Source organism: Diceros bicornis, chromosome 6 (assembly GCF_020826845.1).
Source record: "Diceros bicornis minor isolate mBicDic1 chromosome 6, mDicBic1.mat.cur, whole genome shotgun sequence".
Classification (NCBI taxonomy): domain Eukaryota; kingdom Metazoa; phylum Chordata; class Mammalia; order Perissodactyla; family Rhinocerotidae; genus Diceros; species Diceros bicornis.
Window position 1 is genome coordinate 83,399,700 of NC_080745.1, and position 144,179 is coordinate 83,543,878.

The following is a 144,179-nucleotide window of genomic DNA, read 5'->3' on the forward strand; positions in this document are numbered from 1 at the left end:
GTGCCAGATTCCCACCGAACACCAGCCAGATCCCGCAGGTTGACTTCCAATAGCAGGTGGTGGTTGCTAACTAGAAAGAAAAGCATGCTGTAGTGATTTCAAAACCAAAGAATGCAAAGCCAAATATTTGTTAATAATCACTCATCAAGTAGGAATAGCTGGTACAGGGTGAACACCTCTAAATACCATGCCATGGGGTGAACACTCAGTACCCTAAAAAAATGCCCAGGACCCTAAGAAAATGTCCAATTGGATACCTCTTTAAACATCAACAGGAAGAGGGGGATGGAGTTCTTAGAACTCTGAGGCTGGGTTCAGAGAGGACTGTGCTTCTGTCTGGTTCTCTAATCACACTTATGAATCAGACTTTTTTTTTTGTTTTGCAGGGAAAGATTCGCCCTGAGCTAACATCTGTTGTCAATCTTCTTTTTTTTCCCCTCCCCAAAGCCCCTGTACATAGTTGTATATTCTAGTTGTAAGTCCCTCTAGTTCTTCTGTGTGAGCCGCCAGCACAGCATGGCAACTGACAGACGAGTGGTGTGGTTCTGTGACCAAGATATGAACCCGGGACGCCGAAACAGTGAGAGTGCTGAACTTTAACCACTAGACCATCAGGGCTGACTCTAATCGCACTTCTACAAGGCACTAAATCCCTCACATTTTCAATCTGCAAAATAGGTTTCTTGGTTGCCACAGACCAATTCTGATGATATTTTAATTAAAACCAGTGAGATTGTCATTTAGGACTGCGATGCTAGCAAGCTGGACAGTGGCATAAATTTCTGGTAATGAAGGAAAAACCTATTCTGGGCACAGTATTTGGAATCCCTAAAACTCTTGCTCTATACCCAATAGTTGCTTGAGAATAGTGTTATCAACACATCATAAACAAGAAAATATGCTTCTTTAATCTTCTTTAATAACTCTGCTTCATCTGAGCTGTGATTCTTTTCTGGCCTTATGAAGGGTGGATGTTTGTTTAACAAGAGCAGTTGCTGTAATTCATCAACATCATACCTTTTTCTGAAATTATTTCTCTGCTCACAACATCATTACATACCCGTGGGAGTGGCTTTTATCAAGGAGAGCGTATTTTGATTTCTCTATTATCTGGATCAGTAATCAGAAAACTCTCTTTGAGGAGATTATTCCAAGATGATGTCAAATGACACGGGGATCCTTTGGGAGGCATTTGCATAAGCTTCCTAAACCCTGACCTGTAAACAGCAGCAGCAGCTGATCACAGCGTGGGGCGGGGGACCCTTCTCTTACTGACTTGCTTCCGCTTTTCTAAAATGGGTTTCCTCCTCCTCAAATTTCATTCGCCCATCGTCACTGTGGTCAGTCCTGGATGGAGACTTGCACCCAGCCACCCTGCAAAACAGGTGTGTTCTAAGCATGATTTAATCATAACCTTCTAAACACACGATATTCATCATCTTTACTTTATGGGAGAACTGAAGAATTGTTCTCACTGTTCTGAAGTGGCAGCAACCAGCAAACGTGGCCGAGATTATAAGTGCTGGATGCTGGGCTTCCGGGACATGATGGCTCACTCTCAACAGGTGAGGATTTCTCACCCATGGAAAAGGGAGTGTCTCAGGTATAAGCCCCCCACGGCCCTCCTCTCTGCACCCCAGTATCTCAGACAGACACCTCATCTCACCCCTTCCTCGGACTCTTCCTTTCCAAGAGTAACCCCTCCCGCCATACTCCAGCTTCCATCCTCTCCTTCCTCCTCCCACATTTGTCCCATAGTCCAACTCTCTCCACACCTCTCCTTTCCATTTCCATCAACACTAAGTGAATATCTGCCATGCGTTAAGAGTTAAAGAAGTGACATTCACCCAAAGAACCTAGGAATACTCAAATTTATCTGCCACTAGCCAGTCTTTCCTTTGAGGTTCCTGAGAAATATATACAACAGAAGAGACCAACTACTGGACACTTTTTGTTATGATTTTGGCATTGTCCCCAACTAGGATGACCAACTGTTCTGGTTTGCCTAGGACTGAGGAAGTTTCCAGGACATGAAACTTTCAGCTTTAAAACCAAGACAATCTCAGACGAACTGAGGCAAATTGGTCGCTGTTATGGATTCAATTATGTCTCCCCAAAGTTCATATGTTGAAGAGCTAATTCCCAGTACCTCAGAATTTGACCTTATTTGAAAGTAGAGTCATTGCAGTTGTAATTAGTTAATTAGTAATTAGATGAAGTCATCCTGGAGTAGGTCAGGTCCCTAATCCAATATGACTGGTATCCTTATAAAAAGGAGAAATTTGGAGACAGGAATGCACACAAGGAGACTGCTGTGTGAAGAAGAAGGCTGAGATTGGGGTGAGCAGCAGAAGCACAGAAAGCCAAACATAGCCAGCAACCACCAGAAGCTAGGAGAGAGGCCTGAAATAGATTCTCCCTCATAGCCCTGAGAAGGAACCAATTCTGCCCACAGTTTGGTCTTTGAAAAAAGTCTGGGCTCACAGAGAAATAATGCAGGATGGTCGCAGGCAAGGGAAAGGATGAGGTGGAATTTGAGGAGTCAGGGGATGGTGAAGCCACAGAGAGCAAGTGAGATCACTTAGAGCTTCCCCAGTCTCCCAGAGGAGCTGGGGGCTTTTGAGGATCACATGGGTAGTAGGAACCCACATGCTATTCCTATGCAGCACATTGGAAATGGGCTGTGGGTGGGGCCTTGGCAGGACTTCACAGGGGAATGAGTCAGGAGTAAGCTTCTCATCCCCAGCAAAGTTTTCCAGGATAAGCCTGCCAAGGAAGATCTGAAGCCACCTGCCTTCAAGGGCGCCACGATGCACTCCTTGAATAAGGAATGTGACCCAAGGGGCAGAGAAGACTTGGATGAACGTTCTGGACTCTGCCATACCTTCGAGGCTTGGGTACAACCTAGAAGAGGGGAAGGAGGACCTCTAACCCACGGATGAGACTGAATTTCCTACCAGTATGGTTGGTGGGGGCTCAGAGCCGATTCAAGTCTATTTAGACAACAAAAACACTGTGACATTTCTTATGGCACAGATGTAGGGTCATATTCATATCCACTACACATTCATTGATTCAAACGAGATGTACTTTCAACTCCTGCAAGCTGAGTTCCAACAGACTGGTGCCCCAGGGCCTGTTCCTTCTCCCAGCCACCTTGCCTCAGCTGACCAGGTACTACGGAGAAAGACACTTCGTCCCATAAACCTCAAAGAGATATCAATTCACAGGATTCCTGCAGTGCTGTGCTGTGCAGACTCAGAGGGACAGGGTGGCCTGGGGTGGGGGGTGGGGGGAGAGGAAAAGGAGACAAAAGAGCCTGGAAAAAATGGGAGACAAGAGTAAGAACTCTGATTTGCAAACCAGCCTTCCAGAGTCCTCCAGGGCCTCTCTAGCACCCCAGGAGGGGAGCTCCTCTCCATGGTTTGCATTTCTGCCCCAGCTGTTTCTGGCCTTCACTCACAGGCCAGGGTGCCTATCAGATTGGATTATAGCCCACAGCTCACTGCTCTGTCACATTTGCCATCTGCAAACAGGAGGGAGTGTATTTCAGCCAGGGACAGGGAGAACTCAGGATCTGTGGCGAGGAAAAATGAAATGCAATGGAGGAGAAAATTCCATTACAAACTCTCTGAGGAGCCGCAATCATCCATCTTCTTCTCCTGGTTGTCAGTGAGCAGCTCTCTGCCTACAGCTCCCACCAGCTCTCTAAAGGAGAAAGAAACACAGCACACGTATTTCCCTCTTTTATTGCAGAATTAAAGGGATGGGTGATAAAGCCCTGCATGAGCCTCATGACCTAATTTTTTACTTTATCAATATCACGTCCTCCAGATTGGGGGGAGGGGCACCTACTTCTTCTCACAAACCCTCACCTCTAGTTGTAGCCTCTTTACCTTTAACGAGTGTCTACTATCCACCAGTCCATCTTCCTATGATTGGTCTAAACACGCCCAGACACTTCAGACCTCTCTACCGCCCAAATTATCTACTATTATCTTCTTAAAACCCAAGAGCTTTAACCAGGGGATTTGATTTTGAGTTCAAAAGAGAAATCAAGAAAAACAATCCTAAGGAAAGAACAAAACTAAGGGCAATGTCTTATTTTATTGCTAGCTCTGTCTGTGTGTGTGTGTGTGTGTGTGTGTGTGTGTGTGTGTGTGTATTTCCCAGGGACAGAGCGCTGTGGAGGGGAGCCCTACTCCTAAGCATGGTGCCCAATACTCTGGTGAGTCATGGTAGACTGTGAGATGGGGCACAGGCAATTACTGCTGCTAATTCAAGTCTGTGAATAAATCTCTTTTCTAATAAAACGGAGTGTATCTTTATAACGAAATTACTTTCACTCACTCACACTCTGATATGCTCTCTTGAGCGGAAGAAAAAGGAGATGAAGTGCAGACAGCACACTCATAACCGTTCAACCACCGAGGTTCTTCCTTGGCTCAGGACACACCTGTACTGATGCCCTGTTAATACTTATGGTAGTTAGATATGGTTGTAGTAAAAATGTTTTTCAGGTTTTTCTTGAAATCCAGTTATACCCATGGGGTGTATTTAGAATGTGACGCCATCCATCTCCTGTCTTATGACAGAAAGAGTCGCTGGGCTTGGACCCCCTAAAAACAGATTCCACATCCATCGACTTGCTTTGGTCCCCAGAGGCACCAGCCTCTCTGTGTCTCAGTTTATACTTCCTAAAAATGACCATAACATGTGACCTCCCTCAGCGAGTGCTTGCCAAGATGAAAGGAACTATAGAAGATCCTAGACTTGCCAAAGTTCAAATGACGAACTTTCAAAAATAGGAAAACCGACTGCAGAGCAAAAGCTTTTCAGCTCTGCCTGACACCAACAGACGGCGCTAGGTGTCACTTGGGTGAAGGACAGAGGGACCCACGAACAGCCTTTGGGAATCTAAACTGTTCTGGAAGTCTTGGAGGAAAATGCAGCCTTAAGTTGGAAAGGTTTGAAGTCATTGCCAAGACTTACACGATAGCTTTTCATCTTCACTGCTACACTGGCCTGTCAATGAGCACGTTTTTGCCAGTGAACTCAACAGTAGGGGGGCTGTTCATCCAGGTTTATGCCTGTTGTCATAGAGCAATTGTCTACTTTCGGATTCAGGGTCCTGATTTGTAGGATAAAATATCTGGTCACTCTACCAGTGGGTTCCTTGAGAAGCCGTTCATTTCCTAGTCAGCATCTGATGGCTGGTGCCAAGACTGTACTTTGCATCCTTGGCAAATGACACACTGCATCGAGAGAGGGCAAAATAGTATGACTGTTCTATTTCGACTTAGAATCTGAGCAGTAGTTTCTGTACAGGGGTTCTCACCCTCAGCACTACGGACATTTGGGCCTGGATGATTCTTTGTTGTGGGGCTGTCCCGTGCATTCTAAGATGTTTAGCAGCATCCCTGACCTCTACCTGCTAGACACCAGTAGCACCCTCCTCCCCCTGCCCCATTTGGGACAGCCAAACATATCACCAGATATTGTCAAATGTATTGGGGGATGTAAAATCGTCCCTGTTTGAGAACCACCAACATAGTACTTCTTACGGTAAGATTTAGTGTACAAATCTGAGTAGATTCAGCCTCAGACAGTCATGGTACCTGAAATAGCACCTGATGTCAGGGCATGAGAAACACTGATGTTTGGGGTTTGGAAGAACGTGCTGGTGGTCATGAGCTCAAGATTTAGGGTCAGACAGATTTGCATTTGAATGTGGTTCTACCACCTACAACCGTGTAACCTTGTGCAAGTTACTCAACCTTTCTGAGCCTCGTTTTTCTCATCTGTAAAATAGATTTTAAAACATCCCTATTTCCCAAGTTATGAGGATCAAAAGAGACATGACATATAAAGCATTTATTGTGTTTCAGGCACACAATAAGTACCCAATGATAGTGTAACAATGATGACGATTGATATTATTGTTATTAGACATTGGGCAGAGTCACATGATGGTTGAATGTGCTGCTATGTTCTGAAAGGTTCTGTGGGCAAGTCAAGTTTCTTAGGAATGGGCTCTTTAAAAGAAAATACATTGCCTATAAATATTTGGAGCCTTAGTGTAGCTCTACTGGAAGCCTGCTTCTTGGGTAACTGGGTTGATAAACAAGTGGGTACATGTTTATTGTATTAAAAAATTCTTGAGACTCATGATGTATGGGTCTCAACATAGCCTGGCCTCTGTGGCACAACCCCAACTGTCCCAAAATCTAACCTAAGCTCCAAACAGGGAGGTAGTCGCTGCACGGCCCATGTGCCCGGGACTAAAATGTGTCAACTCTTTGTCAGACTTGCTGATCCAAGCTCCAGGTGATGGTCTTTTTGTGTCAAAGTCTACTTCAGACTGTGATATGCCAAGAGGACACAAGCCATTCATGGTCCTGGTATTCCCTGAAACTCAGCTTACAATGACCAATCCTGGGCTTTGCCTCTAACCCTGGCTGTGCTTATAAATCTTTACTTAACCCATTTCTGAACATCAACATCTTCACCTGTAAAATAGGGACAAATAATACCTACTTATCAGGTGACTATGAAAATTAAATAAGCCAATTAAAGTGTTCAGCACAGTACCTGAACACAGTAAATGTCCCACATATATTTGTTGGCTGACCACCTCTCAGATGCTCATGAATGTTAAATGAAGCAATGCTTGGCATAGTGCCCACCATATCCCAATAAGCTCAGGTGTCTCTTTCCACCTCTTTCCTCTTCTGCCATCATTTGGTCTTTGTTCCTTTAATGACCCCAGGGAGGAGTTTGCTGAGGAGCCCAGGGTGCCTGGGCTGAGCTTTGTAGTCATCTCCCCAGGGAGTCAGCCCCTGCACTATTTCCTTGGAGCAAACAGAAAAGGGTGGCAGCATGAGACCCACCATGGCTGCAGCCTCGATCTGTGCAGGCATGAGGACCAGGAGGTCAGGTCATGAGGAAGGCCTCAGAGGTGCGAGACCCTCTCTTCACTGATTGGAGATCCCACCTCACTCAGCTATAAGGATGAAGAACGTGTTGTCTTAACAGCAGGGCCAGCTTACAGTAGGAATGGTAGGCCCAGAGCCCGGGGCCCATGATACGTTTAGGGACCCATGAACAAGTTTAATTTCTTTTCAAATCAGAGTTTTAAAAATGAATATAATACTGCTGGAGTTATATTTTTCTTATACCAATGCAGTCATAAATATAATTTTAAATATTTTTTATGGAGGAAGTGGCCCATGAAGGTAAAGTGCCTAGGGCCTACTAAAGCCATATGTGGCCCTGCCTTATAGCCAAGAGTTGAATTGGTCTTAGGGAAGGAACTGTGTTTGTTAGGGACAAACAGTAATATGCTGCTCAGGGTGGAACGTGGGACCCTGTGGTGAGTGCCTAAGTGACAAAATGATAGTTAAGCTTTAGCCTTTCTTCGAGAGTAATTGGAATTAGTCTATTTGGGGCTCTGTGGGGAGGGGCAGAGGAGACTGAGAAATTGAAAGAGAAGAGAGGGATAGAGAGAGGAGTGGAGAGTGTAGGTAGGGAGAGAAGTCAGTGAGGTGGCATGGGGCTGGGGACAATGGGAGTGAAGGAAGAGGATGAGGAGAGTCTCTGGCGGTGGATGACCATTTTAAGAGCAAGGAAGCATGACGTTAATTTTGGAGTCGTTTGTGGGGTTATAATATTACCTTCCTTATCTCCCCCTCAATTTATCCATAAAGTTGATTCTACTAGTAAATTTAAGTGGAGTTTAAGCAGAAAAAAATAAATCAAACAGGAGCCAAGTTCCAAATTGACACAGGTGGAACAGAATCAGCGCATCCTAAGGCAGGAGCCTAGTAGCAGGGTGGCAGCCTGGAGACACTGAGCCCATCAGTGATTCACAGTAGTCATGGAAAAGACTTTGAATTTGGGGGGTCAATGACAGTCTTATCTAGACCACAAGGGGTGACAAGGTCCCACCCACCATCAGAGTCGTATGTCACAGCCACCGTGTCACCCTCCATCTCTTACTGTCACTTTCACAGTTGACTCTCTAGTCTCTATTTTATTTTTATAAAACAGAGAAGGCACCCACGAATGTGAATTATCCTCAGTGGAGATCCTCGATGGTCTCCATAAAGACCAAGACTCTCCCAGAGCAGCAATGGAAACCAGGGAGATGAAGACCTGGAGCCTGAGGGAGCAATGGTTCCATTTTAAGTCTATGGGAACTGGAGCACTGACTGGTGGTTGCAAAGGGCTGGTGGGAGAGGGGGGATTGGGGAGTGACTGTTAGTGAGGTTCTTTTGGGGGTGATGAAAGTTCTCTGGAATTAGATAGTGGTGGTAATTACATAACTTTGCAAATATTAAAAAACAAACAAACAAACCATCACTGAATTAAACAAAAAATAAGTGGGACAGTCCGGTGCAGACTGTGGGAACGGCAGGTTGCAGGTCCTCGACAATGTCATCAGGCCCCGTCGCTCTCCATCTGCAGCTCTGCTCTGCTTTGGGCAGCTCCACTCTCAGATGGCCTTCTGGTGGCTCCTGCAGCTGTGAGCTTACATCCTCCGAGCTTTGAGTCAAGCCCAAAGAGAAGTCCTCTTTTCTTAACATTGCACAGAAGTTTTCACTTGACTACGTTTACAGCCATCCCTGAACCAGACATTGTGGCCCAGGGGTGGAATATGCTGACTGGCCTAGGCCTAAGTCACCTACGCACCCACCCCACTCGCACTGGGGGGCAAGGGCAGAGGGAGTTGGCAATCTCAAGCAAACTGCAGGCAGTGAGAGTGGGAATGGGTGGGTGGCTCCCCAAGGATAAATGGAGTGTTGTTACCAAAAGCAGAAACGGATATTAACCAGGAAAATACAACAGAGGTTGAATAACTAGCTGGGTGATCTTGAGTAAGTCTCTGTGCTTTAGTGTCTGCATCTGTAGAATGAGAATAATAGTAATACCTACCTTCCCAGGTGGTTATAAGGATTAAATGAGTTAAATGATATAAACCGCTTAGACAGAACATAGCAAGCAGGGTTAACTACCACGATTACTATCTGCAAGATCATCTGTTCTTAGATTTCTATAATCAGCTCCAGTTACTTTCTTCCTCACCAGAGTGAGTCTTTCTCTAGTTGTCAGCAATTTTTGAACCCTCTTTAGCAACAGTAAGTCAGTTCTTGTTTTTCTGCATAAAATGTCTATAAAGCAGTTTGCAAATTTCTACATAAGATTGAAGTAGTAATAATAACAGCCCCAGTAACTGCTATAAGATTACTAGGCTAGAACTACAATCTTGTCCAGCCTTTCTTCAAAGTCCAAATTCCAGACATTCTTTGGTTTAAAGGGTTCCTACAACAGGAATCCAGAGCCACACAGAAGGGAACATTCTAGATCAGGAATCTAAGTGCCTTGACAAGGAGACTGCACAGTCTTGCCATTCCCGCAGTTCCCTGGAGATGCACACTGTCTCCATGAGAAGAGTGGCCATTTGTGATTCTCATGGTACCAGAGCCTTTTTCTCCTCACAAGGTGCTCATGTCAGAGAAAAAAGGCAGAACTCCTGGTCTATATATGTCGCATTGCATTAGAGCTTATTTCTAGAGACAAGTGACTCCATTAAGCACTGGCAAAGCCTCCTTATATGTGGACAGCCAGCTGAAAACATACAAATTGAATTTCACACTCATAGCACTGATCCATCCTTATAATACAGTCCCCAAAAGTACTTCGAATGATTTTGTGTGAATAGTTTCTAAGATATGATTGTAGGATATGATTGCAGGATATGATTGCTTTGGGAGAGCAGGCAATAAGAAGGATATTCCATTATCTTTGTCAGTTTTGGCACAAGGTGACGTTATGAAAGGAATTAGCAACCTTGTAGACTATTAAGGGAATAAATAAATATTTAATCTAATTTGGAACACATTGCAATAAGGCCCAGCATGGATAATCCACCACTTTCATTGTGATGTGCTTATGATTCAAAGTCAAATATCTCAAAATCAAAAAAAAATAGTTCTACTTACTATTAAGAGAGAAAATATATATATAACAACTTCCCAAACTATGCTTTGTATAGGTGCTGCTGACCTCAAGGCCCAGGCAATGTGGTGGGCTTGGTTAGAGCTTTCTCAGGCAGATTCTGGGACCTGGGGCTGAAAGTGGCTTCTAGTTACCTGAGCAATGAAACAGGAAGCCAGAGTGTCTATCCTCTACCCAGACCTGCTGACTGGCCCAGTGGGGCAGGGAGGAGAGGGGGCAGGTAACTCCTAATCTGTAAAGATCCCCCAGAAATTCATGTGTTGCAGGGATAGCAGAAAGAAGTATATTTTTACCACATCAGGGCTGAGCAGATTCTCATCCCCACCCCTTAGGCAAGTTATCTTATTTTATTGAGGCTCATTTTCCTTGTCTGTAAAATTGGGATATCTACTCATGATGTGCTCTGAGGATTAAATGCAATGACAGACGTGGAGCCCTGAGCACAGCACCCAGCTCATGAGGGTTGTCCCTTACTCCTCTCCTTTCTAACGCAGAAGAAGGAAGGGATCCTCAATTCCTCTTTAAACAGCCTTCTAACAAACTGTAGGCTACAAATTCCTGTTTGTTGTGGGGTTTACAAGAAGCTGAGAAGTACAACTCTTTTGAAGAGAACAACACTCACTTTTGTTACCTCTAATTTTCTGTGTGACCTGTGACGAGCCTCCTGGTCGGTCTGACTCCTGGGTACCTACACAAGTTGGTCCTCACAGTGACTTCCAGCTCTGTCATTTGCTGACTGATTCTCTGACACGGTCGCGGCTCTGTAGAGTGAAACTTTCAGGGATTGTTTGCCTGAACCCCTCCTTTTTCCAGAAATGTCTCCCCCATTCACACAGCTATATAGGGTCCCTTATGTTATCACACAGCCTAGCTTCCCCTGGCCAGAAGTGATTCTTCTAGGCACCTGACCTAAACTGGTGAATCAGAGTTCTTCTCCACAAATTGTTCTGGAATTGGGAAAGAGCAATGGGAAGCAATGGAACATAGCTCAAAATCCGCTGATGGCCAGACATTTGAAGGAAAACAGGCTGCAATGAGAGAGAAAAAAGCCAACAGGGAGACAGAAACAGAGAGTAAAGATTCAGGGAGCGTTCAGAGTCTAGTCAGTACTTGACTTTCTAATTCCGGTTGTCCCAGATGCCACCTGCACCCCCTCCTCCCTGCAGTTTGGATGTTTCTTTCCTTGGATCCTATGAGCCAAAGAATTCTCTTTTTACCAAGCTAGTTTGAGCTGAATTTCTGTCACTTGCAACCAAAAATCCTGAATTGGAGCACCATTTTTATCTGATCCAAACGTCCCTCATGTTTATTTGGGATGGCATAGTTGTCTCTTTTTCTAAATTTTATTTTACTATAGTAAGAACATGTAACATGATATATACCCTTTTAACAAATTTTTTGGTGTACAATACAATATTGTTAACTATAGGCACGATGCTGTATGGCAGATCTCTGGAACTTGGTCATCTTGCATAACTGAAACTTTATGCCCAGTGATTGGCAATTTCCATTTCCCCTACTCCTGGTGCCTGGAAACCACCATTCCACTCTGATTCTATGAGTTTTACTATTTTAGATATCTTATATAAGTGGAATCATGCAGTATTTGTCCTTCTGTGAATTCAGTAAAGTTGCAGGATACAAGATCAACTTACAAAAATCAGTTGTGTTTATATACACGAACAACGAACTATCTGAAAAGGAAATTAAGAAAATGATCCCACTTAGCACCAAAAAGAATGAAATATTCAGGAATAAATTTAACTAAGGATGTGAAAGATTTGGCACACTGCAAGCTACAAAATGTTGCTGAAAGAAATTAAAGAGATACAAACAAATGGAAAGACATCTTGTGTTCATGGATTGGAAGAATTAACATTGTTAAAACGAAAATATTACCTAAGCAGTCCACAGATTCAATGCAAGTCCTATCAAAATCCCAATGTTATTTTTACAGAAATAGAAACAAATTCTAAATTCATATGGAACCACAAAGGACCTCGAATAGCCAAATCAATGTTCGGAAAGAAAAACAGACCTGGAGGCATCACACTTTTGGATTTTGAAATATATTGCAAAGCTACAGTAATTAAAACACTATAGCACTGGCATAGACAGACATACAGTCATGCATCGCTTAATGACAGGGACACATTCTGAGAAATGCGTCATTAGGTGATTTTGTCATTTTGCAAACATCATAGAGTATACTTACACAAACCTGGATGTTATAGTTTACTACACAGCTAGGCTACATGGTACTAATCTTATAGGACCACTGTTGTATATGCGGTTTGTCATTGACCAAAACATTGTTATGTGGTGTATGACTGTAAAGACCAGTGGAACAGGACAGATAGCCCAGAAGTAAATCCATGCATATAAAGTCAACTGATCTTTGACAGGAGTGCCAAGAATACACAATGGGGAAAAGACAGTCTCTTCAGTAAATTGTGTTGGGAAAACTAGATATCCACATGCAAAAGAATGAAATTGGACCCTTATTTTACACCATACATAAAAATCAATTCAAAATAGATGAAAGACTTAAATGTAAGGCCTGAAAATGTAAAAGTCTTGAAAGAAAACGTAGGGGAAATTCTTCGTGACATTGGTCTTAGCAATGATTTCATGGATATGACATCAAAAGTGCAGACAACAAAAGCAGAAATAGCCAAGTGGGACTACATTAAACTAAAAAGCTTCTGCACAGCCAAAGAAACAATAGAGTGAAAAGACCACCTATGAAATGGGAGAAAATATTTGCAAACCATGTATCTGATAAAGAGTCAATTTCCAAAATATATAAGTAACTCCTACAACTCAATAACGAAAAAAACTAATAACCTGATTTTTAAAATGGGCTAAAGACATTTCTCCATTGAATATTGACATTGAATAGACATTTCTCCAAAGAAGGTGTACAAATGGCCAACAAGTATATGAAAGGTATTCAGCATCACTAATTATCAAGGGATTGCAAATGAAAACCACAATGAGATATCATCCCACATCTGTTAGGATGTAAGATGAAAAAAACAAAAAAGAGAAAATATTGCCAAGTATGTGGATAAATTGGACCCCTTGTATACTGTGAGTGGGATGGCATGGTTTTCAATATTTTGTTAAACCTACTATTATGCTACCCTTGAAATTCAGTTTATGTTGCAACATGCTGTGACCTCAGGGGAAGACGGGAGGTTCCTCAGTGGTATGTAATCTGATATTTCCAGGCCTAGCAGACATCCTTTCCAAGAGGGTCTGAAAAAGAAGAACATATCAGAGAGCAGGTCATCACCAGCCCAGCAGGGTGGAAAGACAGAACAGTCTGCAGTCCTTCAGGATTTGCTTTCAGTTATTGCTTTATGTGTGGAGTTTATCACATAGTAGATCTAACATTCTGAGAAGAGAGTGAGAATTTTCCTCCAGAAAGTTTGGAAACATTTAGGCAGATCAAAAAGTCAACAATGACTTCAGGCTCTGGAGATCTGCATTCTAGCACAGCTGGGCAGTTACCCTGGTGCCTCAGGCCTTAGATGAAGTTGAGTGTTTGTGAAGCATCAAAGACTCGAGATTTCTCAAAAAATTCCGGGAAGAATCTTGTTTCCCAGGCAACAGCTTTTCTATTGCTGTCTTGCAGCTGCCTCCCCACAAATTAATCATAAATATGAATGAAAGTGCTTCTCAAGATAAGTGACCACTGCCCTGCTCTGCCTATTGAGATAGTAGTGGAGAAATCAAGAATAGAATGAGGTCTTATGAAAATCAATGGCACAAGTCAACGCTAAGTGTCCAGATGAGAGCTGAGTGGCTGCAATGCTGGTCAAAACAGGGTCTGTCTAACTCAACTGCTATAGGAGCACACATTGCCTTCAAGGAGGCTGATGCTTCCTAGTAGAACTCAGGTTTGCCTTCTGCGTTTGATGCCATCCCCGACAGGGAATGCGGACTGCTCATTTCTTCTTATCAAAGAATGCCTTCAGACACTGCTTGTACCAATATTTTATGCTATGGCTTACCTTTTGAAGTGTTTATTCTTTTCAGTGTCAAAACATGTCAATTGAGTGCTTTAGGCTGCAGTAACAGAAAACCAACTCCAACTGAATTAAAGTGGAAATCCATTGCTTACGTAAGAGGAAGTCCAAAGATAGGGTGGGCTTTGGGGCGGTTGATGTAATCGAGCTCATGATATAATTGAGACCCAGGCTTTTCACATGACTCTACTCTGTTGTCCAGGGTCAACTGCATTCTAAAGCTGGTTTTCCTCCTGATCATAGGGTGGCTTCTAGCAGCAACCAGAACTATATTCTCCCTTGTTCACATCCAATAGGAGAAAGGGAGGGTTGCTTCTAGAAGCCTTTCAGAGGAGCAAGGAAGAATGTTCCCAGAAATTTTCAGCAAAACACTTCTCATATTTCATTTGCCAGGAGACTATCTCGTGCCAATTCCTGAGCCAGTCCTGATAAAGAGGAAGGGACTTCACTTGGACCAATCAGACCCATACCTAGAGTCAGCTTCTCCTGAGGCATATGAATTATTTGGGGAAGGGTAGATAGCTGAATCAAATCTGAGCTCTATTAGACAAGACACAGGGAAATATACAGCTAGGCAGGCATGTATTTAGCTAATATTAAGTAGGTAAACGTTCGAATAGCCATTATTCAATAACCAATAAAGTTTGAATAGAAAAGTTTGAATTAACACTTTCCTTTCTAAGTTGCAGTTTCAACACAAATACTCTTTCTAGTTTAATTCTTCAACTCCCACCACTATATCTGTCGTGGATGGAATGTTTGTGTCCCCCCAAAATTCATAGGTTGAAATCTTAACCTCTATTGTGATTTTATTAGGAGGTGGGGCCTTTGGGAAGTAGTAGGTCATGAGGGTGGAGCCCTCGTGATGGGATTAGTTCCCTTATAAGAAGACACATGGGAGAGGGTGCCCTCTGTCTCTGCTCTTGGCCATGTGAGCATACAGTGAGATGGTACAAGCCGAGAAGTGGGCCCTCAACAGACACCGGATCTGCCAGTGCCTTGACCTTGGAGTTGCCAGCCTCAGACTGTGAGAAACAAGTAATCTGCCTAGTTTATGGTATTTTTGTCATCTCAGCACGAACTCATTAAGACAATATCCCTCACTGTATAATGAGCAGTAGGAGCCCTCATCGGGAGAGGCAGGAGGGGCCAATTGCTCACGTTGTCCCGAGAGCTCTTGCCAGGCTTGCTTTTGTGAACTCTTGGTGTGGCATGGTGAAGTCCCACCTGGACAAGGCATGGGCAACGTCTCTGCACCCAGTATCCTGACTAGAGCAATGCTTCTCACACTCCAGTGTGCAGAAGAATCTTGGGGTGGGGGAATGGCCTTGGTCAAAATGCAGATCTCTGAGCCCCAATCCTAGAGATTCTGACTCATTACGTCTGCATGAGACTCAGGAATCTGTACCGAGCAGATACATCACGAGATTCAGATGCTGGTCTTCTCTGGTTCACATTGAGAAACAATGACCACACATTGTCTTATGTTGGGATCCCCAGAAACAAACCCAGAGATGAGGATTTTGTGACAATGATTAACTGGAAAGTGTTCCTAGGATAAAATGGTTGGGGAGTAAGAAGTGGGACCAGGAAAGAAAAGAAGCCAATTTAGGGTTCAATGTCAGCCAGATCCCACAGAGGCTAATCTTTGGCTCGATCTCAGAGGAGCTCTGGATACAGTGGAGGACAGGGTTGTCTCAGTCAGCGAAGAAGGGAGCAGGAATATTTATACTCCACCCCCACCTGGTAACATTCCGTCATTGGTTAAGGGCTGACCCCAGGGTCCTGGCAGCTGGTAGTGGGAAACCTCTATCAGGAGCTATTGTCCACAAAAAAGTTGAAGGGATCAGAGGGGTTCTGGGCAGGACACCTACATCGTCTGCTGCACCTGTCCAGCATCCAGGTATTATAAGTACACTGAGGTACACTTGAAAATGGTGACTTTTATGGCATGTGAATTATATCTCAATAAAGCTGTTACTAAAATTATTAAAAGTATATTCAAATCATAGATCCTAATTAATAGATACATTGAAGAATTCTAACTCTATACCCTGAGCTTCACAGAAGACCATGAAACCATGTAATATACAAAGGATGCAGGCTGTCACACTGAATACAGGCCACACTCAGTAGCTGGGTATGGTGTTCAGCAATGACCTCTGCCTCCTGGATCAGAGTTCATAGATTTGGGCTAGGTCATTTGGATATCCCATCCCCAGTTTTGGGGGAAAAAATGATAATATATATATACACGGGTATAGGAAATTATGGAGAATAATATAGTAAGACTTGTATACCAGCACCTAGAACTTTCTAAATATTGATTCAGATCTTTCTTTAATCAAGGCAATAAAGCATATGGATAACCGTGAAGTTCCCTCTCTCATTCCTATTCCATTTCCTTCTTCCCAGAGTGAGTACTGTTTTGAATTCATTGAGTATAAGTCCAGTCCATTGTTTTAGATTCGTACACATAGTTTAAAAAAAAAATCACCTTTTCAAGCCTACTTCACATTTGTGTCTGGTTTCCTCAACTAGGCTTTTAGATCTTTAAGCAGTGGGACAACAACAACATTTATTGAAAGCTTGTGATGTGCTAGAGACCATCCTTAGCCCTTTACATACATTACCTCCTTTAATCCTCATAATAACCCTATTATTTTAGCACTACTATTAGTTCAGTTTTACAAATGAGGAAACTGAGGCTCAGATAGGCCCACGGTCGTGTAGCGAGTCAGTGATTGAGGAGGCCTATGCTCATTCTCACTCCTGTGTACAGCCTCACCCTTCTTTGTCCTTCCTACCTGTCTTAGTTTGTTCAAGCTGCTATAACAAAATACCAGAGACTGTAATACCGGGTGGCTTATGAATAACAGAATTTATTCCTTCGGTTCTAGAGGCTGGAAGTCCAAGATTCAGGTGCCAGCTTGAGTGAAGGCCCACTTCTGAGTTGAAGACTTCTCGTATTGTGACATGGCAGAAGAGTGTGCCAGCTCTCTGGGGTCTCTTTTATAAGGGCACTAACCGCATTCATGAGGGCTCCACCTTCATGTCCTAAACAGCTTCCAAAGGCCCCACCTCCCAATACCATCACATCAGGCATTAGGTTTTCAACCTACGAATTTGGGGAGGACACAGACATGCAGGGCCTAGCACTGCCCCTCACCCCGAGCCCTTCCACTGGTAGCCTGTCTTGCTAACCTCAGGCTGGGAGGTGGATGCAGGGTATGCTGTCATCCCTGCTCATCCTCTAGGCCTCTGAGGTCTTAGCACCCTAGGTTGACTCTTCTTTCTCCAGAAGGGGAATGAATCAGAAAAGAAAATCTGAAGGGGATGCTAGTTACTTGATAGCATGTTTTGTAGGCTCTACATCACCAGTAAGGACCGCACAGTGGGGATCCTGTGCTAGGCTTTCAGGGTTAAGGGTATGGGGACAGTGGCAAGGTCCTCCTGACTCCTGGCTCCACGCCAAGCAGGCTGTGACTGTGCGCACTGTATCTGCCTGTCAAAATGCATGAGGCAGAAAATAAATCAGTTTTAGGTAAACCCCATGAAAGTAAATTAAATTTACATATCATTTTAATTATATGGAAGCAATATTATACTATTGTAACTAAAATATACAATACATATGGCTGTAATAATTATAACAGCTAACACTTTTTTGGAGCTTACCATGTGTCGGATGTTCTGAGCATATATTAACTCAATCCTCACAACCCTATGAGGTAGCTGATCCCATTTTACAGATGAGAAAACTGAAGGACAGAGCAGTTAAGAAATTTATATTTATATTTATATTTATAAATTCTTTAAATTTATATTTCAGCTTACACACTGAATTCAACAAATCATAAGTGCCCACTGGAGATTGAAGATACAAAGATGCATGAGGCAAGTTTCTGTTCTCAAGGAGGTTATAATTTTATTCATTCATTCATTCATTCCTTTAACAAAACTTATTGAGCAGCTGTATCGTGCCTATCATTGAAATAGTCCTTGAAAAAAACAAGAGACAGATTCCCTTAAAATTGAGTGGGGAACATACTCAATAAAGAGATAAACATATTCTATGGAGTCAGTAGTGATAAGAGCTATGGAGGGAAAATGGCAGGTAAGGGAGTGGGGCAAAGGGCCCGTCTTCTGGGTGATGGGAGGCCCCTCTGAGGAGGAAACCCTCGTAGCAAGTGCGTCTTCAGTGTTGTCAAAGCCTGTGGATGAGAGTGCATCAGGAACTCAAGTTAGGTTTATTGAACTTGCTGCAACAAGGGGAATGTTCTCCAGAGGAACTGTGAGGCGTCTCAGTAGGAGGGAATTGCAAGGGGCTTCTTGTAGGATTTGGGCTTGTGCTGGATGGTTCTGAAGAGAGCTCAGGGGAGCGGGGGCTCGTTCTGGATGAGACGTTGTCAAGCAGCAAGGTCAGTTCACGGATCCAGTATCTCAGCAAGCTTCGTTCGGGAGGCAGGCGGAATGAAGGTGGGAGGATGGCACCAATAAAAATGCAGCCTTTACTCGGAAGGGACTTTTAGTCATTTCTGCTGCCCAGGTGTGGCCTCATATAGGATCATGTTCTGCGGGGCCTTGTCGCTGTCCATCAGAAACAAGGTTTATGTTCTGTTAGGGACATGACCCTCTGATGACCAGAAGGGCTAATTTTCACTTTCTCAAGTCTCATTATGTGCCAGGCGCTATCAGAAAAATATCCAGTCCATACAACACTGTTAAGTAGGTATTTTTCTCACTAGTAAAGATTAATAAATTGAGGTTCAAAAAGATCACATGATTTGCTTAAGGTCGCGTAACTAGTGACAGAGCAGAGTGTCAAATCTAGGCCTGCCTGGCTCCAAAACCCACATTCCTAACCCCTCCGCCATAATCCTGCTGACAGCAAAGTGTAAAGCAGATTGCATTAAGCCCTATACATTTCATATTCTCTTTCTCTCTTTCTCTCCCTTTTTCTTTCCCTCTCCTACTTAACAACGGAAATATTTAGATATGCCATATGCCCAGGCCTTGTTGGTAGCTATTATGAGGGGACATAGTGATTTAGTAGGCACAGCCTTTATCTACAAGATCCTTGCAAGTTATCCCTGAGTGACTAGGGAGTTGATGTAAATGCAGGTAGAGAGGGGTTTCAATTACACCGAGTTTTCTAAAAGCTGACTTGACTGTTGTGGGCTGTGCTTGCAGTGTGCTACAAGTGAACATCATGAGGTCAGCAGTTTCCTCAAGCCAGAATGGTAGAAAACAATTATATTTTAGACTCAGAGTGTGCTAGGTCACACCTGGGAGACTCAGCCGTGCGCCCTCCACCTTACTTCTGGCAGATGTCTCATATTTCACAGGGGTTCTGTACTGTGCAAAGATTAGTTAAGAAAGAATTTAATGATAAATATTGGAACAATGTTGTGTGTGTGCCATTACAGGTTTTGGCTGAAGTTTCAGAGTAGAGATATAGACATCCCTTTGGGAAGGAAGGCTCTTTTCAAGAACTAGGGACCATGTACATGAAACCCTAGCGTAGGGCCCACCTGAGACTTGGTGCAAGAAAAACTCTCATGTGCTTCCCCTTCTCCCTGAACCCCAGGCTCTGCAGTTGGCTTTCATGTTTTGTTTTGAGGAATCTCTGAAACCTGGGGACAGCCCAACTCTCATCCCTCTGGGAGGAAAGTGTCCCCTCTTGGGGTTAGAATACTTCTTGAACATCTGTGTCCAGCCCAGACATTGGACAAACTATGGGCGTAGAACTGAGGTCACTGTTGGGACTGCAGCTCAATTCAACTTCTCCCTTTGCCTAATCCTGTTTCTGCTCGCCCCTTTACACAGGTGTTGATCTCTGATATATACCTAGCAGGCCAAACCCCATCTCAGCATCTGCTTTAGGAAAACCCAACCTGCCACAAGCATGAAGGAAGGATTCCTGGAGGAAATGTTTCTTCAGGCAAGGGCCGAAGGATTGATAGGAGAATTAGGCAGACGAATGAGGAAGGAGACGCAGCACGAGATGGTGAAAGAAAGTTCAGTTCTGGTTCCATCTGGGGCTCTGCCTGTGCTGTGTTGAAGTCTTTCTTGCTAGCATATGGGAGAAAATGTAGTTCATTCACTCTGTTAATAAATATTGAGATGGTGTCACAAGGAGAATTGGGAGAGATATATGCGTAGACCTCTGTGACTGGACCCAGAATATGAGAATGTTTGTGCCTCATGACAATTCTCAGCAAAAGGTACCCACTGCTCTCAGTGATGGGAGGAGGAAGGGAAAAAGCCCTCTCTGAGGATGTCAGCTGATCTCCTTCCCCAGCCAGCTCAAAGCGTGCTCATGCAGAAGAGGCTCTGCACCAGGTCAACAACGTGGACTTCTTCTCTCTAGAGATGATTCTGGCACTGCCATTGATGAGTGCACAATTTGATAGCAGCAGCAATCAAACCTAAAACCCCAATAGGGTATAATAATCTAACGGTAGGTTGACTGCACCAGACTCTTTCCATTATGGAAGGACAGAGATTTTCCCTCACTGGAATAGGCTTCTTTCTGGATTTGGATTTGCTTTCCCTGCCCATCCTGCTTCTGCCAGCACCATCCTCCATGACTCACCAGATGCATCACGGTGGCCCTCACAGCATTACTTCTGTTCAAGGAACTTCTTTCTTGGTGAGAGAAGTGTCCCTGGGAGACATTGATCATGGGAGCCCATCATCCTAACTACAACCCAGGGTTCTGCTAGTTCAGAGAAATTGCAGCTGGGTGTAGTGTCAGGTTGAACCTAATGAAAATGATGATATTCAACCATTTTTTGACCTACAAAAATGGTAATTTCCTATGATTCAACCCAATAACCAGTGGGATTTTGGTGAGCCTTTCCTGCAAGAGTGCACCACTACATTTTGAGTTAGGAGAGGGAATGGAACTGTTAGGCAGAGCGATTACATGTAAGTAGAGGAAGAAGCATGCATGGCACACAGAGGAACAGACCATGGTAGATATTTGTCACTTTTTACTGTCCAGCAGCCAAACATACTTTCTATGTTGTGGGAATGCCAAGCTCATGACCAAGCGCAGCCAAGCAGATGCTTCTCTCCGGGACTTGGAACCTTGAAAGAGTGGACAGTCAGAGAATTTTTTTCATGGTGGTTGCTGTGGACTAAAGAGTCCACTGTGTGTGGAGTGAGTCTTGCAGCAGGGAAGTAGATGTGCGGAGGTGGTGGGGCCAGCAGCAGCGAGTGCCCAGCTGGGGAGCAATGCAGTCCTGAGCAGATTCCCGGCAGAAGTTTGGTTAAGCTTTGCCCCTCTTTCGTTCCTCTTTCGTTTACATTGAGTGTGCTAGTTTCCAAACACTCTTAGAACAAATCTCTTTTCTGGTTAAGTTAACCAGAGTAGGTTTTGTTGTTTGCAACTCAAAGTGTTAGTAAGTACGCTGTCTTTGGTCGTAGGTTTTACAATGGTTTCTAGATAATGGTATTTATCAGTTTCTTGACAAAGAATTCACCTGAAAAATAGTCCAGATAGCAGTAGGCAGGAAGGTGGGGGGAGGGCAGCTGTATTTCTTTGATTTATTCCTCCTTAGTTATTTGTCTTTTCAGATATTTAAAAAAGATTATTGTGGTATCAATTTGTACTTTTCAGAAAAATCATCCATTTCACTTAGCCTTTCAAATTTATAGCATACAAGTACATATGGCATTTAAAAAATTTTTTAATGTTTCCATTCCTAAAACTCCTTCATGTTTCTAATCTTATTTGTGTTTTTCTCACTGTTTTTTTTTTAAAGATTTGCCAGAGTATAATCCATTTATTGTTGTTTTAAAAAGAAGAGTACTTTGATTTATTAATTACACTCTCTTTTTCTTCTCTATTTCTCTTTTGCCTTCGTTATATCCCTCTATTTGGCAGGAGGAATTTATGTTTCTTTTCTAATATCCTAACTAAAATGCTTAATTTGGTCATTTTTCTCTTTCTTTTTTGTATCAATAAAAGCATTTAAGTGAATTAATCTGGTTCAGTTCAATAAACATGTACTGAGGGCCTACTATGTGACAGGCATAGAACTAGGTAGAGGAGGGCACAAGATGAATAAGACATGACTATATGTCCCCAAGAGATCTGGAGAAGGGAACAGGCATGTTAAAAGATACTTTTAAAATAATATAAATATAATAGTAATCTTTAGATGGGATTAATACTGATTTTTTTCTCTTTTATATATTTTTGTATTTACCAATATTTCAATGATACATTTTTAAAATTTACCAATATTTCCTTCATGAACACATGCTATGTATTTAATCAGAAGAACACAGAAAATACACTTTTTTAAAAAAGAAAAAATATGACAGCATAAAAATAGTGGTATTTAGCCTCGAATCTGGAGAGTCTAGAAAGATCTCCCAGAGAAGAAGACACCAGATTTGAGTCTTAAGGGAGGAGGAAGAGCCAGTCAAAGAAAGACAAAAGGGTATTCCAGGAAGAGGAGACAGCATAAACAAAAGCCCAGCAGTGGGAGAAAAGAAGCATTATCCTGGGTGACTGTGAGGTCCAGGAAGCCTGCCTTGTATCTGCTGCTTCACTGCTGTATCCCCAGCAATCAAGGATGGACTCCAGCTGGGCCCGAAGCACTAGCTCCAACAGGTGTTCCACGAACATGCATGACGTTGAATGAGGACGGATGAGGTAGAGGTAGGAGGGGAAGGGCAGTAGTCAGAGGAGAGCACCATTGCCCAGGAGGACAGATTTGATCCAGGAGGCCATTGAGAGCCCCTGTGGTTTTCAGAGCATAAAGGAAATTTTTACTGTACCTGGAACATGCTGTTTTAGAAGAATAGGTACCGTTCAGGGACAGACAATTTCCCTACAGTTTAAAAATTGATGTCGTGTCATTATCACTTCCTTGAATCACTAAAGTTCATATTAAGGCACCTACTATCTCCTGCTGTAGATTAATGAGCCCTAATGCAAATTCTGCAATACCTTTATAACCCTGACACGAACATATTAACCGTGTAAAGACTGTTCTTACGGGCTAAATAAAGCAGAGAACCAGTGGATTCCTCAATCACAGACACCATAAACGTCTTCCACAGTGGCTGCTCTAAATATGATTATGATAGAATGTTCAAAGAAAAAGATTAATAAGCTGTAAGTGTATTATGCAACTACGTAAAATATTTCTTCATTTATACAAGAACTTGGAGAAAATGTGTAAATATAAAAATAACTACATTAGCAAATGAACATTATGGGCACAGTTTTCTCTTTTTTAAAAAAAAATTTGTTATATTGTTCTTCATATTTCAAAAGAGTAAAACAAGATGATCCTGAACAAACCCTTTCAGTGTAGGACCAGGGGCTCTGAGCCCCCAGCTTTGTCTCATGCTGGCATCCAGGCCTCTTGATTCAGTCTGTCCACACTTGTCTTATTATAGGGCAGACTTTGAATTACAAGCCAATCGTCTACCCTGAGTAGAAACACAAGTATGACACTCGGAGATTCAAAGTCACCGTGGCAAATTGCCATTATTTTTTGTGTGTGTGTGAGGAAGATCAGCACTGAGCTAACATCCAAGCCAATCCTCCTCTTTTTGCTGAGGAAGACGGGCTCTGAGCTAACATCTATTGCCAGTTCTCCTCCTTTTTTTCCCTTAAAGCCCCAGTAGATAGTTGTATGTCATAGTTGCACATCCTTCTAGTTGCTGTATGTGGGACACGGCCTCAGCATGGCCAGAGAAGCGGTGCGTCGGTGTGTGCCTGGGATCCGAACCCGGGCCACCAGTAGCGGAGCACGTGCACTTAACCACTAATTCCCGGGCCGGCCCCTTGCCATTTATTTTTAATCTCAGCAATTGGAGGATGCTGTGAAAGACCAGACAACGTTATGAAATCCTTAAACCTGTTGGAGCATCTCGCAATCTATTTCCACCAAAGTCCAAGCTCCTTAAGAATGAGAAATCAATAGAATCGTTTTTTTCCAAGAAATCATGATCATGCACCAGATACAACCTGGTTAGCTTAATCTAATTTATGAATGCTATTCCATGAGCACAATGTTAAGACATTGTTTATTTGGACTAATAAAATTCCGGTGAAGAAATCAAATAAGAAAGTCCTCCAATTTATTCTTCCTTTAAAAACAGCCAATAACTGGATGAATACACATTGACAGAACCCAAGTGGCCCCAGGAATGAAATATGGCTGGCGGGTCGATTACCTGGGCCAGCTGGAAAGAGAGAAAGGCCCAGAAGGGGTGACTGAGAGGTGAAGGGGCTGATCTGGCTCCTCATCCTTAATACTCAGGACAGTTATTACATGGGAGACTCTTACGTGCAATATTTTTATCCACCAAACTTGCCCAAAGTCACAGAGCTAGGAGGTGGCAGGGCCACAGCAGGACTCCTGCCTGCCTGTCTGTCTAACTGCAAAGCCCTCATCGTTTCAAGCGACACCTAACTGCCTCTCCTGGTGCTGAGGGTGTAAGAGAAGCACACCCCTCACACGACCTACCCGGAAGAAATCCATTTCATCATGACTGCTTTTCTCAGAAACATCCTTTAGTCTAACAAACCTCAGGTACCATGTCATAAAGTGCAGTCACTAATCCATTACCTATAACATGCAGAGACATAAAAAGAGATCAGTAATAAGAGTTGCCAAATAATACATTGGACTGATGATCATCCCCAACAAAGAAAGAAGCGGGTGGAAGGTGTTTAAGAAAAAACCTGAGGAAAGCGAAGTTGACGCCAAGTCCAGGCTGTCAATCCAGTACTCCTTCCCTTGCAGCCCGTCACCCACTCCGATGCTGATTTTGCCTTGCACCTTACTGGGTGCCTTTCCTTTAAAATATTTTGACTGCACAAAGTGTGCACTCCTGGTCCCCACCTCATCCCCTACAAGAACTTCATAAGCACTCCTAAATCTCACAGGAGAGCAGCCCAGCACCCTGGACAGAGTCCTGGCTTTAGGGTGAGAAAACCTGGTCAAGGTTCACCTCTGTCACTGGCTGGAAGTGTGATCTTGGGTAAGTCACTTAACCTTTCCGAGGTTGAGTTCTTTCTTCTAGAATGTGGGGTTGGCGATACCCATCACCGACAAAGCAGGGTTGGTTTGGAATTCAAATGCTTTCATTTAAATAATAAAGGATTCACCAATTTAAAATACCAATGTTACAAGGCAAATAATCTAACAAATGCAGTAAATGTCTTGGCACATATTGATGCTAGAGTTGGTGGGAGGCCGAGTGACCCAGCGTCAGGAGAAGGTTTTGAGAGAAGACACAGCCTGGGAAGGGAGCTCAGGGGACCCAAGCCTGGGAGAGACATGAGGCAATGTCATGAAAAGGTACACAAGCGGCAGTCCCTTGCCTTTAAAAGCTAACCCCTGCAGCCCCCAGAGGAAAGCCCCGAGCAGCACCTGCTGAAGTCAGCAGGATGTGACTTGCAGGATGGCCGTCCCTGCCCAGGACTCCTAGCAGAGCACAGGTTGGGCTTTCCTGGAAGATCAAGCAGCCAGTGTCCTTGGCTGTGTGTGAGGATAGCCTGACCTTCTAGAAAGAGCTGAGTTAGCCCCTCCAGGCCAACGGCAGCACGGTCTGTCCAGAACTGTGGTTTCCACACCCCGACTGTTGTGTTCACTCTTGCGACCCCTTATGCCTTGGTGTTACAGCTAACTGCTGCGGTGTTGGTATCCCAGTGACTGACACAGCCAATTCAACTGCACTTTTACATTGTTACTTCTTCTTTCGCAGTCTGCACCTTAAAAAGGGAAACTCTTTCTTCAAATTCAAGGTGGTATAGCTTAGAGGGGCCAGTGCTGTCAATAAAAATGGGAGGTATAGCTTTATGTCCCAACGCTGTCGGTAAAAGACAAGGTGCTTAGGCACCTAAGTGCTGTGTCAGGATCTTTCAATATATTATCTAATGTAACGCTTTCAATCATCCAAGGATAGTTACTCCCCTCCCTCTAAATAATAGAAGAAGAAAAGGAGGCTTAATGAGGTCAAGTAATCTGCCCAAAGACACAACAAATGCCCTTCTATTACCAATGCCAACCTTCCATGACTCCCTAGGGCCAGAAGAAGAAAATCTGGTGTGAGGATTAAAGAATGGAAAAGGCTTGGCTCACATGGAAAGTCTTGAGCTCACTGCCTAGCACATGGTTAAGTCCTCAACAAATGATACTTGGCATTAGTAATAGAAGGGCACTAAAACCCTTCAAAGGATCACAGACAGTGCACGGATTCCATGGACTCGTGCACATGGAAGCACTTGGTGCTAGACGACATCTGGACAAGTGTGAGGGTCAGGAATTAAGCAGGACGACAAGAGTGTTCCTAAGGTTGCTCATTGTCCTGCCAGTTCAAGTGAAACAAATTAAAACAAACACACAAATAAAAGCTACACACAGAGTAAAATGTAAAAATAAAACAAAAGAAAATAAAAACAATCCATAAATTTTCCCTTTGACTAATCTTGTTTTTTGTGAGAGTGTACTCTGTCCTTACACACAATGTTCAGCATCAGAACTATGTCCCCTTCCCTTTCCACAATAAGGCCACTGCTGTCTTTCTTAGTTTTAGAAATAAGACCTTGATCTCATTGGGAATATTTTCTCAGTCAAGTGGCTCAAAGTCCATGCTGCTATCTACAGAATAGGAGAAAATTTTTGTAAATCTGACAGGGGATTTGTGTCTAAAGTATATAAAGAACTTTCATAACTCAATAGTGAAAAGACAAATAACTCAATCTAAAAATGAGCTAAGGATCTGAATAGACATTTCTCCAAAGAAGATATATAAATAGCCAATGAGCACATGAAAAGATGCTCAACATCATTAGCTATCAAGGAAATGCAAACCAAAACCAGAATGAGAACCACTTCATTGACTATAATTAAAAAGGACAGATAATAACAAGTATCGGTAAAGATGTGGAGAAATTGGAATCCTCACACACTGCTGATGGGAATGTACAATGGTGCAGCCTCTTTGGAAAACAGTCTGGTAGTTCCTCAAAAAGTTAAACATAGAATTACCATATGATCCAGCAATTCCACTCCTAGGTATTTACCCAAGAGAAATGAAAACACATGTTCACACAAAGATATGCACAAGAATGTTCATAGCAGCATTATTTGTAATAGCTGGAAAGTGGAAACAACACAAATGCCCATCAACTGATGAATGGATAAATAAAAGGTGGTACACCTATACAATGAAATATTATTTAGGAATAAAAAGGAATAAAGTACTGATATATATTACAACTGGACAAATCTTGAAAGCATTATGCTAAGTGGAAGAAGACAGGAACAAAAGGCCACATGTTATGTTATTCCATTTATATGAAATGTCCAGAATAGGTAAATCTATGGGGACAGACAGTAGATTAGTGGTTGCTTTGGGATGAGGAGGGGGCAGAAGGTTGGGGGAAATGGTGAGTGACTACAAACGGGTATAGGATTTCTTTGTGAAGTGAAAAAATATTCTTATATTGATTGTGGTCATAGTTACAAAGCTCTGTGAATATACTAAAACCAACCAAATTGTGCATATTAAATGGATGAATTGTATGGTATACGAGTTATATCTCAATAAAGCTGTGTGGTTTTTTTCTTTTAGTCCCATGATTCTCAGGCAGCTAGAATTCATTGCAACTGGACTGTGGTGTGGATTGTGACATGGAGGGAAATGTGGTGTTGCCAGTAGATACAAGTGTGAGTTTTGGAACCAGACTCACCTGGGTTCCAACACTGGCTGTGCCCTCTATTGGCTGTGTAGCTTCAGGCAACTCTGTGCGCCTTAATTTTGTCATCTACAGGATACCTGTTATAATACAGCCTTGTGACTTTGAGTAGATTAAATGAGATGATACAGGTAAAGGGTTTATCATAGTACCTGGCACTTGATGGGTGCTCAGTAGTAAGTTATGGACTTCATCATCTTCATCCTCAACATCTCCATCCATGTTCAAACCTATTTACCAGTGTTCTTCCTGATGTGACCTTGGAAAGTTTACTTATGAAGTAACTGATTTATTCAGAAGTATCTATTTTCCATCTTTATCCCTTTCCTCTGCTTTCCCCCACCCAAGCAGAGTAGGAATCAGAAATATCACCATTGTACTCTTATCTCCACCAACTTTAAAAAAGAGGAAAAAAAGTTGTCCTAGTTTAGGGATGCAAATGATATAGCAGCCGAAGGATGCACTGAGGCCACATTACCAGGCTTTGGAGTTGATGTCACCAGGCATGGGGTGAAATGGTAGTTTTTCAGGCATAGAAGAGGAGCATAGATTCTGTCCTATTAAAGAGAGCAATTGTCCAGTGTGTTCAATCTTCTGTCTTCCACACTAGCCAAGACATATGCTTCAGAGAAGGCCATAAAAATCCATTAACATACTTAATTCACACTCTGGTACTATGGGAGACATGTTGCTGTACCAACCCCAGCTGGTTATCCATCCTTGCCCTGAATATTCAACATTCATGTCCTCGAGGTAGCTTACAGGTTTAAACTAATTAATCCTTCTTCCTCCAAGAGGGTTACCTGTTGCCCTTCTCCATCTGTGAGCTCCTGCACCGACTCCTCAATGTCACCTTGTGTCTGGTTGATCTTAGGCTTATGGCCATTTAAACCTCCTGCACCATCAATCATTTATTGAGGACCAGGAAGGGCGCTGAGTATTGAGAAGAAAGGAAGATTGGGATTTGATTCCTTTCTGAGAGGAATTCTAAGTCTAGTGGGGTGTATTTATTCCCCTATATTACAGTTGCCTAGAAATGTGTTAGTTTTCCCTGGTAGAAAGACACAGTTGCAAACAACAATAATGAAGGATATAAATATTGAAATAGCACATAAGAACAGCACAGAAGAGTAATTTCTCAGAGGTCACTATATAAAGCTCCCACTTACATCTCATTGGCCAGAATTTAGTCTCATGGCCTGATCTAGCTCTAAGGGAAGCTGGGATATATATTCATTTAATGGAATGACAATGTGCCCGGGGAAAAATTGTGGTTATGTACCTACGAAAGAAGGGAAGAATGAATTTGGGGATCCAATTAGCAATCTATCACAGGAAGCATCAAAGATTTTAACTAAGGGAATGATAAATTTAGATCTGTGGTTATGGGCATCTCTGGTAGCCCCAAAAGCATCAGTAGAGAAGGATGTGGGGTGGGAAAGGTGAGACAGCAAGAGAAGGGAAGGAAGCAGCCACAGTGTGTAGCTGCCGGAGAACAACTAAGCGCCTAAACACGGTCATTGGCTTTAACAACTAAGAGGATATTGGAGGTGATCTTTGAGAAAGCTGTTTTATAAGAGCGGTCAGGTGGACAGAACGACCTGAGATGACAAAATCACCAACATTTTGTCCCTTTCGTTGATCAAGGAACTAACAATGTATTGGGGGAGAAACACATCTGCAAAAATCCTCGCTGGAAAGAAATCACTGCGGCAAGTGCTGTAGTAAAGGGTATAAACCAAGTGTGGGGCGCAGAGGAGGCAGGGATTGGTCCTGACTTGAAGGAGAGTGGCAGAGGAGAAGCTCCAATACACAAGCAAACTGGCACTCGCCCTCAAGAGGAACGCTATTTTTTCAAGTATTTCCAAGATCAGATAGGGAGTGTTCTCTATATTTGGAAATTTTTAAATTGGGGCCATTCATCTCATTCACTGTCTCCATCTCAACCAATTAATGCCACGCATTCGTTTATTCTACAAACTCCCCGACGCCCACACCAGTGCCTGGCATGGGTGGTGGTCCCAAATTAACTGACCAAAGGCAGAAAGACTAACTGGGACTTCTAGCTCTCGGTTTTCACGATCTCCAGCAGGGCGCAGGGGCCTCCGCAGTCCCAATATGAAGAAAACACACCCGATTGGAGGCGGCACCACTTCCTCCAGGGCACAGCCCGAGCCTACGCGGAGCGGCGGAACCACAGGGCAGGGGAACCCTGATGGAGGCGGAACCCGGGGGTGGCGGAATCTGAAGGCCGTGGACCCTGGGATCTGGCGGAACGAAACGGCGGCGCGTACGGAGCCACCCGGACTCTGTTGGGAACGGAAGCGGGGCGGCCGCCGCTTCCTGGTTGAGGGCCGGGCTCGGCCTCCGCGATGTTGCCCTACACGGTGAACTTCAAGGTGTCGGCGCGCACCCTCACCGGCGCCCTCCACGCCCACAACAAGGCGGCGGTGGACTGGTGAGGGCGCCGGCTCGGCCGGGAGTCAGCGCGGGGAAGGGGACGGAACGAGGGGTTTCGCCCCCGGGTGACGTGGCCTCGCCCGCACCGGGCGCCGCCCTCGCACCGCAGAGATCTTTGAAATGTTGGGGGGTGGTTGCTGTGAAAGAAGTGAATGCCCCGTGCGGGAACTCGCCCTGGGCAGAGACATTAGCCGCCTTTCTCCCGTCTGTTCCCTCTGCCCCTTCCCCGCCCCACCCCACCCCACCCCTTCCCCTTCCCCTTCCCCTCTCCCGGCCCGTCTGCTCCCCGACCGCTCCTCCCCGGTCTCTCTCTCTGATCGCTTTATTCATTCACTAGTGTGCTGGGCGCCTGTGCCCTCCACCTATCCTTCATTTCTCCTTTCTTTTTTCACTGTAAAAGAACACTGCAGCTCTGAAAATCAACAGTTAGACAAATAGAAAGCAGGATTCTGTAGCTGTGGCTGCTGGGAATGTTGGCAGGAGGACCGAAGCCTCCTCCCCAGGGTTTGTCTTTCTATCTGGTTGAAAGGGCCGGGACTCATCGCAGGTACTATGGAACGTGATGCCAGGCACTTTGTGGATGCCCGGGATTCCAGGTTGATAAGACAAATAACACGACAGGAGTTGCTTTATACATCCTCACAGCTCTATATGCGTATCTCTCAGAACCTTTTTTATCCCAATGGAAAATGAATTTCAACAAGCATTTTTAGGCTTACCTAAACTTTTTGTTTAAATGGGATAATGTAAAATACTGGCCTTTGGGCTTAAATAATAATTTTACTAATGGTGGTACATATTAGTTAGATTTATCATTTATTTAGGATGCCTTTTGGCAAGAGAGAAGTTAAGTCTTGCTTTGTTTTGTGCTTAAATTTTAACATTGCTGTTTTGTTAGGGGCTGGCAAGGTTTAATTGCTTATGGATGTCATTCCCTTGTGGTAGTGATTGATTCCAGTACTGCCCAGACTCTTCAAGTTTTAGAAAAACATAAAGCTGATGTGGTCAAGGTAAGTCAAATTCCACTTTGACCCTATAACATATTGTGTATTCTAAAGTTTTAAATATCACTAGAATCTCGTTAAGTGATGTGTATAAGGGTTGAAAAGCTTTTCAATATAATAATCTATTTGGGGTAGCCTAGTATTTCTGTATATATGACTTAATGTCAATCCAGGATGAGCTATTAAATGCTAGTTCTTAGGTCATTTTAAAGCTGGTGGAAAACACCAGTTCTGCCGTTTACTGGACCACTCATTCATTCATTAGTTTTGAGAACTCAGCATGTGCTAAGGATATAGAGATGAAAGCCCTCAAGCAGTTCATTGTTTGATGGGGAAGAAGGAAAAGAAAACAAACAAATACAGTGTGATAAGTGAGACTTGCAAAACATGTGGGAAGACAAAGGAGCCACATATCACCTAGTTGGAGGGATCAGGGGAGAGTCACAGAAGTCTTTTCTTCTTGGGGACTGGTAGACAGTAGTTAGTCAAGTGAAAAATTGGGAGAGGAACACTACAGGAAAAAGGAAGAATATACCCGAAGGTAAGTAGAGTGCATAAGGATGGCTAAAAGATGGGATACACATGTGGAGGTGATGAGGAGGAGGCAGCCAGAGAAATTCACCCGCCCTGAAAGTTTTATAAGATTAGGAAGGACTTAGGATTTTTAAGTAGGAGATTGATATGATCGTGTTTACATTTTAGAAAAACTCACTCAGGCAGCTGTGGAGGATCTCTTGGAGAAAGGCAAGATGAGGCAGTGAGATCATTTAGGAGACTTTTGCGGTAATTTTGGCAGGAAATTCTAAGGGCCTAAAATAGAGCTGAGGCATGAAGGAGTCATATTTAGGAGCTGCTTAAGAGGTAAACTTGATAGCCTTTATAGTTATCAGTTTTAAGGGAGAGTCAGAATAGAATGACTCTGAAGTTTCTGTTTGAGTAACTGAATGACAGTGTTGCTATGATAAGCCAAGTGTGTATGAAGTCAGTAAGTTTAAATTTTCAGCATGTAAAATCTGAGATATCTGGGGCAATTGAATTATCATGATCTGAAATTTTAGGAGCGAGGTTAGGATTGGAGCTAGAGATTTGGGGGCTCTTTTTTTTTTGTAATACATATAACAGCTTTATTGAGAGATTTGTACCATAAAATTCACCTGGTTTTTAGTGTATTCAGAGTTGTGCAGCCGTCACCACAATCAATTTCATAGCCCCAAAAAGAAACCTCATACCCCTTAACAGTCACCCTCCTTTTACCTATCCCCTTCATCACTAGGGAACCACTAATCTACTTTGTGTCCTGTAGATTTGCCTAGTCTGAACATTTCATGTAAATGAAAGCATACAATATGTGGCCTTTTGTGTCTGGCTTCTTTTCACCTAGCATAATGTTTTCAAGGGTCATCCATGTTGTAGTATGTATCAGTACTCTGTTCCTTTTTATTGCTGAATAGTATTCCACTATATGAATATACAACATTTATTTACTGATGGACATTTGGGTATTTCCCACTATTTGGATATTATGAATAATGCTGCTGTGAACATTTGTGTACAATTTTTTGTGTGAACCTGTGTTTTCATTTCTCTTGGGTGTATGCCTAGGAGTAGAATTACTGACTTAAATGGTAACTCTATGTTTAACTTTTTGAGGAACTACCAGATTGTTTTCCCAAAAGGCTGCACCATTTTTCATTCCTATTAGCAGTGTATGAAGATTCCAACTTCTCCACATCCTCACCAACACTTGTTATTATGTGTCCTTTTGATTATAGCTGTCTTAGTGGGTATGAAGTGGTTCTCATTGTGGTTTTGGTTTGCATTTTCCTGATGGCTAATGATATTGAGCATCTTTCATGTGCTTGTTGGCCATTTGTATATCTTCTTTGGGAAATGTCTGTTCAGTGCTTTGCCCATTTTAAAATTACACTGTCTTTGTATTACTGAGTCGTAAGAGTTCTTCACGTATTCTAGATATAAGTCCCTTATCAGGTATGTGGTTGGCAAATATTTTCTCTCATGCTGAGTTGTCTTTCACTTTTTTGATGGTGTCTTATGAAGCACAAAAGTTTTCAATTTTGATGTAGTCTATTTTATCTATTTTTTGTTGTTGCTGTATCCAAGAAACATTGCTTTTTCCAATGTCAAGAAGATCTATACCTTTGTTTTCTTCTAAAAATTTTATAGTTTTAGCTCTTACATTTAGGTTCTTGATCCATTTTGAATTAATTTTTGTATATAATATGAAGTAGGGAAAAATAGAATTGGTTTTTGTATGTTGGCCTATATCCTGTGATCTTGCTAAACTCATTAGATCTAGTAATTTTGGGGGGATTTTTTACATAGACAATCTTGTTATCTGCAGATGACAGTTTTTTCATTGATATTCTGCATGTCTTCTATTTATTTTTCTTATCATATTGCATTTGCTAGGACCTCAACTCTAATGAATAGGAATGGTGAGAGGATACTCTTGTTCCTGAGCCTAGGAGGAAAGCATTCAGCCTTTCACCATTAAGTCTGATGTTAGGTGTAGGATTTTTTTGAGAAAAATGTATTATCTTTCTCTCTCTCTCCCTCCCCGACCCCCTTCTGTCTTTTTGGCATATCTGAGGTTTGCATTTCTTTGTGTAGATAGAGCCAAGTTTCAGTCTGGTATTATATTCCGTTTGCCTGAAGAATTTCTTTTTAAGTTCTTGAGGTTCATATCTAATAGTCTCTGGTTCTCTCAGGTTTTGTCTGAGAAAGTATTTCACCAGGTTTTTTTTCTTGTAGTACTTTAAAGATATCACTTCACTATCTTCCAGCTTGTGTAATTTCTGATGAGAAATTCTTGTCTTTGTTTCTCTGTATGCAGTATATCTTTTCTCATCTGGCTGCCTTCAGGATTTTCTCCTTATCCTTGGTTTTCAGCAGTTTGATTATGATGTGTGTAGGTGATTTTTTAAAAAATATATAGACTGCTTGGGGTTTACATAAGTGGAATTCAAGCACTACATCCATATAAATATACGTAAATATACATACACACACAATTCTTATCTGTGGTAGTTTTATTCTGTAAAGTTGTTGCAAACACAGAAGTAGCAAATACTGAAACATTGATTGCTCCTGGGGGTTAAACAAGGTTAGAGCCTCTAGTCACAATATTTTCATCAACTGATCAATGCACAACCTTGTTTTATAAGTGTTTCTGTTAAAAGACATCTTATTTAATATATATTGTTGATTCATTAATATTGAACTCATGGCCATCAGCGCTGTACCTCATGCCTGAACAAAGCTTATCTCACATATTTTTCCCATAAGACACATCACAACTTCTTGCTCTTAGGAACACTAGACAGCACTCACTCAGCATTGTGCATTTTAGATCGAAATCATCAACAAAAAGCACAAAGATGCAAAAAACATGGTACTAAAGAGACTACAAAAAAGACACTTGTTTGGGGCCGGCCCCGTGGCTTAGCGTTTAAGTGCGCGCGCTCCACTCCTGGCGGCCGGGGTTCGGATCCCGGGCGTGCACCGACACGCCGCTTCTCCAGCCATGCTGAGGCCACGTCCCACATACAGCAACTAGAAGGATGTGCAACTATGACTACAACTATCTACTGGGGCTTTGGAGAGAAAAAGGGAAAAAAAAAAGAGGAGGATTGGCAGTAGATCTTAGCTCAGGCCCAGTCTTCCTCAGCAAAAAGAGGAGGATTGGCCCGGATGTTAGCTCAGGGCTGATCTTCCTCACCAAAAAAAAAAAAAAAAAAAAAAGACACTGTTTGCATTATGAGAGCTGAAACAAGGACACCAGTTGTGCCTCAGCTGAGAATGCACGGGTATGTTGGGTGACTCAGATTTTTCACCACTCTGCACGTGTCTGTGAATGATTGCGAAAGCAATTCAGATATTGCTTTTGCAAATAAAATCACAAATTTTGTGATTTTGTAGGCAAATTCACAAATACAGAATCTGCAAATAATGAGGATTGACTGTATATACCTACACATATGTATAAAATAAATATACATATACACATACATATACGCGCACACACCCATATACACGTTTCATTTAAAAAAATTCTTGCCTAGGAAAAGATGTGTTACAGTAGAACCTTAAGGCTTATTAACACTGACGTTCAGAACACTTTGTTGCCAGCCTTTTCATGAATACTGTTGGAATTGGTTAGCATACTTCTCTACTTTAGTATGATGTGTTTAAGTATGTAAACACATATGTGTGTATCTGTATACATATGTTTACATGTGTATATACTTGAAGATTCTGTGGTGTTTAAGTTCTTTATTAAACACATGCTTGTTGAACAGCAGCTGTGGACACTTTGTTAAGGTCTGGGAATTGAAATGTGAACAAGGCCCGCATGATCCTGCCGTAACAGTTCCTGGGTTGGTGATAGGTCAAAACAAAGTAAATAAAATAATTACAAATTATTGTGTGGTAAACGCTTTGAAGAAAACAAGCAGGATGCTGAGCTGGGGGGTGGGGGTTGTGGCTGGGGAAGGCCTTGGTTCAGGGTGAGGACTGTGTGTTTTGATCCGACTCCAGCTGTCAGTATTGGATGCTCTGGGCTAACCTGATTTGCACTGGAATTCTTGAGGTGTTTATTTTGATGTTGCTAGAAGTGTGAAGTATAAGTTTTTTTTTTTAAGAGAAAAATCTGTTAACATTTTTTCCAATTTTATGAAAGAGGGACGGGCAGAGGTTTTTGTTTGCTTTTGTTTTTTCCTATCTTTCCTTCCATGAGGTTTTTGTAGCTCTAAGTTGTCGCCTTTTAATTAGGAGAATAGGTTACAGAAAAACAGTCTACTTAACAATTTAGGATTTTAGATGTTCTGTCATAATTAGATTTTAAGATTGTACCATTTGGTCATACCAATAATCATTACCATTTTATGATATGGTATTTTCAAGTTTTTACCTGAATTTCCCAAAATATTAAGGCTGTGTGTCATTTTTCATATCTTAAAAGCAGGAACATAGTGATGTTTTCAAAAATATTTTAACTGCAACTTTTGAAAAATATCATAAATAATAAAAATCTTTGGCTTTCAAGATGGAAACCAGCTTCCTGTTTATTCTTTCTAAATGCTTTTGTAATGTAAGTGTAGAATGTAGTGTGGGTTCTGGTTGATGTTTTATGAAAACAATGTTTGGTTTCATCCAGTGCAGGTATGTACATGATTTGATTTCTTCTTGATACTAGGTGAAATGGGCCAGGGAAAATTATCACCATAACATTGGCTCACCGTATTCCTTGCGCTTAGCTTCTGCTGATGTCAATGGAAAGATCATCGTTTGGGATGTAGCAGCAGGAGTAGCTCAGTGTGAGATCCAAGAGCATGCCAAACCTATTCAGGGTGAGGAAAGTCTGCTCTTCTAAGTGTTTGTAGTAATACACTTACTCTTAGAGTGGGTTTTTTCCCCCCGTTCATTTAATTTCGTCTCTTCCCAGTTAACTCTTAATTGTTTTTACGTGTTCTACTGATCTGAATCTAGTTTTCTTTTCCTTATCAATACTTTCCAATCAATATTTCCTCAAATCTCAGCTGATCTGTGTTTTGGTAAAATGTGCTAATTTCGACATCAGCCTCGTGTGATGAGAAAAATTAAGCTGCTATAAACAGTCTTGTAATCTAAGCTATAAGTAAACTTGGCTGAACTGCTATTTTGAATTAGCACTCTGTGCTTACTTTCCATTAATTGAGATAATCAAAATTTTTTTCTCATTTTCAAATAGATGATTTGTTTGTTTATGTTACTGACCTAAAACCAATACCGTATTCTTTAGACCCAAGGCTTTGACTGAATGGCTCTCTTGACTGACTGAATTTTTTAAATGACTATTTAAAAAATATTTATTGAGGGGCTGGCCCAGTGGCTTAGTGGTTAAGTTGGCAGACTCCACTTCGGCCGCCCAGGGTCCGTGGGTTCAGATCCCGTGTGAGGACCTACACACTGCTCATCAAGCCAAGCTGTGGCTGCGTCCCACATACAAAATAGAGAAAGATGGGCACAGATGTTAGCTCAGGGACAATCTTCCTCAAGCAAAAAGAGGAAGATTGGCAACAGATGTTAGCTCAGGGCCACTTTTCCTCACACACACAAAAAAATTATCGAGTACTTACTATATACTAGGTACTGAACTAGATCTTTATCCTGTTTATTGTTGTGAGAAAACATGAAACTCTGCAAAGTCCCGTTAAGTAATTCCACAGAAACATTAGGAGAGTCTGATATTAGAGATCATGGCTAGGACAGTCTGACATCAAGTTTTAAGTAATGATTAGTGCAATTTTTTTGTATTTTCTTTGAAATAATATTTCAGATTGTGTTTTCTTTGAAATGATGTTTTGGATTACTTGAAAATTTTGATCTTGAGATTTTAATGTCCAGAGAGATCATTTTTATATAAAATTAGCTTTTCCTCTGCAATCTTGACATATGTACACATATAAGCACCATTGAGGGGAGAGGAGGAATTAAGATTTTAAGGATTATGTGGAAAAAAACCCCTAAATATCAAGAATTTGTTTGCCAAATATTTTGAAGTGGGTGATTTCTCAGTTTTTCCTTTATTCATCTGGTCTTTACAGATGTTCAGTGGCTGTGGAATCAAGATGCTTCCCGAGATTTACTGCTTGCTATCCACCCGCCAAATTATATTGTGCTGTGGAATGCAGATACTGGCACCAAACTGTGGAAGAAGAGCTATGCAGATAACATTCTCTCTTTTTCTTTTGACCCTTTTGATCCCTCACATTTAACTTGTGAGTAATAGTTTCTTGTGGAAAATGAGTTGAGGTATTTATAGTATAGTTAATGCTGTATACGTAAGATGCAGACAACACACATCATACATCTAATGTTAAAACAACTGAACAAAATGGAGAAGCACATCTAGTCCATATTTCTGCAGCTCCTAATACAAATACTAAATCATAACCCCATAGCATTTGCAAATATTTTGATAGTTAGAAATTTAAGTCTGCAAGCTAGATCTTCGCTGTGTTGAATCTTGAATAGAATTAGATTAGCCAGGGAGAGTTGCTGTGCTGTTCTAATTCAGACTTAATTAAATTTATTTTTCTAGGAACGTTTAAAGAGTCAAGGGTTTCATTTAGTCCATGGCCAAATTCAGTTCTTCCTTTATAAAAAATTATTCTAATTCATGCCATGTGTTTTGAGTACCTTAAACAGACACATGTAAGGAACAGAATAAGCCCAAGGGGATTTTTTCTTGCAGAGGTTGTTTTGGCCAATGTGCTTTTGGTGTTTACTGAGCTAGTGATCTGAAAATTAGATTTGCTTTTACACAGATATTTTTGTGACTAAATTATTTAGAAAATATTCTTTATTCAGTTATCCAACAGATAGTTCTTGAGCTATTACTATATGTCAGGCATGTTCTGGGAACTGGGAATATATCAGTGAACTGAGACAAGGATTCCTGCCTTCATAGAGTTAGTAGTCTAGGGAGAGGGAGTCAGATCCTAAACTATGAGCATAATGAATTAATAAATTCTAGTATATTAAGAGGTTATAAGTGATATAAAAAGTAAAACAGGATAAGGGGAATGGGAGTGGGCAGGTTGTCATATTAGATAAAGTAGTCAAAGTTGGCTGCATTTTGGTATTTGATCAAAAACTTGGAGGAGGTAAAGGAATTAGCTATGGTAAAGAAGGTTTTCCCTGGATTTGAATGACTCAGAATTCTAACTTGTATCCACCAGCATTTATTGAGGGATATAAATCCACAGCATTTATATGTGTGTGTTGAAGGAGGAAAAGAAGGGTAGACAGGTAGAAATTAAAATGGGAAACATGGGTGTATAAATGAGTGCAATACAGAGTGTTTAGGGTTGGTGTATGTAGATGTGTGTTTGTGAATGGATGCATTCATACATTCACTCTCTCACTAGTTTGCTATGAAATGCAATGTTGTAGAAGCGCAGGAGGGTGGCTCAGCTGGCAGAGTCAGGGAGGGAGGGAATCACAAAAGGAGAAAAACGAGCGGGACCTTGAAGGATGACTTCTGTAGGCTGAAAAGGAGACAAGGCTTCAGGCTAAATTACTGCACCCCTGTAATTTGGTTGATGAAAACACCATATATTTCAGTGTCAGCTGACCTGACGTCTTTGATATACTCATTGAATGTGCTAGGGTTGTCATAACTCTTGAATACTTCTTTGTTCCCTGTGCCTAAAGCAGTCTCCCTAACTGCGGGGAGCCAGAGAAGATTCTTCTGCTCAGATGGTATTAGTCAGTCCCAGTCCTGAGGGAGATTATATTTTCAGTCAGGAAAAGGCATAATTTGTATTGCTAAATATGGTGCCGCCTCCTTGAATATTTCTGTTTCCTGTACACTTAGTAAGCCATTGTTGGCACTCTACTTTTACTCTAAATATAAAGAGAAAAAGAACACTCTTTACACATCCTAGGGTTCAATATGATGCTCAAGAAGAAAAAGGAAATGTATTTAGACTGAGTAGCTCATGATAATCATAAAAAATTAGTATCATCAAATCAAATATTTGAACTTAACTAAGTGTAATATGGAGTCTGATATGGGATTTTTTTTTTTCTTCTGTGAATTTTATATTCTGAAGTCTTTGGATTTTGAAGTTAGAGGATATAATGATGAAAGGTTTTTAATGAAAGTCCGTGCACTGAATTTATTTGGAAGAACAAACATTTGCTCTTTCTGCCAATAACCTTCTGGTATCTTTTTAATATAAAACATTAAGTTAGGATGTTGAGCTCAGAGGCCTCTGATGAATTGTAATGGACCACCTGTTTCACTTCAGCTTGGAGAACATTCCCATTATGTTACGACTGCATAACACTGCCAGTTCTATATTAAAATTATCATTACTTTGCTCTCAAAATTGTGTTGGAATAAAACTCTGTGCTAAACCTGATTAAACTTTAATCATAGTTTTCCTTCTCCAATATAGTGCTCACCAGTGAGGGTATTGTGTTCATCTCAGACTTCTCTCCAGCCAAGCCTCCCTCAGGCCCTGGGAAAAAAGTGTATATTTCCAGCCCACACTCCAGCCCAGCTCACAACAAGCTGGCTACGGCCACAGGGGCCAAGAAGGCTCTTAATAAAGTAAAAATCTTAATCACTCAAGAGAAACCTAGGTAAGTTACAAGTGTAAACTAATAATAACGTTCATTCATTTATTCAACATTTATCTATCATCTCTTCATGAAAACATCTTTTTTTGGTGAAGTACTAAGATTGATTTTCTTCTTCATCTCACCCTTTCTTCTTTCTCATTTTGAATTTATAAGAGGAAAAATGTTTTTTGTCTCCTCCCCTAAGAGGAGATTCAGCGTTTAAATGGTTCCTTTGTTTCCACTAATTGTGCTAAACTCCCTCCATTGATTTTTCACAGATTAAAATTTTTGCTTCTGATTTTTACTTCTGAAAATATGAGGTGAATATTCCAAAATTCTGGCTATTGAATATATTCAAAATTTGGGGGGCCAGCCCGATGGTGCAAGCGGTTAAGTGCGCGTGCTCTGCTACGGCAGCCCGGGTTCGCCGGTTCGGATCCCAGTGCGCACCAACGCACTGCTTGTAGAGCCATGCTGTGGAGGCATCCCATATAAAGTAGAGGAAGATGGGCCCAGATGTTAGCTCAGGGCCAATCTTTCTCAGCAAAAAGAGGAGGATTGGCGTCAGATGTTAGCTCAGTGCTGATCTTCCTCACAAAAGAAAAAAAAATTGGAGACAAAAGCTGGATTTTCATTTTAAATAACATTTTCCTGACTTAAATGCTGTGCAGTCTCATTTGCCAGTAATATGGTTGTTTCTCTTGTACATGTAGAGATGTTTCCCATACCGGTTAAGGGCCAGGATTCTAGGGGAAGCTGTAGCTATATGACTTAAAAAATTCTTTAATTTTGCTCAAATTTCACTCTCCTAATCTCTAAAATAGTGTTTTAAAAGATTTCAGAGGGTTATTGTAAGGGTTAATAGAAACCTTAACTTAAGAACTTCACATAGTGGCTGATAACTTAGTAAGCATTCATTTGGTAAATGCTAGCTATTACTGTTTCTTTCACAAATTGCAACTGAATAAAATTTTATTTGAAGTAACTAATTTTATGCCTTAGAAATAAGTTTCTGTCTTTTTCTTAGAGCTATGATTATTCTTATATTTTTATTGCTTTGGCAGTTGTTTTGGGCATTCATTTTTTAAAAAGCCTTTATTTTTAATATGCTAAGATTGTCCTATCTAGACTTTGTGGGTAATTACCTGAAAAATATGTGGTAAAGTACAAATTGCTCTACAAATACATTCTGAATTTATAGGTAAGTATCATTTTTATATATTAAACCGTAGGCTGGTTAAGTTCACTAATTTGTCCCCCACCCTGTGCCAAAATAATTTTATTGCTCTTTAAATATCTTAAGAGAACTTTCTACTTGTTATTGATTTGATGTCATAAATAAATATTTTGTAGTCTAGTTTTATAAGTTATGATTTATGTATGTTATATTTTCTCATATGAATCATATGTTCATCTTGAGTATTGGAGAAATGCATTCATTATCCCTTCAAATAGATCTGCTCTGGGTGCTTTCATATACGTTATTACATATAATCTTACTACAATCCTGGGTAGTAGTAGTGTGCCCATTTTATAAATGAGGAAATTGAGTCCCATATTCTTTTAAATATGTTACTCAGGCTCATCTAACTAGAAAATGGCAGAGCCAGGATTTTAATGCAGTCCACATCCCTCTCTCTCATCCTCTAATCTAACTTTATTTTAAATCTTAAAACTTTTTAATAAAATTATTATGTAAAAAGAAAATAGTACATAATTGTATATCTATTCCTATTGAAATATATTTAACATAAAAAAGGTTGTGATGAAATATATTTAACATAAAAAAGATTGTGATTAAATATATACAACAATCACAAATTAATAAAATGATTTTTTAGACTCTTTAACAGTCTTTCATATCATTTCATCTGTTTTATTTACACAGAAGAAAATGCTGTCATAAGGGAATAAATATCCTACTTTGTTTCAAAAAAGGTTTAAGACAGCTTAAAAGTGAATGAAGGCAGAGTAGAGGAAGTGACTTGCCCAAGGCCATACAGATAGTCCATTGACTCCTGATCCAGCAGCCTGGCCCCAGTTACCCTAAATGCTTTTTTTTTAATCTTGAGTCTCAATTTCAGCACTCTGTCTAGTACTTCTAATTGCAAAATAAAAATACAACTTCTATCTTATGAATGCCAATATAGTATTGTCACTGACCATCTATATCATGCACTTACTCTTACTGCTTTAAATTTTTCAAAAATTTAGAAACACGTCTCTATCCCACCTATACACTATTATTGTCATAAATTGGAGTTTGACACATAGGAGAGGTCTAAGTGTTAGATGCTAGCACATGTTGGTCATTTCAGGAAACATTGTGCATTCTCATTGACAGTTATGTGGAAAGTATGAAATTCCATCTTTTATTAGGTTTTTCTGATATGAATAAAGTCTTGGACTCATTTCTCGATGCCTAAAGTAAATGTTTACTTTTTTCAGTGCTGAATTCATAACTCTCAATGATTGCCTTCAGTTGGCGTATCTGCCTTCCAAAAGGAATCACATGTTGTTACTCTATCCTCGAGAGATTTTAATCCTTGACCTTGAGGTGAATCAGACAGTGGGTGTGATTGCAATAGAGCGAACAGGAGTTCCATTTCTGCAGGTATCTACAGTTTATAAATTACATCGCCAAAAGTTGATTGTGAATGTTATATAGAGAAAACCATAATCTTGCAAAAGTCCTTAGTTCTACTTGCTCTTTTCTATTTATTTAAAGATCAACAATGTTATTTTACATTCCTTATTTTTCTGCACTTTTGATTGGTTTGATTTACCCTAGAAATTCTTGTGACTGATCTGGTGATATTTACTGAACTGTTTAAGTTACATGGATAAAGACAAATGTTTCAGGATTATAAATGGATTTTTTAGATGTTTATTTAGTGTTAAAGCTTGGGGATTATGTATTTTATTCTTCTTTTGTTTTTTGCCCATATGAGTTTCACTGTATATACTTTTTATCTGTTGTGTTTTTAAAAATAAATACATCATCTATTTAAAGGTAATACCCTGCTTTCAACGTGATGGTTTGTTTTGCCTACATGAAAATGGTTGTATAACCTTACGTGTTCGAAGATCTTATAACAGTATTTTCACCACTTCAAATGAGGAACCAGGTGAGTTTATATCTCGCAATAATGTTAATTATATTTTTCTTCAGAATTATTTTATAAAGCTTCATGTGGCAAATACCAACCAAAGCATAGAGTTAATGATAATCCTTGCCTTGAGAAAGTAGAATATGCTCATAATATGGGGCATAAAAAAGCACGAGCCCAAGATTAATCACTTGGTGTCGTAATCCTGCACCTCTATAGAACAGGAAAGAAAGTCATATCTTGTGATCCCTTCTTGATTGTATCCATGAGCCAAGTAGCTGTTATCTTTTGTGAATTTTTCTTTAACACAAGTCCACCCTTGTATATCCTTTATTATTACACCCCCTTGACTTCTCCTCTGCTTTAGGAATTTCCGTGGTAAAGTGACAGAGGTTAATAAGTCTCCAGGGCATTCCGTTGTCAGTTTTCTGTTCCTGGAGAATAAAAATAATGTTTTCATGAAATGATGTACTATGTAAAGGTGAAAGTGACTTTCACATCTTTTGTAAAGTACAATTATTTTCCGGCTTATTGTAGACCACTGTAAATTATGCTCTCTAGGGCACTGTTCGTTATCTAATCATATATTACTGTTCATCGTTTTTCAAAGCATTTTCTTTATTTTAAAAATATTTTAAAATAAGCTATTTTGATTATAGTTGTTATTTTGGAAATTAAACTTAGTGTACACAGTCATTAAGTGAATTATCTTTATTTTCTGAAGAAATTAGTAATTGTAAAAAGGAAAGCCATTCTTGACAAACTTTGCATTAGTGAAGGAATGGTATCCTGTTTAGTTGAGGTTAAACTAAAGCAAATAGTAATGATACTGATGTGGCTGCTGTCTTAACTATGTTAAGATCCAGATCCTGTCCAGGAGCTTACCTATGATTTACGAAGCCAGTGTGATGCAATCAGGGTGACAAAAACTGTGCGTCCCTTCTGTATGGTGTGTTGTCCTGTCAATGAGAACGCAGCTGCCCTCATAGTGAGTGATGGCAGGGTCATGATATGGGAACTGAAGTCTGCTGTTTGTAATCGAAATTCACGGAACAGGTAAACGAATCGGTAGGATCTTTTGTTTTGTTTTGTTTTCTGTTTCCTCTTTTTTTTTTAAATTACCAGAATTATATTAAAATAGCAGGCACTTTTTTCTATAAAAAATATTTTTAAAGTGCTAATTAAGTCTTTCGATTATTAGGGAATTATGTAAACCTGTTAGAGATATTTCACCTATGGGTAAGATGAATAAATACTCTAAAATTAGACAGAATGCCATGATCTGAAATTAGTAATTTGAGTTTCTAACATGTGATGCAGCTTTTAAATATATAAAAACCATCCAATTATTATGTCTTTGCAGTAGTTCTGGTGTGTCACCTTTGTATTCACCAGTGTCTTTCTGTGGAATTCCTGTAGGAGTGCTACAGAATAAACTCCCAGACCTCTCCTTAGATAACATGATTGGTAAGCTGCTTTTTCGTCTCTAACTTTTATGTTAGGTATTCTTTTTGAAGGCAAAAATTAGTAGAATCACTGATTGCAATTATTATAAAGTCAAAGTTAATACTTGAGAAAACTAAAATATAGAATCATTCTTTCCCAAATAAATCAGAGAGGTATAAAATATTTGAGCATAACAGTGCCTGAAGTAGTATAGATTGGCGTTATATTGTTGGAATTAGACAATGTTCATTCGCGAGAGACTGATCTAAATGAAGGAGATGACATTAGGCATTTGGATAGTAGATAAGCCCTTGCTGAGCCATACCATACCTCCTCTGGGCCTTCATGCTCCCTGGTCCCTCAGCTCAGAATTGAATACACGCTTCCTCTCTCTCCCTTTCTACTGCTCTTAATTCAAAATTCAACTCAAGTGTTGCTCTTTTTCATCTCCCAAGCCTGATGTAAATGTTGTTCTTTTGTGGTCCCTAGTAGTTATCAGCTGATAGTAATTGTGATTTTACTTGTCTGTTTCCTCCACTGTGTTATAAGCTCCCCAAGGGTGGGACAGTGTTTGATTCAACTTTGTGTCCCCAGCACTCAGCACAGGGGCTTGCACATTGTAGATGTGCAATAAATATTTATTGAAGGAATAAAGTAACTGAGCAGTATTAGGAAAAATTAACTGTTTGACATACATTTTCTTATTTTCATGTTGGGGATTCTTACTTTCAACAAATATTTGTTTGCAGATAAGATAATGCTTCAAAGTTATTTTATTATCTTAGGGTCAGTATATATTAAAGGAAGAATGAGGATTTGTAATTTCAAATATTATACAACTAGAAATTGTAAATATGCCAAGGAATTTTGACATCTAATTCTTTTAAAATTGTAGCCGTGGTTTATAAAGGATTTTCTGTATCGTTATTTGTTCTTCCATGGTGTCATTGAAAATAGAAATTATTTACTAGGTTTTTCTGTTTAAATGCTAGATAGATGATATTCTAGAAAGAGTGTTACCTTATTACTCTTCTTAATCAGAAAGGACATTTACTGAGTGCTTAATACTATGTTCAACACTGTGCTAAATGCTCTACGTGTCACCTTAACAACCCTGCAAGGTAGGTAATATTGTTATCACTTCCGTTTCGTGTGTGTGGGTCTGAGGCCCACAGAGACTGAAGACGCTTGCCCAGGACCACACAGCCGGCAAGTAGAAGAGCCACAGTGTGAGCCCGTCACCCCGGTCTGGGGCCCGCTCCCGTCACCTCAGGACCTGACCTCTCCAGGCCTTGGTGTTCTCATAATTCCTGCCAGCTGTAAAGTCCTTTTGCTCAGTAACACTAACTTGGATGTTTAAAATGGTTTTCTCTTCACCTTCCAGACGTAAATCCATATGAGGAAGTTTAGACACATAATTGTTTTGCAAAATTCATTTTATCAGCAACACAATTTTCTGAGTTAATTGACCTTATCTGCACTTAATATAAAATATTAAAGCGAAAGGAATTACAGACACGTTCACAGAACTAATCAGTAATATGAAGCCCATAGGAGGTTGAAATTTTATGCTGTTTAGGTAACTAAGTGATAATAAATTATATTTTTTAAGAGCCAAAAAGATACAGATTGTATAGCAGTTCTTGACAGTGTAGTTGATTTAAAAGTATTAAATAAATAAAGCTTTGTTACTTGAAAACATTTTAATTAAAACTTTTAATTAAACTTTTAATTTGAAATTCACTGTGTACTTAGTGATAACTGAAAGCGATTCAGTTAAATATGGAGGCCTGATTTATATTCATTGGATAAAGACTGCTGCTTATTAAGGCCTAATCTGCCCTACCTTGTGAATTGCCTCTTATGGAAGATGCTTGAAGAAAAATAAGGCAGTTCCCTGGAGTCAACTCCAAGCTACCAGGGTTGGTAAACATGGTGCCTACCTGTTGAACTTCCCATTCCTTTAGACCCCATCTTTTGTTACCAAAGATCGATATTAATTGTATGGCTGATCATAAGGGATCACTTTATTTGGATTAAATTGGTGGCCATTTTTTCTGTATGTCTTACAGGTTTTAAAATAACGTTATTATTGAATCAACTTTACAGCCTCAAAAGGTTATCATCAGAATCCCATCACCCACTCCTAGTAATTATTTACATTTTCCCTTTCACAGTATATGTGTATGTGTGTACATATATTATATACACTCACACATATTCTTTTTATTATGTGCTTTTGACAACTTCATCCCAGTATTCAGTAGTGGGTTATAAGAAGAAAATTTGTATACCCTGTTTAGTGAATGGTTTTGATTTTGTTGAACTCGTCATATTCACTTTGTTAGAATGGTTTTTATTCGAGTCATCTTTTTAGTTTGAGACTTGATAACCTAAGTATGAATGCTGTATCTAAAAATAACGCCATTTAAGACAACTCTCAACAGTGACAGTGTATAGGTTATATATTATTTATTAATATATACATTTTTATATTTTACATATTTATATATAAAGTAATTAAAAGGTTAAATTTTGTAATTACATTGACACATTAAGATTTCTTATTAGAAATCTAAATGAGTTCTTTGAACCTGTGGTTTGTGATTACCAATTTTATATGCACTTGACAAAGTGCATCAGATTGAAAAGTAACCATTTAGAAAGACGATAACACAGGAATGTGCTCCAGTATCCCTCTCCGTGGACACTCTTCTCTAACCCAAGTCCTCTTGATTTGCCTTTGGTGTCCTAATACCAGCAACTTTGGCTGAAACTGTGTTTCATGGAAAACAAAGGTCCCTGAATTCTAGATAGCAATACTCTGGAGTAATCTATCCCTTGAGATGTTAGATGATGCAGTTGAAGTCCCATAGCCAAGTTCAAAGCCATTGCGTAGCCACAGCCCCTAGAGTGCCACATTACACCTTGTAGACTTGAGTATACGCTTCTATGCCTGGAGAGTCTTTCCTAGACCTGAAGAGTGTTTCCACTGAAAAATTTCTTTTTTTTTTTTTTTTTAATCTGTGAATCTTTTTTTTTTTTTTTTTTAAGATTTTATTTATTTATTTTTTCCCCCCAAAGCCCCAGTAGATAGTTGCATGTCATAGCTGCACATCCTTCCAGTTGCTGCATGTGGGACTCGGCCTCAGGATGGACGGAGAAGTGGTGCCTCGGTGCGCACCCGGGATCCGAACCCGGGCCACCAGCATTGGAGCGTGCGCACTTAACCACCAAGCCACGGGGCCGGCCCTGAAAAAGTTCTTTAGATTTCTAAGATCAGCATATGTTATAATTAATATATTTGTATTTCTTATTACAAATCAGGGCAAAGTGCAATTGCTGGGGAAGAACAACCCAAAGGCTCCGTTCTGCAGGAAGTGCATCTCAAATTCCTACTCACGGGGCTGCTGTCAGGACTGCCCTCACCACAGTTTGCTGTCCGAATGTGCCCACCGTTGACCACAAAAAACATCAGGATGTATCAGCCGCTGCTTGCTGTTGGTGAGTATTGGACCTGTTCTTTTTTTAATTCTTCTGCTTGTTCTATATTTTGTAAGATATTTCAGTTACTTAGTTACTAGAAAATCCTTTATTCTTTGAGAATGCTTTAAGAGGGAGAAGAGGCTAAGTGAAATCATGTAAATACTCATCTTGGAATATTTTTTTTTTCTGTCCTTTTAATCGTTTTAGTTATTTATTTTTAATCACAATGATAACTCATCCACCTGACACTGGGTGATAGAGACCCTGACACTATGGGTTCGTTTCTGAAATGTCAGGAAGGTCCCTGTGTGATGCTGAATCCAGCTCCTGGTCATTTCCTGGGCTGCCTCAGGCTCTCTCTGGGCATGTCCTTTTGTATTGGGTCTTTGTTAACTAATAGTGTAGTCATAGTTAATAGTTTAATAACAGCAGTGTTCTTCATTTGCTGAGAAGTGTATACTAAACATTGTTTAAAGTGGCTGTTGTCTCTATAAGATTTGCCTTTTGGGTTGAAATTGCATATTTTTATGTTGTAGATAGAAAAATTGGTCTAGGTTTCAACTTCTTGTCACATTAATTTCATAGTAATGTGAGTAACCTAATTTCCTTTATAGAGAAAGCCAAATTTTAATTTGCTGTTAAGTATATAAGGTTAAAATATATTTCTCTAAAATTTTGAAAAATGCTACATTTGTTTGAAATTGTCACCATTTTCTTTTAAGATGCCATTGTTTGGCTTCTGGCTTTCTCCCCAGGTCTACAAACATGTGATTTGTGGTGGTTTTTTTTTTCTTTCTAAAATGAAAACCTTAGCACGTTTGTTTTGCTGCTAGTATGTCTCAGCTTAATGGCTGACTTCTGAGTACTCAAGGCTCGTTTGAATATTACTATTTGACAGTATTCTTATTTTCTTATTTTTCCATTACTGTCTTCTGAAAGTGATTTGAATTTTAAGGTTTAGTAGTCTGTGTGTACATATGTTCAGATTTATATAAATGCAGATGAATGTTTAATTTTTGCTTTAGAAACTGTTGATTCATATTAAACCTGTTATACAGATTCTAATTAGGATATCTCACTGTACATTGTATATACATGTATGTACATTGTCATATGCCTAATTTATCAATTAGGATTTTGTCAATTTCATAAAGAAAACTACTTCTTGAGAAAGCTAGATAATAAGAGCTAAATCAGGGTTTGAAATTTCCATTGTAGAATAACTTGTATTATACTGGTTTATAGTGAATATCAAGTCATTTATTGAATTTAGTATAATAACATAGTAAAAGTAAAACATATAAAATAAGTGCCTAAACTTTTGCGTAGTCACTAGGGAGGAGAAGCAGAGTTCAGCTGTGGAATTACTTCTCCTTGTGATGCCCCTAGAGTATTAGATCATAGGTTTAACATCATCAAAACTTGCATAATGTAGAAGTCATTTGATTATTATGAAGGTCTGTTAGTTGAAAAGTTTTAGTAATTCTTTAGATCTTTTCTCAGTATTAGAAGATGTTATTGTGGAATAGATGATAATTGTAAACAAGTATGTTTCTGGAATAGTTTTGTAAAAAACTTCTGGCTTTATTCAGCAAGTAAGCTAAAATTGGAACTTGTCTAGCATTTTTACATTTATTATGATTATTATTCTGTTTTATTAGTATTTCTACATTCTATTGCTTTGTATGAATCCTTTTAAGTCATGTGCAGTGAGAAAGTATTTGTCCAACCAATTACACTGTTCACTTTTCTTGCTTAACTTATAAAAACATTTTAAGGAGTGAAACATTACTTTCTCAGCTGTGGCCATGTCCCTTCAAATTAAATTTTAGACACACTGCCTGAGACCATAAACAGCTTTAGGCATAATAATAACTACAAACCATAATTACAGTGATAACAGAAATAGTAATCATGTACTTACTTTGTGCCAGGTAGTGTACTAAGTGTTTTACATATGTCTTCTCATTTAATCTCCAACAGATTTTCCATTATTCCCACGTTAAAGGGATAAAAACACAGATTTAATGTGGGCAAGTAATATGTAGGAGCATGTGGGCAAAGCCAGGGCTTCTCCAACTCAGTCTTCAACTGCAGACTCCACAGTCAGCCACCACTTCCCCCTCTCTTTATGATTTATTTAATATAAAAAACAAAATCTAGGGCCGGCCCCATGGCTTAGCAGTTAAGTGCGCGCGCTCAGCTGCTGGCGGCCCGGGTTCGGATCCTGGGTGCGCACCAACGCACCGCTTCTCCAGCCATGCTGAGGCCGCGTCCCACATACAGCAACTAGAAGGACGTGCAGCTATGACATACAACTATCTACTAGGGCTTTGGGGGAAAAAATAAATAAAATAAAAATTAAAAAAAAAACAAAATCTTTGTAAGGAAAAGTAGAAAAATCTGGTTAATGAGTTGCCTTTTTGAGGTCTGGCTGTAATAAACATTCTGAATCTCAAAAAGTATAAACTCCCATGTGTAAAAAAGCTTAGGAAAGTGCTTCCTCAGATTTTATGTGTATTGAGCCAGGTTTTGAAGTCTTTCTGTGAAAATCTATGGATAGATTTAGATAAGATTTTAGAGCACATGAGAATAGGCCCATTTTTGATAAAACAGAAAACAGAGAAATTCACTCTTTTTTAACACATAGCTTGCGTACCTTTTGTAAAAGATAAATGTTGTAAAATGATTAAAATCTTGAGAAAAGTCTTGTTGGAAAGATCTGGAACTCCCACTGGATGAATACTCTTCTGTTACATCATCTTGATAGGTACAAGTAACGGTTCTGTCCTGGTGTACCATCTCACCAGTGGGCTGCTACATAAGGAGTTAAGTGTCCACTCCTGTGAAGTCAAGTGAGTATGTCGTGTCGTTGAGATCACAAACATACAGAATACCTGAAAAAAGTTCTCATAGACTTTTCCACATTGAATACTCTGCACTGGTGATTATTTGACTGAAAACTTTGAATAATAAATATTCATGTGCAACTAACGGCTATGCTAATCAAGATGAGTACTAACAGTTTGCTTTGTACAGGATGTTATGCAGTGGAGTATTTTTTCTCACTTTTATTGCTGCATCTTATTTATTTCTCTTAAGGTCCAGGCTATTTTCTTACTGGAAATCACTGTTTTCCCTTATCCAGGTTTATTTCTTTTGTTTTTCATTTCTATACAGATCCGTCAGTAAGATTGCTTGTGAAAAATTTGAATAGTCTTTTTAATTGTTAATTAATCTCATTTCTTTGTTTAAACACCATCAGAAAAGGACTAAAACTGTATAGCACTTATTCTTTCATTTTGAGATGTGATCTGTTTTATGAGTGCTGTGTGTGCAGAGCTATCTGAGAGAGGGCTAAAATGACAGAAGAATGCCTCTTGCTTTCTGTTTTAAAAGGCATACATATGTGCTCCGTGGCATTATTTTGCTGATTGGATAGCTATTTTCCCTTTGTTGCCCTAGCAATGATGGATTGTAAAGTTACACATGTATCGTATAAACTTATTAAATTGCCAGTATTTTTTGATGATCTTCTAACAAGTATAAGAAAGGCCATTTTTTGTCCTCTCTACGTTATATAAGAATAGGTCTCATGTATATGTTAAAATTCTTAGTGAACCCTTAGTGGACACATTATTCTGAGTAAGTGCATTTTTGGAATGGGGAAGGGTTAACCCTTTAAGTATCACAGCAGCAGATTGCGATGGAAGTTTCTGAAAAGGTTACAGTGCCTTATTCGTTCAAGCGCATTATTTTGTGGGGCAGCAGGGGTGACTGTTGATCGCCACCTTATGCTGTGCCCTCCACTGCCTCCCTAAACACATTTACCTGGAGTAGTAACGTCTTTGGAAGCGTTAGGCTTTTAGGGTGCAGCAACGCGGGTGTCTGGACCCTTCAGGTGGTTATCCGCCGTCTGTCTCTTCTTCCCGGGGCCCCTGCTGCCGCTGCTGCCGTCTGCTCTCTCTCTCTTTCCTGCCTGTAGTCCTCTTGGCGTTTGCTTTCACCCTTGACTTGTGTGTATAGTGTTTCCTTTTATGGCTAACACCAGCCAATCAGAGCTCTTCATTTAATCAGTACTTGTTCTAAAGATATGTTAAGTATTAATACTTGGCATGTATTTCATTGAATTCCCACTACAACTTTAGGTGGTAGGCACTGTAATTATTCCCAGTTCACAGAAGAAGGAACTGAGTGTTGTGGAGTAATCTGTGAAAAGGGAAATGGAATTCCGTTTAGGCCTTTCAGGCTTCACAGCTGAGCTCATATACTCTATGCATGGTATATGTGCTAGATCTCCAGTTAAAAAATGCACATAGATTAATAGGAAAGATTTTGGCAATAAGATAAAAATGTTGGCTGAACCAAGGTTCGTGCTAAGCATTTGATACATGCTTCTGGGAAGTCAAGCACATTTTCATTTTTTTCTGAACACTGAAATCTTTAATTAAGGCACAATAGCTAGTTTATCAGTAAGCTATTCGTTTTAAGTAAGATTTGTTATCCTGGATCAATCAGGTCAGAGATGTCACTAAATACATGAGTTACACATGCTATGATAGTATTTGTTATTAACACTGGAATTTATAAAGTGTTACTTGAGATACCAGATAACTCTAAGGGATGTGCTACACAGACAGGCTGGTGTTGTGAATGATCACACAAATATGCGCCATTTTTTAATGCAAATTTTCCCTCCTAATTGCCATTTTGAAGATAATTCACATTTTGTATCCAGTCATGGTGCCCAAGAGGATGCTGAAATCCTGCTGTCTTTGTGTTTCAATTAATGCAATTATAGTATTACAATTAAAAGCCATTATAAAAACTTCACAGATGTGTTATAAAAATTGCTGAACTTATTAGCAGTAAACCCAATATGTTCTAGATATTCATATGCAGATTAAAGGCCGACTTTTAGGAAGTTGTTTTTCTACCTTGTACTAAATGTGTTTTTTAAAACCACTTAAGTACTTGAATCTGATGCATACACATGACCAGGGACTGCCTAACTGCAGGTAGTTGCATCTGTGTGGTTTTGTTAAAACCATGATGTTTAACCAGTTATGCTTTACAAATATGTATTGAGCATCTTCTATATGCCTGTAAACAGACAGCATCTTTGAGGCTTATAATCTGGTGAAAGGTACCAAGAAGTAAACAAGTGGTATGTGTAGGTTTTCTTAGATTGTTAGTTTGTGTCTTTGTCCAATAAGCTAAATTTACAATAATATAACCTGCTATTATTTTCAGTGTCAGAAATTAATATAGTAGTTTATATGGGTATCAGAACATTGATTGACTCAGTATTACTTTGAGTAAATTGAGTGATTTGTGGAAAGTAAAATGATCTCTATTTTGTCTGTCTGTAAATTTGCAGAAGTTAGTTTCATATAATCATAGAACTTCAAAGCCTTTCAGAAAGTGTGTGCTCCCCTCATGCACCCAGTGTTGAGAAGTAGCCTCTGTAGCATCCCCAGTAGAGGTCAACAGGCACAACTTGGGAACCTGTAGGAGTCAGAACCCCAAACACCTGCTGATAGATTCTAAGGCTACTATTTTTCAGTAGTTAGGAATCCTGCACAGCAGTCCTAGATTGAGTCAGAAAATGAGCTGCTGTTCTTATGAGGTTTTTATAGAGCTCAGTGTGTAGTTAAACCTAGACAGTAGTTTTATAATCCTGGGAACAGTGTGGTACTCAGCTTTGTTTGACAAGAGTTTTCATTCTTTTCTTCTGACAAATAATCCTTTCCTTATCTAATCTACTTTAAAGTTCAGCTTAATTTTTATTTTCTTCAATTGATCAGTAGGAGTCAGATGTATAAGGTGCTGCTGAAATCTGCTCAAAGGCAGCGTGCTCATAGTGCTTGGTTACAAATAAGCAGCGACCCTATGTTCTGTGCTAGTCTGAACACTGGGACGTCTTGTAAACAGCGGGGAAAGCACTTCTCTGAATATGCGTGGCACTAATAAACGTAAGGAGGAGTGCCAGGCTCTTCTTGGACGTCATTCATTTAATCTAACAGAGTTTACTGAGTGCCTGTCATGTCCTGGAGAGATGTGACATGGTACCTCCCTTCAAAGAAGAGTACAGTGTAGTGAGTGTTTCTCAGCCAGTCACACTATTTCCTCAGTTGCTCAGGCTTTCAGGCAAAACCCTATTTGCCCTTTGGGTCTGAGCTAACGGTTTTCCAGGAAGCCCTGCCTGGCTCCTGAGATCAGATTCCATGGGACTCTTACAAGCGCCTGTTGAACTCTGCACCACTCTCTTTTGTAGTCAGTAATACAGAATGCACTTGTGTAATGTCTCTTTTCTACTAGATCCTAAGCTGAAGGACAGCAGTTATATCCACCTCATTCACAGCTGTATTCCCAGTGCCTAGGACAGTCACTGCTGTATTCTTGGTACTTAATAGCACAGCCATTAGCATATACTGCTACTTAACAGATTTATTGTTTAAAATAACGAATGAAGAATGGGAGGACTGGAATTCTTAATGTCCAGGGATAGTGGCATTACTGTACTGGAGCATAAGTAGTTCAGATTGCCAGCAACAAGATTTGGAGAGTGTGCTTTAAGGTTTCTGTGGGTAAACATCTGATTGAAGCTACCAGACTTAGGTAGAGGGCAGAATGAGTCCAGAATGATTCTTCTCTCCTTTTTGCTCTAAATAGAAAACTTAATGAGTACTGTTACATGTTAGGGAAGAGAAAGAGAGAAAAGAGACAAAGGGACTTTTCCAGTGAAGAATTAACCAAATTATATTGTATTCCCTATAGGTGTGGTTTGAATTTAGTGACTGAGGAGGCCTCATGAAGAAAATAGGCCTTGAGTTCCATCTTGAAATAAGAGTAATAATGATAATGATGATAATTGTTAATATGTATAGCACTTGCCATGTGCCAGGCCTTCTTCATGCACTCAGTGTTGTTATTTCTGCCCAACAGATAAGGAAACTGAGATGTAGAGAGCACAGAGCCAGTAAGTGCTGGAGCCAGAACTTGAACTCAAATGGTACTTGAAGAGGGAAGGAGAGAGGTCATTCGAGGCATGGAAATTCTCAAGATTACTGTTTTAAGCAGCCTAATCTGAGTGTTTCAATACAACTTTACATTTAAAGAGTTATAGTCCTTGATAACTACAGCAATTCCCTGCTGTTGCAAATATTATTTTTGGTTCTCTCGGGGTTATCTTTGCCCCTCTAAGAAAAGACAAGTAGGTGGCTACACAGGGGTCAATGAGGAAAGGTACTCCAGTTAAAATAGCAGACAAGGTTCAGATGATTGACAGGTAAGTTTGGTCAGGTAGGATGAGGCAAATGGTCTGGTGGCCTTGAAAGTCACATAGAGAAGTTTAGATATGATGTAGGGAGCCATTGTACCTTCTTGGACAAATGAGAGATATATTCAGAGCAGTATTTAATGCTAAATCTAGCAATAGCATTCAAATTGAAGTAGAAGTGGATAAACTAGATCAGGGGTCAGCGAACGTTTCCTGTAAAGAACCAGACAGTAAATATTTTAGGCTTTGCAGGCCATAAGGTTTCTGTCAGAACTACTCAACTCTGCCATTGTATCATGAAAGCAGCTATAGACACTATGTTGTTAAAAATGGTTGTCTCATAAACACTGATGTGCAGTTGCATATAGAACAAAGATTTAGATTTCCCTCCTAGCCAGTCTCTATTAGCTTGTAAGCAGTGTAAGGTAATAGGAGAGTGTTTCTCACTTCTTCCCATGACTCTGATGAGTCCAATTGTCTTGTGTCCGCCCTCTCTTCCATTCTCTGCAAGCCATGGTGGTGAACACTCTCCAGTTATGTTAGTGGGAAAAAACATGGACTCACCTACTCTCAGTCCCACATAAAGGAGACTCCCAGGGCGTTAGGTCGATAGGTTGCCGTCTTGTCATACATGTCTTTCTGTCTGCAATTTTTCTTTTGTGCTTTTCCGTAATTGATATACCATTTAGAACTTTCCACCACTTCCAAATCTAACAGCTCAGTTCATATGTTTGCTTCAGGAATTTCTGCTTCCTAACCAACTAGGAATTTTGATAAAATTCCTAAGTGTACTCACTTAGCAGTCTGCTCAGAATATTTTTATACCTCTAGTTTTTAAGCAGTGGAATTCTTGGAAACTACAGTGATGTGACTCTCTCCTTTGCCGGATTTTAATGGTTATTTTAATGCTGCTGTGAATCCTGATAACTAAACTATCCTGTTCTTACATTTGGAGATAAAGTTTTAATTAGAAATAATTTCATATAAGTTGGAAATATATAGTAATATAGTCTCAAATAAAAGGTCATATACATATTATTTATTAATTAACTTGTGTAAAAAAATTTAAGTCTTAGGAAAAACTTACTTTTCAAATAAATTTTTCAAACAAAAAAGGATATTAAATTAATCTTTTTAATTTCTCATTATAGGGGTATTGAATGGACGAGTTTAACTGGTTTTCTTTCTTTTGCTACCTCAACACCAAACAATATGGGATTAGTGAGAAATGAACTTCAGCTGGTTGATCTCCCAACAGGTTTGTGTATTGAGACTATGAAAAGATTTACAGTGGTTTGTCATATTGATCAAAGATGTTGCTATTTATAAAACATGTTCCAAAGTACTTTCTCTCTCCAAGGTGATCTGTGTTTATATTTTTTTTTCTGTTTATATATACATTTTTTTGTTGTTCTGTAGTAATTGTCCTAGAAAAGATCCATCGTTGTTTGTAAGGAAATTGTGTTAACTCAAGGGTGTGGTAAAAAGGAGTACCATTAGCCTGAACAGACAGATACATAAATAAATATGATACCAGTTCTGCTTTTAAGTACGTTGTTATAGATATGAAAGATGACATGAGTGGAGCCATATTAAAATAGAGCCAGAGCAGCCATTTCAGAGGAATTGCCTTGCATGTCTTGTTTTCTTTATCTTCCAAACTGGACCAAACTGCCAGCATTCCAAGGAGTCAGTAAGGCCAAGAATATCCTGTCTGTAAGGACTGATGGCACTGGACTTTGCTGATGTCTGGATCACTAACCAATCAATGAAGTACAAGTCTAGCCTTTTGCCTGATGATCAAACCTCAGGCCGATCTGTGAAGTACGAACCTAGCCTTACCTTACCAAGCATCAGTGAACTCTTTTTTAATAGGACTCACCTCATCCTCCCTTTTTCCTATAAAAACCCTAAGCCTTTCTCCTGTAATTGGGTCACTATTTGGGTTTCTACCTGAATCTGTGTTCCCTGAATTGCAATTTGATCCCAAATAAACGCTTTGCCTCTTAAACTGGTTTCTGTAGGATGACAGAGATAACACAAGTACAGTTTTAAAATAAGTCTTTGTAGTTAGACTTCATTAGATTCTCTTTTAAAAATTTTGACATTTGTAGGAAAGCCTTAAAAAACATAGGTAAGGATTGTTTTCAAATGCGCAAATTTAAAGCTTTTTGTAGTCTCTGGCTGACTGAATAGGGAAGCTTAATTGGGAGTTTAAAGACTTTACAATAGGAAACATTCTGGTGAAGTAACTTATTTAAAATTGTTAAAAACCTACAACCCAATGGGTTTCAAAATGCAGAACTTGAAAGTAGAATAAGGTGAGGGTTTCAATTCTTTTATAGCACATGCAGTGATTTTGAATAGATTTTTTTAAACAAAATTGTGTGTTTCTTTAAAATGGTGTAGCGATATGAATATATTTAGATGGTTTTAACCAATAAGATGTATATGTATGTGTACATGGATGTGTAATAAATCAAGTATATGGTTGCTTCCTTATATTCTCAATATACATTTCCAAGATATAGTTGTTCTTATCAGAGTATGTTACTAAATTTCAAGGAATCAGCCCCACCTTTAGTCCAGTATTGCTCTAGTTTCATTGGAAGTGACCTGCCCAGTGATCCCCAGATTCCTGATTTGCCAACAAACTGGCACTGGTCTCTAGTTATGTAGTAGCCCAGGGATGGAAGGCTGTTCTCTAGTATCATTCACTAAAAAAATACCTGCTCATTTTTTCCAACCAGCTCAAGTTCAGGACTGTTAGATAACTTAAAAATCTGTCTTTCACAGATTTATTTTTGAAGAACCAATTTCTAAGTGATAGTTACTGACTTCCTTAAGTGAGACACTTGAGTTCATAGATTATAGACTTTTACAGCCTAGTCTTCTAAGGAAGGCAACAGACTAGCAGAGTCTGGAAAGGATGTGGGGTGTTTGGCAAATAATAGTGAGATCCTATTTGATGGCACTGGAGAAAAGGGAGGCATGTAGGCGTTCAGTTGTCTTTGAATTGAATATGTTCTCTCTTTCGTTTAATGTAAATAAAAATCTAGGGAAAGATATTAAAATATATTTGTTCAGACATAAGGTGGAATTTGCATTTTTTAAATTATAGAAAACCATTTAGCTTCTTTGGCAGTTAACTGATTCTTATCATTCCCCAATTTCAGTTTTTAGAGACCTTTTGATAGGAACATGTCAAAGTATTTTAGTTGAGTATTTTGCATATGGGACAAGAAATCTTAAATACCTATTTAAAGAGTGTTTTCCCCATTAGTCAGTATTTGTAAGCATGGAATGTTGGTATTACTTTAAACATACCAGTAGTTTTTACAGTAGATAATTACTTTACCATAGATGCGTTAAAACTTTGGAAGTTGATATTTCTAAATTTCTAAAATTAAATTATTTGAAAGAAACCACAGAAGGAATTCAAGAAACTATAACAAATGAAAATATTTTTTAATAAAATAAATATTTGAATGTAAGTAGTAAATTATTGGTCTTTAACTTATAATAACTTTTGAGAATACTTTTTGAATTTAGATTATTAGAAAGATTAGAAGCAAATGGAAGAATGAACAGGAGAACAGAAGGTAGCACAGATCGGATTACACTGGTGTAGCTTCTTGTTTCATGTGTGTTTTATGTGCTATTTTCAAATTTTCTTTAATATTTGCAATTAAAGGTAGGAGCATTGCTTTTCGAGGTGAACGAGGCAATGATGAGCCACCCATCGAAATGATCAAAGTCTCTCATTTGAAGTAAGTGTTAACCTAAAAAAATCTATGGTGTTATCACAGTGGAATCTCAAAGATTTTTTTTTATATATGTAAGGAAGCGAGAATGTACACTAGAACGCATATAGAGTTTCTTAGTGATAACAAATGGTGGTAGGCAGCCATATCAAAGAAAATATTTTGGTCACAATATCAAGTTGCTTTTGCTTTTAACTCTCCCCTTCTAAAAAGATGAGGTAACTTTTGTATGAATCTTAACATGTCATTGGATTGGTAAAAGACGTAACCCCGTTTTGTTCTGCTATAGCTATATTGATGTAAATGCCTGTCACCCACTAAGAAAATGTTTGTTATCTAATGAAATTCTTATGCACTTCTACCTCAGCATGGGTTTATTGCATGAAAGAACTCATTTTCTTTAGTTATAATTTAGACCCATTTTAATTCCAGTAAGTTTTTAAGTTTTTTTGTTCCAAGGGAAAATACATATAAAACAGAATTATTAGGGCCGGCCCCGTGGCTTAGCGGTTAAGTGCGCGCGCTCCGCTGCTGGCGGCCCGGGTTCGGATCCCGGGCACGCACCGACGCACCGCTTCTCCGGCCATGCTGAGGCCGCGTCCCACATACAGCAACTAGAAGGATGTGCAGCTATGACACACAACTATCTACTGGGGCTTTGGGGGAAAAAATAAATAAAAAATAAAAATTATAAAAAAAAAAAAACAGAATTATTAAAAATAGAGACTGAGTGAAAATCAATCAAAAGAACAAAGGAAAAAGGAGAAAGGTCTCTAAAATAGTTTTCAAAATTGCTTTAGCTTTTCTACGATCTTTGTATTTGCATATAAATTTTAGAATCAGCTTATCAATTTTACCAAAAAAGCGTGCTGGGCTTTTGATTGGGATTGCATTAAATCCATAGATCAATGTCGGGAAGAATCAACATCTTAACAAGTTTTGTGATTCATGAACGTCGTGTATCTCTCCACTTAATTTAGTAGGTCTTGTCTAATTTCTTTCAGTAATATTTTATAGTTTTCAGTGTATACGTCCTACACATCATTTGTTAATTTTTTTTTGTTTTTTCTTTGATGCTATTATAAATGATATTTTTTCTTTTTTTAATTTGTTTCTAATTATTCATTATTTGTATACTGAAATAGTTAATTTTTTGATATTGACCTTGAGACCATGCTAAACTTAGTTATCTGTTCTGGTAGCATTTTTGTTGATTCCTTAGGATTTTCTGTATAGACAAATCATATTGATTGCCAGTAAAGACACTTCTGTGTCTTTCTTTTCTGTTCTATGGATGTTTTATTTCCTTGCTTTGTTACGCTGACTACGACCTTCAGTACAGTGTTGGGTAGAAATGATGAGAACTGACATCTTTGCTCTGTTCATGGATCTTATGGAGAGAGCATTCAGTCTTTCAACATTAAATATGTTAGCTGTAGACTTTTTGTAGATGCCCTTTATCACGTTGAGAAGGTTTTCTATTCCTAGTTTGCTGAGACTTTGTGTCATTCACTAGGTGTTGAATTTTGTCAGATGTTTTTCCTGCAGTTATGGACATCATCATGTGGTGTGTTTCTGTTTTGTTCTTTAAGTCGGCTAATATGGTGAATTGCATTGATTGATTTTTCAAATATTAAACCAATGTTAATGTTTGGTCATTTCTGGGATAAATTCCACTTGGGATAAATTCCACTTGGTCATGATGTATTACTGCATTTGATTTACTAATATTATTTTGTTTTATTACTGGGTTTGATTTGCTAATATTTTATTCAGGGTTATTCAACATCAATGTTCATGAAGGATATTGGTCTAGTTTTTGTGTGATATCCTTGTCTGGTTTTAGAATCAGGGTAATGTTGACCTTGTAAAATGAGTTGTGAAATATTCCCTCCTCTTCTTTTTTCTGGACGAGTTTTTGTAGAATTGATATTATTTCTTCCTTAGATAGGAAGAATTCACCAGGGAATCCATCTGGGCCTAGAATTTTCTTTGTGGAAAAGTTTTTAAATACAAATTCAATTTTTTTCATAGATGTAGAGCTATTTAGGGTAGTTTTTTTTTTTTCAATGAACTTTTGTAGTTGGTGTTTTGCAAGTAATCTGTCCATTTCATTGAAGTTGTTGAATTTATTGACATAAACTTGTTCATAATATTCTTATTCTTTCATTATTGGTGTGATCTGACTGTTGTCTCTTATTCTTGAGATCAGTAAATTATGTCAGTCAATTTCATTGATCTTTTCAAAGAAACTCGTTGGGTTTCTTTGATTTTTCTCTATGGTTTTCTATTTTCTGTTTCATTGACTGCCATGGGGATCTTTTTCTTCCCCCCTGCTGACTTTGGTTTTAATATGTTCTTCTTTTTCTAGTTCCCTAAGGTAGAGCCTTAGATGATTGAATTAAGGTCTTTCTTTAACATTTAATATAAGCATTTAATGCTGTATAAGCACTACTTTTCCTGTACCCAACAATTTTTTGTGTGTGTGTGAGGAAGACTGGCCTGAGCTAACATCCGTTGCCAGTCTTCCTCTTTTTGCTGAGGAAGAGTAGCCCTGAGCTAACATCTGTGCCCATGTCCCTCTATTTTTTGGTAAATGGGATGCCGCCACAGCATGGCTTGATGAGCAATGCGTAGGTCCGCCTGGGATCCAAACCTGTGAACCCCGGGCTGCCGAAGCAGAGCGCGTGAACTTTTTTTTTTTTTTTGTAGTGAGGAAGATTAGCCCTGAGCTAACATCTGATACCAATCCTCCTCTTTTTGCTGAGGAAGATTGGCCCTGCGCTAACATCCATGACCATCTTCCTCTACTTTATGTGGGACGCCACCATCACATGGCTTGACAAGTGATGCTTCGGTGTGCTCCCAGGATCCAAACCTGCAAACCCCAGGCCGCCGCAGCAGAGCGTGTGCACTTAACCGCTACGCCACCAGGCCTGCCCCCAGAGTGCGTGAGCTTAACCACTACACCACTGGGCTGGCCCCCTCCTGTACCCTACAATTTTTGATAGGATGAGTTTCATTTTAATGTACTTTATAATATTTTTAAATTTCCATGGGATATTTATAGATACGTTATTTTAGGGGATTTTTCCAGGTATCTTTCTGTTAATTTCTAGTTTCTGTTAGGGTCAGAGAGCATATTTTATATATTTCAATTCTTGTAAATTTAATTCGATGGTTATGTGGCCAAGAATATGGTCTCTCTTAGTGAATGTTCCATGTGCACTTGAAAGGATTGAGTATTCTGCTGTTATTGATAAGAATATTCCATAAATGTTGGTTCAAGTTGCTTGATAGTTATCCAAGTCTTTTATGTTCTTACTGATTTTCTACCTGCTTTTCTATGACCGAGAGATGAGTGTTAAACTTTCTAATTTTGTGGATTTATTTCTCTTTTGAAGAACTCAAGTTCTCTCTTTGGGTATTTTTTTTTTTTTTTTTTTGTGAGGAGATCAGCCCTGAGCTAACATCCGCCAATCCTCCTCTTTTTTTTTGCTGAGGAAGATGGCCCTGGGCCAACATTTGTGCCCATCCTCCTCCACTTTATATGGGACGCCGCCACAGCATGGCTTACCAAGCAGTGCGTCGGTGCGCGCCCGGGATCCGAACCAGCGAACCCCGGGCCGCCGCAGCGGAGCGCGCGCACCCAACCGCTTGCGCCACCGGGCCGGCCCCTCTCTTTGGGTATTTTAAAGCTGTTATTAGGTACCTACATATTTAGTATTGTTATATCCTTTTGATTGACTTCTTTATCATTGTAAAATATCCTCTTGGTCTTTGGTAATATTCTTTGTTCAGAAGTAAGTCTGAGTTGTCTAATTAGTATAGCCACTCCAGCTTTCTTTTGATTAGTGTTTGCATGGTATCTTTTTCCAACCTTTTACTTGTAACTTATCTGTGTCTTTATTTTTAAAGGTCATTTCTTGTAGACCGCATATAATGAGGGCTCGTTTTTCTGTTTGCTCTAACAATCTCTGCTTCAATTGCAGCATTTAAATTATTCATATTTAATGTAATTATCAATATGGCTTATGTTTAAATCTACCATCTTGCTGGTTATTTTCTATTTTTTTCATTTAAATAAATTAATAAAGATAGGTTTTTATTTATTACGCTTAATTTCTAATATGCAAACTACCACTTGTTATAACCCACATAAACAGAAGTTCTTTAAGCGCCGTCCTCAATAATTTTTAAAAAGGTAAAGGAGTCCTAAGACTAAAAAGTTTGATAATGGCTCAGTTAAACTATATGGACTCCAGTTTCTTGTTTCCAGTCGATCTTGACTCTACACATGCCTGCTAAATAATACATCTAAAACAAATGATCACATTATCCCCCCTACTTCAAAACTCAGCGATCCACTGTTCTCTGCAGAATAAATCTCTACATACCCTAGCCTGGCATTTTAGGGTGTCTTAGATCTTTTATAATGTCATCCAAAATTCTCATTTTTTGAGAATTCTCAAAATCATCATCATTCTCATGATGATTGCTGTCTTGTACTCTGCATTTCAGGTAGCATGTTCCCCCAAACACACTGTGTCCTATCCTGTCTTTTGCCATTTGTAATTCTGCCTGAATGCTGTTTCCCTATTATCAAAATTAATCTCTTCTTTCATAGTGAATCTTTATAGCATTTACCAGATTGTCTTACATTCGTTATTTACATACACGCCTTTATATGCCTTTCTATTAGATATAATAAAAAATGTAATATATTGCTTTTGTGTAAATCCATCATGGTTTATAAAATTCTTTTATGTGTGCCACCCATTTTTTTTTTATCCTTATAGCATTTAGTGAGGTAGGCAAGACAGGTGTTATTAACCCCATTTTAAAGGTAAGTAGAATAAAACTCAAAAAGGTTACACGGTTTGTCTGAGGCCACATAATTATCAACTGGCAGACTTGGTCCTGAGCAGGAGAACTGAGTACAGGGATCTTCCTACTCTGTCACATTTCCTCAGTGCCAGCCTGACAGAAACTTTATGTACTTTTTCATTTAATTTTTATCATAACCTGCATACGAGTCCATTGAGGTGGGTAGTGGTACTCTCATGTCATGTATGAGAAAATTGAGCCTTGGCGGGGTTACTGTTAGTTGTGTCACTAGGATGTGAACTTGTGCCTTTTCTCATTCTTTCTTCAGAGTGGGGCTACTTGCCTAGTTACGGCTTTGTGGCTCTCAGAGGTCATCTTAGGGCCTTACCTTCTTATGACTATTAATCATGAGGGCTAAATGTTAGTTTAAATTGTCTATGTTTAGCATTGCCATTTGAGTTTTCTGATTTACTGAACTTTTTATTTGTACTACTTATGGTGAAAATTTTGCAAAAAGGGGCTTACTTAGTAATTTTGTTTCTTTTAGGCAGTATTTGGCAGTTGTATTCAAAGATAAACCCCTGGAATTATGGGATGTTAGGACTTGTACCATTCTTAGAGAAATGTCCAAGAACTTCCCTGTAATAACTGCTTTGGTAAGTTATGACTGAAGAACTAAACAATTTATTTAGGCATGTATATATGTGGTGAATATTTTTCTATAGCTTGAGTTGAAATCATTACTGCCGTGTATTTTCTTGTGAAAAGTGTGTGTTCAGAGAAGATGATCTAAATAAATGGCAATAACTCTTTTTTTTGGATAGGTTAAGCTAATATTACCTTAGTGCAATTCCAATTAAAATTTCATTTAGATATTTTGAGGAACATGATAAACGTATTCTTAAAAGTTTATGAAAGAATACAGGTCATAATAGCTAAGTCAGCCTTGAAAAAGGAGGAGTAATATGGGGGGTGGGGGTATGTCGTATTGGCCCAAGAACAGGAAATGGACCCGCGTCATAAGGAGCTCATTAACAGACCCCTGAATATTTGGGAACTTACTATACAGGAAAGGAGCACACAAACCCAAAGGAAGGATGGACTGTTCAGTAGACAGTATTAGGAAAGCTGTCTCACTTTATGGAGAAAAATACTAATTCTTGTCGTAATACCATCTTCAGAGGTGGCCTCCATAGGATTAAAGACCTACATGTAAAAAAGTAAAGCTATAAAATTAATATAATCTAATATAAAAGAATATTTTTGTGTTCTGGGGGCAGGAGAGAACATTAGAAGCTGACACCAAAAGGCAAAAAAATAATGCATTTAATTACATCGATTGATGCTTTCTGTTCGATGAAGGACAACAATGTCAACGTTAAATATAGAAGACAAGTTGGAAAAAGAAACTTTCCAATGTCTAAAACTGACAGGGGACTAACTGATCCCTCTAGGGAATTAGTATTGTGGGACCTCCTGCACATAAACAATGAAAAGAACAGGAACCCCGATGGAAAGATGGACGAAGCCTGTGAGCTGTTAATGAATGGCAGAGCAGCCTGAAAGTCCAGCAAGCATATGAAGAAAAACTCAGTTTTTAGAGATGTGCAAAGTAAAATAGCTGTGATATACCTTTTAGACTAACGAAAAGTGGAAAGCCAGATGACGTCAGATGTGGGTGTAATATGGGCTGTAGGAATCCTTATGTGCAGGTGGTAGGAATGTGGACCAGTGGAGCCATTCTGTAGAGCAAGCTGACGGCACTTAGGTAAACACAGATATCCTCTGTGCTCCAGCTGTTCAACTCCTGGTCATAAAGGAACTTTTCTGAGGATAGTGACTGCGGTGTTAAATTTGTCAGGATCAGAGTTTGGAGGCAATCTGGGGGTCCTTTGCTGAGAGACCAGACAGACTAAAAGTTGGTGGATGCACCCTTGGAGTATTATATAGTGTGCAGAAACAACAGAGATGGAACTTAAATACATTGTGCTGAGTGAATAGAGTTAAAAACAGAATGAGATATATAACACGGTACATTACAATTTATGTAAATTACAGATACATGCATGTAAAATAACTACGTTAAGAATTTATACATACAAGAGGATATTACATTAAGTGCATTAGAATAGGTGAAAATATAAAATCATAAGGAAATAAAACAAGAGGTTTGAGGTGGACCTATGGGTGATAATGGGTCATGATTAGAGGAATATGGTTATCTTACCCTGTGCACCTAAGGCAGAGTGGGTGGAGGTAGGGAATAGGAGATACCATAATTGAATTTATTATTTTCATTTTATGGAAAAAGAAGGCATCAAAAGGTTAGACCTTTTGGAAGTTTGCCATTAAACTCTTCTACCTTAAGCTCTAATTAAAGATCAGAGGTAGGGGAGGTAGAGGTAGATTATTAAAATCCGCTACCTTAAGCTTTAATTAAAATGCATTCGTTCAGCTTTTCTAGAAATAGGTAAAACCTAAGAACAAGTTGTGAATTTCTGTGTAGTAATAATAAGTGGTACTTGGCAATGATGAATATGCCCAGCTGTTCTGAAAGGATTCTTTGACAGAAGGAAACTGAGCACTTTTAGTGTGTATGTCTTTGCTTCACAGGAGTGGTCACCATCTCACAACTTGAAGAGCCTGAGAAAGAAGCAGCTGGCCACCCGCGAGGCCATGGCCCGCCAGACCGTGGTCTCAGACACAGAGCTGAGCATCGTCGAGTCATCTGTGATCAGGTGCAGTGTGCTGTTTCCTGCCGCTGTCATTTGTAATATCCTTGTCATGGTTGGGAATGTGACAAGTGTGATCCAAAGGCATCTCTAGTAGCAAGTTACACTTTGCTTTTGAACATACTTTGGTGTTTCAGTACATACCCAGCTTACTGACAAGTTAGTTTTATCATTGCATTGCTTAGTGCAGTCAGTAAATTATATGGTAATATCCGCACATCGACACCTGCTGGTGAGTATGATCATTCTCAGTGCCCTTCTGTTCCATAAACTTCAGCTTCTAAAATTCAAGTAAACATGGCATGAACATACAGATAGATCATATTGTCATTTATGTACACCAAAGAAAATATATTGAGAATTCTAAATTTATGTACTGTCTCCATCTCCACCAATTTTACAAATAAAAAACCTCAGAGAGAATGATGTGTCAAGGTAAGACCTCTCTTCTGCTGAGGAGTGTTCTGCAGCAGAAACAACAAAGAGGTTTCTTTTTCGTGTGTGAAGTCTGAATCTCTGCGTTCCTCTGCACAGGGTACATGTTCTCTCGTACTATGACTATTTGGGAGTAATTTGTATTTTCCTATTATTAGCGGGGCAAAGATTAGTTTCAGGCTTTTCATCTTTTTTTAATGGTTTGGATCTCCTGTTAATGTATGTGTATTTTGGAAGAGTTAATTATGAGTGTCTCTCTAGGGAAAAGAAATACGTTTATCTTATTTCTCCCTATCCCAAAGCTTGTTGCAGGAGGCCGAAAGTAAATCTGAACTCAGTCAGAACATCTCTGCCCGGGAGCATTTTGTGTTTACCGACAATGACGGCCAAGTTTATCATCTCACTGTTGAAGGGAACTCCGTGAAAGATAGTGCTCGAATTCCACCAGATGTGAGTCCACCCCTTGATTAAATCTTCATTAAGAGTCCTTATTGAAGATTTTGTTGGTTCCATGTCCAGTGAAGCTGTAGTAAAGTTGGAAGGCTATTTCAGAAGTTTAATGTAAATAAACTTTACTATTTTAAGGAGATGTTATCATTGATTAAACTTGTTCTGACTGCTAGAGAATAGTATTATAACTACTTTGATTAAATATTTATCATGTGCTACTCATTTTTATGCCCATAATAATCCATGAGTAATTATTTCCATTTTATCTCTGACAAAAGTGAGGGAGAATAAGTGACTTTCCCAAAGTTACCCAGCTTAGTGAGTGGCAGTTTTAAACTCAGGGCTGTCTATCTGATTCCACTGTCTCTCCTCTTTCCATTTCAGGCATTACCCTGAAGGATTTGACTTACAACCTGGTATTATTTTTGGATAATAGTAATCAGGTTGTAAGTGTAATAGCATTATTAACATTTACTAATTTATATATATGTATCCTTTTCATGGCCTTGTCCAATCCTCTAAGGTTTCGTGGTTAATAATTTGTGTCAGCATGTATCTCACAGGTTGTTTTTAACAGATGGAATAAGAAAATGTTTTTGTTAACTAATACTACTATAATGGTTAAGTGGAGGCATGAGATGATTTCTTGAAGTATACGTATTTATTTAAAATTGCCATCTAAAAATGGACTGTTGTAGGGGCTGGCCCCATGGCATAGTGGTTAAGTTTGGCTTGCCTCAGCAGCCCAGGTTTGGTTTCTGGGCGCCAACCTATACCACTTGTCAGCTGTGCTGAGGCAGTGACCCATATACAAAATGGAGGAAGATTGACACAGATATTATGTTAATTCAGGGCTAATCTTCCACAAGCAGAAAAACAGGAGGATTGGCAACAGATGTTAGCTCAAGGCGAATCTTCCTCAGCAAAAAATAAAAAAATAATATAATAAAAATGGACTGTTTCAGGGGGTGGCCCGCTGGCATAGTGGTTGGGTTTATGCGCTCCACTTTGGCGTCCCGGGGTTCATGGGTTCGGATCCTGGGTGTGGACCTGCGCATCGCACCGCTCATCAAGCCATGCTGTGGTGGCATCCCACATACAAAATGGAGGATGATGGGCATGGATGTTGGCTCAGGGCCAATCTTCCTCAAGCAAAAACAGAAAGATTGGCAATAGACCTTAGCTCAAGGCCAATCTTTCTCACCAAAAAGAAAAAAAAAAGGACTGTTTCAGTTGAATGCCAGCCCCCATATTTTACACGTGGCTCAGGGTTCTCATGAGGTTGCAGTCAGGATGTTGGCTGCAGCAGGAGGATCTACTTCTACGATGGCTCACTCACATGGCCACTGCAAATGAGTGCTGGCTGTTGGTGAGAGGCCGCAGTTCTTCCTCATGTGGACCTCTCCATAGGGCTGTCTGAGTGTCCTCATGACATGGCAGCTGGCTGGCTCCAGAGCGAGTGATCCAAGAGAGCACAAAGCAAGCTGCAGTGTCTTTTAGGACCTGGTTTCAGAAGTTACACTCTGTCATTTCCGCAGTATGTTATTGGTTCACGTGTTAGCCCTATTCATTGTGACTACCAAGGGACATGAATGTCGAAAGGCAGATTCAGCGGGGGCCTCTTAGAGGCGGGTACCACATCTTCCTTATTAACAGCTTTAGAAGAGTTGAGGGCATCCAAACAACCTTCTCTCCTAAAAACAGAAACTAACAGGAAAGTGCTTTTCACACTGTCATTTCATTTTTATTATCATATAGAACAAGTCATATCTGAGACTTATTTTGAACTATCTCTAATATTGCCAAACATTTTCACTAGTTTGAAGGGTGAAAATAATAATGCAAATGTGAAAGATTGATATTCGGTAGTTACAATAGGAAAAGTAACCTAAGTGTGTAGAGAGAAAAACTATAGTGAGAGAATGCAGACATAAGAGTTGCGGGGTACTGTAGCTGTCCTTGGAGAATCACAGTTCGCTCTCTTAGTAATACACGTATTCCTCCCTCAGAACCCCAGGGAAGCCCAGTGGGGCTCGTCTAGTGCCACTCGCGAAGAGCTCAGTCTCTTTGTTTTCTCATCACTTCACATTTGAGATTAGAATGTAGAAATAATCCAATAATTTTTGAGATGCCAGTTCCCTACCACCCCCTAAAAAATTGAAAATTTCTGGACGTTAGACTCATGTTTTCCTTTTCATAAGTGGATGATAATTGCACCACACAGCTTTTAAGATTTTATCCTTTCTCGTGGGGGCCTGAAGTCAGGATATAGCAAGGCTCTATTCTGCCTGCCAGATCCTTTTACTCCACAGCTAGAAGCAGCTTCCTCAAGGAAAGACCAGCCTAATAAGGATCCAGCCTCCAATGAAATTACTACATATGTTAGAGCAGATTATTCTTAGGGAAAGGTAATTGAGCGTCTACTATATAATACACAAGGAATTGGTTTTGGTTCATTATTTTTATTTTCTGTAATTAAAATATTTTCCTAGTACTATAATGTAAGAATGTAGGCAGAGGTTTTGTTTGCTTATTTTAATCCGGTATTTCTTTTACCCTCTTTCCAAATGTAAAGTATGAAACATTTGTTTTGAGTTGAAACTTTCCCTCTGGAATTTGGCTCCAGAACTATAGAGTATATAAAAATGATAAAAAGAAGAGAAAAGCTTGGCGTATTTTAAATTATGTTTGCATGGAGTGTCTGTATTTGACTGCCTGTATTCAGAAGACTGGAACAATGGGACAGAATGAGTATCTCTGCTTTGCTGCCAGCCTTACTTCTGGTCGTTTGAACATCATATTTTACGTGTAGGCAACACCCAGTGTCTACTAATAATACTCGATTAAGTTTTAATCTTACATTATTTCTCTTGGGATTATTTGGAGCCACAAAGCAAGTTTGTGCCACATCCTCTGAAAGCACCTTGGTATCTCCATATGGCTTATATCCCATCAACAAAGTCTTATGTAGAAAGGTCTGGATTATTTAATTGTACAGTGGTATTAATGCATCACATGTAATTCTAAGCTGGTAACACTGATTTCTGGGCTAATTTAAACTTTAATATTCTAATATTTAGCAGTTAGAAAGTAAGATTATAGAATGTGAAAGTTTTAAACACTGAAAAGTAAATTTAAATGCATATTCTTAATTAAATGTTTTGTTAATGTGGTCAGGAGAATAGAAATAAGAATTGGGAGTGTTGCTTCATATTTTACAGAATTCTGTTTATTTAACATAACTTTCTAAGTTTTTAATTGTCAAATTCATTAAAATATTCTTTTTTCTTTTGCTGAGGAAGATTACCCTAAGCTAACATCTGTTGGCAGTCTTTCTCTATTTTGTATGTGGTCGCCACCACAGCATGGCCACTGATGAGTGGTGTAGGTCCACGCGCAGGAACCAAACCTGGGCCGTCAAAGTGGAGTGTGCCAAACTTAACCCCTAGGCCACCAGGGATGGCCCAAAATATTCATTTTTAATCCAGTTTTTTCTGCCACTAAAATTTACACGGTGTTTGGTGTATGTGCTGGTCTGTTAATAGTCAGTTTGGCAAATGCTTGGAGCTTTCCTACTCCCTACTATGGATACCATGAGAACTAAGCACGTGAAGTTTTATATTCTGTAAATGCAAAAACAAGATTTCTCTTAATAAGTAGAGAAGTAATTGAGCAATAATATATTTAATAGCTAACGTGTATTGACTATTTACTGTGTAGCAGGCATTGTTTTAAGGCCTTTACCTGTATGAATTTATTAACACTAATAGGAACTCCTCAAGTTTCATGAGCTTACCCTACTTTATTGATGATAAATCCAAGACACAAAAAGATTAAGTAAATGTGCCTCAAATCACACAACAAGTTAAGTGATAAAGCCCAGGCAGCCAACTCCAGAGCCCAGGCTCCTCAGCTCGCTATCACACTACCTCTGTGCATTTGTTAGAGCTGCAGACTCCTTTCTTCCCCACTTAGTTTTTACAGTAGTGTTTCATTCTTGTATTTGTGTTTTCATATGTAACTTCTTTGCAAAGCTTTCTGTGAATTCAAATTGTGCAGATGCCTTTAATATACAATATCTCTTCATCTTCATTATTCCAGAAGGTACCAGTGAAGCTCTGGATCCTCTGTCCATAGAAAAATTACTGCACCATTAGTTATCAAATGGCTTTGAGTCCCCCCCAGAATAGATCTGTTTATCCTTTAGCAGTGAGAGAAGTTGGAGACAAGCTCTCTGGAAAGGATTTACTTTCCTTCCCTTTTTTCTTCCTTTAATTTTCTTTTCTTTAAGGTTTTTCTTCCTTAAAGACATCCCTTCTCTATATATCTAGTTCAGATAACTTAATAGATATCAAATTGAAATCTCCTGTTTCTTCGTGATTGAAATTGTTATGCTAGGTAGCTCTTTTAGTCTGCAATGTCTGTCTGTTAGTGTTTGATGGCATCTATGCTAAACCAAACCATTTATAATTACATTTTATTAAAATATCTTTATTATTTCATCACAGTTATTAAGTAAAAATATCTATTAGGACAGTCTCTAAGTAGTGAAATTTATGTATATTTGTTGCTGTTGTCTTCTAGGGAAGTATGGGTAGTATTACCTGCATCGCTTGGAAAGGTGATACGTTAGTTCTTGGAGATGTGGATGGAAATTTAAATTTTTGGGATTTGAAAGGCAGAGTATCCAGGTATGAGTCAAGTGTGCAATCTTATTATTTGGTTAAAAAAAAAAAGTAACCTCTGAGTGAGATTCCAGTGGAGGCATGTGACTTAGTATTTATAAGCAGAATCACTAAACATGGCCAGGTGTAGCTTGGACCTTTGGGTCTCTTGTCACTGAACTTGAGAGGAAGGGCCTTGAGCCAAGCCCTGGATCATTCATAGCATACCTTATCTGCAGGTGGCTCATGCAGAAGTGCTGCAGACCCTTTCTGCCAGGTCTGCCCCTTTTCCAGAAAGGACAGTGGTTCTCCCATCACCTGACCTTGTCAAAAATGGAAACAGAAAGAGACGTTGGACGTGGTTTCTGGTGACGAGATGGTACTCTGCTTCATGTTGGTGTCTTGGTTTTTGTTTGTTTGTTCTCAGAGGGATACCTACGCACCGAAGTTGGGTGAGGAAGATTCGTTTTGCTCCTGGTAAAGGAAACCAAAAGTTGATAGCAATGTACAATGATGGAGCTGAAGTGTGGGATACTAAAGAGGTAGGCCCAGCCCCACGAGGGTACGTGGCAGACGAAGCTGCTGGTCACAGAAACTGTCTAGTCTTTTCTTCTGATTTAGAAATGAAAACTATATAATGGGTTTGTCAAGCTTCTTAAAACAATTTTCTTTTACAGTATTTCTGTTCTAAAGGTGACAGCCCAACACATTGTTTTTAATGTTACTGCTGTCTTTGGGTCCTTTGAAATGCAGTCTGCACGTAGAAGATAGATTGCCAAAGACTGTTCAGTTGTAAACTTGCACTGGGCCTTTGCCTTAGGCACTGTCTTTCCTTGACCATTTAATCCAGAATGATAAACATCTTCCTTTTCTTTCTGAAAGTGACAACCAAATTCACTCTTGAAGGTTCAGATGGTGAGCAGTTTAAGAAGTGGAAGAAATGTGACCTTTCGGATATTGGACGTGGACTGGTGTACATCAGATAAAGTGATCTTGGCATCAGATGATGGGTGTATCAGAGTCCTGGAGATGTCTATGAAGTCAACGTGTTTCAGAATGGATGAACAAGAGTTAACCGGTATGGAATTCTAATGAAAGCGTGCTTTGAAACCTGTCTTTATTTTGCACAAGCGGCTGTCTTCTGGGGGAGAGAGCTGCTTCTGTTTCATTTCAATCTTATTTTCTAAGAATCTGAGTTTAAGAAAATATATTAACTTAAAGCTTGAGTGTTTTTACCACTGAGAAACCAGACTCCTTGTAACTGCAGGCATCAGTCATTCCCCACTCTGGTTTGGCAAGTGCCCCTTCTTTGACCCTTTTCTGAGTGCTGTGTCAAAAGATCAAAGATGTTTACGTTTACAAAAATGGCTTACTCAGAAGTTAGGAGAATTCATCAGACAATATGAATCTAGTGGCAAGGTGCTGCTGGCTTTTTAATAATGAGCCTTATATCTTTTGCAACTGTATATCATTGAAAAATCACCTTGGAAAGTGTTCCCAATATCATGAATTTTGATGTGTATCTTATGACTTGTTAAATAGCCAGTCAAAACAAAATTAGATGATTGCGCTATATTACCCTTTTTTGTATGGTTGTTTTGAGATTTTTACCAGACTAAAAAATATTTTAGTAAAAATAACCTCATATGTGACTTTAAAAAAAGAATAAGGAGATTATGAATGCACCCATCAGTCAGTTTGAAAGGCAGCTTTTGTCTAATGAAATGCACTGTTCATCCTTGGAAGACACTTTTGGATAGAGACAGATATGCTGATCCTAACTGAAGCAAAGCAGGAAACTTCCTGCATTGTGTTCTCCAGGCATGCCTTTGGTGTACACTCCGGGCTGTCTGATCTGTAAAAAATTTCATAAGAGACTTGTTTTAGTCATTTACTGAATTTCAGGCTAGAACGGTCAGCTCTGGGAATTGTCTGTACCTTTGTGGAGTCGGTCTTTGGCACATTCAGAGACAGTAACGTTTTGAAAACCTGCCCTTTCACATTACGTTCATGCTTGGGGCACAACCAAGTTGCTGCTAATGTTGGCTGGGCTACCTTTAACTTATGCGAGGTGTGCTTTTGTTTTTGTCACCGCCCCATCCCTGCTGCTGTAGTTGGGTACTACCCCTTCTTACTCTTCCTGTGTAACTGTAACTGCCGTCTGGTGAAGCCAGAAGTTGAGCATTGCATTCCCATATCTGTCCTTGAGACATCTGCCAACTCTGCAGCAGTAGCAAGACCTCCTCCCCAAGAAAGACAACGTTGATATTAATTTTAAACCTAAAGGTATTAAGGAAATTGAGGGAACTTCAAAGATGATTTTTCTTTTAATTTAGTTACTGGTTCTAGGTAAAGAGATGTGCAAATATAATCTAAATGTTTGAAAAGCTTTTCTTTACCTTTAATTTATAATTTGAATCTAAAATGCTCCAAAGCCAAGGTAGCTTGTTCTTAAATTAAACTGACTGCAGAATTGGCGCTCATCATTAACCCATGTTTAATACCGTACTTGAACATCTGACCTGCAGCCAGATTTTAGATTGCATTTTTCTTTTAAAGCGTCCCTAATATTAAAAAAAAACAAAAATCATTCCTATCCAGTCTCTAGTGGTGCAGCCTCAGCCAGAAAGGAAAAAATTTTTAAATAGTAATGGGGAAAGGTCAATAAAATTGTGCATACATTTCACAAATTGAACTTTAAACTCAGGACAACACTCAATAAATGTTAAATAATAAAAACTGGTGATAGTGTAAATACGGAATTAGGAAAAAGATGTGTGTGGGTTTACCTCCAGATACATGCTGATTTGGTCTTGGAAAAATATGTTTGATAGAATATGTTTCTTTTCTGGGGAATTAGAAATATATTTTGCACTTAGTGATATGGGATAAAAATAAAATCACTTTAGGTCATATACATTGATATATTTAATATATTTTCTTCAGTTCTTCCTGATAACGAGTAGAGAATATCATAAAATATTGATTCAAGTGTGTTTTCTTAGAACAGCTTAGATAGTCCTCTTCCTCCACCCCCCTTTATTTACATTACACACGCACACACCCCCCCGCCTCTATCCCCAGTAAAAGGGGAGGTCAGACAAATGTAGAAGATTGGCATGTTTGTTTTGGGGTTGGAGAACCCTTCTTGCCTGCTGCCTTATTTATCAGGGGCATAAAATGGCATTAAAAAAACCTTAATTTTTTTTTTAGTAGTATCTAAAAGGAATCCAAGAGTATGAGACTTGTTTAATAACAGTCTAGTATGATGCAGTTTCCACACACTTGAAACAGTATCGACAGGGTGTCAGAGCTATTCAACCTAACTTCCTCCCCAGCTGTTTGGGCCACTGCTGAACACATTTTTCCTAAGTGAGCACATAGGGAAAGAAGCTTTCTAAAATCAGATACGTACAAGACCTTTCCTCTTTGTCTGCCTCAGTTTTCCACGGTCATTTCCAAGAGTTTTCATTTGGGACATTTGGAAATGTTGTCATGACTTATGGGTGTGGGGAGGTCCAGGGATGCTAACATGCAGAGCATGGAACAATCTGGACAATGAAGAATTGTCCCACCCAAAATGTCAGTAGTGCCCCTTGTCTCCCTTCTTCCCCCCTCATTGTATCACAGTGAACAAAATCACCAAAGCAGAGGCCTCTCCTCCCAGATTGCCTGCTCACCTTGACATTTGCCACCTCCAAGTGTGGGAGTCATTTTTCTACTGCTTTACTTCTTGGCTCTTGAGTTCCTAATTTTCTGCATTGCGACTGTCAAATAGGCAGCTAACACCTGGGCATGTTTCTGATTAACACCTCAGATGGCAATAGCCCAGACTAAGCAGAATGTGTCTAAGAAAAAGTAGCAATGATGCCAACCACCTTTTCGTTCTAATTGTGTAATTTCCGGGAGTGAATGAGCTCTTGTTGGTGAGTTTCTCCAGCTCTCCTGTTATTTTTTCATGGCTGATCTTTGCCCTTGAGAAGAAAGTTTTAAATTCATTGAAGGGTAGGGTGTAATAGAGGCCACTTCCTGTATGTTCATGCTCACTGGGATGCTGTCAATAGTATTTTGCTTTGGAGAAATAACACATATTTGTTTTTAAAAATCAGACATTTCCCTCAGTTTGCTCAGACTTGATAACTGTTGTCTTGCTCACATTGCATAAAAACTCTGGAATGCTGCTTTGTAAGATGATTCTCTTGTGTCTTTTCGTTGTCTATTGGTTAAGAAACTACCACGTAGCATGGAAACTTTCTTGAACCAGTGCAAGTTTAACTTGTACTGTTAATTTTTTGTTCCCTGACATGTACTATTTCCAAACATTTTGTGGCTTAATGCCATCAGCTACTACTGTCTGAAAGTGAAAGGAGCTGACTTGAAAAGTTGAGAATCATGGTTTGCCATCAATTAGGGATGAAGAGAAAGAAAGAACTTTAAGTAAACTAACCACCTTCATCCCTTCCAGTGCTGATTTTAATGGTTCTGTAGGTAGGTAGAAAAGCCTCATTCTTCACAGGTACTACATTCCTTCCTTTATAACCTGGATATAAAAGAAAAGATAAATTTGACTAAATGGAAAAAATTAAAAAAACCAAAAACCTTTCATAGCAAAAGAAACTATAAGCAAAGCAAGACACAAATGATAACCTGGGAGAAAGTATTTGTAAGTCATTAACAGACTGTCCACAAAAAGAAGAAAGATACACAAATGGCCCTTAAACATATGAGAAGATGCTCAACTTTATTCATAATAAGAAAAATACAAATTAAAACCACAGTACGATGCTGGCTTCGGCAGCACATATACTAAAATTGGAATGATACAGAGAAGATTAGCATGGCCCCTGTGCAAGGACGACACACAAATTCGTAAAGTGTTCCATATTTTTGAGAAGTCATTGTAGACAAAAGAGGTCAGAAAAGGCTTCTGGGAAAGCCGGGGCAGGTGGGAGGCTTGCAAGGATTTGCTAAAATTTCACCAAGCAGTACACTTAAGATTTGTGCAGTGTGCTGTCCCCCTTCTCTGCCTCCTTTTCTCCACAGCACTTCACACCGTCTGACATCCTATACGTTTTATTTATCCATCTTGTTTTTCTCCCCAAATAGAAATATAAGCTCCACAGGGCTGAGATTTGGGGTTGTTTTGTTCACTGCTGTATCTTCAGAGCCTGGAACATAGTAGGTACTCAATAAAGTTGAATGATTGAGTGAGAAAAAACTACACTAAGAAACTGTTTCTCACTTATTAGATTAACAGAAATTCAAGAGCTTGAAAACATACTCTGTTGCAAGGCTGTGAGGAAACAAGCATTCTCACATTCCGCTCGCGCAGCAGTCCTGTAGGAAGGAATTCGGCAATATCTGACAAAGCTACATGTGCATTTACCTGTTTACTCAGCAGTCCCACTGCTAAGAATGTACCCTCAGATGTACATCCACATATGTGACCATAGCAAAATTTTGGAAAGAGTAACTACTTATCCATAGAAACTGTTTGAATAAATTTGGGAACATCTGCACAATGGAACAGTCTATGCAGCAGTGAAATAGAATCAGGACTATCTCTGTGAACTGATACAGAGTGATATCTAGGATATGTGTGAGTGAAAAATGCAAGCATGTTAGAGTGCAGATAGTCTGTGTAGGCGTTTGCTTATTTTACAGAAAGAAACCAATAATAATCCAGAAACTAAAGACAATGGTCATGGATAGGAGGTAGAAAGATGAAGAGAATGGGGATAGGAGTGAAACTTCTCGAATATACCTTTATTCTATAGTTTCAACTTTTGAATCATTTAAATGTTTTCCATGTTCAAAAAATAACAATGAAAACGAGAAGGATGAAAGAAAAAGCAAACCCTAAAACTGAACACAAGAAACAGTTGAACCTTACTGTATAACCAATTGGTACCATAACCACACAAACAGAACTCTCACTGTGCACCTTAGCGCTTTGTATTCTAAGGACAAAAGGAGTTGCAAAGGAATTTTAATTTTACTTGAGTAGTTAACAGTGGCTCCAATAATTTTGACCCTGTTTTGTGCATGTTACAGGCTGGAACAAACTAGTAAATAAATTGCAATTTGGGGGAACTAGGGTTCCTACCGAGGGAAAAGGGAGATACAAATGTGGAGTGGGGGGTGATGAGGAGGAACATTCCAGGCTGGGTTTGAATTGGAGGTACCAGTATAAATTCATGAATTTTTTTTTTTTTTTTTAAAGTATTTTCTGGCTCAGTACACTGATTTCAGCCCTGGAAGCGATGACGTTTCAATGGCAATGAGCACTGCTAGTACCCAGATTTTGGTTTATAAATTCCACTTCCTGCCTAAAAAGAACCAGGGCTCCTTGGACAGTGTGTTCCAGGACAGAGGCAGAGAAGGTGCACGATGGGCCTGCGACAGACTGTGGTGCCAGAAATTAAGGAAGGACTGAAAAACCAGTGACAGCGTGTTGTAAGGATACAGAAACCAGCCTTGAGGGGCTTCCACCCCCAAATCTGGGGCAGTCTGACCATCACAGGAATAATGGTAGTATTGATGCCAGTGCTGAATTTTTTAAAAACGATCCATCATTCCGTAGTAATATTCAAAGAAAGAGAGAAGGGGATGTGGGCAGGAAGGGAAAACTCATGTGTACAGAAGTACGTTGATTGATAAATCTAGACAGAATGATAGAATTAGAAAATCACCAATTTGCAACTCCTGTTGTAGTACTTGATTCAAGCAAGGGTCATTAGTGGGTGTCAGATCACTGAGTGAAAGGATGTTGGGGAACAGGAGATTCCATCTCACAGTATCTCCCCCACCGTCCCATTATACATTGTTTTCTACTGACTTACTGTAATTTTATTTAAAAAAATATATATTTTTTTGTCTAGAGCCTGTGTGGTGCCCGTATCTCCTTGTTCCAAGGGCCTCCCTCGCCTTGAAAGCTTTCTTATTACACCAGCCTTGGAATGGAGAGTATTCTTTGGACATTTCTCATGTGTAAGTTTTTTCCATTTTTGTTTTCCTTTCTTAATTGCCTTGGAGTTGAAGGACACCCATGAAAATCAGTAGTGGCCTGTACTCCAGGGCTTAAAAGGATTGGAACCTTAAAATCAAGCTGAGGCAGAGACGGCAGCCACACTAAAACAGTCGCCAGTCTGCCTCTCGTTTCCCCTCTGGGGCCTTCATAGAAGTGTGAGTGTGTGGCAGCTGTGAGTACACAGGCTGCGCTCAGTGACTGTGTGGTCGTCTCCCAGTCTGAAGATGGTGCGTGGCATAGTGACTGTGAAGAGGGCCAGTTGAGGCCAAGAGGAGTTTGGGGCCAGCCTCAAAATCCTTTTTAAAAGCGGCAAGAATGGGCCTACTTCAGAGGTATTTTAGGTTTTATAAATCTCAATTCCTGCCTCACTGCAAAAAAATATTCGCAGAAACTGTTGTTAGTGGTTATTAGTTAAACCCACAAGTGTCATTGAACTTATGCCACGTGGAGTGCACAGGTACGCATGGGTTAGGGGAACCAAAGCAATAGTAATGCGATGAGGTGTCTATTCTCCGGGAATGAATGAATGAGAGAAATGAATGTCCATTTTGCAGAGCAGAATGAGCAGATTCCTTTAGTCATTGCTAAGTTCCTTATTAACATAAATCTAAACGTGGTAGATTTTAGAGCTCACAGATAAATTTTCTGGTTTCTTGAAAGCCAGAGAGACTGTCTTTACTCTTTTCTTTGTTCTGACTAAGACAGAAGCAGAGGTTAGAGATGATTGGTGGGTTCCTGAATAGACTGTTGCTATTTTGGTCTATAACTAGGTTTTTAACCAAGGACTTCAAAGAGGTTATTTCTAGATTAGCACAGCTTTTTCCTGGTGAAGAAACAAATGGTTGTAGGTGAAGAGATAACTCATTCAAAATCTTTTCTGTACAGTGATTATCCAGAAAATGAAGAAATAAAGAATCTCCTTCAAGAGCAGTTGAATTCATTGTCTAAGTAAGCACTCCAACTATGTTTTATTAAAAGATAAGAATATGAGAAAGAAAAATATAGTAATTTAGGCTTTTTAAAATTAAATTGTGTTTTAGAAAATACTAGTGGCCCAGGAAGAAACCATTCTATTCATAGAGGTTTATTTCCCTTTAGAATCTTTGCTTTGTAGAAAAAGTAGTTATTTAATAGTTGCGGTGACAGAACATCTATCTTCCACAAGTTCATAAGTATCAGATTGCTCTGGCTCATGTCAGGGCAGGAGTAGAAGCTATGGTGTGAGCGTCCTTGTCACTCAGCCTGCCTCCACCACAGATCCCCTGCGAAGCCTCAGAGTAGAGGACAGGCACAGGGCGATTCTTGTGTGTCGGCTTCCCTCTTCTGAAATAAGTTCTCTGTGTCTGTGTGTGCACAATGCTGGCTGAGAAATTAATGTGCTCTCTAGAGCTGAGAGCATTTAAAAGTATGTATTGGGAATAGTATTGCAAAGGAAGTAGAAAAATATGAGTCCACAAGGAGTTCTTGGTAAAACATAATATATTTTTGCAATCTAGAATGTCACACATAATTATAATATTTAATAAATTAGCCATAGTAGAATGTTTTATAGATGTCAAATTCAAAATAATTACTTTATTGTTTTCTGTATCCAAAGGTTAACATTTGTGTTTAAATGAAAAAGAATAGATTTAAAGAATATCTTCCCTCCCCTGATTTATGAATATTCTATATTTGGTTATTTTAGAAATATCAATTTATAAAAACACTAGCCTTTCTTCATTAAGTATTTTCTTTTTGGAATAGTTTCAAAAATAAATTCTAAATGCATCTTCTCTAGAGTATATGCTATTCCTGATGATTAGCAAAATCATTTTATCAACAATGACATTCTTGTTCCTATAGTTAGGTAGCTGTTCATATTTTCAGAAACATGAGTTGAACTGTTGCAAGAATGTAAACCAGGGGCCAGCCCTGTGGCTTAGTGATTAAGTACGCGCGCTCTGCTACTGGCGGCCCGGATTCGGATCCCAGGCACACACTGACGCACCGCTTGTCCGGCCATGTTGAGGTGGCATCCCACACACAGCAACTAGAAGGATGTGCAGCTGTGACATACAACTATCTACTGGGGCTTTGGGGAGAAAAAGGGAAAAAAAGGAGGAGGATTAGTAATAGATGTTAGCTCAGGGCCAGTCTTCTTCAGCAAAAAGAGGAGGCTTGGCATGGATGTTAGCTCACGGCTGATCTTCCTCACAAGATACATAGATAGATAGATAGATAGATAGATAGATAGATAGATAGATAGATAGATAGATGATAGACAGATAGATAGGTGATAGATAGATAGGTAGGTAGGTAGGTAGATAGGTAGGTAGGTAGGTAGGTAGATAGATAGATAGATAGATAGATAGATAGATAGATAGATAGATAAAAAAGAATGTAAACCAGAATCAGAGCCTCCAGCCCCTGTGGTGGTTGATGGTTCTACTTTCCCAGCCTAGGTACCCTCTAAGCCCTAGGAAGCTTTTGTAATTTCAAGGTCATGGCAACATAACTTCTTTCCTAAGTTCTAAACATACCCTTTGAGTGGAATTTACCATTTCAAGAGTATATTGACTCATTTCCTTGCTTTATTGTTTGATTCAAAAATTTTGTCTCGCCTTTGTCTGGATTCCTGTCTGCAGTGACATAAAGAAACTCTTGCTTGATCCAGAATTCACGCTCTTGCAGAGATGCCTGCTCGTTTCAAGGTAACCCTGTGTGAGTGTTCTGTGTAAGGGACAGAGAATTTCAGGTTAACTCGTTTCTCTTATTAAGAGTTTTTAGTTAAGACCAAACAACTCTTTTAGATGTTAGAAAAACATATCAGTTCATCCTTTGGATCTGACTTACAATTAATTTTGAAAGTAGTAATGGAAATAGGAAAAGAAATTATGTTTTAAATGTGAGATCTAGGCCTTCTCTATTGAAAAGACTCCCTCCTACTGACAGCTTTTTAAACTGTGTTTTAAACTATCAGCCACAAAGGGCATGTCCTTAAATATACCGAAAAGTTAGATTTAGAAGCAGTAAACTGTACTTCCTCGCTGTACGGTAGAGTTGTCACTGACAAAAAAGACATTTCCCTCCATTCCCCAGAGAATGAATTGCAAATTATTTCCACACCTTATCTAACCAGTTACGAAGAGGAACTTCTTCCTTACTATGAAGTTCTGGCCCGGATTGAAAGATGTCTTGGTAAACACTGGCCCAGGCTTCAGAACCACAGTGTTGCTATTAACACAGATCAGAGAGAGGTTTGAGTGTGAAGCGGCCCTATGCAGTCAGGTCCCTGTATTGTTTGAGACACAGTAACGAGGCTGCAGAAGTTGCTGCTTCGCCTCTTTCACCCTGCCAGGCACACACCAGTGTCCCAAACGGTCTCTCACGTAACAGCACTGTGCTCCCAGCACTTCAGGCTACTGTGGGAAGCTCCTGTCTAGTTCTGAGTCCGCTGTATGAGTTGAGTGGGAACTTTGGTTTCACCCTTCTCAGGCTTTATGGCGATGAATCGGAGCTGCACTTCTGGACCGTCGCGGCCCACTACCTACACAGCTTGTCCCAGGAAAAGTCCGCGAGTGTGCCAGCCACTACAGAAACCGCTCCTCGGGACCAAGTGACCAACCCGCTAGATATATGTTATGATATACTCTGTGAGAATGCCTACTTTCAGGTAGTACATTCCATAGAGTAAAACTTGTAAAGCTGTCATCTTTATTACTTACGTCTTTGTGTCTTAAACTTGGGAAACTTTCAAACTCAGTTAAGCTCCGCATAATAGAAATGAGTCCCTTGGCACTTTCACATAAAAAAGCCCTGACTCGGGACTTGAAAAGCTCATAAACACTCACTGAGTTTTTTAATACACATTAAAATTTTATTAACAGTCTTTTAATTTTTTCTTTGTCTTAACATTTTTAACTTAGAGGGTTCATTTTAATATTAGCTCTTTATTAATTTTCTGCAAATAAATATTTCTTTTATTTGGTTTGAATTTGCTATTCTATATATAGAAAGGTAGCTTCTTAATGTTTTTGACCTCCAGTAGGGTACTTCAGTACATGTAGGGTTTTTTTCATCCACTTCTACTCAAGTGACCATTTCTGTAAACAGGCAGACCTGCACACAGATTACATTTCAACATTTTTTCTTTTCAAATTCTTATTAAATTTCTTTTCAAATTCTTATTAAGTTGGATTTTTGTAAAGTTGATTGGCTAATATCTCAGAAGTCAAAGTAATGTTTATTAAAATGACTTGATTAGCTACAGTAAAATTTAAATAATTCAAGTCTTACAATCCAGGCTCAATTTCTCTTTTCTTTTTTCCTACTGTAGAAATTTCAGCTGGAAAGGGTTAATCTACAGGAAGTCAAACGGTCAACTTATGATCATACCAGGAAATGTACAGACCAGCTCCTTCTCCTGGGTCAAGTACGTCAGTTTTTATAACTCTCTGGATGTTTCATGGAGTTGCTAGGCGATTCGTATTTCAGAGCATCACACACACAATATATATATATCATAGTGTGTCTGTGGAAGTATAAGAAAATTTAGGCTTTCTTTCAAAATAAGACCAACAAACCTTGTGAGACAGCAAAAATACATGGTTAACCAGGTTGTAGTTTTGGCTTCCATGAGGTCAAATGAAGCCTGTCTGTTTTGTTTTGTTTATGTGTTTCTGAACTGACTGGTACAAAGCTAAAACAAGCTGTCACTTGAGCACTGACATAAACCAGACTGTGGTTTTATGTTTGTCCCGAGAAGCAGTGCGGTACTTCTGTTCAGTGTTTGTGTATGTAAACAAAGCGTTCACAAGCAATTTTTTTTTGTTTTGTTTTTTGTTTTTTGGGGTTTTTTTTTGTTTTTTTATTCGTGAGGAGATCAGCCCTGAGCTAACATCTGCCAATCCTCCTCTTTTTTTGCTGAGGAAGATTGGCCCTGGGCTAACATCTGTGCCCATCTTCCTCTACTTTATATGGGACGCCGCCACAGTATGGCCTGCCAAGCAGTGCGTCGGTGCGCGCCCGGGATACGAATGGGCAAACCCCGGCCCTGCAGCGGAGTGCGCACACTTAACCGCTACGCCACCAGGCCAACCCCCACAAGCAATTTTTGAAAATGAAAGTCTTCTTTCAGCTATAAACTTGTGTTCCAAATATGAGTTAAAAGAGGTTATGTTGGAGGAAGATGGTCTCATAATTAGAAGAACTGTTTCTCTTGTTAGACAGACAGAGCTGTACAGTTGCTACTGGAAACAAGTGCAGATAACCAGCATTATTACTGTGATTCACTGAAAGCCTGTTTGGTCACAACAGTCACCTCATCGGGCCCCTCCCAGAGCACCATTAAGCTGGTGGCAACTAATATGATTGCCAATGGCAAGCTGGCAGGTGAGGCACGCTTCGTGGGCATATTTGTTAGTATTCTGGGAAATCAGGCCTGTTCCCAGCAAAGTGGTTGATTATTAGGGATATTTCTCTTTTTTATATATATATATATGCTGGAGAAAAATAGATTATTGCTAGCCAATTATAAGATTACCATATAATTGAATCACCTAAACCAGAACACTTTATAAGAATGAAAGGGGGCACTATTAATAATTACCAAAACAATAGGCATAAATTGGACAAACTCGGGCAAACTAAAACAACGAAAACCAATAAGTGAGAGATGCTTTACTGTTCATTTTCTGGACTATATTTGTGCTTCCTATCCTGGTTACGTGACTAGTAACGTTGCAGAACTCTATTTTAATATTTTGTTTTAAAATTCAAGTCAAGAATGTCTCCAGTAGGTATAAAATGCTCGAGACTAGATGAAGTCAAATAGTGATTTTACTTTTTAGTGACTTGTCAGAGAGAGAGGTGCAGTGTCACTTGGGGCTGCTGTTCTGTCTTCCAGAGGGTGTTCAGTTGCTCTGCCTGATAGACAAGGCTGCAGATGCCTGCCGCTACCTGCAGACGTACGGCGAGTGGAACCGGGCAGCATGGCTTGCAAAAGTAGGCGATTCCAGTCAGTGCCGTGAGCGTTTGGGACAGAAAGTTCAGTCCTGAGCTTCTGACTCTTGATTCAGAAGCATTTTTTGGGCTGTAAAGCTGCTTTGCAAATGTTTTCTTACAACTCTCATCCTCCTGTTCTTTATGAGTATAAATTACATTTCTTCTTATTGAAAGATGGAGGTTGCATTGAAATGAAAGCAGCTGGCTCCTCTCCCTGCTGGGTGTGAACCCAGACTACAGCCCAGAGGTGTTGCCAGGCCCCTGGCTCTCACAGGCTCGGCCGTTCTCACTCCTGTTCGTGGTAGGCAGCTGCGTCAGGGCAGCGTGCTAATAAAGCAAAGCCTAGCATTTGTTTCATAGGAACAGATCCCATTTTGATTGAATTATATTTTTCTTTATATAGTGCAGGATGGCTTTGTTTTTAACCTCGCATCTCTGTCAGGTCCGTTTAAATTCTGAAGAGTGCGCTGATGTGTTAAAGCGGTGGGTTGACCACCTTTGCTCCCCACAAGTCAACCAGAAGTCGAAGGCCCTCCTGGTCCTCCTCTCCCTGGGCTGCTTTTCCAGCGTGGCCGAGACGCTTCACAGGTACCCGCAGAGTGCCCCCTGGCTGGTCAGGATGGCAGTGCCTAACCACTTCTCACTCTCTTGAGGCTCTGCCGGGGGGATAGTAGTACTCAATGTGTGGAGCGAAAGGGGAAGCATATACTTTAGGTTTATTAAAAAACCTAAAGGGAATGGAACAGTCCGTGTTTATTCATTCTTCATTTGGTCTAGGAGCTATGTTATTTTCCTACCAATATACTAATCAGACCTAACGGGTACTTATTTAAAAAAAATATAAAAGAAGTCTTCAAAGAATTGGGGACAATTCAGCTTTGAGTAGAGCAACTGAGACGAAGGCCAAAGAACAGTAGAAAAGGTGCCAGAAAGTGGTGAGTTGGAGATGTCCCCTCTGAATATCTTGAAGAGTAATACCCATCACTTATGGGACATTTTGTTTATTTAAAACTAAGGGAGGGAGGTTGAGGCAAATATGGCAAAAGATTACTTGTTAAGTCAGGAGAGTGGGTACCTGAATACTTGTCCTATCTCTGCAGATTTCTGTGTATTTCAACTATTTCACAGTTTTTTTAAAGTATTAATTAAAAAGAGCTCAGGACTGGGGACATGAGTGTTCTCCTCTCCTTTCCTCTATAAATCAGGGCTTAGAAAGGTGCTAGTGTAACTGACATAACGCTCGGGTTTCCAGGGAAAATGTATACAAATCTTTATGTAGAAATATGCCCTTGGATAGTTGTCCCCCGCAAATGCTGTAAATCACAAAGCCTAACTCTTGGTTGTTTGTTTTGCAGCATGAGATACTTCGATCGAGCTGCCTTATTTGTGGAAGCTTGTCTCAAGTACGGTGCGATTGACCTCAGTGAGGACACAGATATCCTTTGCTAGGATGTTTATGCTGAAGAGGAAGCCAGTGCCATGAGTGGGTTTTAGAATTCCTCTCTGTCGTGCTACCTGGGCAGGAACTATATTATATGGAGAAAGATCCATATTCTGATTCACCAAAGCCAGGAAAAAGGGAGAAATGGGAAGGAAGAATCGGACTGAAGGTTGTTGCACTGCCGGCATCAGCTCTGAGCTGGACGGGGAGGCACGGAGGGCTATAAAGGGGAGGGATCCCAAATTTTGTAGTGTTTTGTTTGAACTTAAAAAGAAGGTAAAGGAAATAATTTAAGAAAGGTATAGGAACCTGCTACTTTAAAATACTACTATTTCAGAGCAGTGTACTCCGTGGAGTAAAGTTGTTTATATTTATCTGAAAAATATATACTGGAATAAATAAGAAAGACTGACTCGCTGTTACCCATAGGGACAATCTAATGTGGACCAAGACACAGCACTTCAAAGAGATGTGTCTTGCAGGCAAGTCACTGTGGTCCTCCTGTGAGCAGGAACTTTTTTTGTCTTCTAGACATCACTTGAATCCACATTTTTTTCTTCGAAATGAGCAGGCTTGAGAATATAACCCCCAGCCCCTTGTGTTTGCAGAGCCCTACTTCTTCTCACTGCACTTTTTCTTGAATTGTTACGTCGTGGCCTCTTTTCTGTGTGTCAGATATTCGGTTTTCTGTACATTTTTTACAGAAAATTAAACTAAACTTGAACTTACTCAACATCATATATCTAGACACTGGTGAAGTTGACTATAGATGGAAGGAGCCATTTTGAATATCAGAACACAGTGGAGCAGGCCCCTCCAAAAACCCAGCACCCAGAGATCTGGAGCTGCTGCCCGGAGCAGGCTTTGTAAATAGAACTCTCATTCTATTTACTGCAGCTCTCTCTGCCCCCAAACTGCCAACCTTCAGACTTGCAAATGGCACCAGGGTATGCATGTAAGTTTCTCTTCTGTCATCTCTTTTCCAGTCTTGAGTTGTGTGTAGGTCATGGGAGAACCTGGGAGGACGTTAGTTGGGTCTTCTAGGAGAAGGAGAAGCTTTGGGCCTCCCCCAGCCAGGAATTGCCCTCCCCCAGAGAAAATGTGCCTGCGCTTTGCAGTGCTGCCCTCCTGTGGCCTCCACAGTCCTCCTGAGCATCCTGCCTGTGGGAGCCTGTGTGGTGTAGTCAAGGCCCTTTCTGCCCTTCTTTCCCTTAACTATGGTTTACAGAAACTCATCTCTGCGATATATGCGGATTATGCCCGAAGTTTGAAGAACCTTGGTTTTAAACAGGCAGCCATTCTTTTTGCTTCAAAAGCTGGAACAGCTGGCAGAGATTTATTGAAGGAGCTGGAATCCCCCAAGCGAGAACTGGCTGAAGAGTGACAGGTTAATAAGTGCCAGGGAATCTGACCTCAAAAGCAGGGCGGGGCGGGGAGTGGGCCTGGCTGTGTCACGGTCACAGTCCAGACTGATGAGGGTGCCCTCCCTTCCAGGATCCCTGTGGGCTGTTTCACATGTTTCTAAGGCTACACATGCACAACAGTGTATCAGCATTTACATTGTTAGGAGCAGGTTCTCTGTCCTGTATTTATCTCAGAGAAAAAAATGAGTGCTTCAGATTTTGAAAATGTATAACCTTTTATACTTTTGGAGATTGAGCTTTAAGAGGCCCTGGAAATACTTTTAATTTTTTTAAACTTAAAGTGATTGAATTGCTTTTCTCGTTGACTAAATTAAAAGATGTTTGAAAACTCGGTAGTAAAAGAAGTTCGTGAGACCTGTTGTCAAATATGTACTGTGCCTGTTTGTATATAGTCATTCAAGATACGAACAGAGCAGGAACCTTTCAACAGTGAAGATGACTTACCAAAGCATTCCCTGTTTTCTCACCTTGAAAACACAGACTGTTGGTTCCCTCGTTTAGGCAGTTGCTAAATTTTGTAATTTCAGGCTGATAGGCTCATCTGGAAATTGTAAGTTTTATGTTTTGTTCCAGTACGTGCAGTCTTTGATATTTTAAATTTTAACTCCTGTGATGCGTTACAGTAACCTCCTTTTTGAAGTCTCTCTTTTGTGCTTTAATTTTCTGTCTTTGTGTTCTTCCAACAATTGAGATATATGAGATGTTACTATTATAAATTATTGCTGAGAACTTAAATGTCTATAACTTATAGAAATGATAAATAAAAAGGAAATTCCAGCCAGGCCTTTGTGTTCTGTCTGTTGCTGTGCATGAGGCCAGGTGCTCTGCTGGCTCCTCAGGAGTCAGTCCAACTCCCACCTACCAAAGTCCAGGCCCCTCGCTGAATCCAGAGACTGGGGTGTGGGGATTCCAGGAGTGCAGCATAGAGCAGGACCGAACACTTGCACCCAGGGCAGGTCTGCCTCTGGGTTCCCGAGGGATCAGGGCTCAGCATGCAGCTGGAGGTGAGGCAAGGAAGTGGCATGCCCATCTTTTCCCTCCTGGATGTCCCGGGTGCACGTATCCTCACTCCCACCAGGAGGTTTGACTTTTAGATGGAATCGTAGCTTGTGTCCCCTCGGACAAGGAACTGAGATCCCTGAAGAGGAAGGACCTGTCCCAGGAATGCTTGTTCCCAGGCTGGTGCTTTGGCTAAATGTCCCAGAAGAAGTCCAGGATCCTTTCATTGGTGCTATACCTGGCTCATTTTACTTGCCTTTTCTTTGCCTAGGCAGGTTACATCAGAATTTCTAAAGGCCATAGGCCAACACAGCTCTCTATATTGTCTATTATTTAAATGATTGTCTAGATACTGTTTTTATTCAACCATCAACCAGTTGAAAAAAGAACACCAGCCTTAGTAAGTAGAGAGGAAAAAGAAGTTTTATTCTAGAGGAGAGCATTTTAAACGTTAAATATGCTTTGGATTGAGGCCACGAATGGGTAGTGAGGCATTGCCTGATGTGGGAATGAAGGAGAGGACCAGGCACAGCACTTCAGTAGCAACCCGCTGAGCAGATGAGGCCGAGAGCCTGGATTTTTGTCACAGTCCAGCTGGTTGAGATGGCAGTCATTACTCTTCACAACAAGATGGAGACCAGGTCTGTGTCAAGATACAAGTGGCAGTCCTGTTCCAAACAGAACCCAGGATCTCCCTCTCCCTGGTGACCTTGTGGGCTCAAAGCTGAAACTAACTCACCGGTGAGCATTCGAAATCACGAGCTGCCAAGTCTGAATCACCTTCACAGCCAGCCTGTCTGAACTTCAGCCTGTCTTTTGTGAAGGATCTTTCAGAGCACTGTGTTGTGGATGCATTAGCAGAGGAGGCTTCCCAGGGCGAAACAAACAGCTGGAGCCGGGAAGGAGGGTGACAGTGGCTTCAGGGCAGCAGGCCCTTGGCTGTGCCAGCCCCACAGGAGCGCTTGTCAGGGCCCTGGCCCTGCCCTTTACAACAGCCTGGGTACAGGGTGGAAGACCCGTCTGGGGGTGGGGGCTTCTGTGGAGGAAGGCCCAACGTTGGAGCCTTCTTCCTACTGGACTCACAGAGCCATTTTGTCACTCGCTGTTACTTTTTTTTTGCTTTTTGTTTTTTTTGTGTGAGGAAGATTGGCCCTGAGCTAACATCTGTTGCCAGTCTTCCTCTCTTTTCTATGTGGGACGCCACCCCAGCATGGCTTGATGAGCAGTGTGTAGGTCCGCACCCAGGATCTGAACCTGTGAACCCTGGGCCGCCAAAGCGGAGCGACCCAAACTTAACCACTACGCCACCAGGCCAGCCTCTGAGAGCCTGCTTTTAATTGTTTTGACTGACTCAAAAGAATTTGTGAATGAAAGAACTCAAGAAAATGTAAAGGCATTTTTAATTGATTACACTTTATGGTGCTGGTGGTGTTTTAAAAGAAGAAAAGCCAAGGAGCTGGGCTTTGGGAATGCAGTTTTGAGGACTGCTGGGGTCAAACTAGACGACAGGCCCACAGGGAGCTCAGAGAAGCAGATACCTTTCCTGTCCTTAAAGGATCCCGAACGTTCTCTTTCCTTCCCTGTGTTTGCTTGGTCGGCCATTCAGATCCACTCAAAGTGACACCAACAAAGGCCCACTTCTTTCCCACTCTGATTTTCAACAACTCTGGGGCTCTCAGATGAGTCCCTTCAGGCATTTTTCTTCAGCATTTGGCTTTCATGCCTAAAAAAGCCAAAGAAACACCACCAGCCTGCCTTATTTTTTTCAGGGATGTTGAGAAAAACGACTTAGTCATGGTAAAAGTAACTGACCCAAGTACAGGAGAAGGAAAGACGTTCTGGCTTCCATCGGCGATTCGGGTCGATTTTTAGCCTTCCTGTCTTCCACAGCTATATTGAACAGAGCCAAGTGCAAGTAAGGAAGAAGTCTGTTCAAGCCCCTGTGGTGTACTGCCTCAGAAACACTGGGCTTGAACAAGTAGTTGAGAATTCAAGATCAGATAACAAGACATTACTCAGTCACTGCCTTAGAAATGTGACTGCGGTCACTTTTCTCTTGGAGTTACAGTATTTTTAAAAGTGAAGTAAGATGCGCTGATGTGGAGGCAGGGGGAGGAGAGCTGACAAGAAGGGGCCTCTTTGCTGGGACTGTTCTAGGTTAAGGGTCTGCACACTACAGCCTGCAGACCTAGCCCCGCTCACTGCCCGTTTTATAAATAGTCATGCACCGCGTAACGATGTCTCAGTCAACGATGGAGCGAATATACTATGTGGTCCCATAAGATTAGTACCATATAGCCTAGGTGTGTAGTGGGCTATACCATCTAGGTGTGTGCGAGTACACTCTGTTGTCTGCACAACGACAAAATCACCTAATGAGGCATTTTTCAGAATGTCTCTCCTTGTTCAGTGACTCATGACTGTAAAGTTTTACTGGAACACAATCATGCCCATCGTTCACTGTCAGTGGCTGCTTTCATTCAACAGAGTTGAGTAGTTGCAACAGAGACCAGATGGCCTGAAAAGCCTAAAATATTTACTGTCTGGCCCTTTACAGGAAAAAGTTGACCTGCTCCTACTCTAGGTCCAAAATGCTTCCTTGTGAAATTTCAGATGTCCAGCTGCCCTACTCGGTACAGGGCAGTATGAGGCCCTTTGTGATCTTTGTGATTTTTCTACGACCAGGCGCACTAGAACCTACCTCTTTTCAGAAAGATGTTACAGACTTCATCCCATCCGGTTCCTTCACAGGCCTAAGTCCCCATGGCAGTGGGTCTAGGAAACTACATACAACATGAATCACCCGGCTGACCTTAGTCTTACTCCTGACAGTTCTTAGATAGAAGACATCACTAGATGATAGAAAAGTTTAAATCCAAGAGCTGTTTCATTATCAGCATTGTTAAGCAAATCTCAGTTCTACCACAGACACCTCCTAACATGTTCTGCTGTATTGACCCTCACTTTATTCCAATCTTTTGACATTTTGCCATCATTTTTAAGCCGTAATGCTTTATGCACGGTGAAAGATGAAAAATAGTTATGTCCCAACAGCGGTAGGCACTGCTGTTGCTGATGTGAATTCACAGGGTGCAGATACTCACAAACATCCCACCTGGGGAGAATCCTGCGTCGGGGGAATCACAGTGACTGATGACTGGGGCTTCACAGATTCCCATGTGCGTGAAGCAGGAAGTGGAGTCCTAATTAGAAGTGAAGAATGGACGAGTCTGCAATATAATCAAATGGAAAAGCTCAAGGAGGAAATTGGCAAACTGTAAGTTTGCACAGATACATTGTGGAAGGGAATGATGGGAGGAGAAAGGCCTAAGAAACAAAAGTTTTCTTAAGGCTAGTTTGGGGGGAAATGACTCAGATCGTTTTCTTAAGAACTGCCTGTCCAGCAACAAAATTTAGTTGTACAAATTAAGTTTACTTCCCGGTGGTCTTCTAGAATGCTTATCAATTGGGAATTTAATTGAACGACAGGCCCTTGCTTGTCTTAAGTTGCTAATCTTTGCTAAGAGTAAGCCAAGGAAAGTATGCCAGGTCCCAGTAAGTAGCTAGAAAGCAGTCCTAGAGGGCAGTATTCTAGCAAGACGCCAGCGTGAGCTAATGTAAGTGATGTGAAGAAGCTGATCTAAGCCTGTGCTTTTGGAAATGCCGCTGCATGTCTCAGAGGGCCTGCTGGAGCCACACTCTGGCCAACAGAGTAACTGTCAGCCACGCTGTGGGTTTTGCTTTTTGCTTCTGGGAATCCACTCAGCCATGTGGTTCCGGACACCAGTGCCAGAGACGTGGAACAAAGGGGAAGGGGAGGGGACGGTGTGTCCCTGCGATCCAGCTGCCTGGCCTTGGGCAAGTTGTCACCTGAGCCTTATGTGTAAAATGGCGATAATATTGCCTGCCTCCCAGGGTGGTTGACAGAAAGATGACAGATGACAGATGCAAGGGCTTGTCATTCTAGAGGATGCTCCAGTCCTTAGTAGTTATTCAGGAACGTGTGCGATCTGTCAGGTGCGCTGCTCATTGGAAGATGGGTAAGACTGTCAGCCTTCATTCACGACAGGGAGTCTTGCTTGCGTGGCACAAACAGAAGCTGGGATTAGAACATGAGTGGGAGGGAGAGAGAAAAGAAAGAAGGAAAGAAGGACTCCTAACATCTCTAACGTCACCCACTCTGGCATTGTAGAAAACTTGTTTTGAGCAGAAAGAACTGCACCTGGAGCCAGGTGGATTGCCTCCTCTCTCCTTAAGGGGTGTCTAGAAACCTGCTCAGCCTGCTTCCAGCTGTTCCTCCCTAAAAGTCTCCCACACACAGCGAATCGCTTGCCTGAGACTCAAATCACCTTCCTACGTCCCAGCCCTTTGCAGCCTCACCATCCCCTGCCCCCTCCCCACCGGAGGGAACCACCAGGCCCCAAGTATTTATAGAGCCACCACCTTCTAGGGACTCAGCACGCTGATGGGAGGTACTTCCCTAAAACTAGGTAAGACTGGGGCTGGGAGGGGGCAGAGAGGTGAAGACTAGCCCTGGGCACAAGGGGAAACTCTCCCCCCACCAGGGCAGGACCGAACAGAATCCACTGGGAGTGACTGTGAAAGGACACTCAGCAAACAATGGAAGACAGACCTGGAATGTTGCACAGCAGGTGCAGTGGCGTTCAGAAAGGAGAGGGAGTGGGTTGACCCGCTGGAAGCTCTGGGGGAGGAGGTATCTTAGCATGGCCCTGAAAGATGGGTGGAGTTAGGACCAGCAGGATGAACCCAGGAGTCCAGCAGATAAAACAGCACAACAAAAAGGTGTGGTTGTGAAAATGGCCCTAGAACCAACACAAGAAGCCGGCTCTATTTTCAGGAATGTTGAAACAAACGTCCCCTGGCGCTGGGTGGGCCGAGTGGGTGGACCAGCTGCGTGGACGCCCATGGAGGCCACAGCTGGGGCCCAGTCCTGCGCAGTCTGCTCACAGAGACCTGGGCACTGGCTTCCCTCAGCTGCTCCAGGTAGCAGGGGAGCTGCGTTCCCAGAGCAGCATCACTGGCCAAGGTGGGAAGGACAGACGGGGAGGAAGGGCCGAGCTTCTGCCCCTGCTCTGCAGTGAGGCTGCAGCTCTGTCAGACCACTGTGGTGCAGCCCAGCGACTGCACTTGAGGAGGAGGTTCAGGTCTGGAGCTGGGAACCAGCAGCCATAGCTGTCTCCCTGCTTCCACTGTCAGCCCTGCTGTCCATTCACAAAGCAGCCAGACTGATGCTTTAGACACGTAATGCTCATCGTATTCTGTCCTTGTCACATGTCCAGTGGCTTCCACTACACTTGCAGTGAAATCCAGTCCTTACCATGGCCTGTCTACAAGGAAGGCCCTGCACGATCTGGCCCCTGGCGATCTATCTCTGTCTCACCTTGAACGTGCCAATCATGGTCCCACCTCAGTGCCTTTGCACTTACTGTGCCCTTTGCCTGGAGCTCTCTTCCCCAGCCATTCTTGTGGCTCTCTCCCCCTTCCTCAGACCTCTGCTCAAATGTCACCTCATCATCAGAAAGGCCAACCCTGATCCAGCTCTTATAAATAGCGCCCCATCCCTCTCTACTCCCTGACCCACTTCATTTTTCCCTGGAACACTGACATTGCCTGGTGTGTTTCATGCCTGGCTCGCTCACTAGATTGTCAGCTCCAGCAGGGCAGGGCTGGGTCTGTGGTGTTCTTTCCTGAATCCTCAGATCCCAGAAGAGGGTCTGGCACATAGACAGCCCTCGATAATAAATGTTGGATGGATGGATGCAGAGTGAAGGGGTCTGGCGGGCGGCAGAGGAACGGGAGAGGCTGAAGTTGTCCCAGCGAGGCTGGCAGTGTCTTATCGTCACAGCAGGCTCCTCCGGAAGCTGATCACCTGAGGGTTCCTTCCTGACCAGGGTGGTCCCTGGGTCCCCCTGCCGTGTCCCCTGCCCAGGAGCCTGTGCTTCTTAGTGGCACCCAAGCCCAGGTCCCAGGGCCTCGGACCAGGAAGGGCCACGTGAGTTCTGCGAGGTGCCTAAGGCCGTCTCTGAGTAGAAGCCCCGACTCCCCTTCCTGGGCACGAAGCACTCAGGGCTGGGACGGCCTGCCGTGTCCTGCTTCGGGCACAACCAGGCAGAGGAGCCGTGCCCAGGAGCAAGGCAGCCTGGCTGCCACCCGGGGGGGAATCCTGCTCCTTATCCAACGCTCGCTCGATCTTCAGTCACCCGGTTCGCAGGTGAACGAGCCCTTCATCGCTATGAAAATGTGCAGGGCCCTCTGTCATCTCCGAGAGGAAAGACTGCCTCAGTTTTCCCCAGAGTGGCCCCAGGAGCCTGAGAAGGTGACAGAGCCACGGCAGGCAGGCAGAGAGGGACACGAGGGGACAGAAAGGTCAGAACTCCCGGGGGGCAGTCCTAGGAGCCTCTGCCTTGGCAGCCGCAGCAGGAAGAGAGTTGGGGGCTTCTTCATAACCACCCCCGCCTCCTCCGGGGAGCTGCTTCTGGAGCCCGGCGCGGGCAGAGGTGGCAGGTGGAAGCTGGCCCGGCCTTGAGTGTGGAGTACCCGGCTCGGGAGCACGGGCTGGGGACGGCGGGCCGCTCGCCCCACCTTTGTCCTGTGCGCCCCGTTTGCAGCGCTGTCGTGGAGCTGCCTTGAGAGAAGACACACGCATGATAGGGGTTCTTCTCGGAAGTGCCATGGACTGTGTGATGTGCCCTCTCCCCGTGACCCCACAAATCTTATTATGAAATCCACCATCTGCTTGCTGTGACTGGGTTTTGGGGAAAAGCCAGAGAGGGGGCTGGATTTGAGTCAAGGCTGGTGCAAGCCTGAGACAGCCTCAGCCCGCGTGGTGGGGGACAGCCAGCCATTTTGGTCCCCAAGGAAGGGTCTGACCCAAGGAGGGCACAGCCACCGGGCTGCTGAGGGGTGAGGCCGCAGGAGGGCTCAGGGCAGCCCCAGGGCAGCCGGCTGGGACCAGCCCCAGCCAGAGGCCTCAATCCTTAGGCACCAGAGGCCTTCCCACCTGACTGCCTGGCGGGCTCACAGGCGGCCCCCTGACTCTCCGCAGAGTGTTCCAGAAAGGTTACCGACAGGTGTTGGGTCATCACAATTCAAAAGTTTCCATTTGTTTCCTGTCACGTGTGACAGGACCAGCCCCCTCACACCTCTTTCTTGTCATATTTCACTGCCTTTAGCAAATGCACATGGTATTTTATTTAAATGCAATTCTCTGAAAACTTACTACCTGCAGTGTTTAGTTAGTCTAAGAACGTCCTCTACTGTAGTTGATGAACACAGAAAAAAGTACTTTCGAGAAAGGAAAATCACGTGTCATGGCTTTGTATTTTCTCTTCCGAAATCTGTAATACCTAGAGGCAACCTGTACCCTGAAAAGCCAGTATTTCAGTTCCTACTGTGGGTGGGGGGTGAACTCTGGGTCCTGTCTCCTGCCGCCTTGGTCTGCCCGCTGTGCCCTCTCCGTGTCCCTCTTGGCAGCTCTGCAAGCACCCAAGCTGCTCCTCTGGGAGGCAGTGACGCGCTGGGCCCCGGGCAGGCCCCAGGTTTGGATCCCGGCTCTTGTGTGATCCCTGAGATGTTAACTTCCCATGCCTCAGTTTCCTCAGCTGTGCAATGGGCGTAACGACAGCGCTTCTGTATAGCTCTTGGAACAGAGCTGGCATGATGAATGTTGGCTCTCACTGTGGGCGTTGTTTAGGGGGAGACGGTTGTCAGCAGGAATCTGGAGGCCTTCCCGCTCCAGAGGGGAGCTGTGTGCGCAGCCGGGGTTTGGAGAAGAGCTCACCCTCCTCCCCTCTGCCTTCTTACCCACAGAGCCAAGTGAGGATCAGAGAGTGATTAGGTCGTGATTAACTGACCTCCAGCTTCCCCGGGGAGCCTCCTCCTACCCCTCCACTACAGGAACGCAGGGAGGAGCGGCCCAGAACGGTGCACGGTCTGCCTCTGGGAGCGGTAAGCCCCAGGGTGGCCCAGGAGCAGCCAGGTTCTCACCAGCCTCCCAGGGCGTGAGGAGGGGCCGGGAGAGGAACCGGGAGCGCGCCTTCCACTCCGCCCCTCTGTGGAGACGGGAGCCGGAGGGCAAGGGCTCCCCCGGGACCCGCCGGTGATGGGCGCATCTTCCCCGCCTTCAGACCGGGCCTCGGGTCCCCACAGCACGGAAGGGAGGAGCCGACCCGCCCTCAGGGTCTTCCCCCTCCCCGCCCTGCAGCCGCCGCCACTGGGCCTCTACAGCCTTGGGAGAGCCCCGTCTCTCCGTCGGCTCGGAGCGCCCCTCAGCACCGAGCCCTGAAGCAGCTCCTCCTGGGCCCGCCCCTGGGAGATGTGGGAGCAGCCTTGGAGCCCAAGAAAGAAGGGAGAGAGGGGAGGAGGGAGAGAGGGGAGGAGGGAGAGAGGGGAGGAGGAGAGAGGGGAGGAGGAGAGAGGGGAGGAGGAGAGAGGGGAGGAGGGAGAGAGGGGAGGAGGAAGGATGGAAGGGAAGAGGAGGGAGGGGGAGGAAGGGAGGGGAGGGGGGAAGGGAGGGGAAGGAAAGGAGGAGACACGGGAAGAGGGGAGGAGAGGAGGGGGGGGGAAGGAGGAAACGAGGAGACAAGGAGAGGAGGGAGGAGGGGAGGAGGGAGTGGAAAGAGGGGAACTTTAAAGGATCCTCCTTCCCTGCATCTGGCCTGGAGCTCCGTATTTTGCCTCTGAGGAAGGAGGGAAGGAGCTCCTGAGCCCTGCCTTGCCCCATCCTTGAGCACAGACCCATGAAAAGCCCAGCGCTTTTCTGACTTAAACTCAGCACACGATGGGAGACCAGTCCTTTGCTGAGCTCCCCCAGAGCCTCTGCCTGGTGTGCTTGCAGACTTACTGTAGGTACTTCACAAATATTGTGCAAGTAAAATAAACAGTTGTGGAGAGGAAAGGTCATAACATGGAGGTGACAGTTTAAGATTAGAATATTGTCTCCCAAAGGAAATGCCAGGGAACACTGGTCCCATATGATATTCCTCAGAAAAAAGGGAGGACTCTAAAAAATAAAGTCTATTAAAAAGGGGGGGATCAAATAAATTGGGAAAATGACATTCTACAGCCTCCTCCTGGAGATTCACCATGCACATCAACACTTTAAAGGCTCTGAGAAGTCCTGCAACGAAGAATCCTGCTTAACTGTGTTTCAACCAACACTAGCTAAACACATGTAACGAGGAACGCCCTTCTCCCTTCTTCGCTCTTCCTTCCTTCTGTCCTTCCGTCCTTCCTCCCTCCCTCCCTTCCTTCCTTCCTTCCCCCTCCTTCCCTCCTCCCTCTCCCCCTCCCTTCCATGCTGTTTATGAGCATCCCAGGGAGTCCATGCTGAGTGCTTGTTGTGGGCACAGTCATCTGAGACGCACAGGGATGCTGGGTATGGGATGTCGTTCTAAGCAGGGATCAGAGTGATGACTCTACACTCAACAGAATTTCTGGAATGTGGTATCAGGGGACCAAGGGTGACCCAGGGGCCTGAGCCTTGCGGGAGGCCAGCACCTGAGCCACAGAGATGACTCCTTTCCAGAACACAGCCTCAGGGTCTCTCTCAACCCATCTGACCTTAGCTGAAGCAAAAGGATTTAATATCTTTTCTCAGAGAGAAACTAAATCTTTTATATACACGAAGCTGAGGTTTAGATCATCAGACCAATTTCTTCCAAGCCTAGAGGCTTCATGGGGAAGAAAAAAACAAAAACATTTAAACCAAAAAACAAAAGCGACCCTGAGAAGAGGAACACACTTCATGAGATTTCTCAGCCCTCGTGGGTTTCTGAATAGTACATGCCACCAGAGCTTTCCTTCTGTTTTGTTTCCTGGGCTCCCCAGGGTGGAAAGGCAGCCTTGCCACGGTCCCTTCCAAGTGGCCATCCTGCCTCTCCTCACACACCTCCCGTGATGGGGTGCTCACTGCCTCCCAGGCTGTCCCGTGTATCACTCGGACCTCCCACCACCAGGACGTGCTTTAGGCAAGAGCAAGATGACTCCAGAGAGCCCCCACAGCAGAGGTGTCCAGTGTGGCGGTTGAGAACCTGGACTCTGAATCAAACCTCCTGGGTTAGAATCCCAGCTCCATCACTCACGTGCTGTGTACTACGGACAATAAGCTGCGCCTCTCTGTGCCTCAGTTTACTCACCTGCCAAATGGGGGTCACGCATTGCATGTACCCTATAGTGCTGTTGAGGGGATAAAATAGGTGATATAAAGCTCGTACAGCAGCGCTTGGCACCTGGTGCCATACGAGTGTTTGATGCTATTCTCTAAATTGCCAGGACTGGGGCCCCCGACCAGCCCCGTCTTTTCCTGGGATTCTCCACCTAGCATGTCCAGGTCTGTGAATCCGGCCGGGGCACCAAGCACCCAGACTCCCAGCTCAGACTCCCACCCAGACAGCCTGCTCCCCAAGGTACAGCCATGGCACCAGGAGGACAAGGCCAGGGGAAGATCTGGGCTGTGGGCACTGCTCTGCCCACAGTCAGTTCTTATGCCCAAAGCCCAGCTCCCCAATCCAAACAACCCTCCCTTCTGGCTGGTGGCCTGTCAGGGGCCCTGTCTTCATTTCCTGCTCTCATTAAGGCTCTTCTAGTAACTCCGAACCCCACGTGGGTAACAGATCTCACTGCCTTCCCCTCGCCTGGGGGACTCCATGTAAACTTGTAGCTGCCTGTGACGGAGAGCATCTCCTAACTTCACCCAGCATCTGCTTCCAAGGCCTGGTGAAGGATGTCCCCAGCAGTGTTCCCCAGGACCCTGGAGCCACTTTGTCCAGGAACAGCTTCCATCCCCAAGGTGAATTATGGAGTCTCCAGCCACCTCCAGGAGCAGAACTAGCCACAACTTCAAGGACATGGCAGCAGATTAAAAGAGTAAAAAGACAAACAAAACAACAGCAAAGCCCCATCTGCCCCGGGCCCTGTCCAATCCTCAACAAAGTTTCGAGCCAAACTCAATTTCCACCGAGATTTCAGCTATTCATGCTTTGGCCTGCTGGGGCCAGGCAGAGCACCCTTGGTCCCTCTTGCTCGAAACAGCCTGCAGACGTCTGACAGCACTCCCAGTCCCCAGAGATGCCTCAGCAGCTCCCTGCCTCTCCCTTTCCTGGGGATGCACCCAGGTGCCCGTGTCCCCACCCGGAGCAGCTAGGTGACGGACAGGCAGATGGCAAGGATATTAGGCCACGTAGAAGTGGGTCAGAGATGGAAAACATCGGGAGGCCCTGGTGGATCTGCTCTGGTGAGTGAGTGTCCTGCCGGGAGCCCCCCACCTCAGCCTCTCGGGGAGTGAAGCTTCCATTTATGCGCAGAGCCTTGCGCCTTCCAGTCCTCGTGACTTCATGGTGGATGTTATTGCCCATTTCACAGAAGAGTAAACTAAGGCTCGGAGATGTTGAGAAAAACTAGGGTGACCCGCTGTCCTGGATTGCCCCAAAATGAGGAGTTTCCTGGGACATCGGACTTTCAATGCTAAAACCAGGACAGTCCCAGGCAAACGAGGACAGCTGGTCACGGTGGTATTAAGTGACAAAGCTGGGATGCAAGACGCAGGCCTGCCTGCCCGCTCTGTCCCAGCTGCCACCGCTCTCCCCAGCTCCCTAAAGGAGAGACAATGCAGAGGGATTCCGTCCGTCAGCTGCGCCGGGACCCGAGCTCTCTCTGCATCTGGGGGGAAGCTGGTTGTCACCACACTCGACAGAGGAGGACCCGCCCATCAGCAGGGGCGAGAATGCAAGGACTGTCCTCTTACCCGCGCTCTGTTGGAAAGAATGCAGTTTTCCAAACATTTTTTTAAACTTTTTTGGGAGTTTGGACTTTCTAAGTAGATTTATTTGCCAAACCAAAACGAGTTACACCGTATTGGTTTGGGGTGTTCTTTCATACGAGAGCTGCTGAAGAACGCCTCTGCGCTCCCTTCCGTTACAGGAACAGCAGCTGCCTCAGGGGAACTGAAACGGGGCCTGTCGGCTGAGAATCACAACAGCGGTCCACAGTACCCGCTCCATCCCTCAGTCAAGAGCTTTGGAACGTGGCTTCTTTTCCTGCTGCGTTGGAGGTGGCTCTGTTTTCAGTTACGAGGCCAGCAGAGGCCAGCGTGGTTCCGACAACAGCAGTAGGGCCCGTTCCTCACTGGACAGGGCCTCAGTGGCCCCTGGTCGTTGGAATCCTGGTCTTGCGACCCTTCTGTTCAGGGCCAGTTTCCACTCTTTGGTCTGCTTGGGAGCCTGGCGCAATTAAATTCAGTGAACAACCTCGCGGGCCCAGGCACTACGAGCAAAGACTAGAACCAGACAGGCAGTGGGGACCCTGCCTGCACGTACAGGGAGGGCAGGGAGACTGCAGAGAAAGTTCCAGAGAGGATGCTCCCTTGACTGGCATTTGCCTCCAGGCCCACCCCTCTCCTCTTCTCCCCCTGCCCCCTTTCCTCCCCAATCCCCAGCAACTGGGCAGCTGGCCTCCCAGGTGTGAACTGGGCCCTGCGGAAGCCACTCGAGACCATTAGAACATTAAATGGAGAAGCAAGTCTCAGCTAACAGAGTGGCCTGAGCTGGCTGCCTGGTTCCCCGAAAGGGACAAAGGCTAATCTGAGTCAGTAAAGACCCAGCTCTGATCTGAAGACCCAGTGTGGGCGCTGCTCGCTTCTGCCCTCGGAGAACCAGTGGCGTGGATGGGAGTCCTGGGAAGTCCTCCCTTTGTGAGGCAGGGTCTGGTCCAAGCAAATGCCCCTTTCTCCCTTCGATCATCAGACTGACCTCTTAGAGTGTGTAGGCCTTAGGCGGTAAGCTGCTGAGGCATCTTGATTCTAACACAATAGTGAGAATGTGAATGAAAATGCAGTGTCTGGGAGGTGAAAGGCTAGTGGCTTTTCACGAAGTGGTCGCGATGCTCAGTGCGTCTCAGGGCTGCATGGGCAGCCCAGCCCTTAAGCTCCTGGGCCTTCAGACAGGCTGTGATTGCACCGAAGTCAACCCAGGAGAGCCCCACAGCCCTCCTCCCACAGCCTGAGCCACAGACGTGCATGTCGGCCTGCGTCGAGGGCGAGGACACTGGGACACCTGTTGGAACCTGCTGGAATCGCTGACTCTCCTCTAGGGGGTTGAATGGTGTCCCCCCAAATTCATGTCCACCTGGAACCTCAGAATGTGACCTTCTTTGGAAATAGGGTCTTTGCAGATGTAATTAGTAAAGATCTTGAGATGAAATCATTGATTCAATGACTGGTGCCATTAGAAGAAGAGAGAGGACGGCCACGTGAAGACAGGTGTAGAGATCGGAGACATGCAGCTGCAAGCCAAGGAATATGGGAAGCCACTAGAAGCTAGGAAGAGGCAAGGAAGGATTCTTCCTGAGAACCGTCACAGAAAGGGTGGCCCTGCCAACGCTTTGATTCTTGACTTCTGGCCCCCAGAACTGCGAGAGAATGAATTTCTGTTGTTTGAAGCCACCAGGTGTGTGGTAACTTATTACAGCAGCCTTAGGACACTAATACACCTCCACTGACCCAAAATGAGGGCCTAGAATTCCTCCGGGACGTCAAGCGGTAGGGCTAGCGCCCCCTTCTTCACCCAGAACAGTAAGAACTGTGACTCTCCTCCCCTGTCCTCCGCTCCTGGCTGAGGGCAGCTGGCAGGAGGCCTTCAGCTTGTGTGTTTTACTGGGAGTCCGCTTTCTCAGCGAGGGACCCACTTTTCTAAAAAGAAAAGAATGGTCTTCAGTTATACCTCTGGACCGAGAAATTTCTTTTTTAACCAGATTTACACAACCAGGCTCTCTGCCTTCTCTTTGCAGCAGCCCACATGACGCTTCGCAGGCATTCCCTTCTGCTGCCCGCTGATGACCAAAGAGAACCACGGGCACCAACAATTCCGGAATCTGTAGCCCGGGAAAGTCCGGCTTGGCAGTCGAAACCCTCCAGACCCATGATGTGGCTTGGGGAAGATTCCAGAGGCGAGGATTCTCTGTGCTTTTAGCTTTCCAGGCTTCCAGAGCCAAGAATCCCTTTTGCCAGTATATCCCAATCTGTGTTCCTTGGAACTGTAATGTCCTGTGAAATATTAATAAATATTTTTTAAAACATCATAGTCAAATAAGTTTGAGAACTGTCAAAATAAATATAGTTAAGTACGTTTCTTTACTACAGGCCTTCTCAGTGCCTTTAATATGCCAGATACAAGTTGTGCCCCTCCAAGCAAAGGATACGATATTTGGGATTCCCAAACCTGTTTGGCCACAGGGTCTCTCCGCGTTCTGGCTGCTCCTAGCTGATTGTTCTTTTTTGAATTTCAGCAATGAAGATGTCCCTCCCTTTCTTCTCTCCTGCCAGGACTTTCTCTTCCAAGTTTAAAAAGACTGCTCTGCCCCTCCAGTCTTCCCCATAAATCGGTGTAACTATGCCACTTCCCAGCCCGGAGCTCTTCGCGGGGTCTCTATCCCCTCATGCTCAAGTTCACTCTGAATGGCATCAAAGGCCCTCCGTAGTCCAGGGCCAGGCCAGCTCTCCCACTTAGCATCTGCTATTTGCACCCCATGACTCGATTGATCAGCCCGACATACTTGTGTTTTCTGACAGTGCAACATCATCATGGCTTTGCCCTTGCGGTCTGGAACACCTTTCCCATCTCACCTGCCTGGAGAACATCTACACGTCCTTAAGGCTGAGTGTCCTCCCCCATCTCATGCCTCCCGCTACCCCGCAACCTGGATCAGGTGCCCCACCTCGGAGCCCCGCACCCCTGGGAAGGCAGGACGGGGCTCACCCACCGCAGCATCCCCAGCATTTCCTACACTGCTGGGCACCTCCAGGTTTCCATGCACCTGCTTCTTCCTGATGAGCCAGCATCCAGGACTTCACCGGCCACGTTTTCACTAGAGGGTGCAGTTCCTGCCGTGACAAGGCCATCGGGTCCATACACCACTGGTTCTTGTGCTCTCTGCTGCTTGCCTTACTGTCTGCTGTGTTTGATCCTCGCACCACTACATTGTTTTTCTTCGCTCGTGCTCATATTGTGTGACGTTTAGCCTTCTGTGTCCTTATATAAAGGGGTGTCCCTCTGAGTACCACGTCGCTGGATTTTGTTCTTTATTCACTCTCTCTTCCAGTTGGCGTCTTAGACAATTTACACATAATGTCATTCCTTATGTGGTTCAGTTAAATCTACGATTGTATTATTTGCTTTCAATGTTTCCCACCTGTTTATGTTCTTTTTCCCTCCTCCCTGCTCTTCTTTTGGATTAGTACTTTTTAATTTTGCATTTCCCCACTGTTATCTTGTTACCTATATATTCTCTTCTATTCATTTCATTAATATCGAGGGGATTACAACATTCATCCTTGGCTTATCATTAAAGTCTAACATAAATTAGTACTTTTCCCTGTTTCCAGATGATGAAAAGGACCTTAGAACATTCTAATTCCATTTATCCCTCTCTTGGCTTATGTGCTACTATTATTGTGTATTTTAATTCTGTGTACATCTCAAACCCCCTCAAGACATAACTATTATTATGTTATGCAGTCAATGTCCGTTTAGACTTGCCCACGTTAGTATCCATTTCCATTGCTCCTTAGTCCTTCCTACGTCTCCAAGCTGCCATCTGGGATCATTTTCCCTCTGACTGAAGAACACTTTCCAGTATTTTCTTTAGTACATGTCTACTGGTGAATTCTCTCAGCTTTTGCTCGTCTTAACTGTCTTTATTTTGCTCTCATTTCTTTTATGGAAAATTTCAAGCATACAAAAGTAGAGAAAATAATGTAATAAACCCCTACGTACCCATAACACAGCTTAAATGTCATCTCTTATTTCCAAGTTTTAAGGATATTTTCACTGAATAGTCTAAGTTGGCAATTTTTTTCTTTCAACACTTTGAAGATATTCCATTGTCTTCCAGCTTCCACTATTTCCATGGAGAAGTCAGCTGTCAGTCTTTTTGATAATCCTTTGAATATGCCTGATAATTTTTGATTGTCAGACAGATATTCTATATTAAAAAAAATTGATATAATTTGAAGCTCTGGATGAGGCTGTCTTCTTCCAGAGAAGGTCTGCTTTGCTTTCTGCAGGCAGCCAAACTAGATGCACTAGCAATCCCAGGTTACCTTAGTCCAGTTAGGAATTGAGATGATTCAAAACTGGGCTTTGACCCTTGTGAGGGCTGGTCTGTGTCTGGGTTACCCTTATTTTTAGAGTGTCCCCCTTTTGTATACTGAAAGCTCCACTTATGTTCTCAGCCTCTCGGTCACCACTTTTAAACCCAGGAAAAAACATTTTGGCCACTTCTCAAAGAAGGAGGTAAGAGTCCAGTGGCCCTGGTGCCTCACCTGTATGGTCTGTTGGCTGCAACGTGCTCCAATGTAACTGCCAAGTAAGGCACTTTCCTCCCAATTCAGCAAAAGAAAGCAGGTCATAGTCAAATCTTCCATCGGTTTTTGTAATGCTTACCTTCCACTAGTGAGCTGAGGAACAAACAGAGTGTATAATGTGGAACTTGGAACTGACTCAGGATGTTGAGGACCACAGCATTTTTTTTTTGAGACATGCTTGTGGTTACAATATTTAAAAAATGAAAACATCCAATCTCACCATATTTTTGACCAGTTGGCTGGTTTGAGGGCTAGAATGAAATGTACACACATTTCTAGTGTTGCACCAAGAACCCACAAGCAACTTGATTTGTCTTGCTTGATTTTAATTCAGATTAGGTTCAGATGAACCAAAGCTTTTTCTTTTACAGGCGACTGGGATCCATGGGCTCTAGAACAAATCAGAAAGTCAAGGGCCAGGAAGGGGTGGCAGTCACAGTGTGAGTGAGACATTCAGAGTGAGTGCTCAAGCCCACCCTGGGTGGGGGGTCCCAGGGCTGCAGCCTCAGGAAGGAAAAGCAGTGGCAGCTCCTCAGCGCCAGCTGACTGTTGGCATAGAAAAATTGGAGCCTTGAGTGTCAGATCTTTTGATCTTTCAAAAGAAGCTGGAAGTCCAAATAACTACAGGAGATATCCAAATTTTTCAATGTTGGCTCGATTAAAAAAAATTCAGTACAAGCCAAACCAAACACATCTCTGGGCCAAAATCAGCTCCTGTGCCGACAGTTTATGATTTCCATAACTATAAAAATAAGAAAGTACCAGCATCTCACTTCATTTTTTAGCTTCACTATGTTCATAAGCAAAGAAAGCGAAAAGACGTTCACCACTTAGGAGCACCTTGGTGTCACTGCACTACCTGGGGCCCCTCCTGGACACACCTGTGCTGCTGGAGTAGAGTCCTGGATGTTTCTGCTTCATTCCTGGTCACCTGAATTGTATGTGCAAATTTAAAAAAACTATATTACCACACAGCCTTGTTCAGTTGGAGTTTCCAGAGTGGAGCCCTGAGCATCTGAGGTTTGCATAGGGCCCCAGGCGATGTTAATGTGCAGTCAGCACTGGGTTCACTTTTCTTCTCTCTCTCCTATCCTATCAGAGTGATGGTGACCAAGAGCTGATGTGCCAGTGATGGCTGCTCTGTTCATCAAAGACCCCAATGGCTTACAAAGGACTGTCTTCCCAGCCTAGGGGTGTGTCTGCCTCTTCACAGACATCTTGACCCACTCTCTAGATCCATCACAGGGACAAGGAAAGAGCATGAGATGTGGCATCAGAAGTCCCAGGGTGGCATCCTTCCTCTGTCACTTGCTGGCTGGATAGAGCACTTTCCTATGCAATCTGAATTTTCCCACTTTTAATGTGATAGTGATGAAATGCAACATTCTGCAAGCAGATAGTAAACTGTGAAGTGCAGTGCACACCCATATGTTGGTTTTCTGAATCTCCTCCTGTCCCCAGATCTCCCTCTGTGTGTCCTAGTTCTTCACGCTTCCTCTGCTCCCCCAGCAAACGCCCCCATGCTGCTTCAAGCAGGCCCTTGCACTGGGTCCCAATATCCTCCCTCCCTTGCTCCTGCCTTGTCACCAGAACCTTGGTGGAAGGCTCTGTCACTCCCAGATGTTGAGTCCCAGGGCCCTGTCTGGTCCAGGGCACAGGACTGGCACATGGCTCTGCTGTTTAGTGGCACAGCCTGTGGAAAGGAGACTTTGGTCCTTGTTTCTGATGTTGGCCCCACAAACGGCCCTCAGAGAGGTGAGTGGCCAGTGATCACCTCAGCCCCCGCCTCTCCGCTCCCCTCCCAGGATCCAGCCAGCTCCGGCTTTCCCAGGTGACAGCCCCTCTACACCTCTGTCTCCCAGACCCTCCCCTCCCAGTCTCCACCACACAGGGTCCCCACTGCTCTCCCCTCCTCCTGCCTGGAGCTCCCAGATCCCCATTTTATGCTCTCCTGGCCCTTGGGGCATCATTATCCCTGAAAGCATGTAATGATTTTCCACACAGTAAGCCCCAGAACACCACCACTGTCTTCTTAAAGCGACCGTATTTTCAATAAGAAAAGTCCCTTCCAGTGATCTGACGAGTTAAGGGTCCACTTGGGGGTGGGGTAACAACCTGACTGGTATTGGAATGAAATAAGCCTTGGATGCCCCTGGCACGACCAGGTACTGGCAGAGTGGTGCCCCCAGGTGAAGAGAGGGCAGAAAGAAAGAATGCCCGCACCACATTGTTCACGTAAAAACTCAATCACCAAGCAACATATAGTACGATGGCTAGTATAGTCTATATAACATACTGTCACATATGTCGGCATAAGGAAATTCAGAAGGCTCTACAGCACATGCTCCTCAGTGGTCATGTCTATATGGTGGGATTACAGGGGGTTCAAAATGTCCACCTCATTTGTAGTATCTATACTTTCTAAATTTTTAACAATAAAAATTGTCTCATAATAAAATAACAAAAGCCATGTTTAATTTTAATTGTAAATGGACTTAGCCCACCAATCCCCGACCTCGGTGACGTCTTTCTCCACTCGGGAAGGTGGAGTTTGAGGCGTCCTCTCTCCCAGAGCGCTTGGGACCACCTCCTTCATAGGATGTGTCTTCACACGGGTTTACCATCCTCACTCTCCCTCAACTGTGCCCTCCTGCCCATCAGAGCACCCAGAATGTTGTCTTCATAGTGTTTATTATGTTGTGACTAACTAATTTTAGCTAATTCATTTTATGTGCACTTTCCGGTCTATTATCTGTCTTCCCCAGTGGACTGCATCAGCAAGGGGGGAACCACACGCCAAGCAGCTAGCACAGTCTGTAGAATCCATAGTTGGTGCTCGATAAACAGCTGCTAAATGAATGAATGCACGAATGAATGAATTCCAATCAGGACTGTCTCAGGAAGTTCATGTCCCTGTCCCTGATGATGTCTGCCATCAGATGTGTCTCGCCGAAATGCAGATATCTTGCTCGACAGTGGAGGCTGTCACTCACCAGAGGGGACATGCCTTGCCCAGATCAGAGAAACTTGCCATCTGTCCCTGAGGAGTCCTATTCTCTGCGGAAGTCCACCATTCTCACAGCACTGACCTTCTCAAATACGAAATGAAAACATGCTTTTTTCCTTGTCTTATTGTAATTTTAAAGATGCACAATATGATTAAAAACAAGTCTACTCCCCCTCCGGACTTCTATTTCCAAAGAGACGGCAAAGGCTCTCACCTGGAGTGTGCATCAGAGTCACCTGGAGGGGTTACTAAAATGCTGAGCGCTGAGCCCCACCCACAGTGTCTGATGCAGGAGGTCTGGGCTGGGGCCCGAGAAGCTGCCTCTCCAGCCAGTTCCCAGGTGCCGCTGATGCTGCTGGTCCCTGCACCAGGAGGGTTGGTGAGCTGGACGACTTTTCCCGCCTGATGGGGAGGCAGTAACCCTGATGACTTGCTGTGTGGCCTCGAGGAAATCACTGCCCATTCTGAGCTCAGGTGCCCTGCAGGTAAAAAGAGAACCCCTAGAACATGGTTCAGTGATGCTGAACACCAGACATTGCATCAGCATGTCCCAGCCAGTGCCAAGCAGCAGAGGGCAGCAGAGATTGGGAAATGGGGTTTAGTGGAGCCGCTTAACCACTCCACTGAACTCCAAGTTTACCGAATTGTCTTCTGTTTGAACAACTGTCTGACAACTCAGCGCTCCAAAAACCATCAGCCAAAAGAATGAAAAATTTCCTAATCCATTTGCACTCTCTTTTGTCACTAGGAGAGGTGAACTGATGCCTTACGTGGAAGTTTATTAGAGTCAGATGTGTCTTCTAAATCGCCTTTATGGCCCTTCTGCACACAGGGAAACTGAGGCCTGGAGAGGGAAGAAATGGCCCCCAGTCACACGTTGATGGCAGGCTCAGGATACCGCACAGGCCTATCACCCCATCCCATTGTAAGTTTACATTCCCTCCTAGAGGAGAATCAGGCCGGGTGGGGCTCTGGGGGCTTGGGACGAGGCCCAGGGACTCAGGGGTATGGGAAGGACAGGAGAGTTTCTGAGTTGGGCCCCAGGAGCTTAGAGGCCCCTCCACGCGCAGCTGGCAAAGGGAGTGCCCTACACATATTTCACTCCAGGGTCCATAGACATCTATGGGGTGGGAAGAGAAAAAGACCCAGCTTCCCAAGGCTCACCCCCAGGACCCCATCCATCAGGTCCAGGGGGGCGGTCCTGGGACCTGCATATTAAACACGCTCCCACGAGACTCAGGCTGGTGTCCCCCAACCACACCTGGAGAATTACTGCGTGGAGATTTAGTCCTGGTGGAGAGAAGACAAGAGGCGTGGCCAACACTGGAAGTTCCCATCTCAGTGCCCAGAATCACACTCCCACCACCACCACCCTGAGGAGGATTCCTTGGTTTTGGTAACTTCCTCCCACTGTCTCCGAGCTTCCTAATGTTTTGGAGGCTCCATACTTTGGGTCTATTACTAAAAAGTTATTAATCAGAATAACATTGTCAGAGAAAACATGCGTCATTTTTCCACCTTGATAAACACGTCTTCCTCGTCATCTGGAAGGCCAGGTTTGAATTTAGAAATCTCGAACAGGGCAGCACGGGGAGCAGGGCTGTGGCCCACGTCCTTCCAGGTCCACCTCCAGCTCTTTATTGGGCCACGAGGGGCCTTTTGCACGTGCGTTGAGTGCACACGTGTGGGAGCCACCAGCCCCACGTGTCCAGGTTGCGTCCACAACCCCATCCCCACCACCCACACACCCAGCTGCGCTGTCACCGCAGGAGAATGGACCCAGAGAGAGGCCCACACAGACCCGGAGTTGGCTCAGGGCTCCAGGGACCCAAGACGAACTCTGGGAGGACAGGATACAGGACCCAGGCAGGTACATCCCTGGCCCAGGGACTCCTCGCCCTATAGATAGCCAGGAGGCAGAGCAGTCCCGCCCCTTCCTGCCTGGGCTTGGGCCAGGACTGCCTGGGGGCAGCAACGCAGGCTCCTCCTGCCCTCGGAAGACCCAGTGCTCAGTGCTCACCACCACGCTCGGCTCCTCAAAGGGCCAGCTGCGCCCCTGTGCTCCCCGGGGATGCCCCTCAGTGCCGGCGTGTCCTCCTCAGACCCCGGGCTCCCAGCTGCGACGGAAGCAGAACACGGAACTAGAGCTGATTCCTGCAGGTGAGACTCTCAGTTCTTTCCTAGAGGAAGTAAATGTGGGGTCCAGAGGCTGAGGGGGCCCCTGGGGCTTTAGGGTGTCTCTAGGAGAGGCGACAGCTGGACAGGGCAATTGAGTGGCCATCCATCCCTGCCCCCAGCTCTAGGAGGCTTTCAGAGACCCCTTAACAAGAAGGCCAGATCCACCTGCCACTTCCAAGGAGACATCTGGGCCTCAAAGCCTTGGGTGTCTTGGCCATGCCGAGCCTGGGGCACGGGCCTCTCCCCTGCAGGCCTGGCGCTGCGGGCAGTGTGGGAGGTGGGGGCCCTGGGTCCTAAAAAGCTACCTGGATGGGCCTGCTGAAGCTACACTAGCTTTGGGCACCACAGCCTGCCTGCAAGGGTTTCTCGAACCTCAGGGAGCCCTGACAGACAGAGACGGCAGATTCCAGGACAGAGATGGCAGAATCCAGGACGGAACAGGCTGCTGGGAGATGGGCTGCGGGAGGGCCTGCAGCTTAGGCTGAAGGTGAGGGCTGCTGCCATGGCTGCCGCTGGGCCGGGGGCAGAGCCTCCGGGGGAGGCCAGGACCAACTGTAGCAGCATCTCCATCTGGGGGTGGGGGTTGAGGTGGAGCTGCTAAAATGCAGCTTTCTGGGCCCCACACCACCCCTTCTGAATCAGGGGAGCCGGGAATCTACATTTGACGTCCCCAGAAGATTCTAAAGCACACTGAAGTGTGAGAAGCACAGCTTGGAAACATTTTTTGACTCATCCAATCAACAAATATTTTCAGTGTGTTCCCTCCCTTGACACTGTGGACTCCTGTCCCCTGGAGGCAAGAAAAAGCCAGCTCTCCCCAGGCAGATTCTCTCCCTCCCTCCTCAGGTCTCAGCTGCAACTTCACCTCCTCAGGGGCGCCTTTTCCAAAATGGTTGCCACCTCCAGGCCCTCTCCACCACATCCCCTCACTTAGCTCCTTTTGGCCTTTACCACAGGTACGAACTAGCTCATCTGTGTATTTAGTTTACTCATGGCTGTGTCTCCCCCTCTAGAATATAAGGTCCCTCAGCCAAGGCAAGGGCCTGATGTATCGAGATCACCCCTCTGTCCCCAGTGTTGCTGGCAAATAACAGGCTCAATGAATATTTGTTGGATAATGAATGGGGCCACTTCTCACAATGGGACAATGGGGCATGCGCAGGGTGGAGAAAGAGGGCATTTGAAATGAGGGAGGGTGTAGGTGGCGGAAGCCTCCGAGCCCCAAAGGCGCAGCGTGGCGGGCTGCCAGCCCCTCTCCAGGGACGTCGCCCATGAAAGGCGGAGAGGAAGAGAGACCAAGAGAGCTCATAAATGGGGCGTCCTCCCATGTGAGGAAGGATTCGGGGCTCAACACGCTTCCTGGGTCCGGGTCTGTGCAGGTAGAAGGAAGAGGCCCCGTGGCTCCCCGGCCGCCCGAGGCCCGGCGGTTGGCAGGAACCCTCCCTTCGGAACCTGCTTGTAGGTACTTGCTCTTCTGGCATGCCGTGAATTGTTTTCTGGCTGCCTTGTTAGGGGATTAAGCTTCCTTTTAAAAAGATGAAAAAAGTCTCCAGCAAAAGCTTGACTAGAGCTGACCCTGGGGGGAGGGGGGCCGTAACTGACAGTACTACATTTGTCTAATTAATCTTCTTGTCAACAAAGTTGTTCTTTGCTGGTGCCAGCCCTGACATCAGCCCGCAAGCTTGACACACTGGTTCAGACCCAACTCCAAAGGCCGCCCCGACCCGGCCCCCGGCTCGCCACCTACCCCCAGAAGCCACCTGTGGTACTGCTGCTGGACGGGGAGCCTGTGGATGAGAACCGAGGCGGCCCATACCCGCTGGCCTGGGGGGCCCTGGGGAATCCCAGCTTGACTGAAGGGTGGGTAGAGACAGAAGGGTCCGCGGCTCTCCCGGCTGTAAGGCGTCTGGTTCCCAAACAGCACTCAGAGACGTTGAGCTTTCTCTCAGGTTAGACCCTGAGGGGTTCAGTTCCACAGGGCAGAGCGCTGGTGCCACAGCTGGCTTGCAACTTTGCAAAATCAAGCGCCTTCAGGACCCAGACAGGGATGTAAATGAGTCTGACCAGGCTTAGGAATTGGGGTGGGCCCCTGAGGTCAAAGGGCGAATACAGGTCCTGTGGACTAGATGCAGATTTTCAGACTGTGCAGGTTTATGGGCTAAACTGGGCCCCGTGGTGGCCATTTCCCAGCTCTGTATGAGACTTCTCAACACCCAACATCATATCACCCAGGCCTTCCCAGACCATCCGGCTGACACAGGCCCCTCCTTGTGATTTACTGTCAGAATCACCCTGGTTATTTCCTGCAAAGCATCTGGCACCATCCATACCCACTCTGTCTATTTACTTATTGATTGTCTGCTCACCTCCCAGCTTCTTAACCAAGAGGTCTGTGGATAAAATCCAGCACTCCGTGACTTGGATGGGGAAGCATTTACATCATTTCCGTTAACTTCTACCTGAAATCTAACATTTTCTTCAGTTATGAATACAGGCAACACGTCACCGTGCATTAGCAGTGACTGTGACTCTGTCACCAGCAGAAAGCCTGGCTGTTTTCACCTTCCATCACAGTTGGTACAGTTATGGGGAACTGTCATCTGTGCTCATCACTATTTGAAAGGACAGTGGTTAACATACTGGTCTGTAGCTCTTGTTACATCATATATTAACAAAAAACAGGACTATTTCACAGTTAACTATTTTGATGACTGTATTTCAGTATAATTGGCTGCTTTGAAATTCTGTGTATCTTATTTTTTGTGTTTTCAAACATTCTGAGAAGGGACCCAGGGTCTTCACCTGACCGGGAAAGGGCCCACTGTGTCCTAAGCTCCCTTTGATCCTCTTCTGCATATCAGCACCCACTTCTGGTCCTGGAACGTAGTAGGTGCTTATTACAGTTTTGCTGACCGACTCACTGAATGAGCCATAAAACAAATGCCTGGTGGCATGTGCCTTAACATGACCTTGTCCCGTTGAGGGACTGATGTATCCCCGAAGCAGCAGAAGGTTCCTGGGACTCTTTGCCACCTGCGCTCCCTTCTCGGGAGACAAACCTGCTGCCCCAAGGAGAGGCTGGGGACCTTGCACCCCTCCACTGAGAGTTTAGGGCTGACCAAAGAGTCCCGGCCAAAGAGGACCCCACCGGGCCATTCCTTTTGCTGCTGCAGCCACACGGGCCGCCGGCGCCCAGAGCTGGAGATCAGAGGATGTTCCCACAAGGACATAGCGCTCCTTCCCCATCCTTTGTAATCCTCGGACTCACCCCACCTGCGCTGCCCGCTCCTGCCACGCGATGGCACTGCGCGCCCGACCGCGGAGCCTCCGCGCGCCCTGCTCCCGCGCGCGCTCACTCTGGACTCCCCCCCGGACTCCAGGCCCGGAATTCGGGGTTCGGATCCTAGCTAAAGCGACCGCGGGGCTCCGGGCCTGGGAAAGGCGCTTGCGGACCGCCTCCAGCCTCGCCGCAGCCCAGCTGAAGTTAATCAGCAGCCAGTCACTTACCCATCAGTTGCGCATCAATTACCCATCAGTTACCTCTCAGTTCCTTGGGGCTGGAAATCATCCCCAGGGCGGGAGGCGTGGGAACGCCAGGCTCCTGCTCCCAGGCTCAGCAGAACGGGCAAGAGGGGCCGGGTTCTCGCTGCCCTAGGGGTGAGACCCCAGGAGCCGTGCTCTGAGACCCTCTAACTCGCTGTGGGCATGCCAAGTCTTCAGAGGGGGCCATGGCGTAGAGGCCAAGCACCCTGTCATGAGAGCCAGATGGACTTGAATTCTAATTCTGTCCCTGCCTTTCTGCTTCCCTTTTCTCTTTTGCAAAATGGGGATAATACGGGTTCCATTATTAAGTTGGTAGGATTGAACGAGATGATGCTGGAAAGGCTCACAGCACAGCACCCTGCGCTCGGACACTGCAGGACGGATCATCATCATCCCTTTTGACCCAGGCCAGGCGAGCCTTGACGTCATCATCCGCAAAACAGGGACAATATCCGCCATGTACCTGCTTCATGGGATTGTGGTCGATTTGAATGAAATGTAGGCAGAGTTCGCACCGCGCCTGGCACATTGAGAATAACCAAGGACTCTTAACCTTTATACTGTTCTTGAGCGCGTACTGTGCCCGGGTAGGCGGACATCACAGCATCCTGCTGCCTCTCTAATAATAAAGTCACCACCAGGTCTTAGAGGTTTATGCCTGGGAGATGGGGTGCAGACTGCACCAAACTCTCCCGGTTTCTAGAGAGAACTTGGGCCATGGGGATTGCTACTATTAGAAGGAAACTGCAGAAAGTCGTGAACATTCATCCCGAGTCCTTTGTGCACATGGAGATTGACGCTTGGAAGACTGGTTTCTGATCAGAAAGACGTTGCTGAGGAGAGCCAAGAGCTGAAACCCAGCGGAGGTGTTTGAGGAAGAAGGTGAGACTCAGTCTTGCTCCTTCTGATGTCCTGGATCGGTCCTAGGGCGCGTGTCCCTGCTTGGTGTCCCGGGTGCACAGCTCCTCCCGTTGGTCCCTGTGTGCATGGTCACTGGGGCGTGCAGGCCCCAGCCAGCCCTCTCCGAGTCAGCCTCGGACCTGGGTGTCCATAATTAAGAGACACACGTCAAGAATGTAAATTCCTGTGGTTCCTAGCCTAGGAAGGATTCATTTGGTGCCTCAGGACAATTACAGGCTGAGGGAGTCTGAAAGAACCAGTGTTACTGTTTCGAGTGTTATCAGTTTAATGAACTGCTTATGAAGTGTTAAAGGCATGCAAGTGTAAACGCAGCATCTGGGCTTGTATTTTATTTGTAGACTTCAAACTGGGCGCTTGGTATTTGGAAAATGCCAATTAACGGTGTAAAATCAGAAATCCTAATGGGGAGGAAGAAGATTCTTTTGTGATATCTCCCTAAACTATATCAAAACGAATGTGAAATACACATACACACACGCCATGCACCACAAAGACTTAAAAGATATATTTTTTGAAATTAAAGAAGCAGGAATTTGCTACTCTGTTCTGCATTGTTGCACGATTTGGTATGCTTTTGCTGGAGGAAGGAATGAAGGGTTTAAAAAACAGAGCTACCATCAACAAAAATTTCCCAGTTGTTCTAGGAAATTTGTCATTTCTACGCATTTCTTCCAGGCCAGAAAATAGACAGTCTACAGGAATATTTACTGTGCCTTCATGAGAAAAATTTCCAAGCTACCCCTTGCAGCAATGAAGCTGGATTTGGAGCAAATGGAAACATTGTGAAATTGCTTATTTTCTTCCAAAATTTGTATTTTTCTTCCTTATTTCCTGTTAAATCAGTGCCACTCATTAGCAACCATATTTTTGCGTTATATACTCAGCAGAATTTTCACTCCGTGACTGTATTCCAAATTAAACGTTTAGGTTTCCAGGAAAAGTGTAACAAATGTTTAAATCGGTCAGAAGTTAAACTAATGAGAGGAAGAAAAAAAAACACAACTTTTTTCTTCTCTTGCACAGCTATTGCTTTTTATCTGCTTCATACGTTTGGGGACACTTTTATCCCTGGGAGCTTGAAAGGATCGTTCACAAAGCAAGAAGGCTCAGGAAAATGCCAAGATGCCTGAGCTTTGAGCTCTTGAAAAGTTCTGGCAAATGTTGGTTTCAGGAAAGCAAAGGCAGTTTGAGGTTTTCATTGCAAGATTTGGATGGGACTGCCCACAACCAGTTGTACTATGTAAGAGCTGGAGGGGTGTCCAGTCTGCAAGCCTCATTTCACAGATGGTGTGGCAGAATTCCAGGGTGTGACAGTAACATACCCAGGATAATTTAGTGATAAAGTTACAAATATAGCTCCTACACCTTGCTGAATGCTCTTTAATGAGCAGCTACTGGTCTCATTTATGGGTGTCTCTGCCAGGGTGCAATGAAGACATGGCTAAATGCAAGTTGTTCCTTTCTAGCAACAACAGACAAATGATACCCTTAATGAGAAGAAGGTGACCACACAAATTAATTTCCTGTCAAGGTGACCCGGCAAGGCCCAAGCTTTGTCTTCATTCTGCCCTCATTTGCTTCTCATTCCAAAGCAAAAGCCCAGGATGAGCAGGAAAAAATAGAGAGAGCAATTTTCTGGGGCAAAGTTGTAAACCTACTATTATCCTGAGAAGACAACGGTGGCTGCTCAGGTCAAGGAGAGTTACAGACAGACAAGGCCTGTAGTAGCCTGGAATGTCCTTCTAAGGAAATTCTGGTAGCTTGATCTGGCCTAGAATATTTTGAGAAAGAAGTATATTAAAAGTATTTTATCTTTGAGGGAAAAGAAGAGAAACAAAGACATTATAAAACTTCAGTAGCCAAATCAAACCATCAACAGATGGATGGGAATAACAGAATGTCTCAAACACAGACCCTAATAGAGATAGTATAGATAAAAAATTAGTATGTGGTAAAGATCCATGAAGAAAGGGAGATTAGTCAATAAATGATGTTAGGACCAACCATGTGGAAAAAATTAAAGATAATCCCTCGCTCTCCCCATATACCAAAATAAATTCCACATGCATTTAACAGTGATATGCAAAAATAACATAAAAATGGAAGACGTAGGTAAATTTCAGGTCTTGAGAGAAGGACTTTGTGGATATAAAAGCTTGGACATAGGTTAGAAAGTAAAAGATTATTGGGTTCGACCACAGAAACATTAAAACTTCTCGGTATCAGCAACAATGGGAAGATGTTTGTGATAAATATCACCAAGAATTAATCTTATTTTTATGTGAAAGCCTATTGCAAAACAATGAGAAAAGTGCTAACATAACTGTATTAAAATGGACAAAGAACACGGGTAACAAAAATACAAATAGTCAACAAACATGTAAAATATTCAAACTTATTCATCAAAAATGTAAATTAAACAAATAGAGAAAATTCGTTTTGCCCAGTGAGCTGCCGTACGACATGCACTCTTGCACATTCTGGGTGGGAGTTCACACTGACAGAAACTTTCTGTAAAACAGTAAAGTTAATCAAAAGCCTTAAAAATGGCCATACCATTTCATTAGGTTTTCCTATTTCTACAAAAGCTGTACAGTCAGATAAGAACACAAAAACTTACTTACAAGGTTTTCTATTTTTGGAGTCTCTTAAAAATTTTGGGAGATGGGGCTGGCCTGGTGGCATAGTGGTTAAGTTTGCACACTGTGTTTCTGCGGCCCCGGGGTTCACAGGTTCGGATCCTGGGTGCAGACCAACACACCACTTGTCAAGCCATGCTGTGGTGGCGTCCCATATAAAGTAGAGGAAGATGGGCACGGATGTTAGCCCAGGGCCAGTCTTCCTCAGCAAAAAGAGGAGGATTGGCATCAGATGTTAGCTCAGGGCTAATCTTCCTCAAAAGAAAAAAATTGGGGGAGATAACCTATATATCCAATAATCAGAGTTGCTATCATCCAAATGATAGAATATTATGCAGCCATTATTATTATTTTTTTTTTTTTTTTAAGATTTAAGGATCTGGGGAAATGACCATGACATAATGCTAAGAGAAAGACTTTGGATGTAAAACCTGTACATATTGCGTATTTTAAAAGACTGAAAACAATACCAACAGTTTTAAGTGGGGATAGTGGGGATTGGATGTAATTTTTATTTTCTCCTCTTATGTGTTTATTTTTTTCCCACAATAAAATATATTAATTTATGATAGAAAACAAGTTGTTGAAACAACCTTCTCTGTCTGACCCCTTCCTGCAGACTCCAGTGGTGATTGGTGGGGGCAAATATTTTCCCAGGTGGTAGTTGGAGGTGAGCACGTTCTCTCACTGGAAACGGGGCCATGTTCTCACAAGGCAGGCCCAGCACTCCCACAGCTTCTTGTATGTGTTTTTCTGTACTTGTCAGATCCCTCAGGGCAAGTTTTCTCAGCTTAAGGAAGCAAGGTCTTCAAAACCCCAAAGAGCTAGGGCCTACCTTCCCACAGCCACCTGCGTATCTACCGCTTAGAAGGGGAAGGGCTTGCTCCACTATGTCTTCCTGTATTGTGGGAAGATACTGTCAAATTAGGGGTCCTTTAGGGTTGGTTGGAGGTTTCTGTTCTCTGTCCACCATGAAGCCACAAGGGCCTCCTCTCTCTTGGCCAAAGGCAAGCACAGATAAGCTCCACAAATCCCACTGCTCCCTGGCTCTGGGCTCCGTCACAGAAACTGGGGAGGAACTTTCCTACACTCTCCGGAGCTCCAGGTGGCCCTGCAGAGCTGTCCTCTATGGGGGTCCGCTCCAGCACTGCAGACGGGGTGTTCTGGAGCCGGCTCATGCTGCTGCCAGAGCCCACCATGCGAGTCTCTTCCCAACTCTACATTCACCACATTGGTAGCTCAGGGCTGGCCATCATGGGAGTATGTACACCATGGAGAGAGTCAGACACTACTGGAGAGCCCAGAATTATTTTATCTTAAATAAAAATCTACCAGCGCACCATTGGCTGTGCTTAGAACAACAGTCATTTTATTGTCTCTCACAGTTTCTGTGGGACAGGAAATGAGGAAGAGCTTGATTGGACGGTTCTGGGTCTCTCAGGCAGGTGCAGTTAGGTAATGGTTGGAGCTGGGGGAGGAGAGGGCTGCAGCAGCTGGAGGCTGGCTGCGACTCTCCCACTCCTCGTAGTCATGTGCTTTCTCCAGGTGGGAGAGTGGGGGCTTCCTCACAGCATGGAGGCTTCCGAGCCATCAGAGCGCTCACCTGGTGGTTCAGGGCTCCGGTGAGAGCATTCAACTCACACGGCAGGACTGAATTGCCTTTTATGACCTCACCCTGAAGTCAGACAGCATTACTTCCACGCATTCTGTTGGTGACAAGTGAGCCAGAAGCTCACCTAGTTTCAAGGGCAAGGGAATTAGACGTCACCTCTTGGTGGGGGAGTGTCAAGTTTCTTGAAAAGTATATAGGATGAGAAATATGATGAGAGATAGTGTTTTTGGAAAATATAATCTGCCATAGCATTTTAAAATATACTTCAGGATTTACCTTCAAAGGCTACTGTACATTTTTGTAGATATTCAACGAGCATGGCTACTCTTCCTCTGTTGAGCATATATTTTATTTCTGAGACTACACAAAAGGTATTAAAAGCCAGCTCTAGTAAACAGGCAGCTAACTCTGCTGGATAACCAGAAAAAGAGGTGTTACAATGGAATAGAGTCAGGCTTATGAGTCCTTACCCAAGGCTTGAAGACATTTCCCAAAGAAGATGCCACAGCCCTTCCCAGCTACATCTCAGAAATAAGTATACAACCTTCTAAATGGACTACTTATAAGGGCGAGTTCTTCTGGACTAAATATTACAGAAGTGGTATGTTTTACTACAAAATCTGTCTCGTAGCACATTGCACTTTTCTTTTGCAACCTTCAAAGTATTTAGCATTGTCCCAGGCACATGATAGGAACAAAGTAAATATCTGAGTGATTGATTTACCCTCCAGAGCAAAAATAAGCCAGCCCCTCGTTCAACTCGGCCTTTTGGTATAATTTGGAATTGGCCAATCATAAAAAAGAGAAGCTGATCTTTCTCTTCAAAGCCTCTTAAATAAAATCTTCGGTCTAAGTTTAAACTGGACAACTCAGGCTATAAATAAAAATATACATTTCTCTTGATACATGCTGTTGAGTTCGTCTCTTTCCAAAGTGTATAAATCTGTGCATCTATTTCCTCTCATCCTTGTTGGCAGGGATCATAGGTGGTAGAGGAATAGGTGGGCACCACAGATACTGCTCCAGGTTTTTCCTGGCCTGTAAAGCAGGCCCAGAAGGACCAATTGGCTTATTTCTCCTCAGGCCACTAAGTCTCCTCCTTTTGTTATCAGGCCCCACTTGACTAATTGCTCCTTTTTTATTATTTATTATTTTATATTATTTATCAAGATCTTAAGCTATCCTGTCACTAGGACATAGATGCCCAAGGAAGTACTTATGCATCTGTGCATTCCCATTAATTGGAGCTTAGAATTTTCCACCTGTCCCCACCAAAGACTAAGGAAGGAACTCAGAATATTTTTCAGTAGGACTCATGGTTGTAGACATGTTGATGCTTACACAGGATGGCAGAGGCATTTCCTGCTCACTATATATCATGTGCTCCCCTTGCCATATTTCTCTGCCCCCTGGCAGATAGGTGGGGCCATGTGACTAGTTCTGACCAATGGGCTATGAGATGAAGTGACCTGTTACTTCTGGGTTGAAGCATAAAACAGTGGGAGTGGGATATCCAAGTGTTCTCTTCCCGTTCCATGGTTGTCATGGAGGCCATATGTCCCAAAGGGTATAGCTACAAGATGCAGGGGCTGCCATTAGCCTGGGTCTTGAAGTGACTATGTGGAGTACTAGCTCCCTTGAATAATCCCTCAGTCCCTGGCCAACTTACACTGGACATGGAATAAACCTTTGTTATGTTAAGGCACTAAAGTTTTAAGGTTAATTAGTTGTTATAGTATCGCCTAGCATAACCCAGTTAATATAATGGTCTACAACAAAAGAATAGGCCCGTGAGCTGGCCGTGTTCTCCCCAAAGGCTAGTTGAGTGGTTTGACATGATTGTTTATTGTGGCATCTGTTTGTGGGTTCAGGATCATGATTAGTGTGTAGAAAGTCTAAAAGCCAATGTCTGATAAGCTAGGCGGACACCTGTCATTTAACTCTGAGATGGTTATATAACCATCAGTGTGTGTACACATGTGTGTATGTGCATGTACGTGTGTGTGTCTCAATTCACAAGAGTTGAGGATACAATAAATAGGGGTATTATTGCCCCATTTTGTAGTTGGCCACCCAGTGGCTCTATTCCAGAAGCCAGTATCAAACAGTAAATGAAGGAAGCCAGATAATCAACCCCAAAAAGAAGAAGGCCAGTCATTTATTGAAACATTAGGCAGAGAAAGTATGGCTGTTAAAAGTACAGGAATTGAACTCTGACTGGCTGGGCTAGAACCTTGGTTTCATCCCTCTTCAGGTATATGGCCTTGGGTTGGTTATATAATCTCTAAGTGCCTTGGTTTCCTCACTTGGAAAGTGTTGATGTCATATTGCTTTTTAAGGATTAAGAGGAATAACTCTTGGGGCCGGCCCAGGGGCACAAGGGGTTAAGTGTGCACGTTCCACTGTGGTGGCCTGGGTTCGCCGGTTCGGATCCCGGGCATGCATCGACGCACCACTTGTCAAGCCATGCTGTGGCGGCATCCCATATAAAGTGGAAGAAGATGGGCATGGATGTGAGTCCAGGGCCAGTCTTCCTCAGCAAAAAAAGAGGAGGATTGGCAGATAATAGCTCAGGGCCAATCTTCCTCACAAAAAAAAAAAAAAAGGAATAACTCTTAAAGTTCTGGATTAGGATTATGTTTAGCTGTTTATAATAGAAAACAGTAGCTTAAAACAAAAGAAAGATAGTTATTTCCTTCAAAAGACTAGAACTAGGCAGTCCAGGCTGGTATACTGCTGAGTGTCAGGGACCCAGGCTCCTTCTAACTTGTTGCTCCCTCTTCTTCAACAAGTAGCTTCCACTCCATGACCCAAGATGTTCGCTGGTGCTCCGGCCATCAGATCTTCACTGCAGCCAGCAGGAAGGAAGAAGAAACTAGAGGCAAAGGGCTCATTCTGTACATCTCATTGGCCAAAACTTAGTCTTGTGGCCACATCTGGGTGTAAGGGAGGCCTGAAGACATTGTCTCTATGCTGGGAAGCCATGTGCCTAGCTTAAAACCATGGCTTCTAGAATTAAAGAAAAGGGAAATAGCAGATATCAAGGTGTACAGTTTGCAGTCTGTGTCTCAAGTGCTTGAAGCAGTGCCTGGGACTGAGTGAGCAGACAATAGATGTAGACTGATACTCTTATCAGAGGTCTGCGATAGTCATGGAGCTAGCCATGCTTCCAGCACATCACAGACTTCCCCTTCACTCTCAGAACAGTTTGCTTTTGTGCTCAGGTTCAATGTACAGACTGTCCTTCTGTTTTAACAGAGTAGCAACAACAATTTAAAAATCAAAAGAGTAAAAGCAGGTGTGGGATTGGACTGAATCTTATGTTCCCTGGGAGACAGAATAGTTGCACCCAAATGATGCCAAAGGCATTGGTGCAGCGTGCCTACAAGGGGACCCCTGGGAAGTGGTTAGAGGTGCAGGCTCAGGGGAAATGGCTCCTCCAGCTAAAGGATGGATTTCAGACAGATGAGTCGGAGTGAAATGCAAATGAGACCTGCTCTGGTCCTTCCTGAGGACATACAAGGCGGCGTGTCACCTGGCTTCTCTTCCCCCAGCTCCTGGGTGAGAGCAGGGGAAGGAGAGGAAATAGGAAGGAAGACAGACAGCCTTGTGGAAGGCTGGGACTTGGGGAGGGAGAACTGCTGCTCTTGAAACTACACCTGTTACTCCCAAACCTTTGGTTACCTGGACTGCAAGTGAGTGGCTGGCCCCACGCCCAGGTTTGCATGACAAGTGAGGAGATGGCCTGTGTTGCCCTAACCTTTTTCATCTCTGACACTCTGGTTACCTTGCTGGAAGGGGAGGCAATAGAGGTTCTCTTTGTTCCAGCTCAGGCAGCTCTCTCATAGAGGCTTCATCCTGCAAATGTTGTCGTACTGTGTCCTTGTGTTTCTAAACCAGCAGTTCTCAAAGTGTGGGCCAGGGATCCCTGGGGTTCCCTAAGAAACTTTCAGAGAATCCACTAGGTCAAAACTGTTTTCATACTAATATTAAGATGTTATTTGCCTGTTCACCCTCATTCCCTCATAAGTGTATGTTGGAATTTTCCAGAGGCTGAGTGATGCGTAATGTTGCAATGCAGTAAATACAGAAGCAATAATGAGAATCTGTTTGTCTTCTATTAATGCAGATTTTAAAGAGATTCACAAAAATGTAAAACGATATCACTCTTCTCAGCTGAAATCTTTGTTTTGTAAAATATAGTTTTTTTAATAAAAATGTGTTATATAGGTTAACATGTATTATGTTATTTTAAATGAATTAATAAATAAATATTTTAAATGTTTCATAGTTTTAATTTCAAATATGGCAAATATCAATAGATGTAACTCACATGAAACAAAAGCTCTTTTGTGTCTTCAGTGATTTTCAAGATTAAGGATTCTGAGGCCAAGTAGTTTGAGAACCACTACTCTCAACAAAGAATTTTTGCACCACTATTGTCTGTGGGCACAGACATGTACACTTAAAAGTACACTGTGACCAAATATCCTTTCCTACCTCCAGGCCAGAACTTGGCAAACTTTTCTGTAAGAGGTCAGAGAGTAAATATTTCAGGCTTTGTGGGCTGTAAGGTCTCTGCAGCGACTACTCAACTCATCCGTAGTATCGCAAAATCAGCCATAGACAATTGATAACAAATGGGCATGGCTATGTTCCCGTAAAATCATTTATGGACCCTGAAATTTGAACTTTGTATAATCTTCATGTATCAAAAATATTATTCATCTGCAAACATTATTCTTCTTCCACATAAATAGATTTATAAATAGACAACATCCTCGTTTCCTACTTTTTAGTTTGGGAAATATGATTATTCACACTACATCACCACTCTTCTCAATGCTGTCGATGGCCTTCAAATTAAGTGGGTGGTGAAAGAAATAAGGGTGTCATCTGGAGTTTGCTTTTCTGTGAGCAGACACAGAAGCTGGGTGATTGTGACTCAGAGAAGTGCCTATAAGGAACCAGCCAAAGGCAGGGCAGGGAAAGATAAGAGGAAACAGACAAATTCATTTTGCTGAACTGGGGTCCAAATTTTTTAACAACCTCTGACTATTTTCCCACTCATTTAATGCACGCTGTATTTATTGAGTGCTTACTATGTAATGGGGGCATTAAAGTTAAAAGATTAAAAATTTGAATCATGTTTTCCATAGAGATTTTCTGGAGTTCTTTTTGAAATGCTTTATGTGAATTCCCAAACACAGAATCCATAAATAATGAGGATCAACTCATGTCAATGTACTGTTAGTACCTAAAAAGATCTCATGATGAATGAAAGCTGGCATGCTCATTTTGGAGGGGAGTTGGGCCATGTGTCCCTAAAATATTTAACTCTGAGAGTTCAACTTCTGAGAATTATCCAGAGAAAATCATCAGGCAAATGAGTGAATATTTATGTGCAAGGATGTTCTTTGAAGAGTTGTTTATAATATAATGGAATACTATGTAATTGTGAAAAATAATGAATTAGATGAATATTTCTTATTATTATTTGTTCACAAAATGTTGCAAGGTGAAAATACTGTCAAACAACACACATACAACAGGCCATTTTTATTAATAGATATATTCCATTTATGATATGTGATATAGACATATCCAGTTTATGATACAGATATACAGTCATGTGCTGCATAATGACATTTCAGTCAATAACAGACCACATATATGATGGTGGTCCCACGAGATTAATACCATAGAGCCGTGTGTAGTAGGCTGTACCATCTAGGTTTCTGTAAGTACACTCTATGATGTTTGTATAACAACAAAATCACCTCTTGATGCATTTCTCTGAACATATCCCCATCGTTAAGCGACACATGACTGTATTGAGTTTGTGGGTGGAAACAATTCTGGAAGGATATATATCCATAAGGTACCATATCTGGGAGTTTGGATTATAGATTAATTTTCTTCTTTGTACTTCTCAGTTTTTTCTAAATTTGTTTATAATTAGAAAGCTAACTTTAGAAATGTATTTTTTTTAATGACTATTTTTGGGGTGCTTACTCCACGTCAGGCACTGGGCTAAGTTCCTTAACTCTTAAATTTGTATGAAAATCCTATGAAGCAATAGTTGTTTATATTTTATAATTTGTAATAAAAATAGAAAAAGTCTCAAGATCCCCTAGCTTCGTTCCACACATTTGGAAGGCTCTCGAGGGCCGGCTCCCTCCAACACGCCTTGCTGCCACTCTGGGAACCAGAATCAGGGGCGGAGACTCTGGCCCACATCCCCATTGCTCAGAAAAGTGCTGAGGCCTGAGTCTTCCCGGCCAGCACAGAATTCCTGGGGCTTGGCCGCAGGGACGGAGTGAACGGATTCAGGCAGGAATTTTGTCTGTCTCCTTCTTTGTTTTCAAAAGAAATAGCCACTGCCTACATTGGGTTGAGCCCAGTATTATCTGGTTTTCTTCAAAGGCTGTGCAAAGATGAGCTGCTGTATTTAGTTATGCGGGACTGGGTGAGGAACGAAGTCTCTGGGAGAGCGTGTGCTCGGCCCAGATCGGAGTGAACTGTCAGCATCCCATTACAGTGCCGGGATGAGCTTAACAGATGTAAGCGCACCAGCGTGAGAGCTTCTGCTTGTAATTTTTCCTTTGGAGCACGGCTATACCCCCAACCTGCTGGACTGTTGGATTTTTCCAACAGTCAACAAATCAAAAAATAACCCAACGTGACAAAGGGAACCCAGTTCAGGTTCCAGCCCTTTCTGCAAGCCACCCTTCCCCAGTGCCAGCCTCTGCAGTACAATGCTTGACCAATCCTCAGCTTTCCAGCCGTTTTTTTTTTCTAATAATTTTATTCATTTGTTTTTCCCCAAAAGCCCCAGTAGATAGTTGTATGTCATAGCTGCAGATCCTTCTAGTTGCTGTGTGTGGGACGCGGCCTCAGCATGGCCGGAGAAGCGGGCGTCGGTGCGCGCCTGGGATCCGAACCCGGGCCACCAGCAGCGGAGCGCGCGCACTTAACCGCTAAGCCACAGGGCGGCCCTCCAGCCGTTTCTTTTTACTCCACTTCTTATAAACGACAGAGTCTGCTAGATTTCAGGTCAGAGGACTTGGATGCAAGTTCTGCTCTGCCACATTCTGCCTGCGTGACCTTGAATTAAGTCGCTAACTCTTTCTGGCTCTGAGTTTACCTATTTGAAAAATTAGGTCTAAATATTAGGTCATGTTTTGATTTGTTGACTGTTTAAAAAAATATAGGTTGGGATATAGCCATTAGGTCCCAGCGTAGAGCCTTCCCACTGAGGTGTAGCTTTTGCTCAGGCAAGCACAGTGTTTGGATTTTTGCGATGCCAAAATGCTAGCATTAAAGCACGAGCGATTTTCAGCGTCAATGAGCTTAGCTGGGGTATTTCTGTGGGTAGGGGCAAGGAGGGGGCCTTCCAAAATCACAGCACACAGGGGTCCCTTGACCTATATAAAACATGTCAGTACCCCCTGGGGCCAGCCGATTGGAGCTCCTCAGATCACGTGGCAGAATTAGGCACGGTTTATGGTTCTTTTCAGGGAGCTGGATTTTCCAAGAATGGTGTAAATGTCAGTTTCATGAAAATCCATTCTAAAAGCCCCGATCAACTTCTCAGTCATCTGCCTCCCCTTCTCCTCCCAGCTCTCCCAGAGTGCCCAAGGCGCTTCTGAGATCAGAGAGCATAATTACAAATGAACTGGGGCTCTGGGGATGGCTTACAGCTTAATTAGCTCCCGTCCCTGCACTGTCTCCGTTTCTCGGCCTCACGCTTGGCGCAGGAGTCCTGACTGCCAAGGAATGCAGAGCCGGAGCCTCCTGGCTTGTTAACGCGCTCTCCCTGGTCCCTCCTGACGCTCACATCCAGGCTGCAATTAGGCCCAGCCGAGGAGAGGGAAAGGCCTCTGTTTGTGGATCCGGAGCTGGCGGGGGGAGCTGCTTGTCTGAGCCAGCCCGGAGGTGAGGCGCAGCGTGGAATGTGGAGTGGCGGCGGCTGCAGGAGCGTGCACCTGCCTGGCCCAGCCCAGGTCAGGAGGCTGCGGGCTGCAGGTGTGTTTCCGGGGGCGTCTGGCAGGGGCGGGGCATTGAAGATACCTGAGGTTAAAGGGGCTCATACACTAGGGGTAGGAGGTGGGGGCGAGGAAAGATGGGCAGAGATAAGGGCTGTGATGGCCCCTGGGCATGAGCCACCCTGGGCAGCAGAACTCCCTCTTAGCTCAAGCCAGGGCCCCCAGAAAGGGCTTTTGGGCTTGTGCAATATCAACAAGAAGCAACTGGGCAACCACACCTGGAGGGCCCCTCTCAAAGAAAAGTGCAAACCCCTAAGTAGGTTTCTTCGTCCTCATGACTTCCTGCTGGCTTAAGGGTTGGGCTGTTGCTGAGTTCCTGGCTTGAGGTAAGTTTCTCTACCCTAAAGGGAACTCACTCCCCTCTCTCCTGGAGACCAGGGAGCTTGGAGGAAGAATCCAGCTTGGAGACAGAAGAGAGAAGCCTTTAGCTGGGCACTGATGCCTGTCCAAGAGGATAATGGAAGAGGAGGAAAGTGACGCCTCCCTGCTCCTGACCCCCATACACCCCCCACTCCCCAGCCAGGTGGGCCTGCGTGGGCTCTAGAGGCCCTGGGCTGACTTAGAACCCAGACCCTACAGAAGGGTTTAAGCCACATCCCCTCCCTCAAAGAGAGGGAGTAAAAAATCAAAACTGAAATGAATACTTGAATTTAATAATAGTATTTAATAGTTAGTATTAATATTTAATAAAAATATTGAATATTTAATAATAATAATATTACATCTAAAAGTCAACCATCACTACTTCCACACTTATATAAAAATGTGTTTGAATGTTAGCCAGGGATGTATTTCAATCTTTAATATAATAGAAAACGGCTTCCCCAAAATGGAGTGCCCAGGGCCCACAAAACTCTTAACATAGACCTGCCTTATCCCCCAGAGAAACCAAGAGACAGAAGAAACCAAGAGAAAGAAGAAACATGAACCTATTTCACAATGAAAGTGCTGAGGCCTCACAGGGACCACAGGCCCCGAGGCCCTAGAGGGACGCCCTGGACCAGGGCCTGACCCTTCCTCTGGGGATGAACTTCGTTGTCAAAGGATGCTCAGTGCTCATGCCTTGCAGCTTCCATACACCTGCCAGGTTCATGGGGAGGCCCGCACTGCAGACAGGGGCCTTTCCTCTCCAGGAAAGGAGACTAAGGGGGAGCGTTGGAGTGAGTGAGAGAGAACTTTCTATCTATCTCCTCTTATCTCAGAGCAGCACTGTAGTTCTCTGCCCTGCCACTCTCCTGCACTGAGCCGCCCTTGTGCCTCCTCCGGTGCCTCTGAACCAGACTGCATTTTTGTTACACTGTTAGGGAAAGGTCGCTTCTGTGCGCAGGAGGAAGTCGGAGTGACTAGCCGCTTGCTGTCTTTATATTTTAAACAGGTGTTGACCAGGCGCCCCCCACGTGCCTGGCAGGGGCTAACTTGAGGTGCTCAGAGGCCGGCAGGGGAGACAATTATAGCACAAGGAAGGCTGCAGAGATGGGGATGTACAAGCGTTGCAAGGCCTGGGGAACACAAGTCATTCCAGCTGAAGGTGGGAGACCACACAGAGGAGGTGACTGCTGGCTGGGCCTCCGAAGATGACGGCGGTGTCCGCGGGTCCAGGCCTGAGACAGGGTGGGAATTAAGGATCAGGGACTGGGATGTGGGGCAAGGGGCTCAGTCTGGCCAGGCGGATTGCGACTGAGGGGGGGACCCTGCCTGGCGCCCCGGGCAATTGGGAGGGGATGGCCCAGCCTAGGGGAGCTACAGAAGGAATCCAACAAGGGAACATTTTTTTTTGGTTTCTGTGCTGCAGAGTAGAGGCTGGAAGGAAGGGAAGAGAAAAGGGAGGCCTCTTCGACTGCCTGCTTTTTAGCAACATCATCCTTGCTGATCAGCCACAGCCACGCACGGGTCACACCACTGTGCTGTCCTTCCACTGCACCCCGTGGCTCCCTTTGTAGCTTTTCTGCCTAGAAACTAGCGATCTTTTCCGTTAAAGCTCCAGCTGGGTTTGGACCTAGACCCAGAGCCAGCCGGAAATCCCTAGGCCTTGCTACTCAATGTGTGGTCCAGGGACTGGAGCTTGTTAGAAATGCAGAAACTCAGGCCCTGCCCCAGACCCACTGGATCAGATTTCTCTAGCTCACCAGAGCAATGTGACTTCCCAAGGGTTTCTAGACCGAGAGTGGCCACTGCCTGGGGCAACGCGACCTCAAGGATGGCCATTTCCACTCCCAGGCTCAGGCCACGGAGGGCGAGAGCAAAACCAGGAATTCTCTCTGGGTGCTAAGCAAGGCTTTAGCTGAGGTTTTTCAATATTCCAGGCAGAAGGCCAGCAGAAGGGGCTCAGTCACTCTCAGGCACACGTTGTCGGGCGCACAATCAAGAAACAAAACAACCCAGGAATGCAGGTGAGCTCAGGACGACGTGGAGCAGCAGTAACTCATGCCGCAACAAGCTACATGTGTCTCCCCGAGGAGGCCGCCTGTACAGGTGGAGTCATGCGCCCGTACCTGTCAGCGCTTACATTATCCACGATTATCTGGATTTTCTTTCCATTTGGCCCCAGAGAAGGAGCCGCCACACAAAGAGTTGAGCAGAGCAGAGCCACTGGCCTCGTACTTGGATAGAACAGTATCCACACATGCAAAGAATAACTAGTTTAATGTGTGTGTCTATAGGGGGGCGGGGCTGCCGAAAATGCGACGCACCTTGTTGAAGGGGAACCTGCCAGAAGCTCTCTGCTTTTCTGCAAGTCACAACGTGAGAAAAACTTCTCATCACGTTTAGGGCCTTGAGCATTTGAAAATAATAAAAAGGAAAAGTTTTGAATTAAAATTTATGGTTGAGCCTGCCTGTCTGGGAGGAGCCGGCTTAGTGGGCAAAGCTGACGCCAGCCGGGCTGCAGAGGCTGGGAGAAATTGGACACCAGCGTCCCTGAAGTGAGGGGGGACGGCTCTCCCGTAGACCAGCGCGCTGGCCCCTCTTGGCCAGCGGCTCCCGGCTCTGGCTGCACACTGGGCGCTCCTGGGGGAGCGTTTAAAACATGCTGATGCCTGGGCCACACTACGGACCAAGCCAATCTGGATCTCTGAAGGAGGGGCCACTCACTGAAAGATTTCTAAAGCTCTCTGGGTGATTTAAGTCCAGGGCTGAGAACCACCTAAAACTCCAGAGCTGGAGGAAAGGGGCGGGGCTCCTTGTTTCTGCCCCAGGGTCTTCCCCTCTGCTGGGAGGGGAGGGTGAAAAGGGAGGGGGAATCTGGCAAATTCATCTGCAGGGATGTGATGTCAATTCAGCAGTCAATTCAACCACCACTCCTTGCCTCTGAGCGGTATGAACACTTCCGATTCCCATCTATGCAGACTGTTCAAAGAACTTGTACATCCACGATCTTATTTTAACCTGTGTATTAGTTTTCTATTGATGATATAACAAATTACCACAAATGTCGCAACTTGAAGCAACACAAACTTATTATCTTACAGTTCTGCAGGTTGGAAGTCCAACACAGTCTTCATGGGCTAAAATCCAGGTGTCACAGGGCTGTGTTCCTTCTGGAGGCTCCAGGGGGCAATCTGTTTCCCTGCCTTTTCCAGCTTCTGGAGGCCGCCCACATTTCCTGGCTCCTGGGCCCTTCCTGAAATCGCTGATCTCTGCTTGTCTCACCTCTCCTTCTCTGACTCTGACCCTCCTGTCTCCCTCACCTAAGGACCCTTGTGATTACATTGGGACCTCCAGGATAATATTCCCATCTGAAGATCCTTAACTTAGTTGTATCTGCAGAGTCCCTTCTGCTACGGAAGGTCATGTTCTTAGGTTCTGGGGATTAGGATGTGGACATCTTTGCGGGGAGGGCATTATTCCTCCTCCTGCCAAACAGCATGTGAATCAGATGTGCATTATTATACCTGTTCTGCAGATAAGAAAACTGACATCTAGCTAGAGACAGGCAGCTCCTGGATGGTAAAGGTGAAACTACATTCTTGTAACTCCTTGCCTCATCACCACTGCATCTGGCAGCCACCTCTTGGGCTCATCACCTATCTTGATCCTCCAGCCATAGATCACTTCCCCCTCCCCTCCCCTCCTGTGGGCTTGGTTATTCCCACCCCCTTATGTTGGACAGCTTCATGGGCATTCAGCAACTGATACAAAATGGTGTCACAGCCAAACCCATGGCTACCACCAGGTCAGGCATGCACCACAACGGGGCCACGGGAAGCCAGAGTTTCTCTCTGGGTTGGTGCCTATGGTTCTGGGCTTCTCCGACCCCCCTCACTAGGTCATCACACACACAGATAATGCCACAGACCTCTCCCTGTGGCATTTGTCAGAATTCCACCATTGTTTGTGTATTTCTATAATTAATCTCGGTCTTTCTCAACTGTAAACTCCATGAGGACAGAAAACATATTTCTTGTTGCTCACCAGCACCTTGCAGGGTGTACGGCATTTGGGGGATGTTTAACAAAAATTTGTTAAATGAAGAAATGTTTGCCAGCCATCTAAGGCTTACAGATTGTAACTACTTCTTTGCCTTCTAGAAGCTGTGATTGATTACATTAATGTTCCCATCTACTGCCTTCCGTGTGGGAAGACTACACATCCCCATTCATTGACATGTGACAACACGGGATCCCTCCCTGCCACTTCCAGGCTTGGCCATGACTTGCCTTGGCTGGCAGCATATGAATGGATATGTCAGAAGCCACGTCGGAGCAGCTTTAAGAGCAGTTACATGGCTTGGCTCTGCCTCTTGCACTTTTCCCTTTGCCAAGAGAACACAACATCCTGACTGTGGGCTGCTCCTTCAGCACATGTCCCAGAAGGAGGAGGAGGCATGGAGCAGAGCCACAGTGACCACCATGCAGCTCTCAACACGAGCAAGATTGAAGGCGATGTGGCTGTAAGCCAATATGATTTGGGGATTTTTGTTACTGCAGCATAACTGAACAAACTGACAAATACAGAAGTCTTTACTGGACATCTCAGGGCACACCCAGCTTTCATTATTCCCAAATGGAGACCACAATTCTGCCACCTACAAGTGTGATCTTGAGAAAAATCACATAACATCTTGGCCTCAAATTTCTACGTCAACAGATAAAGCTTTCTCCCAGCTTTACCAGCAATTCTGAGGAACTAGCCTATCATTTGACACTTGACCCCGTCCTTTATGAGTTATCTTTGCACATGGTAGTAATGTACCAGGGAAATCACCCCAAATTTTGAGTCCAACAGGTATGTATTCTTGAGCAAATTGTTTTCTCTCTCTTATTTGTAAAATTTTTCTTCTCTGTAAAAGGAAAATGTGTCACACAGCATTGGGGTATGTCATCTAGGTCACAGAAGGTACTCAATAAATCCAAGTGTCCTGCCTTTCTCTTACCTCCTTGATCAGATTGAGTCCTTTGAGGTGCACTTCTTTGCATCTCATGTGCCCCGAACCTGGGTGCTTCCACAGGGAGGAGGTAACAAAATCCCTGGATAAAAGCCTGCAGAGGTGTATGCAGATGTTCATAGCAGCATTATCCATAGCAGTCCAAAAGTGGAAACGACCAAGTGTCCATCAACTGATGAACACATAAACAAAATGTGGCCTATCCATACAACGAAGCATTACTGAGCCATAAGAAGGAATGAACTACTGATTCATACCACAACATGGATGAACCCTGAAAACGTTATGCTAAATGAAAGAAGACAGTCACAAATGGCCACCTATTGTATGATTCTATTTATATTAAATGCCCCGAATAGGCAAGTCCACAGAGACAGAAAGTAGATTAGTGATTGTCTAATCTACTGGGAGGCTGGAGAGGGTTGGGGGGTGGGGTTGGGTGGTGGTGATAGCTAATGGGTACGAGCTTCCTTTTTGGAGTGACAAAAATGTTTTGAAGTGAGATAGATGGTCACACAACTTTGTAAACATACTAAAGAACACTGAACTGCATACTTTAAAAGAGTGGATTATATGGTGTGTGAATTGTATCTCAATATTTTTTTAAAAAAGAGCCTCCAGAGGGATGCAAAGGGATGAGTAGTCAGGAGTTGATGGCTCAGGTGGAGGAGCATTGCCACATCTGTCCCTCTTCTCAGCCCTCTCAGTGCTGTCTTGCTTTGTTCACCTAAGTCTCTCTTCTTTTTGCTGATGCCACATGCCCACGCAAGGCAAAAGTCTCTTGTTGCCTAGCTCAAAGGAAATGGTTGAGATTTCTCAAGGATCACATTATTAAAAATTTAGGAGGCTGGGCCTTTAACTGCTATGGCCAAGTGGTTAAAGTTCTGTGCACTCTGCTTCAGTGGCTCGGGTTCGTGGGTTCAGGTCCCAGGTGCAGACCTACACCACTCATCGGCCATGCTGTGGCAGCGACCCACATACAAAATAGAGGTAGACTGGCACAGATGTTAGCTCAGGGCTAATCTTCCTCAAGCAAAAAAAAAAAAAATTTAAAAAGGGGTGGAGTCGGGAATAAAATGCAAATGCTCAAAATATGAAGAAATTAAAGACGGAAGTGTTCTGGAGTTCAGATTCTTACTCTAAGCACAGGCCAACTCATGGGTCTTGAGTCCTTCCCACCCACTCAGCCCATCTAGGAAAACTAACTCCCCTTTGGAAGCTCTAGACAATTTCCTCCATCCCCTCTTCCCTTTCACATTGGGCATGAGCCCTAGCTGCTCACAGTCTGATGGGAAGGGCTGGCAACTGGGTTGCTGGTCCTCTCAGTATAGAATGCTACCTTCTTCCCCTCCAGACCCAGGGACCAAGGCATCGGTGAGTGGGTGGGAGAGAGCAGGCATAGAGACCCTCAGCTCTTCCTTCCACCCCAACCCCCCGGAAGGAGAGGGCTGTTTCCTCGCAGTGCTCCACAAACATTGTTGATGGACCTATCACCCACGGCCCAGAAAATTCTAACTTCCTTTCGCTTCCCAGGAGAATGTAGGTCCCTCGCCCTATCTTCAATCTATAGGTTCAAAAGCGATCAATTCAATTGTTAGAGTATCCTAGCAAAGTGAAGGCAAATAAGTAATTACTCTTCCCTGCTTTTGCTTGCGTATTTTTAGATTTTAAGATCAAATAACAGCGTGCCAAGCCAAATCTCTGGGTGCGTTTTGGATTGGTCTGAGCTTGGCCACTGCTACAGGCCAACCTGAGCTGATGGACAGCAAGAAGCCCACACGCAGGAGAGAGTGGGCTCCTCCAGGGCAGTCGCCACCATCACTGGTCTTGGGGGAGATTTCTTTTCCTTGCCAGTCACCGCTTACCTCTGAGGGGCTGCTGGCATTATCTAGAGAGAGTGTGGAATACGGGAACATGACTTGTCTCTTTCCCCAGGGCTTTAGAAGCTTATTTACAAAGCCCTCCAGTTCCTAGGTTGAAAGGGCTCCCCAAAAGACCTAAGATATCCTCAACACCATCCAGGCCCCAGTCAATATTTATAACTTGGCGCTTCAGCTCAGGTGGCTTCATGAGACTATTTGAGCTCCACTTAACTACCGTACACTGATCATTTGCGGCCACCTTTTGCCCCCTGGCCTCTCTCTCTCTCTATTATACTGCGCAATTGGGAATAAATACACTCGACTTTCAAAAGCTCAGTTTGTGCCATTCAAAGGAAAAATGTCCACCTCATTTTTAAGCCCTATCTTGTTCCCCTGCAGTCTAAATAAACATTACTCAATAGCCAAAGTTACTTAAGCATCAATCATTTCCACTTCAAGGAGAAGGTAAAGGGAACAAAGACGTAACAGCACAAAGAGACTGAAATTTAACCTCCACCATTGGGCGCTTTCCAAGCTTGTTCAGATTAGTTCTTCAAAAAGAAGCCCCAGAGAACTGGCGTTACCTCGAGTTCACTGGAATTCTTTTTCTCTCAAGGATTACACTTGAGCATGAATCAAGTCTTCTCGGAAGCCCCAGGCAGGTGGTAAACTCAGCTCGTGTGTATTTGCTCTCTCTCCTCTTTGGAGTAATTTCCACAAACCTTAGACATTCCTCTTCTCTTTGATGCTCCCTCCCTTGGAATGGGACTCTGACCCCGCCCTCCACCGTACCTCCCTCCAATACATCCCAGTCCATGAGCTGCCATGTCTCTCTCTTTCTCCCTCCTTCCTTTCCCTCTAGCCATCCTCTGAAAAAAAATCATCCTCTATAGAAAAATTGGCCTCCGAAATCTCCACTTTCTCTAATCTCATTGACTAATGCCCACGTTTGGCTCTGAGTTGCAGAAGTCCTACTATGCAGAGCAAGGGACAGTGGTTTCCCAGGGGTGGCCTCAGACCCCCTGCACTCGACTCACGTGGAAACTTGTTAAGCATGAAGACACCCCAAACCTCACCACCTCTACTGACTTGGACTCTGGGAAGTGGGCCAGGGAATTGGCATGTTTAACGAGCTCACCAGGTGATCCACCCAGTGAAGAGGGGGATCCACTGTTACTGAAGGGGAACATGGCTTTGGAGTCAGAAAAACCCTGGCTGGATTCTATGCTTTACTTTTTACTAGTAGCATGGTTTTTTTAACAGCTTTATTGAGATACAGTATACGTACCAGGCAATTCGCCCATGTACTGTGTACATATATTTCAATGGTTTCTAGTATATTCACCGAGTGGTGCAATCATCACTACAATCAATTTTAGAACATTTTTATTACCCCAAAAAGAAACCCTGTATCCATCAGCGGTCACTCTCCATTTACCCTTAACCCTCAGCCCTAAGCAACCACTAATCTGCTTTCTGTCTCTATGGATTTGCCTATTCTAGATATCTCATACTGGTGAAATCACACAATAGATAACTGTTTGTGTCTGAGTTCTTTCACTCAGCATAATGTTTTCAAGGTTCATCCATGTCAAAGCATGTCAGTACTTTATTCTTTTTTATGGCTGAGTAATATTCCACGGTATGGCTCTATATCGTCTTTTATTCATCCACGCATCTGTTGATGGGCGTTTGCATTGTTTCCATTTCTTGGTTATTATGAATAAGGATGCTATGAACATTTATCTACAAGTTTTTGCATGGATGCATGCTTACATTTCTCTTGGATATATACGTCAGAGTGAGTGGAATTGCTGGGTCACATGGTAACTCAATGCATACCACTTTGAGGAACTGTCAGATTGTTTTCCAGCATGGTGGCACCATTTTACATTCCCACTAGCAGTGGGACGAAGGTTGCAATTTCTCCACACGCTTGCCAACACTAGTTTTGTCCATCTCTTTTATTATAACCATCCCAGTGGGCTTGAGGATGTCTCTCATTGTGGTTTTGATTTGCATTTCTCTAATGGATGAGATGCTGAGCATCTTCTCATGCACTTACTGGCCATTTGTGTACCGTCTTTGGAGCAGCTTCATGATGTGGAAAGGTATGTAATCCTGATCTTCAGTTCCCTTGCCTGTAAAATGGAGGTAATCGGAAGGTGATTATGAGGTAATGAAGCCGGAGTCCCTGATACATAGCAAGCACTTAACAAAGGTTTACCCTTCCACACCATTGATTTGAAACATGTTAACCTAGCTAGGCTGGAACTGTGATTTCCACAGTCCTCTGTCCTCTATGGTTCTGGGTTAAGGTTGACCACAGGAGATACCTGTGGGAAATTTGGAGGGCAGGAGTGGTACAGTAGCCATTTTATGCTCGTCCACTTTGTTGGCGTGGGGCAGCACATACACGAGCAGCTCCGTCAGCTCCCCTGGATCTCCTTCAACTTCTCCCCGGCCTGAGGCAGGTGCCTGTGACTTCTGTGGCACAGAGCACAGTGTCTCCAGCGGGTCACCCACGTCATCAAAGTTGCATGGGAGACAGGTTTGAGTCCCAGTTCCTCTGGCAGATTCCAGCTGATCCTCGCTCTCCTCTACTTCACATCCAGCTTTCTTTCCTCACTGCTGGTCTGGCTGACCTAATTGACTTCAGACTCAACACCAGAGGCAACAGCCTTGCATAGAATTTTCGACCAGCTTCCAGTATTGTGTAAAGCCCAATTCCTATAATAAACCCCCAATTCTCTATCCCTCAGAGTGATTCTACTTCTCTGAGTGAATCCTGTGCAATAGAATCACCGAGGGCAGTTATGGTGCCTCCCCCTTTAGAGAGACCAGGGGCCGGGACTCATGAAATGTAGTCTTCCCAGAGAAAGCAAACATGGTCATCTAGACTTCTTCCCAGACCAGCAACCCCAGGTCCCCCCAGGCAGAGGGAAGCAGGGGGAGGCAGAGGGAGCCTCCACCTGCCCCTCCTGTGTTAGTTTCCTATTATTGCTGTAACACATTACTACAAACTTACTGGCTTAAATCAAAACAAATTTATTATCTTACAGTTCTGGAGGTCGTAAGTCCAAAATGGGTCTCCTGGATCCCTTGCCCTCTCGCTTTTGGTAGGATTCAACCAATAGGAAGCACCAGCAAAGATCAGAAAACAGAGGGGATCCCTGGTTCCCTCCCTCCGGCTCCACTTGTTCCACTCTCTCTTCCGTCCTCGGGCTTAGGGATGGTAACAGCGCCTCTGCCTGCCTAGCCCCAAGCTCCCGCACCATTCTTTGTCGGTTTCCTTTCACCCTGCACACACCTCTTGAAATTCAAGTTCCTGTCTGACATAAATATAACTGCCCAAACTATAAAACTCTTAGAGCATCACATATGGGTAAGTCTCCATGACCTTGGATGTATCAATGGATTCTTAGACATGACCAAAGAAAAGCACAACCAGCAAAGGAGCAAACAGATAAATTGGATTTCATCAAAATTAAAAACTTTTGTCTGTCAAAGAATAGTAAGTAGCAAGAAAGTGAAAAAAACCTACAGAGTGGGAGAAAATGTTTGCAAATTACATATCTAAGAAGAGTCTAATATCTATGTTGTGTAAAGAACTCTTACAACTCAATAATAAAAAGAAAAACAACCCAATTTAAAACTGGGCAAAGGACTTGAATAGGCATTTCTCCAAAGAAGAGATACAAATGGCCAACGAGCCCATGAAAAAATGCTCGACATCCTCAGTCAATAGGGAGATGTAAATCAAAACACAAGGAGATACCACTTCACACACACTAGGAGGGCTATAATCAAAACAAAAGGAAAATAACAAGTATTGGTGAGGATGCAGAGAAAGTACAATCCTCATACATTGCTGGTGGGAATGTAAAATGGTATAGCCATTGTGTAGAACAGTTTGGCAGTTTCTCAATAAGTTAAACATAGAATTACCATATGATCCAGCAATTCTACTGCTAGGTATATACCAAAATATTGAAAATAGGTGTTCAAATAAACACTTGTACGTGAATGTTCATAAGTAAGATTATTCACAATAGCCAAAAGGTGGAAACAACTCAAATGTACATCGATGGATAAACAAAATGTGATCTATCCATACAGTGAATATTGCTTGGCGATAAAAAGGAATAAGTCCTGACACGCTGCAACATGGATGAATCTTGAAAACCTATGCTAAGTGAACGAAGCCAGACAGAAATGGCCTTATGTTGCATGATTCCACTTACATGAAATATCCAGACTAGGCAAATCCACAGAGACAGAAAGCAGATTAGTGGTTGCCCGGGGCGGGGGAGGTGAGAACAGGCAGTGACTGCTTAATGGGTAAATGCTTTCCTTTTGGGGTGATGAAACGTTCTGGAACTAGATAGTGGTGACGGTTGCACAACACTGTGAATGTACTAAATGCCACTGAATTGTACATTTGAAAATGGTTTAGATGGTAAGTTTTATGGTATGTGTACAAAAATTCCTTTCTAAAATACTTAAATGTGCCATATGACTCCTGCCAGGACTAAGCCCCCAGACTGGCGATTCCACCAGGGCGCCATCACTTCTATGGCTGGACCCAAAACCTCAGCTGATCCTGCCCACTATGGGAGCAACTACTGTTTACTTCTGGGAGGATCCTTCCTATAAAAACAAGTTGTCTTCTGGAAATGCAAATAAATCCTCTGCAAAGGAGGGTCAGTTCATCTCAGCAGCCTCTGCTGACCAGAGCATGGCATGGAGACCAGAGGAGGTAGTTTGAGGCACAGATTCCAGAAGCTTCTTGGGCAATATTGGGGACATACCTGAGGCCACCCCAGGCACTTGTGACACCTCTACTGGGGAGCTGAGGACAGTCTGTTCTGTATTTTTCTTTGGGGTTGGGGGCAAGTAACCAAGTGATCTCACACTACCCCAGAGAATCTGCCCAGAGGAAAGACAATTCTGCTAGAGATGTGGCTGGGCAGGAGGTTAGGAGGCAGCCACTGGCCCAGAGTCCCGCTTAAGGGAAACCCGTCTCATCTTCTAAGTTATGTAGGACTCCTTAGCCAGCCCAGCTTCCCTCCCTCTCTCTCTACCCCTCAAGGACACCAGGCCCTTCCTGGCTGGTTATCCTGGTGGAGGCCCTGGCTGCAGCCCAACCTGGGTGCCCAGGCAGTGCCTTCTCAGTCACCCCTCCTTCCTGATTCCCACATTCAGAATCTCCAGAAATATTCTCTTCTCCCAGGCTCAAGTTTAGGTCAGTCTTGCCCAGTTTATAACATTCACCTCCTGCCTTTCCCTCCATCCTGGCCCCTGCTTTTCTCCCTCACTGTCATTCCTCATCTTAGTCAGTGCATTTTATTTCCTTGCTCCCTGGCTATGAGGGCCAACCCTCTGTTCATTACCCATGAATCCTCCCAACCAGCTCCAACATGTGAGCAGAAAACACTTGCTTTTAGATGCTCTCAGAGCAGATAACGCTGTGTACTGCCAAAGAGCCAACGCACAGAGCCTACGGAGTGGAGGGGAGGGCTGTTCATTGTCCAGGACCGTTTATCACAATGTGGCACAAAGTTCAAGGTTTCTGCCAGCCGGGCTATTTCCTAATGTGCTGGAGGGGGGTACATGTCACATGCCTAGAGAGGCCTCCAATTTATGGGGCTTTAAGATCAAAACAAGGTCAGAAGGAAAATTGGCTGACCCACTGTGAGTACAAAGTGATTTCAACTAAAACGGGCAGAGAAGATGGAGATCATAGAAAAGGGAATTTCAGATTTAGTGTCTGATGTCCCATCTCCTAAAAATAGGCAACCTCCCGGGTTCGAATCTTGGCTTTCTCTCTGAACTGTCTCCTTTGGAACTCACCGTGCAGACGTTTCTGGGCTAATTTTCTACCTGACTCTACAGAGCCTATATTCGGAGTCACAGCACACTCCAAATGCGGCATATTCCTAATTGAACTCATCCATTCGTTCACTGTGCTCTGTCTCATCACCGTCATCTCCATACTTCTCTGCATTCTGACTTCCCCACCCTTTCCCTTTCCCACCCCCAGCGGACCACAACCCCAAGCTGCCTGCCAGCGCCAACGGATCTCTGCTTCCCGGCTCTCCCTGCTTCAGTCTCCTCTCAGACCCAAAGTCCAAATTCTCTGAAGCCCCGCTCCAAGCTCTCCGTCCCTGCTATAAGCTTTCAATTTATTATCGTGAAAACTCCATTTCATTCACTCTGCATCCCGTATTTCTCGACTATCTATTATGTGCTGGGCCTTGTGTCATGGGCTGGGATTATACAGCGAACAAGTCTCCTGGGGCTCCTGATCCAATTAGGGAGATACACATGAAGTTGAACGCAGGGTGAAAAGTGCTGTAACGGGGGTGGGGGAGAGTGCACTCTGGGGCCACAGGTAGGACACCAACTCCAGACTCAGTGGCTCAGGAAAGGCCCCCAGGACTTGAAGGGACACGTCTAGATTCCTCAGCAAGGACACCAGATTGTCCATTCTTGGCTCCTGTCCCTTTCCTGGCCTCTCAACTCCTCATACGTTCCACAAAGCACCCACAAAGGACTCCTGCCTCTTTCAAAACAGGCCAACATCCTCCTACTTCTAAACATTTTTTTCATTCTTCTTTCTCCCTGATAATCCTTGTTCCTCACATCTATATGTCAAATTACTACTGAGTCTTCCTTCAAGAGCCATCGAAACACCTCCTCCCTGAAGCCTTCCTTGGTTTCAGGATTCACACATAATCTCTTTGGCGCCCTTATCCCTTTGTATGTGGTACACTGGAGTGGTCTGTCTATGTCTTCTTTGTCTCATTCAACTCAGGGGGCAGGGACCATATTTTGTTCATTTTTGAGAGCCTAAGGACCTACCGACCATAATGCCCTGCACTGAGGTGAAGGTGAAGATGAATTAAGGAAGAAGCTCAACAGGATTTTTTGTCCCAGCTGCACTGACACCCAAATGGGCCACAGGGAGTAGATTTGGACTGTTCTGTGTGCGCTGCTTCCTTGTACTGAAACCCTCTGTCAACTCATTGGCTCCAGCACTAGTCTGGGAAAAGTCAAGGGCAAATCATCCGTGTGTCCCTGGGGCCTCAGCCCACACCACGTAGGTCCACGGGAAACCTTTCCTGACCTGACCAAGAGCAAATACTTCTAACTCTTTCTCTTCGCCATACACAATCTCTAATATGCCCATGTTGAGATGGAATTAAAGCTCTTACAAATATAATCACACCTTCCTCTCTCACCCATTGGTGAAGGAGAACTGGCTTTTATTCTGGGCTCATTGCTCTCTGCCATCCTTTTCAATCCATCCTTCTCTGCTTCTCAACCTGCTGGCAAATCCTTCCCTCCTAACCCTGTTCTATTTGAACTGGCCGTCAGCCCAGTCCATACGACCTTCCTTCTCTCGCCTCCTCTTGCACTCGGGTCCCTCATTTTGGCTTTGCTTTGGAGAAAGTTTAAAAGGCTGCTTTCCTCCATCCCCTTTAATCATATTTGGTTATCTTGATCAGCATTTTTATTTTGCATTGTTAAGACATTCTGCCTTGAATTCCGACTTCGTTGGGGGAGGGGAGAGCGTTGGAAAGAGGATTGTTGATGATGGCTATATTTTACTATGTGTGATGGTCGTGGGTTAGACATGCAGTTCGTCAAGCTGGGGGTTGGGGCAGGGTGGGGGAGAAGGATACGAAATACCATAAAGTCACAGGGCAAAATATTTTTCAAGGAGACATCAAAGCCTTTTTCCACAGTGTCTTGCCTTGACCCCATTTCACACTGGCAAAACACGAACTCAAATTAAAATAAAAATACCAGGCTGGCTCCATTTAGCCAGTTAGGCTGCTGGGCTAAGTGACCGATTTTATTAAAGTCACCAAACGCAAACATTCCAAGATTTATTTTCCTCATTTATAATTTTTCTGCCTTTCCACTGGTGGGCTGTTTATTTCTAATAATTTGGTAGGAAAAAACATTCGCTCATACCAATGGAAGTCTTCTATGCCAAGCTGCAAAGCAGAGCACATTTTATTGCGGAATAAAACCCCAGGAAAACAGGCTCCAGGGGGGCCCGCTGACGGCAAGTTTACAAGCATAGTACAATTGACGCCGTTATAATTAGGTCCCCCCAAAAGTCTTATTTTTCAGGGCGGAGATCTGAATCTTTCTCTTTGCACATGAAGATCTCTGGACTAGAGCAAAAACATGGAGGGTGAGTCATAGACCAGCTCTGGGCTTTAAAGACTAACGCAGATCCTATAAATCTAACCCACATTCTTTTACTGGGAATGACTGACTTTTATGAAAACCGAGGATTGTAAATCAGAAACCTAAATAGCTTACTTTGCAGCAGATAAACACAGATTTATGTAGTGGCTGAGCCCGAGCTTAACCCTTTCACGGTGCCACAGAGGACCTGGGGGCGCGTACGCAGTGAGGTTTGCTTACATCCAGTGCTGGGGTCTCTTCTAAAAAGCTGGAGTGTGGAGACGAGACCTGCAGCACGTCTGTCTCCAGCAGAGGGAGGTGGGCGGCATGAGGAGCACATCTTTCTGTGGCCAAGTGTGCTTGCTGCTAATCCGTCTCAGCTGGGTGCACACTGAGCCACCAGGAGCTGGCCCCCGGTTATTCCAAAGGATAGTCCCCAACTTGATGTGGCACGCTCTCAGGAGCTAACCTAGAAGGGGTTTCTGTGCGGGTGCGTGTATGTGAGCCTGTTCCCGCCTGGGCTTTTAATCCATACAAGTGTGACCTCTGGCAAGCCACCAAACCTCCCTGGACCTCAACCTTCCCATCTGCAAAATGGTGCATCTGGCATGTTGTAAGAATTGAACAGGACAGTTATGTAAGGTGCCTATAACAGTGCTGACTCATGACGAGCACTCAGTATATGTAAGCCAGTATTGCTACTATTGTTCCCAGAGCCACTGGTTATGTAGACCAGACTTCTCAAACTGTAATGTACGCGCACAGCTGGGAATCGAACTAAAGTACAGATTCTGGTCCAGCGCCTGAGATGCCGCATTTCTAACAAACCAGCCGGGGATGCGGATGCTGCTGGTCCCTGGATCCCGCTCTGAGTAACGTAGGTGCAGAATTCGAAATTTACCAACTGTGCCCACATCCTTGCTCATTTCAGCACTCGGCCAAG

At 43.2% G+C, this 144,179-nt stretch overlaps 1 protein-coding gene and 1 non-coding gene across 2 annotated transcripts; both read left to right on the top strand.

Moving 5' to 3' along the window:
• The first annotated feature begins 30,130 nt into the window (after positions 1-30,130).
• On the top strand, positions 30,131-89,243 carry WDR11 (WD repeat domain 11). The gene is made up of 29 exons (XM_058544134.1): positions 30,131-30,247; positions 31,148-31,259; positions 36,469-36,622; positions 37,859-38,032; positions 40,220-40,406; positions 42,834-42,999; positions 43,399-43,513; positions 44,356-44,551; positions 44,859-44,962; positions 48,269-48,445; positions 51,198-51,282; positions 56,861-56,967; positions 59,404-59,479; positions 64,848-64,956; positions 66,914-67,038; positions 67,770-67,917; positions 72,502-72,608; positions 73,009-73,123; positions 73,488-73,659; positions 79,463-79,571; positions 80,497-80,559; positions 82,239-82,304; positions 83,089-83,266; positions 83,930-84,025; positions 84,819-84,984; positions 85,499-85,596; positions 86,039-86,184; positions 86,952-87,031; positions 88,264-89,243. The coding sequence occupies exons 1-29, from the start codon at positions 30,162-30,164 to the stop codon at positions 88,419-88,421; spliced, it is 3,675 nt and encodes a 1,224-aa protein (XP_058400117.1). The 5' UTR covers positions 30,131-30,161; the 3' UTR covers positions 88,422-89,243.
• On the top strand, positions 77,364-77,470 carry LOC131407746 (U6 spliceosomal RNA). The gene has a single exon (XR_009220614.1). It is a non-coding gene; the product is annotated as a U6 spliceosomal RNA (small nuclear RNA).
• Positions 89,244-144,179: the final 54,936 nt, after the last annotated feature.

What these genes read in the sequence shown, in the direction of transcription:
- WDR11 (XM_058544134.1), top strand. Translation starts at nt 30,162, where the DNA reads ATGTTGCCCTACACGGTGAACTTCAAGGTGTCGGCGCGCACCCTCACC. An exon ending in GTCGAGTCATCTGTGATCAG is followed by an intron (nt 67,039 to 67,769) that starts GTGCAGTGTGCT and finishes CCTATCCCAAAG; the next exon opens with CTTGTTGCAGGAGGCCGAAA. An exon ending in AGCTCCTTCTCCTGGGTCAA is followed by an intron (nt 84,026 to 84,818) that starts GTACGTCAGTTT and finishes TTCTCTTGTTAG; the next exon opens with ACAGACAGAGCTGTACAGTT.